The 144,179-nt window shown below is 38.6% G+C and overlaps 9 protein-coding genes and 1 long non-coding RNA gene across 11 annotated transcripts; 4 read left to right on the forward strand and 6 right to left on the reverse strand.

Moving 5' to 3' along the window:
- The first annotated feature begins 749 nt into the window (after window positions 1-749).
- LOC149658445 (uncharacterized) lies at window positions 750-3,355 on the forward strand. The gene is made up of 8 exons (XM_089844740.1): window positions 750-891; window positions 1,004-1,147; window positions 1,202-1,333; window positions 1,399-1,924; window positions 1,981-2,270; window positions 2,332-2,499; window positions 2,566-2,723; window positions 3,233-3,355. Exons 1-8 carry the CDS (start codon window positions 750-752, stop codon window positions 3,353-3,355), a joined length of 1,683 nt encoding a protein of 560 aa, XP_089700866.1.
- Window positions 3,356-3,645: 290 nt separating this feature from the next.
- On the reverse strand, window positions 3,646-4,938 carry LOC149658446 (uncharacterized protein F54H12.2-like). The gene has a single exon (XM_089844741.1). It carries the CDS (start codon window positions 4,936-4,938, stop codon window positions 3,646-3,648), a length of 1,293 nt encoding a protein of 430 aa, XP_089700867.1.
- Window positions 4,939-18,238: 13,300 nt separating this feature from the next.
- On the reverse strand, window positions 18,239-18,904 carry LOC149658447 (uncharacterized). The gene is made up of 3 exons (XR_016370075.1): window positions 18,666-18,904; window positions 18,441-18,579; window positions 18,239-18,374 (listed from the first exon to the last, which is right to left on the reverse strand). It is a non-coding gene; the product is annotated as an uncharacterized LOC149658447 (long non-coding RNA).
- Window positions 18,905-34,735: 15,831 nt separating this feature from the next.
- Window positions 34,736-36,258, reverse strand: LOC149658448 (uncharacterized). Of its 2 annotated transcripts, XM_089844592.1 has the most exons (6): window positions 36,031-36,252; window positions 35,744-35,966; window positions 35,644-35,679; window positions 35,319-35,438; window positions 35,152-35,253; window positions 34,736-35,078 (listed from the first exon to the last, which is right to left on the reverse strand). In XM_089844592.1, exons 2-6 carry the CDS (start codon window positions 35,909-35,911, stop codon window positions 34,749-34,751), a joined length of 756 nt encoding a protein of 251 aa, XP_089700718.1. In that variant the 5' UTR covers window positions 35,912-35,966; window positions 36,031-36,252; the 3' UTR covers window positions 34,736-34,748. The 2 variants fall into 2 exon arrangements, with proteins under 2 accessions (XP_089700718.1, XP_089700719.1); XM_089844593.1 differs by lacking the exon at window positions 35,644-35,679 and having other exon boundaries at window positions 36,031-36,258.
- A 46-nt stretch (window positions 36,259-36,304) lies between these two features.
- Window positions 36,305-37,074, reverse strand: LOC149658449 (uncharacterized). The gene is made up of 3 exons (XM_089844594.1): window positions 36,942-37,074; window positions 36,686-36,868; window positions 36,305-36,620 (listed from the first exon to the last, which is right to left on the reverse strand). The coding sequence occupies exons 1-3, from the start codon at window positions 37,072-37,074 to the stop codon at window positions 36,391-36,393; spliced, it is 546 nt and encodes a 181-aa protein (XP_089700720.1). The 3' UTR covers window positions 36,305-36,390.
- A 6,160-nt stretch (window positions 37,075-43,234) lies between these two features.
- Window positions 43,235-43,795, forward strand: LOC149658450 (uncharacterized). Its single transcript, XM_089844742.1, has one exon. The coding sequence runs from the start codon at window positions 43,235-43,237 to the stop codon at window positions 43,793-43,795; it is 561 nt and encodes a 186-aa protein (XP_089700868.1).
- A 14,590-nt stretch (window positions 43,796-58,385) lies between these two features.
- LOC149658451 (uncharacterized protein F54H12.2-like) lies at window positions 58,386-58,940 on the forward strand. The gene has a single exon (XM_089844743.1). It carries the CDS (start codon window positions 58,386-58,388, stop codon window positions 58,938-58,940), a length of 555 nt encoding a protein of 184 aa, XP_089700869.1.
- Window positions 58,941-58,957: 17 nt separating this feature from the next.
- On the forward strand, window positions 58,958-59,677 carry LOC149658452 (uncharacterized protein F54H12.2-like). The gene has a single exon (XM_089844744.1). It carries the CDS (start codon window positions 58,958-58,960, stop codon window positions 59,675-59,677), a length of 720 nt encoding a protein of 239 aa, XP_089700870.1.
- A 667-nt stretch (window positions 59,678-60,344) lies between these two features.
- Window positions 60,345-61,095, reverse strand: LOC149658453 (uncharacterized). Its single transcript, XM_089844745.1, has 3 exons — window positions 60,822-61,095; window positions 60,587-60,749; window positions 60,345-60,543 (listed from the first exon to the last, which is right to left on the reverse strand). Exons 1-3 carry the CDS (start codon window positions 61,093-61,095, stop codon window positions 60,372-60,374), a joined length of 609 nt encoding a protein of 202 aa, XP_089700871.1. The 3' UTR covers window positions 60,345-60,371.
- Window positions 61,096-83,304: 22,209 nt separating this feature from the next.
- Window positions 83,305-85,256, reverse strand: LOC149658454 (uncharacterized). Its single transcript, XM_089844746.1, has one exon. The coding sequence runs from the start codon at window positions 85,066-85,068 to the stop codon at window positions 83,305-83,307; it is 1,764 nt and encodes a 587-aa protein (XP_089700872.1). The 5' UTR covers window positions 85,069-85,256.
- Between the last annotated feature and the right edge of the window lie 58,923 nt (window positions 85,257-144,179).

Here is a 144,179-nt window from a genome sequence, read left to right on the forward strand (position 1 = left end):
GGATGTGTCCCAAGTACTCCAATGAGTCGACCATGAAGTGACATTTCTCCTTGCGTAGTTTGACGCCTGCATCTGATAGTCTCGCTAGTGTATCGTGAAGATTGTTGATGTGCTCTACATCCGTTCGGCCTGTGATTAAGAGATCGTCTTGAAAAATGGCTATCTTGTCTAATTCCTTTCAGGATCTTCTCCATCTGACGTTGAAATACAGCGGAGGCCGATGAAACTCCAAAGGGAACCCTTCTGTATCGAAAAAGTCCGTTTGGGGTGTTGATGACAAGTAAATCTCTTGATTCGGGATCCAATTGTAATTGATTATATGCGTCGCGTAGATGTAGTTTGGTAAAGGTCTGTCCCCCGTTGAGGTTGGCAAACAGTTCGCTGATTTTTGGCAGTGGGTATTGTTCGGTAGAAGTGGCTTTATTCGCCGTTAATTTGAAATCTCCGCATATCCGTATTGAACCATTGGCTTGATGACTGGAACTATTAACCATCTTATCCTCCAAAAGATTGGTCTTTTCAAGGAGGAGAAGATAACGGTCATCCCTAACAATACCGAGACCTATATCAGTTTCGGGTTTTGGAGATTACAATTCCTAGATTCGATGCGATTTATGGGGGCTTCGCTGGACACCCTTGTTCAAAATTTAGCTACTGGTGGAATTGATAAATTCAAGATCCTTAGCGCGTCATATAACCCCGATCAAGTAAATTAAGCTCTCAAGAAGTTGCCTTTCCCATATGATTATATGGATTCTATGGAACGATTTGAGGAAACTGAACTACCGTCGAGGGAGGCCTTCTATAATACATTAACTGATGAGTCTATCTCTGAAGCAAGCTACCAGCATGCGCGTGAAGTCTGGGAGAAATTTGGAATGAAGACTTTAGGTAATTTTTATCTGTTAAGGGGGGATGATATTTTAATATTTATAATTTTTAGGTGATCTACATGACACATATGTCCAAATTGACACATTACAATTAGCATGTGTGTTCTAAGAATTCAGGACAATGTGTCTCGATTTCTATCGATTGGACCCCGCTCACTCGTATACCGGACCTGGCTTGGCTTGGCAGGCTGCGCTGCTGATGACGGATGTAAAGTTGGATTTGCTCTTAGACCCGGATATGCATCTATTCATTGGTAATTTATTTTAATATGTTTTCATTTATGCTATTTACAAATTTCCACGTTAAGAAAGGTGTATACGTGGCGGTGTGAGTCTAATTTCCAACCGTTTTGCCGAGGCTAATAACAAGGATTTACCGAACTACGATCCATCCAAGCCTAGTAACTACATCGTATATCTCGACCTAAATAATTTATACGGTAATTTATGGAATATTAATAAGCTAAAATGTTCTTATAATCTTATTTTTCAATGTCTACAATAGGTAACGTTATGAAGGACTATTTACCCATGAATAACTTCAATTGGATTGATGAGGTCAGTGATATTTTTGCTCATAGCAAGACGCCCGATCTTCTGTCTTATACCGAGAAGACCATTCTGAACACGCCAGACGATTCACCCCACGGATTCATTCTCGAGGTGGATTTGAAATACCCCAAGGAATTACACCGTTCCCATAATTGCTATCCGCTAGCACCAGAGACGAGGGAAATAACCACCGATGAGTTTTCCTCATACTATAAATCATTGATGGAAAAGAATGGTCTCCCCCTGAAAGACACTCTACCTAAACTCGTACCTAGTCTGGATAACAAATGCAACTACGTCATACACTATAGGAATCTAAAATATTACCTTTCGAAGGGTCTAAAATTAACCAGAGTACATAAAATATTATGGTTTAACCAAGGCCCTTGGTTAAGCCCTTACATAGATTTCAATACGGAGAAACGGAAAAACGCTACTAATTCATTCCAACGCGACTATTTTAAACTGATGAACAATAGGTACCAAAAGGCTAATCAATATTCATTATCTTTGTTATTAATTGGATGTCTAACAGCGTTTTCGGTAAGACCATGGAAAATCTACGGAATCGAATAGATTTCCATCTCGTACAAACCGAGGAAAGAGCGGTTAAAAAGGCATCATCACCGGCCTTCCAAAAATTCATTATGTATCATAATGAATTGGTCGGAATCCAGATGGTTAAGAAAACTTTAACCCTAAATCGACCCATTTACACTGGCTTCTCAATATTAGATCTTTCCAAATTATTTCTATATCGATTTCACTACGATTTTATTAGAGAGAAATACGGAGATAAGGCCATTCTTCAATTTACTGATACTGGTTTGTTTATTTATCTTAAATCCCCCCTCCTACCCCCACTAACTTTATCTTCAATTCATAGATAGCTTAATGTACGACATAAAGACCTTAGACGTATACGCTGACTTTAAGGAGCACGCAGATCGGTTTGATTTCTCCGGTTATCCGAAATCGCACCCTCTTTTCAGCGATGTGAATAAGAAGGTCCTGGGTAAGATGAAAGATGAGATGGATGGAGTGATAATAAAGGGTAATATTTCCGAAAAAATTATTTTCTTAATCATGTTTACACCTCTACCCTTATTAGAATTTGTAGGGTTAAGACCTAAGCTTTATTCTATTCTATCCGAAAACGGTGAAAACAAAACCGCAAAGGGAATCTGTCGCCGCGTCGTTAAACGATCAATTTATCATGCTGATTATCGGAAATGTTTATTTGGTGAAGAAGAAACGACGTGCAGTATGAAAAGGATTGTGAGCACTAAACACAATCTGCGTACAGTTCACAAAACCAAAAAGGCGTTATCCGCTTGTGATAACAAAAAAATATCCTCCCAGGAGGAGTGCGCACCCTGGCATATGGGCATTTTTTTATCAAAAAATTTAACCAAAAATGTAAAGAATTAAATATAAAACCGTGATAAACTTGAAATTATAATTTTATTGAAAATTTTTTATACATAAATTATTTTATCATATTATCGCTGGCGTTTTTATCCGTAGAAAACCTAGATATAGTGAATGTAATATAGGCGTGCTCTAGAGTCAGAAGATGACCACGAAATTTGAAAATAAACTTTATTTTGAAAAATTGCTTAAATATGTTACACTTTAGATATGATTCATACTCCTTTTCAGTCTTATTAAATACACTTTATATATGATTCATACTCCTTTTCAGTCTTATTATATACACTTTAGATATGATTCATACTCCTTTTCAGTCTTATTATATGATTATTGAAGCGCTTCGCGATCTTCAGATCATTTTGTCGCTGCCTCCAGGAAAACCCATCCAAAAAGCTTTTCGTACTTTTCTTCGAACTTCTATGTATAATATACAAGGCACTGTATTGACCGCAAACTTTACTGTCGAGACTTTGTAGCTGTCTCCCCCGATATGATCATTTCTTACAATGTTCCAATAAAAATAATCTTGGACTAGGTATAAAATATGGTGGTAAGCCGTAGCTATCGAAATAATAACCGACACGTAGGGCGTCTATATAGATGGAAACCCAGTTCGACCCCCTTCTATTGTGCTGGTCAAAGTTTATGATGAGAGACATGGGATATTGAGAAACCTTATGAGGTAGCCTATCCGAAGCAAAAACGCCCAAAAAACTCGGGGTTTTTGATAGGGCGTAATTTAAATCTACTGTGTTTGTTGCTGACATTAATAATCGACAATCACGTTTCTATTTTTATCAACTTGAATTAGGCTTTGAAACTCGGCGTAAACGATGCAAACAACAGCTTCGGGTAAGGCGGTCGCAAAACCTTGATCCAATCGTAATTGACCTTGTTTAACAATATTCCAGAAGTTGGAATCACTAGCCGAAATATCAGGGGTTAAATCGAAGGCATATAAGGTGTACCCGTTAGCGTACTCGAAAGGGGATATATCGTTACCGTCGTCCTTATAATGATTATTACACCCTGAAAACAAGGTGTGGTACTCTCTCATAAACAATTTTTTAGTAAAATTCGGTGTTAAGGCTTTAGAAGGTATCTGATCGTTATCCACATACAAAGCTAAATGATTCAAATTGTAATTTTTTAAGTTAAAGGGGTTATGGGTGTAGCTACCCTTTAACGCCTTGTTGGAAACTAGACCGATTATGACGCGAGTAGGGAGGGCACCTAGATATATATTGTCGAAACTCTGACTCTGCGTGTACGCTGACAAAGTTTTCGTTTTTATCTCGGTACGCGTAAAATTATACTGGGCAGCACCTCTAGCGAGAGCAGCTTCATGCGCCAATAATATTTTAGGTGCCAGTTTAACCTTGCGTACATTTATCCCATCTTCTTTAAGCAATATTTTGCAACCCTTGAGGGTCGCGGTCTCTTTAAACATCAGCACAAATTCGTCTTTGTTTCTCGAGAAGCTCATTTTACCATCCACAGCATTCACCAGATATTCGGGTATATTAAACACATCGCTAAATACGGGACAGTAAAATTCGATATCCACAGATTTTTCGACGGCTTTCTTTCTGACAAGAAAACCGCTTCCGGTTAGATCATCCATCTTACCCGCCTCGTCTTTAGCCCAACCAGCGCAAGACAAATGCGTGTTTTTAGCGGCTAGTCCATAGTTTAGAAGGGATTCGATGTAAGCGCGAAATGAGTAGTTGTTTGCCGCCGGCGTTACGAGGGTGGAACCAAAATAGATTTCATAATTTGGCCATAAGGAGTGAGCCGCGTTATTTACGAGAGCCACCACAGCGTCGTCCGGTAGAATCCCGCCGTCATCTTTGGTCACACTTAACCGGGTGTAATGCATTGTTTGGGCTAAATACATGTAATAATCCCCGTTTCCGGGGATGTGGTATTCGACGGTAGAGCTGTCATATAGCGCTGATAGAGGTTTATACCAGGTCCATTGTCCGTGTTTTATACTTGTCTGTGTAGGTGGTGAAGCAAAAATATCGAGTTCACTCTTCAGGGCTTGAACGGAGAGCATTTTTATCGCGAGAAAATGTCGCGTGGTTTCTTCTTTGCTCCCTTGAGAGTAACTGAGAGTCTTTTCAGCTTGAGCCTCTTTATAACGCCCGACGCTTTCTGAGGGTTGATGATATTGTCCATAGTCTCGTTAAATCGACGCTTGACAGCCGATTTTATATTCTGTCCTTCAGCTACATCGCCTAATATTTTATACGCCGTCGTAGCGGCTTTAACACCTAGATATTTAGCGCCTTTAACTAATGACGGTCTGGCCCATCTAAACAAGCCCTTGAGCAAGCCCCCTACCCCGTGGCCTTTTTGATAAGGTCTACCAGAAAAAACACTCGAAACTCCTCCACCTACCTGGTCAAAATAATACGACCGGTACTCGCAACGATGACCTAAGACGTCTGATTTGGGCATGGTCTAAAATGTATTTTACAGGTTGTCTGTCCGAACTCGAATGCCGTCGGTTGACCTAAACTCGTTCTTATATCTATTTCTAACGTCTCGAAATAACGTTTAGCAACTTTAACATAGTGAGGTGAATCGAACGTTTTAGTGACTATAGAGCCATGGGGTTTATCTTCAACACCGACAATACGAAGTAATGGCGCTATCGTATCGCCTACTAGTTCATTGCTTACTATATCGGAATAGACAAATAGCTGATCCGGTATAAAGTAATTTAATCTGGCGGGCACGTCGCTTCTTAAATTTATCTCAGATTGATCGGGAGGGCAAATAAGGGGCATAATATCCTCGTTATAACCTAGGAGTTTAAATAGGACCGGGGAAAAGGCTATCGACGTGTTACGTCTTACAAATACAACCACGTGATTGGTGAGGGGGTCGCTGATAAAAGAAAACTGAGATGCGTATTCCCACGACTCGAGGCTGCGGTACAGCTGTTTCAAAAACACGGGTAAACTGATATAATAATCGCCGGGTATGGTGAATATATCCCCTATGGGGGTGGGTTTTTCTACGGTATCAACATAATTCACTACACCACGATTCTTAAAAAAAGCTCTGGAACTAGGATCGGTAGCTTGAGGATGAGCCGTCGGTTCTTCTGGAGATATTTCAGTAACCGCTAACTGCATGTAACCTTCGCCTTCCTTAACATTATGAAAGGATACTGGATATATTATCTCAACTAGAGCAGCCTCCCAATGTCCCCCCTCCAATTGTATACATTTTGATAGTTTGGTTGAGTAGCAGGCTGTGGTTTTTTCGTAAATTTGCATACTAGCGTTGCTAGGAAGCGTTAGGTAGAAGGGAGACTGCATCTTGAGCATAAATCCAACTAGACATGGACTCCGGGTATCCCAACCACTTTACAAAAATCTCCCTTTGTTTGTTTCGAGTACGTCGACGTAAAACCTTCTCGATCCTGTACGTTATGGGTTTATCTATCGACTGGAGCTCCCTAGCATAAAACACGCCTTTTATAGGATTTTCATCTAAATCTTCCAATGTGAATACAGGTGGGTATCGGTCTATTTTCCCAATAATCTTAAAAACTTCCATTGTAAAGTGATGTTCATACCCTTTCTCGAAAACCATCTTGTTACGAGAAATTCTAACGTAGTCCCCGACTTTTAAATCTATCGTATTAATACTCGCGACTTTCTGTTTAAAGTATTTTGCGTAGATATTGTCGAAAACTTGATGTGCGTTAGTTCCCGTAACCTCTGAGGGAGCAATTTTTATGGTTGAGTGGATGGAATTATTATATGCCTGAACCAAAGCCGACAATACATCCACATATCTCTTGGTATTGTTGTGCGTAAAGTACCTATACATACGTCCCTTTAAAGTTTGATTAAAGCGTTCTACTAGACAAGCCTTTATATCGTCGTTCTCGATAGTGAAAAATGCCACCCCTTTCTCCTTTAAATAGGCCTGAAAAAGCTTATTCTTAAACGTTGTCCCTTTATCCGTCTGTAACTTTGATGCTAGTGTATCCTTAAATATTGACTCGAATGCGGATACCATCTCTACCCCAGTTTTTGTTTTCATGGGTATTGCCCACGCCTTTCTACTGAAACAATCAATTACTGTTAAAATATAATTATAACCATCGTTATATTTAGCTAAGGCTCGCATATCATTTAAATCCGCCTGGTATTGCTCGTCTATATGGTGAACCATAACCTTGTTACGTTTAAACTTTCTAAAAACCTTTTTGTGTAAAGTATAAGAATCCCTACCCTTTAACCAATCTAACACTTGTTGTCTGGAGACCCCCGAGGGTTTCGCTGCCAATTATAACTTTTCCACCCCTCCATAACTGGCTTCGTGAGATGGATTAAAATAAATTCCTTCTAGGATTTCGGAGACATTTTGTAGGGGAGCCATGGGGCTCCTATCAGTCTAACCTTTTTAATCTTTTTCACCGTAGTCTTTTTCTTAGTGGGGGATTTGGAGACAGCAGATAACGGGTTATTTGCAAGAGGTAGCCGAGTTTTTTTTACCGATGATGTTCGATTATGCGGTTGGAACCACTGTGCAGCATGTTGAGCTAGCAAGTTCGTTACGGCGTAAAATCCTCTCGGTTTGGTGTTTGAGTGCGATGTAGGTCTGACAAATTCTAAAACAATATCCCTAATATCCGATCCTGGCACTATAGAATTTTTAACAACTACTTCTCCGTTAGCTAACCACCTAAGCTGACCAGGGACATTTTCAATATGATCAACTAACTTCTGAACACGGGCTATATACTTAAGAGGAATATCATCCATCCACGCTACGTTTAAACTCGATCTAGGGCTGTTCTCTAACAATATCTGCTTCGGTTGCTTGGCTATAGTATGTAGATTAGTGTACCGTTGTAGAGTTTGCTCGTACAGACGCCATTTTGAACTATCATCCAAATCCTTTCGAACTAGAATAGAATTCATATCACCGTCTAAAGCCGTTACCACCCGCTTTTGAGGGTGGGGGAAGGGATCATCTTTGAGCGTCTCGCTAGGGACGAGTAACATTTTCTGGGCGTACTGCATAATTATGAATTATTTCCGGCTATCGCGCTGATAATCGTAGAAACGAGGGGGAAGAGGAACGAGAAAAATCCACACCCGTCTTGAACTAGAATGGCGCGTTTACGTTTCCAGGATAGTTTTTTTACTGGCAATCTTCCTTAGTTTCCCCGAATGTTTGGCTAACCGAGCTTTTTGAGACTCGTTTAATTTTAGTTTTCCTTGTAATGTATTATGTACACACTCTGATATGGCGTCGATTAATGATTTCTTGGCACTTTTCAGTAAAATTCGCCTCTGACCACGTTTCGATTTAGCTAAGACAGAGAGCAAATCTTTTTGCAAGTGAACAGCGTAAGTCATTCTTGTAGAATGCCGCATCGTTGGAGAGGCTTTCTAATATTTACCCTGGGGACGTACGCGACACCTGACTCGTGAGGAAATACTCCGGTTCTAACTCGGTGGTTCTCCGGACATCGCAGATTCATATCAAGTAGTAGATAACCGAAGGGGCTACTCGTCGCGTCTCGATAGGCGTCGACAACGAAACGCCAGTTTTCAGGGAACATCTGTCTGGCAATTGTACTCAATTGTTGTTTATCACGAGGCGACTTCATTAGTATGATATAGTGCGCATTCAAAGATATATCTCGAGAGTCTTTAGATTGGTGAAATAAGATTTGAGTGATGAAAATTACGCTCAGATTTCTGTGATGACTACCTTTAGTAAATAGGGAACCGATCTGCCCCTTGTTTTCAGACATTAGATCGTCGATTATAAGGAGACAGGGTTTACTATCGTTATATTCAGTTAAATTTGGTAATCCCTCCTTGAAAATAACTTTGCCTTTCAATTTATCAAAAAACGGCTGCCATTCTCCGTAATACCAATGAATCTCACTAAATTTAGGTGAGAACATTACATCCCGATACTCAATTAGTTTGAGAACCAGTTGAGTCTTACCGGAATGGGATGGACCAGCCAAGATGGCGTTAAATGTATGGTAGAATGGATACATGACCGAATCTCCTTACCGTCAGCGAATAAATGGCCTAAGTCAAACGAGTATTCGCTTATACAAACCCCTCCGGTACCGGAATTTCTAAACGTTCGATTTTAGGACGGTTTAGGTTATTATAAACCATCGTTTTTAAGTAGAGAGTTTATTTTCATCTCCATAGAAGCGGTCATCTAGTTTTGAAAAACTCTATCGAAATCGATCATTTGTGAAATGAATTTCCCATAGGATTAACCCTATTTTGCGAAGATGTTGTCACCTAAAATCGAACGTTTTGGTTTTAAAAACTTGAACATAAACGTTCGTTTAGAAAAACATCTAATCGAACTGTTTTTGGTAGAATAATTCGCCGCAAACGAGCTTTTTTGAGGAAGTATTTGCAAAACTTCATAAACCTGCAATACCCTTATTTTATAAAGTGTGACAATTATTTATTATCGTGTGATATCTTCTGATTTTTTTAATAGTAATTTTTTCGATTTACAAGCAATATTACAAAGCATATATTCGCAGAATTGTTCATCCAGAAATGTATTCGTGGTAAAGTCTTTTGTAATCTCGGAATAACTCATTTTACTCATAGCTAATGTAAAATTCATTTCCACACGTGTATTCCAGTCACACATTATGCATTCGTGTTTTATTTGAGAGGGATTATCCCACTCACATTCATCACAAGTTTTAGAAATTGTTTCCCTTAACTGGTCTAGCACAAGTTTCTGAATTTTCTCGTGAACCCGTTTAGCCTCACCTAGAAACGTTGTAACTTCGTCGTATTTATCCAATAATGATAGCCAGAGTGGTTTTGAAACGGTGAAACCGACTTTCGTATTAAGTATTTCGCGTAATTCACACCACCACCTAGACGCATTTCTCGAACACTAACGATCCTAATGCCTTGAAATACGGATAAGTCAACCCGTTTTGTTTGAGATCCCTCGAAAAACCAAGATGAAGGGGCAACCGACTCGCTGTCCAAGAAGGACGTGTTTTCTCTACGCTCTCGGTATAGCTCCTGGAATTCGTCCTCAGTCAAAGTAATTAGTGAACTCCCGTCCAAAGAGCCTAGCTGAATTTCAGAGTCCGGTGTTATACTGATTCCTTTGCCGATTGAAATAGGAAATACTTTGGCGGTGAACCTTAATATAAATATCATTAAAACATATCCCAATATCGCTAAATAGCTCGCCTATACTTACATCTTGAATCGTTCAATATCGTTGGTACAATGAATACGACTTGAAACTCACCCCTTTTATACCATCGTTTTTGTTCACTTAAGTAATTAAGAGTAAGCTTAATCTTTCGAGGGGATAATATACCCTGTTTGTAACCCATGACGATGAAATATTTACTTTCCATAATCAAAATGAGGTATTGAAAATCTCGGAGAAACTGTGCGATCGAGATGAACTGAATAACCGTATTATCTCTCGTCAATAGCAATGAGAAAGCTGAGTCTAAAGGAAAATAAGCCTGAACACCACATCTATAGAACACCTCAAAATTGAATCGACCGTCGAGTGTAGCCGCGTTAAAGAGAAACACCTCCCGTCCTATTTCTTAAGCCTAATCATGGGGAAACTAAACGTGCCGTCGACGGCACGGCCCATCTAATGAAAGCCTATACCTCACACGTTAATCTATAGAACCTCAAAAGTTGAATCGACCGTCGCGTGTAACCGCGATAAAGTGAAACCTCTCCCGTTCTATCTTAGGCACAACCACTTTGACGGGAAGATATAAACGGCTTCTTCCGGCGAATGACGAACAATCAACGGCATAGATTATCCGGTAAAAACCGTCAAGGTAAAACCCCATAGTATTAACATGATATATTTTCACCCCGTTATGGCTAACTCTCATTTTACCATTACTATTAAGAAAGATAATAAAGTTGTCAATGTCATCTAAATCAAAAGAGTCTTGCTGAGCTTCAGCTATGTTGGTTTCTGTGATTGGAACCAAGACCTCGCATAGATTTGGGACGTGCGTATTGTCTAAAGCAATGACATTTCCACTTCTTGACGTTTCAATTTTTGTCACTAGTGTGTTTTTGTACGCTGCGGTGAATTGCCGACAGCTTGGATTGTTGTTCCAGCCTCCTCTCTGACGGATTGTATTAAAATACAACTCAAGATGGTCTTGTGACAGTTTGTACGTCAAAAGGTACTTTAAAAATTAAGAAATAGTTTGACATTCATCATGAGAGGTTTAGTTTATTTAACATTATACTTCAGTGGTGCGTCATTGGGAGCAACATATTTCTACGCAATATCCAACACACTGTGAATGACGAGTGTGAATCCCAAAATGGCTGTTTTTCTTGGACTTTCTAGAATTAAGTTGCCTTCTATATCTGTCAAATTTAACAACAGTTCCTTCGTCTTTAATAGATCCCTTTTTGTAATATCTAGGTTGGAAGGTCGGATTGCTGCCTTAAAACTTTAGCCATTGGGTTTCTTGAATTTAAAACATCAAACAATCTATACAAGACAAAGTGAAGTTGCATCTCAAAGTTTTCAAGACTGGACAATAAAGTGTAATTAGTACCTATCAATGGATAATATAAATCTTGATGTTGGGACACTGCCTTGGTATACTGGATCCCCTCCCTCCTCAGAAACTCAATTCCCGTTGCTACGGAGCTACTTCTGGTTTGCGCTGCTAAGTTCACTTTCATTTTTTGACTCTTGAAATTAATATGGAATTTGGAAAGCTTGTTTGCCAAGGTTAAACCCTAGTATGATTGGTAGGCATGTAGGGTGGCTACGTACCCCCAGTCAATTCGCTAAGTAATTATGCAGATTATTAGCAAAAATGAAAAACCATTTAGAAAGTGTTAGTTTTGTGTACTTCGGCCGTGCGTTGGTCAATTAAAACACCATAATGCTCCCATAAATTTCTCAAATTTACGCATGTGGCATGCATCGAGAAGAAAGTGTACTCTTTCACTGGGATCCACTGGAAGGGGAGAAATAACATAGTTGGGAATAGTTTTTGTCCGAAGCGAAAACTAAAGAAAATAGGACCATATCAATTGTACCTGAGTTTGGGAAACTGCTCTGTACGGCGTCTTTTGTGATGGTAACCCCAAGTAACTGAGCCATCGTGATATTGCTTTTTAGTTCATCACACACAAGAGCATTACATTTGGCACCTGTTTTGTGTACATTGAAAAGACACTCAGTTGCGAGAGTTTTTAGCATAGAGCTATGGGCTGTGAACCGCAGGAAATCGCCGACTGGCACTTTCCAATGGCCAATTATTGCTACAGCCATGAAAACTAGGGCCGATGTTGCAATCTCGTCAGAATCTTGGGCATTGTGGCCTAACCCCAAGTTTACGTAACCGGAGAACTCTTTCCCTGTCCAAAGCTTCGAATTAACTGAGGGTATTTTTGTTTTGTTGGATTTTTCACTCCTGAATGTCGTAAAAGTTTAAACATTTCTTTCGCAGTTGGTCCAAAGCGCTCTTGAATATCCATTGCATTTTCTTCTGAAAGAAGATTTTGCTTCCTCACTTCATTGAGGCAAGAAAGTTTTAAATTTTTTCGCCGTCGTGTTTGGTGAGCGACCTTGAGCTTTTTTCGAAGACTTTTGTTTTTGTTTTTTTCTTTTTGTAGAGCATATTGAAGCGCCATCAAATGCATGGATGTTTGACTGGATTTCTGTTTATTGGAAAGTTAATTTCACGACGAAGAATTTAATATTGTTAGGTATGTTTTAGATAATTGAATTTTCAAAGCTTTCGCGTGTTTCTTTATTTTATGAACTGATGGCGAATCACAGGTACTGTGCCTCCTGAAATATGTCTTAGGAACCGCGGAAAAAAACCTACTGTATGCACTGAGATCGTAATTATTACTCGTAGCTCAGCCACCTACATGATCATATTTGTTTTGTATTAGTAATATGTCTTGTACATCCATGGTGTTTCCTAGGTCATCGATCATTTCACTTGATTCAGCCGCAATTAATGAATTGTGGTCAAAAATCTCCGCAGACTTCCCATTGCAAATAATATATTATTAACCAAGCTGGGTCTTAATTATTATTTTTTTAATTATATTATTATTTTTCAAGATATATACTTGGACGATGCCGACGGCTGATGTACAGACTTCTACTTCGTGGGTAAAGAACAGAAAATCTGGGATCAATGATGAAGACTCTGTTGCGCGATGTTGGGTGGGTATTGTACTAAGCAATGCACTGTCAATGTGTGGTTTCTGCGAATATCTCGCTTCATTAAATCTTAAATAAAACAAAGAAGGTATTGCCTCGTCCTTTAGTAATTTCAGTGTTTTGTGGTTTCTGTCTTCGCTTACACGAAAATCACTTTCTTGAAAGTGATTACCGTATACAAAATGGTCCAACCGTTTTATAGCCACGAGCCATTTATGACATAACCGTTTGATTATTTGTGGAAATCTTAATTACATGAAAGCAACGAGTATAAATTATTTCATATTTAGAAAAAGTGCAACCAACATGCCTGTGAAATGATATTTTATTTGTTGTTGAAAGGCTTTTGCAGTCAAGAACGGCACAAACTTTAACCATTTCTAAGCCTACTCATTAAATGAGATATTTAATCAATTTCAGGTTTTTGTTGCATTAAAAATGTTCAAAAAGACATTCTAAACGGTTTTACTAGTTAGTACAATTCACTTTCCACTTACCGATTATCCTTTTTAACAACGCCAAAAGCTTTTGAGTTTTAAAAATATGAAAGTTGCAACTTGAATTTCCCGCCTTTTTTCAATAATTTGTATACTTCAAAAATAAACAGAACATTTTTATTTTTAATTTACCCGTCCGCCGTTAGGTGGCTAGTGTCGCTTTATTCCCTACCCTGCCGATCTTACATGCCGAGGGGCAAAATTCGATTTTTGGCTTCATTGAGTCTCGAGCGTTGAATCAAAGGTAGGCTATAATAGTGTATTTCTATATCTATGGTTTACATATTTCTAGTTTTTCTTCTATATCTCACTCCAGAATGAGTAGCAGACGACGCGCTCTCCAAAGTACAAAGATAAATATGTTGTATATCTCCTGCCCTCGCATAAGATCCTTACTCCTAATTGAAACTTTGAAAGAAAATTTATTGAAAAGTCTATAGGAAACCGATATTTTTAGGAAAAGTCGCAATAAAGTCCGCATAGGAAACTGATTAGTTTTTCGTTTTGCCGCTTTTTAGAGCTGGAAAACGATTGTTCCGACCTCTGTTGGAAGGTTGGCTGGTCGGCTGGCTGGATTTAGTGTGAACTGATGAGATTCGTCATAAATGAACAATTTAAATTTCGAATTTCCCGCGAATTGTCAATTCAAATTTCACCTTTAGTTCGCGTTACACCACATAGGTGGCGTAAAACATTTTATTTCAAATGCAATTATTTTTCAGACACACCCAGGAAACGATCCCGCCACCTCCTGGTCCACACTCGACGATAGTGAAAGCGCCTGCCTTAGCCAACTGAGCCACGGTCGGTTAGTACATAAATCGAGTTAAGTTAGAGTCAAGAGAAGAGAGAGGAAGAATTGATCAAAGATAATTATAAAATTAAATCAACAACTCAACGATAACAGGAGTAAGAAATGCGAAACTCTGGCTAACGTAAAACTAAATTAACATATTCAAGAATTGATTACGTTAACATCAAGGTATCAAACAAAAAGTATTCAATTATAGTTTGAAATTTCAATTTAAATGTATCCCAGTTTTTTAAATACACATTGAGTCTGTCACTCAACGTTACCACCTCCAGTCTCAAGGTATCAAACAAAAAGTATTTAATTATTATAATTTGGAATTTCAATTTAAATTTATCCCAGTTTGAAAAGGGGAACTTAATTAACGCGATTTACAAACTGACATCATCCTTAAATTAAGTTATCATTCTAAAAACTATGCTACTCAAGTATAACTAAAAAGGTATTGAAGGTTAAAATAACGTTACTATGAATGTATGAAATAAAAATCTTCAACTTAAGCTTCTCCATAAAATGAACATTAAAATAATTAGGGATAATAAATAGTTTACAGACTAAGAGGATTCATTGTATTTAAACAGGGAGGCCTGGGCTTCAAGTGTTACGCAAAGAGGAGTGACTCACTGGCTGAGTCTAAAGCTGGGTCTCCTTGCGTAAAGTTAATATGAAAAATATAAGGCACCATTTGAATTTCTCAATGATAATAACAAAATTAAATCAACAACTCAACGATAATAACAAAATTAAATCAACAACTCAACGATAACAGGAGTATTAAATGTATGAAGAAACGAAACTTTGACAAATGTCAAACTAAATTAACGTATTCAAGGATTGATTACCTTAATATGAACGTATCAAACAAAAAGTATTTAATTATAATTTGGAATTTCAATTTAAATGTATCCTAGTTTTTTAATACACATTGAGAGTCGGTCACTAAACGCTGACGACCTCCAGTCTCTGCCAAGTGATGCAAATTTCAGACCCTCCTTGTGGGAAAAGAGGGAATTCAATTGAGGACAATTATTTACAAACTGAAATCATCCTAAAATTTAGATACTGATCATTGTAAAAATTAGTTGGCGTAATCATGGGTTCGTGTTCTATTCTTAACTTGTTCGAATTTTCATTATATTCGCTATTTCTCAATTCCTTGCGATTTTTGATTATTTAAGATTTAATTTAAAGCATTTGAAGTTTGAGAAACACAACATTGAGTAGTTATTAAATAATTTTCTTTTTCAACCAATTCACTATGTCATCTTCTTCACTTTGATTACTAGGTTTTGTTGTGTGGTTAATGATTGACGACACGTTGCGCCCCTAAGGGCCCTAAGGCCTCTGGCGCGGACTATCGCGCTTTTCCGGATCAGGCAATCTGACTTATTAACAGCCCCCTAGCTACAATTTTTAGCAAATAAATTTAATTTAATTGAACGTACTCATTAAATTAATGTAATTATATATCGCTAATATGATTTTTATATTTAAATAATTTTATAAAATATTAAAATATTAATAATTATAAATTGACTTATTAATTACGTTGGATTCACAATAGATGGTAGCCCTGCTACTTATTTTAGTAATTTCCAAACATTGAATTATTGAAAGTCTACTGCAAAAAGGGTGGGAAATAAGAATTTTTTTTAAACTAGACACTAGGCCAGTGACCCCCTGGCCTGGAATAAATAAACTGGTCCATTACCATTGACCAGAGCACGTCGTCTGCTAAACTAAAGAAGTGGATAATTAAAATATTTGAGTTAATGTCTAGACTCAGGTTACCCTTGAAATTTCTTAGTGGTCCAATTTTTAAACTGTACCAGGCAATTTTTAAACTGGTCATTTGCCTTGTGCCACCGCCTAATTTCCCACGCTGTTCGTTACGAAAATACATCGCTAAAAACAGTTGTCATGCTATAATCACGGAGCCTTATAATTCTATCATTTTCTATGTGCGGCAGCCCTGAACTAGGGAAATTTTGGTCCAAAAAGGGAAATTTTAAGGGTTGAAAAGGAAAATTCCATTTTTCCCACCTGACATCACTGCTTTGAACATCCTTTCCTTTGTTCTCTTGCGAACTCTGTGCTGTACGGCTGTGGAAGTTTACTTCTGCTTTTTGTGAATCCTAATTGAAAACTTATTGTTCGAAATAACTATTTGTTTTTTAATCTTTTTACCATAGTTCTCATTTTTATTAAGCCTATTAATTTACCACTATTTATAGTTTATTTTCAGAATTAATTTAATTAAATTAAGCATTTCTTTGAACGGGTAGTTTTGTTTTCTATCATTGTCATATTTTATTATTTTTTAGGCCTATTTACGCGTAAACCAAGATTGTTTTCGGGATATCTGACTAGTTATGAACTAAGTCAGGACATTTTCAACGGTCTGAAATCAAAATTGACTTTGTGCCTGTTTAACTCGGCTGTTTTAAAAATACGAGAGAGTTCAGAAATGGCATCTAATGTGAAAGAAACATCAGCGGAAATGATGAGAAGGCTTCGTTTGAATCCAGAATACAGAGAGAGAGAGAAAAAGCTCGAAGACGAGAGAGATATGCGGCAAAAAAGAAGTTAGAGAGGCAGTTGGTGTTAAAATCGCCTGCCAGTTGGGGCTTTTCTACAAGTCAAATTTTTTAACTCATCAGGACCCATCAACTAGTCAGAGTTCTTTAACTCTGTAGGACCCATCAACTAGTGTGGGCTTTACTTGTCAGGACCCATCAGCTGGTCAGCATCCTTTAGCTTCCGTTGTGGATCAGAAAACTAATAACCCTAGTAGCACTGCCGAAGTAGGGCCTACATGGTTGGCTTTGTGTGTTACCGACGAGTTGGTAAAAGGTCACTAATAAGTCGGGAGAGTAATGGTTTGAGAGTCGAAATGTCCGCCTGGAGGGACGACGGCCCGCCGGTTTCCCTACTGTTTTGAGGCTACTATAAAACGACTGCTGGCCGACTATATGTCGGCGTCATTATGCCTACCTAAAGCCGCGCTCAATCCGACGATTTCGCGGCTTTTTAGTATAGGAACGGTAAATCGCCGGTAAAGGGCTGGTAGAGTAAGGGTTTGAGAGTCGAAATGTCCGCCCGGCGAAACGACGGCCCGCCGGTTTTCCGACTGTTATGAGGCGACTATAAAACGACTGTTGGCCGACTATATGTCGGCGTCATTATGCATACCAAAAGCCGCGCTCAATCCGACGATTTCGCGGCTTTTTAGTATAGGAACGGTAAATCGTCGGTAAAGGGCAGGTAGAGTAAGGGTTTGAGAATCGAAATGTCCGCCCGGTGGGACGACGGCCCACTGGTTTACACGACACGAATGAAATACGACTCTCATCCAACACGTTTGAGAGTCGACTTAACCGCCTGTCAGCAAGAGGTCCGACGCTTTTGCGATGATCAAACCTTAACTCGAGGCCCGACGGTTTTGCGACGATCAAGCCTTAACTCGAGGCCCGACGGTTTTGCGACGATCAAGCCTTAACTCGAGGCTTCATTCGCTTATAATAAAGGATACTGATACCTAGTATTGTAATTTCTTTATTACATTTTCAATGAAAATCGCTTTAGAATTTGTACTTTGAATATTTCAAGTAACATACAGGTTGAGCATCAATTATAACAAATTCAAATATTAAACAATGTATTCGATATTACACGACTAGTCGAATGGAAATATTAGCTGCCTAGCTAATTGGTTTTAACAAAAAGTAAAACTTTTCAGGGCTAGTATAATATTTACATCAATTTAAGTATTTATTATTATTCATTGTTAATATCTTCGATGTGGCCAGTTACTATCTCTTAAATTACAAAAATCTTAATGAAAAATATACACTTACAGATTTTTTAAAGAAAAAGAAAAACATACAATTCTAAAGGGTATTACTTGACACATTTTTCTCTTAAAATGTTTGAAACCGCATAAAAATTCTCTAACTAAAACAAATTGAGATCTATTTTGGAATTCAGTATTATTTTCTCAAACAAAAATCTTTAAAATACTTAATATAGAAGGTTTTTGAACTTCAAGCGCCCCAAAACACTTGCTTCTTTTATATTCAAACAAAGAAACTGAAGGTATACATAAACGTTTAAGTTTTGGTTTCACTTTATAGGGGTGTGGTTCCCAGCAGATGAGAAGCTAGGTAAAAAAGCAAAGGCTTATGCATAAAACTGGCTCTAAAAAGTAGATTGATTGATAATTCAATAACAAAATTCAAACCTTACGTGACAAACGAAGGCGTTTATAGTTTATATAGTGTGACAAAGAAGCTTAGCAATGAAATTAAAAGTTAGCAAGCCTAGAACTAATCATTTTCGACCACAAAAATCTCGTTTAAACATTCTAACGACCCAGCCGCGTCAGAGATACTCGAAAGGCTGACTTGCTTTCGCACTAGCAGCGCCCTCTTCAATGATGACGTGCATGGCGTTACCTTAGTTACGCCAATAGAACAGAGGCGTGTCACCTGACCCGAGAAATTACAGGAGGGAAAATTCAAACTAGAAAATCAGATGTGTTTTCTTGCTTTGCAGTTTTTTTGTAACGTTACGTTTCTAGTGTTGCCAAAAATATAGTATTAGCAACTTCTGCTTGTGGGTCGAAATATAGTATAAGTTAAATATTTAACAAAAAAATTTGGTGGCATATGCGGAATAGTAAAAGTCAAAAAAACCGTCCCACGGAAAAAGAAGGCCTATACAACAACTTCGTTTTTCATTTTACTCTTTTAAAACGTGACCATACCGACTAGCGGGAAGGAGTTGGTAATCAATTGGCTAAAATGGGTTACATGTTTAGGACGGCAGGCAAGCCTACTTCAAAACCACCACAGATCCAACTGTCGGATAAAAGTCGGTTACTAAACGGCCTAAGAATAACTTTGCTTTTAATTTTACTCTTCTTAAACGTCACAATAACGACTAGCGCGAGGGAGTTGGTAATCAATTGGCAAAAAATGTGTTGGAATTTTCTAGACGGTATACAAGCCTACTTCAAACCACCACAGTTCCAACTGTCGGATAAATGTCGGTTACCAAACGGCCTAAGAATAACTTTGCTTTTAAGTTTACTCTTCTTAAACGTCACAATAACGACTAGCGCGAGGGAGTTGGTAATCAATTGGCAAAAAATGTGTTGGAATTTTCTAGACAGTAGGCAAGCCTACTTTAAACCATCTCAGTTCCAACTGTCGGATAAATGTCGGTTACTAAACGGCCTAAGCATTACTTTGCTTTTAATTTTACTCTTCTTAAACGTCACAATACCGACTAGCGCGAGAGAGTCGGTAATCAATTGGCAAAAAATAAGTTGGAATTTTCAAGACGGTAGGCAAGCCTACTTTAAACCATATCTGTTCCAACTGTCAGATAGATGTCGGCATTGCCAACTAAAAGAAGTAGTCGGCATCATGAGTCGGAAAAGTGTCGGAATAAGCATGGTACAGCCGACTGGACCGTAAACCGACTATTCGACCTTTAACCGACTGTTATGCGGAAGGCTTGTGCTACTGGGGAACATGCGCAAAATTATTTTTTGAAACGGAGATAAAAGCGCACTGATTCAAATTATGCTCAATCTGAGTTAGAAACGGATAATCTTTCCTGGAAGAAAAGAAGAGGAAATATGGATTATGCTAAGGCGGAAATCCAGAGAGATAATTATACAAGGCAAATAAGCTTGAAAATTCTGTGTACTGTGAAGCCGAAAACCAGAGATATAATTTGTCAATAATTTTAAGGCGTAAAGATTCCAGCTATAGAGAAGCCGAAATGCAAAGGGACAATGCTACAAGGCAAAGTAGGCGTGAAGATTCTGTGTATTCTGAAACCGAAAACCAGAGAGATATTATGTCAAGAATTGAGAGGCGTCAAGATCCCAACTATAGAGAAGTGAAAATGCAGAGGGACAACGCTACAAGGCAGATTAGAAGACTTGATGAAAATTATGCTGAATTCGAGCTTATGACAAAGTATGCTAGGAGAACCGTTAGGAGACAACACTCATAATGGAATATTGAATGCCACCTCTATAGTTTCATTAACAGGATTACAAAGTACTGGTCTATTTGATGCGATCATTAAAAATATTAACAGTAAGTTTCCAAGCCGCATCTCAATGAATGTTCGAGATAGGGTATTTTTGACACTCATAAAACTAAAACTTGGCATTTCATTTACCGCTCTATCAGCTTTTTTTGGAATAAGTAAAGTTCAGACCTCAAAAAATTTTAAATTAACTCTTACGCAGTAGGTTTCGGTTCTCAAATGCGCGATAAAATGGCTAGATAAAAATGAAATTATGAAGTGTATGCCCAGATGTTTTTCTGAGTTTCCTAATACAAGGGTAATAGTAGACTATACTGAAGTCGAAATAGAGAGACCCGCGTGTCTTCAATGCAGAATAAAAACGTGCTCTCACTACAAAGGAAGGAACACGATTAAGTTTTTGGTCCTTATCGCACCTTCCGGTGTTATAACATTTGTCAGCAAAGCTTTTTGTGGAAGATTTTCCGACCAACAAGTAACGTCTGAAAGTAAAATATTGGACGTGTGTGAAGGGTTCATAGATGGGATTATGGTTAACAAGGGGTTTTCCATAGAAGATCTTTGCAACGAGCGTGGTTTAGAACTAATAAGACCACCCTTTCTAAAGAAGAAAAAGCAATTTACAGGGAAGAAGTTTTGTGAAATTCCAAAATAGCTGCTGCGAGAGTGCATGTTGAGAGAACGATGGGTAGAATAATAATAATTGTTTAAATAAAAAATTGCCTTTTGATTTATTGCCCTATGCTAGTTCAGTGATCACCGTGGTATCTGCTGTTATTAATTTATCAACACCAATTTTGGCTAACGACCAGGATTTTGAGTGGAAATTAGGAATTTTCACAAGGATTTTGAGATTTTGATTAGAAATTACGAATTTTCACCAGAATTTTGAGATTTTGAATAGAAATTATTAATTTTCACCAGGATTGTGAGTGGGAACTAGCAATTTTCACCAGGATTGTGAGTGGGAATTATTAATTTTGACCAGGGTTTGAGTGGAAATTAGGAATTTTCACCGGGATTTTGAGGGAATTAGAAATTTTCACTAGCATTCTGAGATTCTGATTGGAAATTACGAATTTTCACCAGAATTTTGAGATTTTGAGTAGAAATTATTAATTTTCACCAGGATTGTGCGTGGGAATTTGGAATTTTCACCAGGAATTTGAGTGGGAATTAATAATTTTGACCAGGGTTTGTGTGGAAATTAGGAATTTTCACTAGGATTTTGAGTGGAAATTAGGAATTTTCACCAGGATTTTGAGAGGGAATTAGAAATTTTCGCTAGCATTCTGAGATTTTGAGTGAAAATTACGAATTTTCACCAGAATTTTGAGATTTTGAATAGAAATTACGAATTTTCACCAGAATTTTGAGATTTTGAGTAGAAATTAGGAATTTTCACCAGGATTGTGAGTGAGAATTAGGAATTTTCACCAGGATTATGAGTGAGAATTAGGAATTTTCACCAGGATTGTGAGTGGGAACTAGGAATTTTGACCAGGAATTTAAGATTTTGAACCGTGTTTTGGGAATATGACCCTGACTTTACATTTCAACTTAATATTTTCGTTTTCTGAGCGCTGACTTTTATGCCAGTGTGTATTATGGTCGGATTTCAATCTCAAGGTTATTATTTTCATTCGATTTACTATTCTACCATTTTAATGTAGTATGGAAACCAAAATTTAGACTGCATCCCCTATTTAACACATTTTGACACCATAATTATGTCAGGGGAAGTGGCGCTAGTTACGTTTACAAGTAAGCCGACGGTAACATCCATCACACGCGTTTTAGAACTCTTAAATTTGAATTGATTTTTTACCTCTCCGAGTGATGAATGTCACGGAGAGGTTCTAATTTCGACGTTCGTGACTGTCTGACTGTTTTTACACCCCAGCGGACCACGTTCGCAAATCGGGGCAAATGTTTTCTCAATTTCCGAACCGGAAATTTGGAAAATTGTATTCCACTTATAATGCCTATAACTCCATTGTCTGTCTACCACCACCATCCTCTGGTCTTTTGTCCATCCCACATGGGCACCAGTCTGTACTTACTTGCTTCTAAACACCACCATCATCCGGTCTTTTGTCCATCCCTCATGGACACCAGTCTGTACTTACTGGCTTCTAAACAACACCATCATCTCGCCTTTAGTCCATCCCACATGAACACCAGTCCGTACACACTGGCTTCTAGACAAAACCATCATCTCGCCTTTAGTCCATCCCACATGAACACCAGTCTGTACACACTGGCTTCTAAACACCACCATCATCTGGCCTTAAGTCCATCCCACATGGACACCAGTCTGTACACACTGGCTTCTAAACACCACCATCTTCTGGCCTTTAGTCCATCCCACATGAACACCAGTCTGCACACACTGGCTTCTAAACACCGCCATCTTCTGGCCTTTAGTCCATCCCACATGGACACCAGTCTGTACATACTGGCTTCTATCTCCATCATAATCGTTAAGGTTAAGACATACGCGTCGATCGGCTAGGGTCACGAGAAACTTCTAGCCTCCCAATGGTGGGGGTTCCACCAAAGGTTCACGCAATTGCGCTGTTATAACCTATAGCTGCGATTCGAATCCTTTATATACTACCTATTTGAGTAAGGCGAAGCAGCAGTCGTATGCTTCATTTCAAACGTCGATATCTGTCAAGTCTCTCAAGAATGTTTAATTGTTCTTTATCAAAACAATGTAACGCTCAATAAGGCGTATAACTAACGAATAAAATGTTTAATATTAATTATATTTATTTTAGTATTTGAGATAATCTTGCTTCTCAAATCAAAGTTAATACGAAAAGGGTTAAAAAGCAGTCTATGGGATTGTCTGTGTGTGTCCGTCCGTTGTTACACTAGCGAGCCACGTTAGCAGTTCGGTTTGTGTTGATGTGTAAAGAAATCCCACAGAACCTTAATAATTCCTTTTTTCATAATATATAGTTAATGTGTAGAAATATTTTTCGTAATTACGATGCTTTAGTAGTTTTGTAGCTTTAAAGCTCTGTTTCATTTTGATATTCCAAGGATATTTTTTAATATTATTATTTGAAATGGCTGTTTATATATTACTTAAGCTATTCTACATCTGTATATAGAATAATCCTTGCTACAGTGATTACAAAAAGCAAATTAAGGCCTACACTCGGCGGGTAAATCAAGGATTATCCGTAATAGGCTTAGTGAGCTAATGAGGAAATAATTGAGACCCGAGATTTAGTAAATTTTGGGTTTTGATTTTCTTGCCTAGTGCTTAAAATTATAAACTGTTTCTTCTTTTATGACATCTGATTGCGATATCTTTCCCGCAAAATCGTCAACAGTTCATTGAACGTCGTATTTACTTTCAGTTAATAAATCTGATCCGATAAGGTGATAATTTTCATCCGACCTAGCGCTATCTGAACGATTTCTAATCTTATATCTGTTCAGATATCTTTATAATTTTACAGATATCCGTGTTTAACTTTATACACTGATTACATGTACAACCATTCCAGTACACATGAAAACCTTCAATTATTTATTCAAGACAAAGATACAGAGATTCATGTAATTTTAGAAGCAGGAATAGAGAACAGGGTACTTTTTGCGCACGTCAAAGTCCACGACACCCTTCCTCGAATCGGGGCGGGGGGATGAAAGAAGAGGCTGGTCATTGCGACAGAGGTAAAAAGCAACGATCTATTTTTAGCCGTCTCCGTCAGCAACGTCATCAAAACGTACTTTAAGTGAGCCAATTAGTTAATTTAAAATTTTCGATATGAGTTGAAGGGATTGGATTTATACTGGGCAATGAATCGGACTGAAGTTTAGACCACGAACCTTCTTAATGGCGGATCCCATGTTAAAGTAATAAAGGTTAAAAAGCTAGCAGACGACAAGGTCTTGGAGAAAAACTGTTAAATGTAAACAAGTAAAATAGCCGCTTGGTCTCATTTCGCTAAGCCTTGGGACAAATGTTAATTTTTTGCATCAATTTAATAGTAGAGTTCAATAAAATAATTAAAAAAAAGGAAAATTAAAGATTTGTGCGTTTGGCAATTGTGAGAGTGATTCAAAGAAATTAAAATGTAAAAACATAAGTTTGGTACTCTTCCCAAAAGCGTCACGTTTGTTTACGTTGTACCGCGGTGCGCATACCCTCTGAAATTGGCGGGCAACTGCACACAGACGTTGTAAGCAGAAAAAACCTCCCAGTTTCTGGTCCTTCTAGATTGAAGTTTCATATTTAGACTAACCGTTCTCCATTCCTGCTAATAAAATTACATGGATCCCTGGTCAAGGCTAGTTACTGTGTTTTGATAAATCATAGACTACCTCTCGCACGATAAGTTCTTTCTATCTTTATTAAATAGGTGGAATAAATTACAATCGCAACCAATGTTGTGATTTTGAATAAATTGGTGCCACAAAAATAATTGCCTGCTTCTAGGAACAACACTTCCCTCGTATCTAGAGATGTGAAATTAATGTATATTTTAAAAACGGTAACTTACCCGGTAAATTACTGATTCAAATTTTGGGAAAATCAGAATGACAGTTCAGTCACTTAATTTGGTAATTTATATTTTACGTGCTTACAGTAAATTAAATTTAAACAGCGTTGAATTGTGAGCACTATATAAGGTGTTTACATGATTTTGCGGCTTTTGCTACCAATACGGCAGCCGTGGCCTTTCTAATCTGATCTTTAACTAACGATTTTTTGAGCTAGCTAGCGCCTGGCGAGTCCATTTAGAAGTAAATACAGAAATAGTTGATTATTTAAATATAAAATCAACTTTTAATGCGAAATGAGCCCTTGACCCAAATAACAGAGCACTAGCATGGGCGTGTGACTACTTGGCCCGGCTTTCAAGTAAACACTACTTAAGTGGCTAACAATATGAGGATGTGCGAACCACTATTTTAAGCTAGAACAGCTGCATGAACGAACGGCAAATCGACGAAAACGGGCATCCGAAGTAAAAAAGGACGTAGTTTTAGTCTTACTAGGTTTCACTCCCAGAGGTTTGTATTCTATGAGTAGAAACATTTTAAAAAATTTTGACAACTCCATTATAAAATTACGGAAATTTGGTATATTACCGACTCACATTTCTACTAGTACCTAGTCAATTATTTGGGAATATAAACTGAAATTTTTTCCTCCGAGGTAGATTGGTTGTTTTTTGAAGTATATGCGTTTTGAATACATTTCAAGCGTTTAAATTCATAAAAGGTATTAATCCGAAACTACGTCCGATGCCACAGATATCTGATTCAAATGTCTACAATCTCGTTTTTATCTTAGATATAATGTGATCCGAATGTGTATCACAAAAAGGCATCTGATCTGAAGTGAAAATGGCTCTCAACTGTTTAACTGATAGCTGAAGTCAATCAAAGATATTTCATCTGTTCGGATGACAAATCAGATAACTGTGTTCGGTTTAAAGCACTATTCTTGCCTATAATTAAGAAACATTAATTGTTCAGAGTGAACCGAAAGTTAAATACACGTTTAAATAAGGTCTATTTTTTACAATAGAAGTAAGCACCATGGTGGCCATTAGATCAGTGAAAGGGCTAATCGTAATCGGGTTGCAGCTTCGGAGTTTTCATTCTTGTTATGGTGCGCATTGACTTTCATTGCGTCTAACCACAAATCAGCTTTGGTGATATTTAACGTTAACGCTCGCGTTGGCAAACTAAGAATATATATGAGGTGAAACGAGCGAATAGTGTTTACATTGCAAAACCAGTTGTGAATGTAGCTTTGAGAATATAGGGTTGAAGCGCAGACAACTGGGCCTTTTCAAACACATAAAGGTTATATTTCTCCCAAAGTTATACACTTAATTTCCTGTTTTTTTCCCCATTGACTGATTTCATGTGTCCATGGCACATTCTTATTGGATGTAAAACGTCATCTGCTTTACTATATATATTCTCTATACTTGGAGTGCTGCTTTAATAATTCGTAAATATTTACTTCAAAAAAGAGAGATATAATTCCTTATCGAGGTAAATAAGGTTGTGGGGTGGCGTAGCGGTTAGCGCTTTCGCCTCGCAGCAAGAGGATCCCGGGTTCGATCCCGGACTGTGGCACCGGGTGAAAATCTGGGAACAAATCCTTCTGCGTAGAGTTTGCAAGTTCTCTCCCCGCTTGTCAAAGGAGTTTTCCTCCGCGGTCTAACCCGGTTTCTCCTTTCCATCAAAACTTGCAGAGGTTAACGGTAATAGTTAGTATAGGGCGCTGTCGGTTAGCTGTGGCATAGGGGCTAGCCACCACCCCTCTATGCATTGTAAAGGGACCCACCTGTAAACAAGCCAAAGGCTTAGTGTGGAAATCCCTTCATAGGCAAAGCTTAGATTATTATAATTATTATATTATTATTATTATAGTAAGTAGTCCTCTTGACTCGGGGAGGTAATATTTTGGTTTTTCCAACTTGTATTTCTTTTAACACTCGGCCTATCTATTAGTTTTCATCGAAACATGTTCAAAAAATTAACAAGTAGAAAGTTGTCCGAGAGTTATCTTTTGAAAAATATATCAAGTTGGGAAACCGAAAAAAATAAATCCGAGTCGAGATCTATCCAATTAAGTTTTTCTTAAATAAATAAATAAATATAATTGATATTTTATTTGTCAGAAATTCATATTAATTCTAATTAAGTCGTTTTATGAAACAATATTCGAAAAATCATTTCAATCACAGATATTGATAACGTTTGTATTCACAGTAAATGAGAGGAAAAGCCGAAATTGCGTGGGGATTTTGTGATTTTGAATTGGATTTTTACATGGATTTTGCTATTTTGAATAGGATTTTCACTTAGATTTTGCTATTTTGAAAAGTATTTACAGATTTTAGAATTTCGAAGAGATTTTAGGTTTTTCAGGGTAATTGTACGAGATTTTGGCCGACATCCGACCCCACGGGTTTACTTCTTCGCATTCTGACACCCTCAAACGCAACACTAATCATGTCGTAAGAAAAGTAGGAAAAGAACTTACACCCGTGGAAATAGTTTTTAAATCGTCGAACGCTCCGACTGGAGCAACGTCGAAAGTCAGATTTTTTGCAGACAGTAATCTTTGATGGTCGTTCGTGAACGGCACTGTCGACGCTGAGGGATGAAAGTCATACTCTATTGTTCTGTATGTCATTGGCATTGGTGCCAGGTCCCATTTCTGGAAATGCGTATGTGAAAGACAGTCAGTAGTTAGACGTTAATCGGAGCATAAAAGGTTGAAGCAAGTTGAACTCAATCGTTTTAAAACAATGCAGTGAATTCAAAAACGTTAATGAAAGATAATGCTTTGATTTTTTGATGCCTGAAATAGCTTGTTTTTAAATTTCCTTTCTTCAATCTTTCACGTTCTTAATAAACTTTTTAATCGATCAGCGAAGTGAGAATAAAATTAGTTAATAGACGCTTTAGTTCAATATTTTAGCACTAAGTTTATTTATCAAGGCGTTAGCACGAGCACTGTTAAAAAATGTTGTCGAAAATTGGATGTAAATGGATCCAAACGGCTGACTCTGAGACAGCACAGTTTTTCGTCTATTTTTGATAAAAGTAACAGTGCCCAAAAATGGACGGTCGAATGATTTGGAGTCTCATCCAAAATTGGACCAGGAGTCAGATATTAAGGGATCCATTATTACCCAGAAATGGTCAGGATATTATGCAAATTTTACGCAAATGGGAAAAATTAACTGGTAACCTCCCAATATTGGACTAATATCAAGCTCATATTAGACCAGAAGCGAATAAAAGAAGTCAACAAATAGACCGGGGAACGAGCTAGGCGCGTCACTTATAAAAACCAGTGGGGGTGATTTGATATCTCCAGAAAATTTTCCCCCTCCCCAATATTTTCCCGACTCTCGCAAGGAGAGCTGGGTAACTGTGTCGCGACTGTCGCCATCTCTCTCGCTGATTTGCTCCGCTCGGCGATCATTCGGTTAGCAGCTGAGCGCCAAAGTAGGTAACCGAGGCTTAGTGAATGTTTATTTACGAATTACGATGGAGTCGCTTGATGAAGGCGAGGCCCGGGCTACTGATTCTACTGGTACCGTGCAAAAGTTGTTTACTTTACTAGAAAATGATATTTCTTATTACATTAAGTCGTCTGAAAGTCGGATGAAATTGTTTTATAGTTTTCTAAAATCTGAAAAGATCAAAAATTACTTCATGGATTTATATATTTATTTAATAAACTGAAGGAGTTATGCAAGCCAGATGAGAAAGTGCAAGAAGGAGAAAATGATAAAAAAGTTCGGACTTATAAATCCATGACAATTTTGACAGTTAGTTTTTATAAAGAAGCAAAAACTTTGAAACAAGCTTTGGATTTGCACGAGTTCAATAGTCCTGATGCGTTCATGGTCCTAACTTTGCTTACATCTAAGGCATTAACTTTCTTCAAAACGTTTCTCAAACATCCAGAAAGATATCAAAATTTGGACGACCAACGAACTCTAAATATAAAAGACTACTACACGTTGAGCGATACTCCTTGTCTATTTGATGAAAGCGATACAGGATTATATTTAATTGGAGATGGTACACTGGGAGAATTTTCTGGACGAACTGGTAGAAAGGGTAAAATATGGGGCAAGGGTAAAAAAATATCACCAAGTCAAGAAGTAGTGATCATTATTTGTACAAATGTGTTGCTTACTTGAGAATGAACGATAGCGAAAAAGATCAAGATCTTCCACCAGAGCTTAAAAATCGAGATAGACAAGGAAGATTAACATTTCCAAAGAAATAAGGGAACTTCTGAAAACAGTTGGAAAATATGCCAACAAGCACGCACTACTTAAATATGGAACCAAGATGATTAAGATAGTTTTTCTTAAAATATTTCAACTTAAATTATCAATATTGCTTTTAACTTTTGTCTGAATGAAATATTTTTAGAAATGTTCAGAAGAAAGTTTTTCATTTCTACAAAATGAAGAGAAAAAGGAAATTATTTTATAATGTCCTTCCGGAAATGAAGTCTGTAGACAAACATGCAGTTGACAATTTCTACAAAGAGTGGACACGAAAAATTATCCATGCAAGAATACAAGATTTTGTTTCTAGTCACCGAAAAACCAAAAAAGGAGGACAACAACTAAGGGACACACTATTTGGCCTCAAGGAAAGTAAGAAAAAAGTACAAAGTAAAAAAGAGCCTCGACAACTCAAGAAAAAACCCCGACAACCCAAGAAAGAACCCGGACAACCCAAGAAAGAACCCCGACAACCCAAGAAAGAGCCCCGACAACCCAAGAAAGAGCCCCAACAACCCAGGAAAGAGCCCCGAAAACCCAAGAAAGAACCTGGACAACCCAAGACAGAGCCCCGACAACCCAAGACAGAGCCCCGACAACCCAAGAAAGAGCCCCGACAACCCAAGAAAGAGCCCCGACAACCCAAGAAAGAGCCCCGACAACCCAAGAAAGAGCCCCGACAACCCAAGAAAGAGCCCCGACAACCCAAGAAAGAGCCCCGACAACCCAAGAAAGAGCCCCGACAACCCAAGAAAGAACCCCAACAACCAAGAACCCCGACAAAGCAAGAAAGAATCTGTGATACTAAACAAGGAATACAGGGTACCGAAGAAGGCAGCAGCTGTATCTGGAACAACTAATAAAGAGTCTAGACAATTAAAAAAACTATCTAACCAACCAAAGAAGGATGCTAGTCAACCAAAAAAAGGATCTCAGAAACTAAATAAAAATAATCACTCTGCTACACTTTTAAAACTCATAGGTTGAATGAGTTGGGCTATTTGAATTTTAACTAAAATTTGGTTAAAAAATAACCCAGTAGCAGTTGAATAAGCATTCCCTGGTAGTTTGGGATGGGGTTGTTTCAAACCCCAAAAATTTGGTTATTGCAGTAACCCAAATTGGGTCATTTGCAATTTTAGGCAAACCACAAATACACGATATTGCACACTAGATGGATGTTGAGGCGACTTTGTTACTCTTTCTCTATTAATTTTGAGTTGATAAACATGATTATCTTAAATATTAAATTAAATACAATTAATATTACACATTTTCTTCGATAGTTATTTACTTTATTGCGGGTTGCATCGTTTTATAAAATAACTATTGAATATTATTGAGATACAGACTAATATTGACGTTTTAAATGAAGTATACGCCTGTTGTTTCGTCTTACTCAAATCGGTACATAAAGCTTCGAATCTTAGTACTGGATCAGAACAGCGCAATTGCGTGAACCTTTGGTGGAAGCCCCACCGTTGGGAGGTTAGACGTTTCTCGTAACCCTAGCCGATCGCCGCGTACATCTTGTCCACGTGGGATGGAAAAAGACCAGATGATGGTGTGTATAGTAGCCAGTAACTACAGACTGGTGTCCATGTGTAGTGAATGGTGATGTTAGGCAGACAATGGAATAATAGCCAGTATAAGTGGAATGCAATTTTCCAAATTTCCGGGATCTGTAAATGCGGTCCGGAAATTGGGAGCACATTTGCTCCGATTTTCCAACTGCGAATGCGGTGCCCTGGTGTGGAACAACAGACGAAATTAGAACTTCTCCGTGACATACGTCAGGCAAAACTAATCAGCGATCTTACAATATGGTGGAAGCTGAAATATGGAACGTGAGGTGGGAAAAAACGCTTAGCTATGTAATAAACAGCAATTTGGGTTCTATTTTGAGAGGTTTTAAACAACACAAATTAGGGTTTCGTTCAATCCAAAATTATGTAAGAATTTAACCCAATTTGTGGCTACCTTTTATCCCATAGTTGGGTCAATATTACAATTAAACCTTGCTAGTGTTGTTTTTTTACCCAAATATGAGTTTACAATTTAGCCAGTAATGTAGTTACTGTTTAGCCCAAATCTGAGTTATCGTTTACGTTGACTCAACATTGTGTTAAAATAAACAACCAATTCTAGGGTCAAGGAACAACAACCCAAAAAATGGGTCGGTTAAATACTGACCCAGCAAAGAGTTGAAACATAACCCACTTTGGGTCAGAAACAACCCAACATTTTTATGAGTGTAACTCATCACATGGTTTAGAAAGTTTCGTAGAAGTCGCCTCCCCGACTAGACCTAACAGGAAAAGTTCAAGGATAAGGAAGACACGGTTATTTTAGAATAACTATGAATAAGTGATAAACTGTGATCTAATCTTTTGTGATTTAATTAATTTTGAAAAATTACTCAATTACAAAATTTGTATTGTTTTTAAATCAAAAATTACGACTAAATAGAAATAAAAAAGTACTCAATTTAAATTCTATAAATTCATGTAATATAGCGAAACTTCAAATTACAATTCATATTCTCTAATGTATAACATTTGATCCCTATAATCTTTGTTTCCACGGTGGCTTCCATGCACATTCCTTCGAACTAGGGTAGACTTCAGTCCAGAAATGTAATTTAAAGAAGTTACTTTTCCTCCTGTTGCATATTTTATTTGAGAAAATAAGCTTTCGATGGAACTGCCATTAATTCTGATTGGTGATAAGAAGTGAGTGGGATACTTTAGGAAAAAGTCCTTCACCAAGTATTTGAGACCAAAAACTGAAATTCTTAATAAATCCCAAGTTTGCCAAGAGAGAAATCTTTCTTGACGAGGGCTTTTGAAATTATAATCAGGCCTATCTGAAAGTATTTCCAAAATCCATTCTTCAAAATAACTGTATCCCATATAGATTGATTTCATAACTTCAGACGCCTCACTGTCAATAATTTTCTTGGCCAAAAAACCATATTCAAATAGCTGATTACAGGCTCTTAAGAACTTGTGCCTCCATGGATTGTTCTCTACTTTCTTTTGATCCCTTCTCTCCTATGGCGTATTCATACAATTCGCAAAGAACGTCTTCTTGCTGCATAACCTTTGATGGTGCAACATTTAACTTGGTCCACGCGTCTCTTACGAGGTAGCTATCTTCCAAGTACCTAGCTCTATGTAATTGCCCCACCTTCGTTCTCTCTTTATCCCTTTCTCGGACTTCTTCTAACTGACAACACCCAAATTGGATATTATTACGGCAGAATTTCTTTGGCCCATCTGCTCTTGACGCAAATAGCTGGCCAATCATGTTCTTTAGCTGGTGCGACGGACAGATTATCCAGTGTATTTTTCTCGAGTCTTCTGAAAAGGGGTTCTCAAACGTGGGTTGGATATCGAAGTTGTACTTTCCATCCTTAAATTCAAACCCAAAAGATCCAGATAAACCCATGGTAACTTTAATTAACGCTAAATTTTCGCTTGCTCCATCGCATACAATGCCCATAGTCTTGAATCCATATGCATGAAAAGCTTCGATTGTTTCATATAAACTAGTTACCAAGGACTTTTGTTGAAGTGGGTAGGAGGAGGTGAAGTAAGGTCCAATTATGTCATAACTGGATGTCAAATCACGCCAGAGAAATTGCAAGATGCACTGCGTTGGCGATGGGGTTATTGGAGCAACACCTATATAAATGTCAGTGAGCTGCGCGTAATCATCCTCGTTCATGGCGTAGCCAACAAATTCGTGGTTTTTGGAATTCCACATAATTTTGTCTATGACTTTCACCTCATCCATAACTAAAATTCCATCACCCATTGGAACACGTTCATTCATCCGTTCTTTTTCTTCTTTAAAACTTTGATATTTCAGCTGTTCTTGTGCCAGAAACTGTTCTTGAATTCCGGGATTTAAGTTCAATTTCTTAGATTTTGCTTTTAGTGTTGCCTCGCAAGGAAGATTCAAAATGTTGAATCATCTTAAAGCCTTATAAGCCGCTGGACTTCGGCAATAAACTGCGAGAGCGATTCTTAGAGTAATTGTATTCCATTTTCTTTTCTTCTTGGTTTTTAATGAATCAGCCTGATCTTCTAAGTGCTTTAGGTTTGAATCCCTTGTCCACACTGCCTTCAAAAGCTGCTTAGTGAAGCCTTCAGTGGACTCTAATGTTTTCTCCAGTTCTCCTGGAAATTCATCATTAATGGTTTTGACGATGTTAGACATCTCATTTGATAATGGATCGGAAAGCTCAATTTGTCTCATTTCAATTTGCTTTTCAAGCGTCGATATTTTCCGTTTCATTTCAAACCTTGATTTCTGTATTTTTCCCAAGCGTCTTGCTTTACTTTTAAGTGTTAGAAACTTGAAGGGATAGTTACTAGCTTTGCGTTGCCGTTCATATTTTCTGGTTGGGGTCTCAGTAGCCTTCCGTTTTTTCGCTTTACTAATTTCATTAGTTAATGTTGCGCAAAATTTGCACTGTTTCATTTTCAGTTTTTCCGGAATTTTGTTGAAATAATATTGATGATATACCTCGCACCTAACAGATTGGTAACGTTGAAAGGGATACGAAATAGATTTTAAACTTTTAGGAGGAATATAATGCCCCATTTGACTCTCATTTTTAAGTTTCATTTCATTAACGCCAGGGCAGAGTGCATGGCCTAAACGACCAGAAATGGTGTCCAATACTTTTCTTAGTTCCACATTTTGATTTGGATGTACCCCATTAGCATTATTGGCAATATTTTGCAACGGTTCATCGTCATTCTCATTATTATTGAGTGGGATTATCTTTTCCGTAGCAACAATCTCTGTTAGTGTCTTATTTTCATTATCTAATTTTGGAACCTCTTCATTTCCTAGCTGAAGAACCTTAACTGTTTTAAACAAGATATACAGGTGGCATTTTCCGGTTTCCCAAATACAAAGCTCGATTTTTTCTAATCCACATTCCAAATGTATAACACCTAGAGCCTGTTTTTTTGTAACTCGCAAAACTAACTGATCGTGTTGATCTTCAGTGACCTTAGAAAATAAGAATAAAAGAATTCTAAATATACACTTAAAAGCTACACTGCAAATTTAAAGAACACTAAAAGATCACAAGAAGCGCGGTTTTAGATCACTTGAATCTGTAACGATTTTAGAGCACTTCGCACTTCAAGATCACTGAAAATATGTGCTCTGGATGTGCTTTCTTTGTGAGCCAAAGTGATCTCTTGGGTCACTCGTGTGATCTAATAGTGTAATTTAAGTGATACTAGAATGTGATCTTGCGGATCACTCTAAGAATACTATTGTAACGATTTTAGATCACTATATATAGTGAGATCACTGATAAATCACATCAGTAATTTGAATAGGAGCACTTCAAAAAATGATGGCCGGTAAATGCATATTTTCCATTTTATTAGATTTATTACAACAAATTTAGGCGTGAATTAAATACCATTAATTATTTCTTTGATAGATTCGAAATATTTTTAGCGAGCTCTACTTCAGTTTTGATTGCCCGTGACGACAGTTTATAATACTCGTGCTTTAGTACACTTTTTCCCATAAGGCCCATGGCCTGCACATACTCTTTTCGATAGTTCATTTCTAACGAATAATAAACAGCGATCAGCACCATTAAAACGTCTGCTAAACCTTGGGTTTCATCCAAAAAAATTTTTTGCGTCAGTCCAACAACCGCACACTGTTTCGCTTCGTTTCCTTCAAAACAAACTACTGCCATCGGTGGTCCGTTACACATGTTTTCTATTTGCTTTTCGAAATGTTCAAGCTGAAATATGTTTTAATTTTAGTTACCGCAAAAGGAAAATATTACGTTAGGGTTAGGTATAGGTTCTTCTTACTTCAACTGCTAAAATTATTGGCACCGATTTTTTCCCTTTCGATTGCGTCACTCCAACCTTCTTCTCGTAGAGAGTCCAAGCCTCAAATTTTCGCCTTTCATCCTATAATAAATAATTTAAATATAGCAAACTTTATAACAAAGTAACTGGGAGAAGTTTTAGTTTACCTTATATTTAAATTCATTTTCCGAAAACAGCTGAATTATGGCTTGAACAAAGACATCCATATTTTTAATAAGTGATTCATATGTGGCAGTTCCAAGGGTAATCCTCAACTCGAATAAAAACTGAAAACGAATTCAAAATTCAAATGAGACTCATTAAAAAAGTTTGAATACTTAATTTCTTTAACTACTAAAACAGCTATACTGTTTATATTTCTTTGCAAAATATAGTATTTTATAATAGAAATTCATTTAAAATGTTGATGTAAAAAGCTTTAGCAATTAGCATTTTATAGGAAATTTTCAAATCAATTGAAATTTCAAATACCTTGTGCACCCTCCAAGATATACTATTGCATCTCAGCTTTGTAAATAATAATGATAAAATTACTCTAATTTTTTAAAAAGTAATTGAGATTCAAACTTACCACTTTTGGACTCTCAAAGCAGGGATAAGTTTTGAAAAAAAGATCAAAATCCATTTCTTTTAGCTTTAAGAAAGTAGATCGGTTTGGATACGATTCTCGAAGCAAAGCTTTCATGGTTCCCCAATCAATTTGCTTATTTTTCCACTCTTTTTTCAACTTCTGTACCATTTCTTCATATTCCTCATCCTTTAATATAGGACCTTTAAAGTTGTCCCTTGAAAAACTATTCCAGAAGTTTTTTTAATAAAACAGAACTTGTATTTCCTCAGTTTTGCTGTTTTATTTACCTATGAATTTTGATCTTGGCTCTGGCGTTAGAATTTGAAGCCGTACTTTTGGAGCCACTTGTTGAGATTTCACTTGACGAACTTTCCTTTAAATCAGCTACTGAAATGTTAGCTATTCCAATAAATCCTTTAGACTTTTTGGTCGAAGTTTCATCTACTCCCTTTCGTTGCTTCGCTCGTTCCTTTCTGATTCGTTGGCTTAAACATTTTGTGAATTCTCGCTACAATGAGAAAGAATTAATAGCGTGAAATATTTTATTTTTTTATTTTTAAAAAGTCAGAAAGAAGAGAAAAGCAAATAATATATTTTAACTAAAAATTACTTGCCCAGTGTGTTACGCCTCCCATTTTTAATTTCGTTTATTTTTCCGTCATAGCCATTCCAAGCTTTGCGTAAGCCATTTGCGAATACATTTTTGGATCGTTGACATAAAAAAGGGCGCATTCTCCAATGAATGTTGTCCAATACCCTTTTTGGATAACATGACCCATTTCAAGAGCCGATTTGGTTAAAGTTGAAAAAACTGGGAGATCCAACGATAGGGGTCCACCTGGCATATTCGGTACTTCAGTTGAATCTTGTTCGCTTTCTGTAAAAGGTTAAGCTAGGTTTATTAATTTGATGAGGGTTATGCCTCACATTCCATAATAGTACCTTTTGCTGTGTACCCTTTTGCGCTCAGTATTTCCGTTTCATTTTCCAAATCGCAGTCATTAACACCTTTGTCTAATTTTAGACCTTCATCTGAAGTTGGATAAACAACTTCTTTGCTTGTTTGATTGTTAAGGGACGTTTTATTATTAGTTTGAATACTAAGTTGCTGATTACTGGCATCCACTATAAAATCAAATTATTAACTTAATTAAACTTCAACGATTGAAAATGAATAGAGTAGAAAATGAAAACTCACATCTTTCATGCTTAATTGGAGAACATCCGCAGTAATTGCACATATTACTTTCATTATTTGGTCTTTCGTAACTATCACATTCTCCAACACATTCTTTGCACTTTCCTCTATAAATGCCTTTACTGTCTTGCATATTGCTATGATCTCTAGACTTTATTTAAATTTTGAATAGGTAGTGTATACAATTGTCGTATTGTTTTAATTTTAGGTTTGAAAATGGATTTGTCAGTTTTATAAAGTTGTCATATATTATTTAAAGATTTTGGGTCGTAGGTTAAGTTTAAAAATAATAGCAGCAGATAAGAAATGTATAGGTTTAAACTATTTGCAAATAGCAGGAGTATTTGTTTACTACATATAAACTATCCTTAACCCTTCTAAAGGAAAGGGGCCAAGGATAGTCAAGGTTACTTCTTTGTAGTACAGCCTTATCATTATCAAATTCAACATGATATGCATTTAAATTGGGAGTGTATTGCACAATATTAGCTGTTACAATTATAAAAAAAAGGAATCTTCAATGGCCAAAATCTTATCTTAAACTGCAAAGGCAGCCGTTTTTTCCTCTAAATGAGATAAAGACAACCCTATTCCAGGCCTGTACACGTGCCCGTGAACGCTTAGCTCCTGGACTTCATAAATTTTGGTTTCAGGTAAAATTTCTGGATTATCATGGGTGTTTAATAAAAGGTTCCTCTCTTCTAAATCAAGTTCCATAAAATTAACTTGTTTCAAAGTTTTAACTTCATCACACCCATAGAGATAATTAGGATTTGGATCTCCATTTGAACTACCCTGATAATAAGCGCTTCTTAGTAAATGGTATTTTGTCATACTGAGAGGAATATTTTTGAATGAGCCCCATTTTCTACCTTTAAAAACATTAAAATGGGCTTCGAAGCGCATACACCACTGATGTCGAAGTGGACCAAATAATCTCATTTGGTCCGGAAAGTGTACCAGATAGTGAAATTTCGGTGTAAGACCTATGTTGGGGTATTCTTCTAGAAATGTTTCATGGTGGAGCTTGACAGCCCTCGCGAGCTGAATTGTGCTGTTGCTAATAGCATAGGGAGAAGTAGCGATGTGTGTAATTTTGCAAAGAAGAATGAAATTTAATAGTTTTCGATTGTCATTTGGAACTCTCGAGGCTAAAATAAAAGGCAAAACTTCAAGCAAAGTAAGCGAGGCCGATGCTGATAGAGAGATTTTTCCTTTCTCTGTGAGAATCAAATGATCAAACATGGTTGGCTTTGATTTTATTTCTAAGTATGTATAGGGAAAAACTTCCAATTGTGAATTTAACCATGGTAGAGAAAAGAATTTCTCTTCGAGAATAAAATTCTGAAGCATGGCTTTTAACTCAACAAAGCACACCCCTTCCAATAAAACGTGCATGGGATCATGAACTGAAACTTTCAGGGAAATTTCCTTTATCAAAAAAAGTGGGGAAAGTGAGTTTATGCCATACTGTTTACTCCAATGAACCCTTATTCTTTTGGGTATTATTGGAAGTTCTTCCAAAATCTCGCACATGTCCAAGTGTTCAGCTGTGGTACGTAACTGAAAATCTGTACTGTAAAAGTTTTTAAAGATCTCTGGTCTCTCACCCAAACATGTGCGACATGATTTCTTAGCAAACCCCACCCCCTCTTTGAAACCCCACAGCTGATTTGACGCAGGTGTGTCTGCAGGGGTCCCAATAATTAATCCAGTAAATTTAGTCCCATTTCCTAACATATCAAAACCTTCATTGAGGAGATTCATGCTTTCGATGAAATCAGTTAATACAGATTTCATGCCATATTTTCTAATATCACTTGATTTAGCTATAGCTAAAAGTTGTTTCACGTGTAATTTTGATCTAAACTGTGGCGGTATGTTACCTAAGTCGTAAGAAAAAATAGTTAATTTGTGGATCTTCCTATGCACACCAATAGGATTTACAGTTTCAATGTCATCAACGTGCAAAACTATTTGAATGCAGTTTGAGTTATCTTTATCTCTCTGAAAAATTCCCCATCGCACCAATCTTTCATTACATAGTTAGTACTAAAGTGTGTGTTTTGTATCCAAAAAAGGACATCCGGGGTTTTAATTAACTCTCTTAAACTATCAAAAAATGGCACACAATACCCATACACATTCTGAGGTCTAATTCTTCCATTCGCCCTTTTCATTTTTCTCCCCATAAATACAGCCTTTGGGTCAAGCAGATTAAAATTTTCCTTATAAAATTTTTGACGAACAGAGTCAGAATGCATATGATTAAGTACACTTGATAAATCAAATTGTGAATCGTAGAGGGGGTTTTTTAAATCAATTTGTCCTTTATCCTCTATAATATGTGCTATTTCTGCCCTCATACATTGAGAAACCTCTCTAAATAGAAAATTTATTTCTTCGGCTATTTTGTTAATTGTATTCTTACTTATTCCATGTTTTGCCTCTAGAGTGAGGAAAAAAAACCCCAAGGCCTTATTAATTGACTTCTTGGTCTCTTTTGGTTCTTCAATTGGAATTTCAAAATCTCTCAATCTCACATGACTATCTTCATCCCATGTGCCAGCACTTGACATAGAACTAGGCGGTCTACCTCTATCCTCTAACTCTATGATCTGTTGTGGCTCATTAACATTAGCTCCATTATAAGATCTATGTTTTCTACTACAATGGGCTTTAAAGGCTCCATAGCTATTAGTTTTATACGGGGATAGTTTACAGTGCACACAGAATGTGCTCTCATTTTTATGAAGGTTTAAAACATGATGATTAAGTAAAATGGAATTATTTGTTCTATAATTACACATAACACACTTAAACTCGTTATTTAAATTTAAATCCATTATATTTTACCTGGTTCTGTTATCGGCAGTGTTAATTTAAAAATTTGAAACAATTCATTTCACGTAAGTTTTAAATAATAGAAGCATCGCAAGTGTTACTTAACCAACGTGGCAATTAATCCAATTTAAACCCTAACCCAAGTTAATTTAAACCCTAACCCAAGTTAATTTAAACCCTAACCAAAGTTAATTTAAACCCTAACCAAAGTTAATTTAAACCCTAACCAAAGTTAATTTAAACCCTAACCAAAGTTAATTTAAACCCTAACCAAAGTTAATTTAAACCCTAACCAAAGTTAATTTAAACCCTAACCAAAGTTAATTTAAACCCTAACCAAAGTTAATTTAAACCCTAACCAAGTGTAATTAAACTCTATGATTCAGCGATAGCATGCAGTGCACAAAAGGCACGCTTCGACGTGTTTTTGAATGGGATACGAAAACTAATAGCGGAATTTCATCTCTCGCGGTAGCAGAGGGACATATCCACCCTTGGAATTCAGAAATTCCCATGGAGCAATAAAAGCGGAGAAGTATAGCGGGCTAGCCTTCCACGTGGTCTTAATTTTCAATAAGACTAAGAGTAAATTTTATTCTTGAAATAAATGTTTAGTTTAACCAAAACAAGGTTTCCCCAAAACAAATTTGGAAAAAGGACCGATTTAAACCCTAACTCAATTCAATATAAACCTTTACCAAACTTAATTAATCGTTAGCTTATAAATCTTAATTATACTCACTTACTTGTAATGAACTGAAACTCTAAATAACGCTTCTTCACTTCTCACAGCTTTGAAAAACAGGCTGTAAATTAAAATACATCTACTCCACTAAGTTCAAATGGTACAAAAAACGTTAAAATGAAAACATCCATACTATTTTAATTTTAAGAAAAGAAAAACTAACCCTTTGGGGCCTTCGTCGCTTTCAAAGTGGAATTTTTTAGAGTTTTTAACTCTTTCTTCAGAGAAAAAAAACGACAACAACACCAAAGTCGGTCTGGGCTGGGTTTCCCCAAGATACAGAAGGTTTAATTTTGATTCAACGATAGCATGCAGTGCACAAAAGGCACGATTCGACATGTTTTTCTATGATTGAAAGTAGTATTTCACGTACTGATTTCTCAGAATGGGATAAGAAAACCAATAGCGGAATTTTTTTTATCACGGTAGATTAGAGGGTGGGAATTCAGAAATTCCCATGGAGCAATAAAAGCGGAGAAGTAAGCTAGCCTTCCACGTGGTCTTAATTTTCAATAAGAGTAAATTTTAATCTTGAAATAAATGTTTAGTTTAACCAAAACAGATAAGAAAGAATTAAGATTAATTGAATAAAATTAAATTTAATCGAAGTTTGACTTCATCAGAAATAATGTTGAATAAAAAATGTTAATTTTGATTTTATCTTTAAAAGTTTATAAAGACTTAAACAAGAATATACCAAAATTACAGAGGTTAAGCCCAATTGTGATTAAAATTGTTATGTAATGCGATTTAATGCTATAAGCCACAAATAATTGTTAAGCTCACGTAAAGAGCATATATGCTAAAAAGTGATTTAGATGTGTTCTTTATTTCATAATTGAGTGATTTAAATGTGTTCTTTATTTCATAATTGAGTGATTTAAATGTGTTTTTTATTTCCTTTCTGAGTGATGTAAGAGTGAACCATTATCTTAAAAAGCATAAGATCATTCAAAAATCACCTCAAAAGGTCTTAGAACACTTAAATTACGCTTGCAGATCACGACTCATAACGGTGGTACACAATTAGATCACAGACGTATCGCACCAGCATCATGTCAGACTCACTGCTAGTGATGCGTATGCGATCTAAAAGTGCTCATAGAATTTGGAGTGTATAACAGACTAGAAGCCAAATAGAAGGAATGAAACGTTTTGAATCATTATAAATAGACACTTACTGAATATTGCAACACTTTGTGATAATCTCGGTTAATCAGCTGGGAAATTTTGACAAGAAAATTTCCATAAAATGCTGGTATGGTTTGGCAGTATTTGCTTTTCGATATGATGGAAGCACTTGATGATTTTTCCGCTGTTTTTGGTTTTTGGAGGTATATTTGGCAAAATTGTACAGCACTGGGTTGATTTTTCAGCATATTGTTTATTTATTTGCAAAGGCTTAACGCGATTTAGGACTTTTTCGTCCCTTAAGTCAATAGTTTCTTTCAATTCACAAGATACTGACTTACTTTTCATACTCTGTTTATTAATTAAGTAAAAATTATACTGTGTTGATTTGTCTTTCATCCCTGTAATGATACTTAAATCTAAATTGGACGCGGACTGAGAGAAACTCTCATTACGGGAGAGCGCCATTTTGTGTAGTTTTATTCAACACCACCAGGTTGCGTTTCCATTCCGAACGTTTTCTAGAAGGGGTGCTAAAAAGGGGGCCTTAAAAATACTCTCTCTTTCCATTTATGAGGAATACGCATTCATAATGCAGTCTATGGGGCTTTGTTAACTTCTTTTATTCGCTTCTGATTAGACTAATATCGAACCCATATTGGTGTAATATCTAACCTACATTGGACAAATGTCGAATAATATTGGACTCGAATGAAGCCAATATAGAGGCTAGATTTTTTTTACTTCACCGAGTGATGAATGCAATGGAGAGGTTCTCTCCTCAACGTGTAATTGCGTGAGTATAAGCCTCTTTTTTGTAAAAAAGGGGGTAGGAAACCCTCATTGTCGGTACATAGAAAGGGGTTGCCGTCAATGCGCACTCTCAAGATCCAAAACGCCTAGAGTGCAAGTGCCGAAAAGCAAGATAGACGGCAAAGTGTCTTTCCCTCTTACACTGAAGAGACTTACTATGGAATTTTTCTGTTGCTTGATGCTTTCTACAACAACACTTTACTCCTACTCTAATCCCGTCCCTCAAGCGTACAATTTCTACTGGCTTTTTTGTATTTGGCGAGATACCTTCACAAAACGTAGGACTTCAAAAGGATAACCATATCGAAAATGAGTTCCAAAATGAAAATAGTAACCTTCGAAGCTAGTGGAGAAAGAGAAGAGACCATTAAAAATCTTTTTAATAAGAACGGATGGAGTTACCGAGAAAGCACAGGTATTATACAGCATAGATTAAATTTTCATGGCATAAAAACTTAATTTTTCCATGGTTTGCCGTATCAGGGTCGAAAACACCAAGAAAAAGGAAAATGAACGAAGTACCGCACTCTTCCAGAATCTCGATTTATATGTCACCAGATCCAGAGCCTGAATTTCCGAACGATGGGTATATCGCAAACCCCGAATGCAATCATTGTTTTCAAAGACCCTGCGTTACATCGCGTCATTTTCCATGGTTAGGCAACGGGCAAGAGCCACATAGCAACAATACCGGGATGAGAAAAATTAAATATAAAAAATACTGGTCGTTCCTTAGTAATCTGAGAGTATTCAGAGCGATATGGATGATGGTAGCTACGGTTGCCAAAGTGATGGCGGAATCTACTTAACCTCAGAAATTGGAAATCGTATGCAAAACCAACTATTAAATATTTTTGAAGGCAAGATTCTCCCAGGCTCAAACACAAAGTTTCCCTATTTCATCGTAGGAGATGAAGCATTCCCACTGTCACGTGATATTATGAGGCCATATCCTGGCGAATGTGATTTATTTAGGAGAATTTTTAAACTTCGTCTTAGTGGTGCCAGAATAGTCATTGAAAACACATTTGGTATCATGGCGGTAAGATGTCGCATTTTCTCGCGAACTATATATGGGACCCCAGACAACATTGATGGGCTAGTCAAGGCATCTGTCTGTCTTCACAACTATCTCATGACAGACGAGCATGATAAACCGTCCACAGAAAGAAGGTATTCTCCCGCAAGGTTTGTAGACTATGAAGATGACAACGGGATTTTAAGAAAAGGAACATGGAGAGAAAATTTGGAGCATTGCATTATTAAAGATTTCTCAGAACGCAAGCCACCAAATAGACACAGCCATTTGCGGGTATTTTAAGAGAAACTTTAGCTGCCTATCTTAGTAATGAAGGCGCGCTACCAGGGCAAGTAGAGAAAGCTAATAAACAATAGCTATTATTACTTTTTATAACAAAATGCCATCAGTTATGATTACTTGAGTCGTTGTAGTAAGGAAACTATAATAATTGAACATAAGTATGTGAACTAGTTTGTAAATAATTCACAATATGAAAGTGAAATTAACTGTTTTTCTTTTTATTGAGATCTCTAAAATGGCAATAAATATTTAATCTGATAATTCAGCTTCGTAAAACAATTTTCCAATTCCAAACCGCAACTTAACCTGTTCTTTTTTTACTAAGGCTCTCGTTTCTAGCTAGTAGGCTTTTAAAGTACAAAGCATTTCCATAATTGTTCATATTTTTGCTCTCCTTCTGCTCCAAATTTTTGGTAGCAGCGTTCAAAAATGAGATCATTCTCTAATCAACGTCACTGGACTTTCTTTTTTTGGCATTGGGGGGTTTCGTTGTATCACAGTTTTTAGGAACTAAAGTTTCTGTCTTTGATGAATGAGCTTCTCCAGTTGTTTCCAGTAAGATGTTCTTTTGAATTGATTTGAAGGAGCTGTTGATGGGGTTACATTCTGGTGAATCTGGATCTTCAAAAATTGTACTTTCACAAATTATGCGTTCAGCGTCTTCGTCCGACTCTTTACACAAATCCTGCAGGTTCCTTTTAAATTATAAACATTAATGACAAATGAAACCGGGTGTTGATATGTAGTTAACTGATAACATACATTTCTTCAAATGAACCTCCACCATTGGCCATGGCGTTTAAAATTGTAGAAGCTTCATTACTCTGGCTAATATCAGTACTATCAGTGTTGGTTATGTTGTTACATGTTCTACGAAATAGTTTCACACAGTAAAAATATGTTTTTAAATTTAAAATAAATGTAGCAGTACCATATATTACCTTCTAGGCTCTACAGTAGAGCTCAAAAACCCATCCAAAACAGTATACAGTTTCCATTTAGGAATTGATACTTCATGGCTGGACTTTTTTCCAAAGTAGTCCTTTCTCAACCTCAGGTACCGGTCTCTTAAACCATTCCATATCGTAATAACCTCATATTTTAATAAATAATTTAAGAAATGTGTATTTCTTAGTTATATTGATAAAAAAGTACATTAAATAATAACTTACTTGTTAATTTGAACATTGCGGCGATGGAAGTCATCCTGTTTTCTTTCATAATAGCGTCTTTGAAGCTAACGTGTCGTTTATCGTAAAGATAAGGATACTTCCTAATTTCTTCGACTAACAGTTCCATTTTCAATTTCGACATTTAAGTATCACAATTGGCTCTATCAGACTATCACAAATTGGCTCTATCACTCAGAGATTCAGACTAGAACAAAAACTACCAAGTACTAACCAAGGCTTCGAGTATTGTGTCGAACATAAAATGGCGTTCTTTTAAAATAAATCTAAGATGGAATCAATGACGTCAAACCAAGAAAGCATATGATTGGTCGGTTAGTACGTAACAAAAAAACGCATAGGAAGAAAAAACGAAAAATAGAAATAGAGCCTTCGACGGCAAAACGCGTATTTCGCAAAAAAAATGGTAAACTTTTTTACATTTACGAGAAATTTTGCGAAAAACGCCCAGTAAAAACCGAGTATGAAGCGTTAGTTTTTAATTAATAATGGATATACCTTAGCTTTTGAAACTGCGGAAAAATCGGAAAAGTTCGTAAAGCAAAGAAAAACTTATCAGATGGAAGTGTTAAATTTTATCACCACGTCGTAAAACTTTAGCGTTGTCATTCAATTCCGAAAACGAAACAGGTCAGTTCGATAACGCGTTGGAGATGGTCAAGCGTAAATATCACACATTACGGGCAGAGAATTTTTTATGACATCGTGACGGTTTTCCAAGCACTAAATGAGCCCTTGGTATCAGATGATGGTTCACTTGAGCACGACGAAAACGTTATTTCAACTCTTGAAAATATTACAAACCGTTCTGAAAAGCGACTTTCAGACGGCCATCGAAAAGAATATGTTTACTCCAAGAAAATGAAGCCCAAAAGACATTTAAATCTGATATTTGCGTCTGTAACCGAAAAGACAGATTTACCAAAGAGTTGGAGATAATCAGGAAGAAACATAAGATGTCTTTTACCCCATACACTAATGAGGGGCTTGATCATTCTGAACAACCAGACGGAAGACAAAATAATTAGTGTCATTGCTGAATCGTCTATAGCCTCTGAAATTAATTTTGATACCCTAGAGGAAATGTATGAAAATCAAGCTGCCAACTCTTTTGGAAGTCAAGCTGCAGACTCTCTTGGAAGTCCGACTCCCAGAAATATTGAAACTGAAACCAGCCAAAACAGTACTAGATCATTTGATGAAGCTATTTTTAAAATTCAAGAGATTTTCATGGAAAATTCGCCCGATTTATTGGTTTGTGACGAAATATCCTATTTACGTGGATTTCAAAAAGTTGAAGAGCATAGCCGAAAGTGCAAAGGGTCATTAAAACTTACAAAGAAAGAAAATATTGGGATGGCGAGAATATACCATTGTGAATGTGCGGAAAACCCTGAACACGTCATCCAGTCACCAAAACATTTTTTAAGCAAACCTGTCACTATTTCATTGATCAATTCAAAGAAAAACATTTTTAACTCTTTTGTTATAAATAAATCTTTTGTTTTATTATCAAATCTATTGATGACTCTTGATCACTCATCCTTCATGTTATCATTTGACACCTCTTAAAATCAATGACGCACCTGTTAATCCTATTAATGTTGTATTAAACGTGTTATTACCTGTCCGAAATCTCGATACTCAACCATTTTCCTTTTTTTAACCCTCCACCCCCTTTCACTACTAATAAGCCTATATAAATTTAGTATAAATTAACTCGCGGAAATAACCCAATACCACATAGGAACTTTAGACTTCAAAGCCTCAATATGGACCCAGAATCTTTTCGTTGGAATTTGGACGAACTTTAGGCATTGACCTTAGCTCTAATATAAAATTTTTATTTTTCTTATGCTCCTATTTACACATCGACCCTGTTAATGTACCATCGTTCTTACCCAGTTGTATTAAGAATGGCGGGTTAAACGTCATTCATGCTTTTCTGGATGTTATTGAGTACATGAAAACCGTCCCTAGAACACCGGAAGACTGCCTTACAATAGACGATTTGAAAAGCTTACTAAGTTTAAAAGCTGTTCTGTAAAGTTATTTCGTAACTCTTCGTTGTTCAATGAATTTACATTTCTTACAAAGTTCGTCACCACTTCCCGATGAATAATGAAATTATTACTAACATCTCCCATTTTTAGCAACGTTATTACTGATGCTTCTCCTACGAGTTCTACGAAAAATCGAAATTTATTTCATTAAAAATTTAACACCAGGCACAGCACTAGCAGGCTAGCACTGCACAAGCAGGAGTAGCACAACTGTTTTTGAAAAGGCTTAATAGTAGTATATATTTACCTTTAATGTCTGTTTCTTTAAAAGACACGAGATCATTTTGTTTATTTAAAAATATACGAACTTAGCCAAATTTGTCAATATTTTGGGACGTTAAGTCAGTTAATGCCATAGTGAAACTTATGTTCATTTAAAATCTCAAGGCCCAAAGAATGCGAGTGTGTAAATTTGTTTTTCCTCGCGTCTTCGCCAGCTCACGTCCATGACTCTACGCTGTACGTATACGCTGGTTTCCGGAAGTAGAACCAACGCCGCCTATATATATATAAAGCCCGTGCAGTCGTGTACTGTGCTGAAACAGGAGGGGACTTCAATTCTCAGGTACATTTTTGGTTGTTTATCTCATTTTACGTACAATAAGAATTTTTCTTTTTCATATTAAGCGTTTTTAAAACTTGAAATCTGTAGAAAGATCAACATTTGCCTTATTTAGTGAATAACAACAAAAAGTATGACATTAGTAAATTTTTGGTTTTATTAGATATGACTTTTTTTTTACTTTTAGAGATCTTTTTACTAACTTTAACAAAAAGGATCATTATTATTTACCCGATTAAAAAATTATTTTATTACCTATTATTTTTACCCGATAGCGATTGAAAAAATTGCCGATTCAAAGTTCCCGATAAAAAACGAATTAAAAAATTATTCGACCGATTATTTTTGCCAAAATTTTCTTCAAAGTTAAAATCTGTTAGTCGAGGATTTTTGGTGAAACAAATTACTTCGCAATGGACTGTCATTCCGAATCCATACCATCAAGTGATGATGACGTTGAACCAAGTGCAAAGCGGCTTAGAACTACTCTCAACTGGGAAACTATTGGCTCATTTAAAACTAAAAGTGAGGCTCATTTGTATGTTAAATCATTCAAGTCCTTCAACTACAACACGAAAGGAAAATCAGCCAATGATACTAAGCTGCTATACCTTTGCAACGTCATTGACAGATGTCCAGCTCGGTGTAGAATACGGTTACCAAAAGATTCTGTGTTGTCACCCGGGTTCATTGTTGGGCGCATGTGATTAGAAATGTTGACAAACGATTGAGGTCTTTAAAAGGAGAATGGAAGTCCCAGATTAGGTCAGATATCTTGTCTCTGCAACTTGCTAAAACATGTAACGAGTTTTCAACTGCTAAAATTAGATTTCTTAAAAAATGGGAACCAATATTAGTAGCTCAACCATTTCTTGAATATTTTAAACGGGGATATTTAGAGACTTACACTGGGTGGTATGAGGGAGTAGCTCAAGGTTACCCTTCTACAAATAATGGTCTTGAATCGACCAACAATGTGATAAAAAATGAAGCAACTCTTAGAGAACGTTTATCATTACCCAAGTTTTTCGAAAAAACTTTTGAAATACTTAATTCGTGGTCCAAAGAAAGAGACATTACGCGTCCGAAATCAAAATCGTTTGCTCAAGAACCTGAATTTGATTTGTCACTAATGACAAAGTCATTTGAATTCACTCAATCACCACAAGCCTTGTCAATGAAATGTAGAAAAATTAATGACACCTCCTCGTACTGGTTTATTCTTCCTTCTGGTAAAGAAAAATCTAAGTTAAAAGATACAGAGATTAATGGTTTCATCAATATGTCCAAAAACCAAAGCTACAAAACATTCGACTCCTACAAACAGTTTCAATCAAGAATGTGGCAGGTGACAATATCCGTTGACATTTCCCTTAAATCAGTTTTATGGAACCAATCAACTTGTACATGCCCACCGGCCATGAAGAAATACATTTGTCACCACATTCTGGGTTTGGCTGTAATTTTGAAACTCTTTGCATTACCCCCAGAATCCAAAAATTTACCAATTGGTTCTAAAAGAAAACGAGGTCGCCCGGCCAAATCTACAAAAGCTTTAATTATTGACTAAAAACACTTGTTCATGTTTTAATAGTGTAATCGGGAAAATAAATATTTTTCTATCAAAAGTAGTTAATTTCTAATCGGTACCTACTAATTTTCGATTATCGGTAATTATTTATCGCATATAAATAATTTTTTAATCGGTACTTTAAATACAACCCTAACAAAAAACAACATATGCCCCAAGGCATATTAACGCTTTTTGCAGTGTTATATTGTCTTTAACGAAACCCGAAATTAGGGATATTCACACCGGCAACGTCAGTTCGAAGCAAAGGCGTGGAGAAGTGTAGGAAAAGGATCGATAGCTTAACAACAATCCGTAGTGGCGCAGACTTAAAGTATCCGCATCCCGCTACCTCCGAGAGACCGCATTTTTTAGTCGAAAATATGATCGAGTTTAGTATAGATGTCGCTAGTGCGGTGGAGATTCAAATTCCGGCGAGCTCTGCCGCGAAATTTTAATTTATGAAAATGTACGCGAACGCGAAACAGCCAGCCGTCCTGCCAGCTAGCCAGCTAGCCTGCTTCCAGGGGTCTCCGTATAAAGCTTTTGTCATGGGCAAAAAGCTTAAAAAGAAAAAAAGAAAGCAATTTTTATGTACACATTTTTGGGCTTTAGGTCTTTTTAGGAAATCTAACCGGGAAGAAATTTATATATACTTATTTTTTGACTTTTTTCTCGGAAGAATTTATATATAAACATTTCTTAACTTTTTTCTCGTATGAAATTTATATATAAATATTTCTTGACTTTTTTCTCGGATCAAATTTATATACACATTATTTAGGAACTTTAACTTGGAAGAAATTCATATATACACATTTTTTGGCTTTTCTATTTGAAAATAGGAACAACAATCTTTATACACATTTTTGCTAGCTACAAAATTATTTCTAAACCTTTAACACTTTACGTGACAGAGGTTTTTTATTCATTTTTTTGAAGCTTGCGACTCTATCAGTAGCATCGGTTGCGTAGTTCGTGAAAAGAGCTCTTAAATACTTTTGTAAAAGAATATTTGGTAATTCAGAGATGTTGCAAAGGCATTCGTAGGGTTTTCTAAAGTGTGGTAAAATTATGTCCGTAAAATTCCCCAGCACATTGTTTCGAGGGAATAAATCAAAATACCACTGAACAAAACCAGTTTCGAGAGCTAGAGATGTTATTAATAATCTGGAAGGGTATACTTCAAGCCTCCTCTATCTTGCTTCCTGATCAGAGAGAAAAGTGGCGAGCTGGAAGTCGGTTGAAAAGGTTTTTCAATGCAATCAAGGCAGTCTATTTTTTCCTCAGCAATTTTGATAATATATCCGCCAATTATGACGTTAGATAGATTCCTAATTGTGACTTGTTTGTTGTTTGTAACAGTTAACTTCTCCATTTTTTTTGTAACAGCATCTTTAAATGATTTCTGAGGTTGATTTTTAGTTGTAGGTGGATTATTGTACATATGGTTCCTTGTTCAAATCCTTCATTTATCACAATGCCTTCAGATGTAGACCCACGACTGCAGTTTAAATTGGGTTAGGCTTTCAAAATCCCAATGGTGTTGCAAACTGAAAACACACGCTCGAACATCCATTTGGTCATTATTCCCAGTTGAACGTCCTAAACGGGCATACGTTTCCTCTACTGCATCACTTTCGTGTAAAAATATAGTGAGAGCCTCTCTTAAGGAAGTAACGAACAACAGCAATGGTTGACTTAGTCGTGATTGTAAGGGCGTCATACGTTTCAGCAGTGATACTTTCTGATTTGTTTTATGCATTAAATTGGATCTTTTGAATAAAGGGAATAAATTACTCCTCAAGCCAATTTAACCTCTCAAAATAAATGTTAATGAATGACAATTTATTGGGTACTCTGAAATGGATTCCGTATGTTTTGCTTTGAATATCGTGGATTTCAAACCACTTTCGCACCATATCCATGAAATAGATCTTAACTTCAATGTGCTCTTTTTCTGCCTCATCACACATACTGAGTCGAACCAGACTTTTTAAAGCTGTCGTTATTGGGTATGAAAAGATTTGAATTGCGCGAAGCACATTCATTTTTTCAAAAGTTGTAGGGACACGTGTTTTCTGCTTATAAACCTAATAGGATTTACTGTTTGACCTATTTGAGAGTTATAGAATCGCTTCACATACTTTGAGCTAATTAGAAGATCTATTTAGACAAATACTCTTGCCAAAAACTGATTGTTAAGGTTTTTGAGTAAATGCTATTGATAAAATGCAATAAAAAGGATTCTCGCATTATCAAGCGGATGAGTAACTTCATGTTTGAGATCATTACCACCAAAATGAAGTCTAAAAGCAGCCGTGTTGATTTTGGCATTATCCGCCAGGAGCCGAACGACCAAGAAGCCAGATTCTTCAACAACAGCTATTACGTCCAATATTAATTAATGAAACTGGACTGCACACAGTTTTGATGTGAAAAAGCACCCCAAGGCTGAAAGAGGTAGACAATCCTTGGAATACAAAGCACAACAAGTGTGTCGCTATAATTGTTCCAATCCCTTCATTTTGGCTTAGTGTTGTCGCATCAAAGAACATGTCTATATTTTTTTCATATTTAAGTTTTGCCTTTAGTGCCATTTCATCAAACAGCAATGATCCCAATATTTCGTTATCATCTTTCAATTTTGTAAATTCTGCTGCTTTTAATCGCTCTTTGATGAGAGGTGTAACACCATCTTCACCATTAGCGTGACCTATGAATCTTTTCAATGTTACTCTGTGTGGCAAGTGTAAAATTGTAAGCTCTCGAATAAAATTGTAGGCAGCAGGGGACTTCTCTTAGACTAAACCACAAATTTCATAAGGGACGGACTTTTTGCAAAAAGTCATTATTTGTTCCAGTATCAAAAGAGCTGCTAGATCTTTGCTCAAAGAAGAATCCATTAATTTTTTCAACTGAATAAGTTCTTTCTGTATAGGTGCTTTTTGGTGATTCCGGGATTCTTGTCTGAGTTGGTTTACTTTTGATTTATAAGCAAAAACTTGTTTCTTGTATTTATGATTCAGTCTTTGTAATTTGCGGGTCGATACTTGGTAAGATACCTTTTTTACAAGAGGAGAAGCCTGAGTTGATGCATCTTTAGTTTGGTTCTGTGGTGTTGCAGTGTGGTTTTCGTGTATCACAGTTAAGTTGTCCTGTATCACAGTTTTGTTTTGCAATATCGCAGACGGGTATTGCAGTTAAGTCTTCTGGTATCATAGTTAAGCTAGGCCTGTGCGAGTACTCGATCAAAGGCGAGTACTCGATCGAGTCTCGAGTCGAGTACTCGACTCGAGACTTGAAAATGAAAATTTTAGGACTTGAGAATAATTTCGAGTCCTCAAAAATCCTCACTACTGGACTCGAGGAGGACTCGAACCGAGGCTTAACACCATATCAAGTCCATAAATATTTACCATGGATAAAGAATTTATTCTTCTTTCGTGTCTTGTCAGCACGCACAAATCTACATTACATAGAGGACTAGCTTTCCCGTGCTGACAACCGAAGCTGCAACAATGTATACTGTATATCGAATAAGCTGCCTTCGGAGATAGGGGGTTGCCTACCCTCTAGCGTGAAAACAAATTTCCTCACGCTCATCCTTTATCCATGTATTTCCCCTGAACTCGGTGACCAGGAATTTCAAGTAGAGCGTGGCATCTAGTGGGGTTTTACCGATTTAGATTTTAGTGAAGACAGGTGATTGGACAAAAATTTGACGTCAGCTAGAACAAACCAAAGCCAAAAGTTAAAATTATGTTTATTGGCGTTTGTCACTTTTTATATCCAACCTGTGATATTTGAACAAATGTAGAGTAAAAAATAAAAGATATGAAAATATTTAGCCTTAATTTTGACATGAAATAATTTATCAGGACTCGACACTGGGCTTGAGACGTAGTTTTGAAGCTGACTTTAGGACTCGATACCAGTTAAAAGACTCGACTCGAGATTCTATAAGAGCTTTTTTAGGACTCGAGACTCGACTCGAAGCCCAAGAAACTGGACTCGCACAGGCCTAAGTTAAGCTCTCCTGTATCCTAGATGGGTCTTGTGCTGCAGTTAAGTCTTTTGGTATCACAGTTAAGCTCTCCTGAATCGCAGATGGGTCTTGTGTTGCAGTTAGGTCTTGTTGTATCACAGATAGGGCTGGTCGCATCACACATAAAGAGTAAATTCTTGTTCAAAAATCTTCCAAAAAAGTGATTGCTTCCGGCGAAAGTTCATCAAGTAATTGATTGGGATTTTCTTGTTGCTGCGGTTTTGGCTGTGATATGCTGTGTTTTAAAGCAGGTTTCTTGCGTTTAATTTCTCGGTTCTTTTTCAAACGGCGTAAATTTATGGATGCAGCGCCTCTAATGCTTATAATTAGCCAAGAACAATTTAATAAAGAATTTTTGTTAAGGATACTCACCCTGACGTGGTTGACGAAATAGGATGTAACATTCAAAGACCCTTCCAAGTCTAGCCTCTTAGTACCTAACGCGCTCAAGGCCATTTTCTGATATGTAGAAGATTTCTTCGAAACATTATTGAAAAATCTGGCAGTGTGGTCGAAAGGTAAACTCAATGGCAAGCCAATCTGCTTTTATTGATCAACGATACTCGTTTCCAACAAAGATATCTAAACGCGTTAAATTTAAGTGAATACCTTCAGGTACACACGCACAAAGGGACGCGAAAAATATCAACCCGTTCTTTGAGAGCATTGAATAGATACTGTTTTTGACACTTTAAATTACATTCCTTACTGGGGTCGATCATTTGGTCGGATAAATACCGCTACACGCAATCTATTTTGGCTTCCAACAACTACACGAATAACCTGTTAATTTTGCGGTATTAGGTTTGGGCCCGGTCCGGCGGGTGGAAGCGGGATAAATTGTTTATTGCTGGTCTAATGACTACAACCGAAAGGGCGGGTTGAATTGCGAGAATTGAATACTGGACACTGGTAGGTGCTGCGCCAAAATCAACTGGAATTGTGGGGATTGCAGGCTGGACATTGGCAAGTGCTATACTTTTCTCTCTTTTTGCTGCTCATTACCGGTGCCATTCCCTTGATTTTCTGTTCGTTATAACTATTATCATGAGTTTATTTATTTCAAACCAAATTTTCTTGTGCTACTTAGAACCTTTTAAATCGCAAAACAATACACGTACTCTCCCAAAAGTAGTTAATGTAATGATAAAATGTTTTCGGGGAATGGAATTGTGGTCGAAAAGCTGAGATAAGTAAATTTTTGAAATTGATTACCAGTAAAATAATTTATTTCAACGGAAAACGGTAATGGAACGTTGTTTTTTTCTTAAGCATTAATTTAAGTTTCAATTAAAAAGAAAAATTAATATCTGATCCTTCAGACAAGTGATAACCTCAGTCTTGTCGTTACTTTTTAGGTCTTGATTCTAATCAAGACATTTTTGATTAATTTGACTCTGAGTTCCACCCTCCATACACGTTGTAGTACTTCTTTAAATTAGAATGTTTCTGTGTAACACTTATGATAAGCGGTATAAGAGTAGAATCGCGCTGTCAAAACTCGCATGCAAAGGGTATGACGATATTATATGCCGCATTTGTGATATGCAATTTAAGAGAAAATATGCGTTGGAAAGACACGTCCGCGAACAGCATGGAAATACCAAATTTTTGTATGTTACGTGCGGGAGAATTTTCCCGCGTAAAGCTCGTCTTAACCGTCACTCCCAGACACAAAGTCGGAATCCGCTACCATCACATCAAAGGTCTAACGTCTCTACCCAACCTGCTGATTCGTCGTCAGAGGATTATCCGATAGTGGCATCTCCGGAAGAGCCCACCGATGATAATTTATTCTCTAACAAGGCCGAGGAGATGTTAGCTCTGGGAGAAGCCGTTCTTAGCGCTAGATATACCCCGCCGGAATGTTCAAACCGACTTCGAACTCTTTATTACCCCTCTAATCCTCAGTTTAATTAAGTATTTGAGCGATCAATTGTTTAAAAGAATGGGGATGAAGTGGAATCTATTGATTCGAGTGCGTTATAGACGACGGTACAGACGTTGAACACATCCTTTTCATCCGAAGCACAACGCGGACGACTCTATTAGCGGATCGGTTTCGAGATCAGATAAGCGAATGTATTCAAGAAATTACAACTCTGATGGAGCAGTTTCAGGAGTTATGGAGTAATTGGGTGATAGATAGGATTTTATATCTCCGAGTAGACGTAATCAAGTATTTACCCCTAGTCGCGGGTTCCTTTATAAACACCCCGAAAGCAATAACTGTCACGCGTAGTGTGCTCAACATCAAATCAAATGACACGATGTGTTTTAAGTGGGCATTCTTGGCTAACTTACACCCCGCTGTTCAAACCCCAATCAAGTATCCAACTATAAGCCATATGAAAATGAACTAAATTGCTCGGACATGTTTCCCCTATACCCTCGACAACATTACAATGAAGAAATTTGAAGTAAAAAGTAATCTATCGATTAACATATTCGTGTGGGAGGGCGGTGTGTTTCCGCGCTACGTGAGTGAAGAGGTGGTGAGTGAGGAGAGAAAAATTGACCTTCTTCTTTTAACCGATGGCTAGAAGAAACATTGTCTCATTCGAAGTCTTAGTCGGCTTTTTTCACATTTCACAAAACACGACGGTAAAATCTATATCTGTCGACGATGTCTACATAGACTCTCGGGATTAAACGCGAAACGAAATCATACCGAACACGTTAAAAATTTCTCGATTCATAGACCCCAGCGAAATAAAATGCAATATAAAAAACCCATCCTATCTTTCGAAAAGTTTGAATGGATGCAAAAGATAAATATTTTCCAATTTAAAAATATTTCCCTTATCTGAGCTGATATCATTTATAGTGTCCATTCATAATTTACGCTGATTTTGAGAGTATATTAAATCGTTATCAAACTTGTGCAAATAACGAAACTCTTACCTCAACCACCAAACTCTCGGAACACATCGCCTGTGGATTCAGCAACGTCGTGATTGAAAGAATGGTACGTCAAACAATTCTTATCTTTAATCAATTATTTTCTAACTATAATCTCTAGGAGAGCCCAGGGCACCCGAAACGTATAGGGGGACTGATGCCGTCGAAATTTTCCTTGAAAGTTTGCTGATGGAGGCTGAAACTATCGGATTTAAATGATATGCGAGCCTTAGCTAAATATAACGATGGTTATAATTATATTTTAACAGTGATTGATTGTTTCAGTAGAAAGGCGTGGGCAATACCCATGAAAACAAAAACTGGGGTAGAGATGGTATCCGCATTCGAGTCAATATTTAAGGATACACTAGCATCAAAGTTACAGACGGATAAAGGGACAACGTTTAAGAATAAGCTTTTTCAGGCCTATTTAAAGGAGAAAGGGGTGCCATTTTTCACTATCGAGAACGACGATATAAAGGCTTGTCTAGTAGAACGCTTTAATCAAACTTTAAAGGGACGTATGTATAGGTACTTTACGCACAACAATACCAAGAGGTATGTGGATGTATTGTCGGTTTTGGTTCAGGCATAGAATAATTCCATCCACTCAACCATAAAAATTGCTCCCTCAGAGGTTACGGGAACTAACGCACATCAAGTTTTCGACACTATCTACGGAAAATACTTTAAACAGAACACACGATAGATTTGAAAGTCGGAACCCACGTTAGAGTTTCTCGTAACAAGATGGTTTTCGAGAAAGGGTATGAACATAACTTTACAATGGAAGTTTTTAAGATTATAGGGAAAATAGACTGATACCCTCCTGTATTCAGATTGGAAGATTTAGATGAAAATCCTATAAAAGGCGTGTTTTATGCTAGGGAGCTCCAGTCGATAGATAAACCCATAACGTACAGGATCGAGAAGGTTTTACGTCGACGTACTCGAAACAAACAAAAGGAGATTTTTGTAAAGTGGTTGGGTCATCCTGAGTCTATGTCAAGTTGGATTTACGCTCAAGATGCAGTCTCCCTTCTATCTAACGCTTCGTAGCAACGCTAGTATGCAAATGTATGAAAATACCACAGCCTGCTACTCTACCAAACTATCAAAATGTATACAATATCCAGTATCCTTTTATAATGTTAAAGAAGGCGAAGGTTACATGCAGTTAGCGGTTACTGAAATATCTCCTAAACAACCGACGGTTCATCCTCAAGCTACCGAGCCTAGTTCCAGACCTGTTTTTAAAAATCGTGGCGTAGTGAATTATGTAGATACCGTAGAAAAACCCACCCGCATAGGGGATATATTCACCATACCCAGCGGTTATTATATCAGTTTACCCGCGCTATTGAAACAGTTGTACCGCAGCCTCGAGTCGTGGGAATACGCATCTTGGTTTTCTTTTATCAGCGACCCCCTCACCAATCACGTGGTTGTATTTGTAAGACGAAACGCGTCGATGGCCTTTTCCCCGGTCCTATCTAAACTCCTCGGTTATAACGAGGATCTTATGCCCCTTAGTTGCCCTACCGATCAATCCGAGATAAATTTAAGAAGCGACGTGCCCGCCAGATTAAATTACTTTATACCGGATCAGCTATTTGTCTATTCCGATATAGTAAGCAATGAACTAGTAGGCGATACGATAGCGCCATTACTTCGTATTGTCGGTGTTGAAGATAAACCCCATGGCTCTATAGTCACTAAAACGTTCGATTCACCTCACTATGTTAAAGTTGCTAAACGTTATTTCGAGACGTTAGAAATAGATATAAGAACGAGTTTAGGTCAACCGACGGCATTCGAGTTCGGACAGACAACCTGTAAACTACATTTTAGACCATGCCCAAACCAGACGTCTTAGGTCATCGTTGCGAGTACCGGTCGTATTACCTTGACCAGGTGGGTGAAGGGGTTTCAAGTGTTTTTTCTGGTAGACCACACCAAAAAGGCCACGGGGTAGGGGCTTGCTCAAGGGCTTGTTTAGATGGGCTAGACCGTTATTAGTTAAGGGTGCTAAATATCTAGGCGTTAAAGCCGCTACGACGGGGTATAAAATATTAGGCGATGTAGCCGAAGGACAGAATATAAAATCGGCTGGCAAGCGTCGATTTAACGAGACAATGGACAATATCGTCAACCCTCAGAAAGGGTCGAGCGTTATAAAGAGACTCAAGCTGAGAAGACTATCAGTTACTCCTAAGGGAGGAAAGAAGAAACCACGCGACATTTTCTCACGATAAAATGCTCTCCGTTCAAGCCCTGAAGAGTGAACTCGATATTTTTCCTCCAACACCTACCCAGACAAGTATAGAACACGGACAATGGACCTGGTATAAACCCCTATCGGCACTCAATGACAGCTCTACCGTCGAATACCACATCCCCGGGAACGGGGATCATTACACGGATTTAGCGCAAACGATGCATTACACCAGACTAAGTGTGACCAAAGATGATGGTGGGATTCTACCGGACGACGCTGTGGTAGCTCTCGTAAATAACGCAGCTCACTCTTTATGGCGAACTTGTGAAATCTATTTTGGCTCCACCCTCGTAACACCAGCGGCAAACAATTACTCATATCGTGCCTACATCGAATCACTTCTAAACTATGGCCCTGCCGCTAAAAGCACTCATCTGTCCTGTGCTGGATGGGTTAAAGACGACTCTGAAAAGATTGATGATCTAACCGGTAGTGGTTTTCTCGTTAGAAAGAAAGCCGTCGATAAATCTGTGGATATCGAAATTTACTGCCCCGTTTTTTGCGCATATTTAATATACCAGAATATCTGGTGAATGCCGTTGATGTTAAAATGAACTTCTTGAGAAACAAAGACGAATTTGTGCTGATGGTTAAAGAGACCGCGACCCTCGCTGGTTGTAAAATAATGCATAAAGAAGATGGGATAAATGTACGCAAGGTTAAACTGGCACCTAAAATATTATTGGCGCATGAAGCTGCTCTCGCTAGAGGCGCTGCTCAGTATAACTTTACACGAACAGAGATTAAAACTAAAACTTTGTCAGCGTACACGCAGAGTCAGAGTTTCCACAATATATATCTAGGCGCCCTCCCTTCTCGCGTCATAATCGGTTTAGTTTCCAACAAGGCTTTCGAGGGCAGCTACACCCATAACCCCTTTAACTTTAAAAATTACAATTTAAATAATATAGCTTTGTATGTCGATAACGACCAGATACCTTCTAAAGCCTTAGCTCCGAATTTTACTAAAAACTTGTTTATGAGAGAGTACCACACGTTGTTTTCAGGGTGTAATATTCATTATAAGGACGGCGGTAACGATATATCCCCCTTCGAGTACGCTAATAGGTACACCTTATATCCCTTCGATTTAAGCCCTGATATTTCAGCTAGTGATTCCAACTCATGGAATATTGTTAAACAAGGTCAATTACGATTAGATCTGGGTTTTGAAACCGCCTTACCCGAAGCCGTTGTTTGTATCGTTTACGCCGAGTTTCAAAACTTGATTCAAATTGATAAAAATATAAACGTGATTGTCGATTATTAATGTCAGCAACAAATACAGTAGATTTAAATTACGCTCTATCAAAAACCCCGAGTTTTTTAGGAGTTTTTGCTTCGGATAGGCTACTTCATTATGTTTCCAAATATCCAATGTCTCTAATCATAAACTTTGACCAGAAGGGGGTCACACTGGGTTTCCATCTATATAGACGCCCTACGTGTCGGTTACTATTTCGCTAGCTTTGGCTTGTCGCCATATTTTATACCTAGTATAAGATTGTTTTTATTGGAACATTATAAGAAATGGTCGTGTGGGAGGAGACAACTACTAAGTCTCGACAGTAAAGTTTGTGGACAATACAGCGGCTTGTATATTGTACATAGAAGTGGGAGGAAAAGTACAAAAAGCTTTTTGGGTAGGTTTTCCCGGAGCCAACGCCAAAATGATCTAAAGATCGCGAAGCTCTTCAATAATCATAGAAAATGACTGAAAAGGAGTATGAATCATATCTAAAAGTGTATTATATTTAAGGAAATGTTTTTCAAAAAAAAAGTTTATTTTTCAAATTTCGTTTTCATCTTCCGACTCTAGAGCTCTACATTTTCTATTAAATGTGTCGATGAAATGGTGTCCGTAAGCGAGTGTTTTAAATCCGCCTGGAAGGATGTATTTCTTGTTGTCGCAAGCCGATAAGCCCTTCTTGGTTTGTCTGACGGTGTACAGATCATGATGAACGCTAACAATCCTTTTCATGACGCATGTTGTCTCCTTTGCACCGAATAAACATTTGCGATAATCCGAATGATGGATGTCCCGCTTCACAACACGACGACAGACCCCCTTCGCCGTCTTCTTCTCTCCAGATCCAGAAAGAATGGAATAGAGCTTTGGTCTGAGCCCTACAAACTCTAGAGCGTGAAAGGTTAACATCAACAATGAGCCTAATAGTACCCTTTATTGGAACTCCGTCCATTTCGTCTTTCATCTTGCCCAACACTTTTTATTGGCATCACTGAAAAGGGGGTGTGATTTAGGGTATCCAGAGAAATCAAACTGATCCCCGTGCTCCTTAAAGTCAGCGTACAGATCCTCGGTTTTGATATTGTACATGAGACTAACTGTGAATGAAAGTCTAAGTTAGCATATGGGGAAATAAAAACATGGATAAGGTGATAGATAAACAAACCGGTATCAGTGAATTGTAGTATGGCCTTAACTCCGTATTTCACTTTGATAAAATCATAGTGAAATCTACAGAGAAGTAGCTTAGAGAGATCCAATATAGAGAAGCCGGTGTATATAGGTCGATTTAACGTCAATGTCTTCTTCATCATCTGGATTCCAACCAAGTCATTATGGTACATTAGGAATTTTTCGAAAGCTGGGGAGGAAGCTTTCTTAACCGCCTTATCCTCGGTTTGCACGAGGTGGAAATCTATCCGATTTCGAAGGTTTTCCATTGTTTTCCCAAATACGCTGGAGAGATTTTAAATAATTCTAAGATAATTAAATATATGATTAGTAGATAGCATGAGTTTGAAAAAATCTTTCTGAAATGTATTGGTAGCCAACTTTCTCTTCTCTGTATTTAGGTCTGTATACGGACTAAGCAGGGACCTTGCCCAAAGCGTAAAACCTTATGTACTGTGACTAATTTCAACCCCTTGGAAATGAAATATTTCAGGTTCCTATAATGGAAAACGTAGTTGAGTTTGGTTTCTAGACTCGGAACTAGTTTAGGCAAAGTATATCTTTTATAGGAAGTCCATTCTTCCTCATAAGGTTTTTGTAGTACTTGGAAAACATGTCGGTGGTTATTCTCCTCGTCTCCGGCCCGAGTGGGAGGCAATTATGGGAACGGTGTAATTCCCTCGGGTACACTAAATCAACCTCGAGAATGTACCCGTTCGGAGAATCGTCTGGCGTGTTTAGAATAGTATTTTTGGTGTAAGTCAAAGATCGTTATCGTTAATCCATTGAAAGTTATTCATAGGCAGATAGTCCTTCATAACGGTACCTAGTTTTAAGGACATAAAAACAATATATTGCAAGCTTATTAAGAATTTGGAGGGTTTAATATAAGTTAGAAAATACCGCATAAATTATTCAGGTCTAGATAGATGATGTAATTACTGGACTTGGATGGATCGTAGTCGGGCAAATACTTGTTATTAGCCTCGGCAAAACGATTGGAAGTCAGCCTTACACCGCCGCGTATCCCAATTTCTTAATATTGATATCGGTAAATATCATAATTATATTATTTATGTTTATCTGATAACCGATGAACAGATGCATATCGGGATCTAGAAGTTAATCCAGTTTTACTTTTGTCATCAAGAGAGCCGCCTGCCAAGCTAAGCCAGGTCCGGTATAAGAATGGGCGGGGTCTAATCGATAGACGTCCAGGCACATTGCCCTGAATTCCTCAAACACACACGCCAATTGTAGTGTGTCAATTTGCACGTACGTATCGTGTAGATCACCTGTAAATTTCAGTGAACTTATAATATAAGAAATGGAATCCTCTCTTACAAAGTTAAAAGTAACTAGATTTTTAATTCCAAATTTCTCCCAGACATCGCGACGTGTTGGTAGTTTTCATCGGTGATATGCTCATCAGTTAGGGCATTGTAAAATGCCTCCTTTGGCGGTAGTTCGGTCTCCTCGAAACGGTCCATCGAATCCATATAATCGTAAGGGAAAGACAACTTCTTGAGGGCCAACCATACTTGTTCGCGGTTATACGATGCGCTCAGGATTTTAAATTTGTCAATTCCGCATGCGGCTAAATTTCGAACTAGGGTGTCTAGCGACGCACTCATAAATCTCATTGAATCAATAAACTGTTATTTCCCTAGCCCGATAGTGATGTAAGTTTCGGTATTATTCGGGATGACCCTCCTTGAAAAGACCAACTTTTTGGAGGATCAGATGAGAATCGTACCTTCAAATAGAAAGGATAATTAATAATTGTTTAAGTATCTAGCGTCCAGGTGGGATGATGACTAATTACTTTGATAAATTGTGGAGAACCACGGGAATGTGCTTCCCTAACCGCATTTTAGGATTACAGGAGTTATGCGCACGACCGCGATAACGGCTTAAAATAAAGGGAAATATAAATACTGAGTAAGAGAAAACTTGATAATAATTTTAAACTCATCTGTTAGATGGAAATGATCATTCAAGCCGTAGTCTTTTATAGTCACAATTTGAGAGCAGAGGTAGCAGTGAGTTGCGCTCTTACTAGCCGCCAATTCAGCGGGTGTTAGATCCATAGGGATGTTTTCTTGTAGAGCTTCGCCGATAGTTTCAGCCTCCATCAGCAAACTTTCAAGGAAAATTTCGACGGCATCAGTCCCCCTATTCGTTTCGGGTGCCCTGGGCTCTCCTAGAGATTATAGTTAGAAATTAATTGATTAAAGATAAGAATTGTTTGACGTACCATTCTTTCAATCACGACGTTGCTGAATCCACAGGCGATGTGTTCCGAGAGTTTGGTGGTTGAGGAAAGAGTTTCGTTATTTGCACAAGTTTGATAACGATTTAATATACTCTCAAAATCAGCGTAAATTATGAATGGACACTATAAATGATATCAGCTCAGATAAGGGAAATATTTTTAAATTGGAAAATATTTATCTTTTGCATCCATTCAAACTTTTCGAAAGATAGGATGGGTTTTTTATATTGCATTTTATTTCGCTGGGGTTTATGAATCGAGCAATTTTTAACGTGTTCGGTATGATTTCGTTTCGCGTTTAATCCCGAGAGTCTATGTAGACATCGTCGACAGATATAGATTTTACCGTCGTGTTTTGTGAAATGTGAAAAAAGCCGACTAAGACTTCGAATGAGACAATGTTTCTTCTAGCCATCGGTTAAAAGAAGAAGGTCAATTTTTCTCTCCTCACTCACCACCTCTTCACTCACGTAGCGCGGAAACACACCGCCCTCCCACACGAATATGTTAATCGATAGATTACTTTACACTTCAAATTTCTTCATTGTAATGTTGTCGAGGGTATAGGGGAAACATGTCCGAGCAATTTAGTTCATTTTCATATGGCTTATAGTTGGATACTTGATTGGGGTTTGAACAGCGGGGTGTAAGTTAGCCAAGAATGCCCACTTAAAACACATCGTGTCATTTGATTTGATGTTGAGCACACTACGCGTGACAGTTATTGCTTTCGGGGTGTTTATAAAGGAACCCGCGACTAGGGGTAAATACTTGATTACGTCTACTCGGAGATATAAAATCCTATCTATCACCCAATTACTCCATAACTCCTGAAACTGCTCCATCAGAGTTGTAATTTCTTGAATACATTCGCTTATCTGATCTCGAAACCGATCCGCTAATAGAGTCGTCCGCGTTGTGCTTCGGATGAAAAGGATGTGTTCAACGTCTGTACCGTCGTCTATAACGCACTCGAATCAATAGATTCCACTTCATCCCCATTTTTTTAAACAATTGATCGCTCAAATACTTAATTAAACTGAGGATTAGAGGGGTAATAAAGAGTTCGAAGTCGGTTTGAACATTCCGGCGGGGTATATCTAGCGCTAAGAACGGCTTCTCCCAGAGCTAACATCTCCTCGGCCTTGTTAGAGAATAAATTATCATCGGTGGGCTCTTCCGGAGATGCCACTATCGGATAATCCTCTGACGACGAATCAGCAGGTTGGGTAGAGACGTTAGACCTTTGATGTGATGGTAGCGGATTCCGACTTTGTGTCTGGGAGTGACGGTTAAGACGATCTTTACGCGCGAAAATTCTCCCGCACGTAACATACAAAAATTTGGTATTTCCATGCTGTTCGCGGACGTGTCTTTCCAACGCATATTTTCTCTTAAATTGCCTATCACAAATGCGGCATATAATATCGTCATACCCTTTGCATGCGAGTTTTGACAGCGCGATTCTACTCTTATACCGCTTATCATAAGTGTTACACAGAAATATTCTAATTTAAAGAAGTACTACAACGTGTATGGAGGGTGGAACTCAGAGTCAAATTAATCAAAAATGTCTTGATTAGAATCAAGACCTAAAAAGTAACGACAAGACTGAGGTTATCACTTGTCTGAAGGATCAGATATTAATTTTTCTTTTTAATTGAAACTTAAATGCATGCTTAAGAAAAAACAACGTTCCATTACCGTTTTCCGTTGAAATAAATTATTTTACTGGTAATCAATTTCAAAAATTTACTTATCTCAGCTTTTCGACCACAATTCCATTCCCCGAAAACATTTTATCATTACATTAACTACTTTTGGGAGAGTACGTGTATTGTTTTGCGATTTAAAAGGTTCTAAGTAGCACAAGAAAATTTGGTTTGAAATAAATAAACTCATGATAATAGTTATAACGAACAGAAAATCAAGGGAATGGCACCGGTAATGAGCAGCAAAAAGAGAGAAAAGTATAGCACTTGCCAATGTCCAGCCTGCAATCCCCGCAATTCCAGTTGATTTTGGCGCAGCACCTACCAGTGTCCAGTATTCAATTCTCGCAATTCAACCCGCCCTTTCGGTTGTAGTCATTAGACCAGCAATAAACAATTTATCCCGCTTCCACCCGCCGGACCGGGCCCAAACCTAATACCGCAAAATTAACAGGTTATTCGTGTAGTTGTTGGAAGCCAAAATAGATTGCGTGTAGCGGTATTTATCCGACCAAATGATCGACCCCAGTAAGGAATGTAATTTAAAGTGTCAAAAACAGTATCTATTCAATGCTCTCAAAGAACGGGTTGATATTTTTCGCGTCCCTTTGTGCGTGTGTACCTGAAGGTATTCACTTAAATTTAACGCGTTTAGATATCTTTGTTGGAAACGAGTATCGTTGATCAATAAAAGCAGATTGGCTTGCCATTGAGTTTACCTTTCGACCACACTGCCAGATTTTTCAATAATGTTTCGAAGAAATCTTCTACATATCAGAAAATGGCCTTGAGCGCGTTAGGTACTAAGAGGCTAGACTTGGAAGGGTCTTTGAATGTTACATCCTATTTCGTCAACCACGTCAGGGTGAGTATCCTTAACAAAAATTCTTTATTAAATTGTTCTTGGCTAATTATAAGCATTTGAGGCGCTGCATCCATAAATTTACGCCGTTTGAAAAAGAACCGAGAAATTAAACGCAAGAAACCTGCTTTAAAACACAGCATATCACAGCCAAAACCGCAGCAACAAGAAAATCCCAATCAATTACTTGATGAACTTTCGCCGGAAGCAATCACTTTTTTGGAAGATTTTTGAACAAGAATTTACTCTTTATGTGTGATGCAACCAGCCCTATCTGTGATACAACAAGACCTAACTGCAACACAAGACCCATCTGCGATTCAGGAGAGCTTAACTGTGATAACAAAAGACTTAACTGCAGCACAAGACCCATCTAGGATACAGGATAGCTTAACTTAGGCCTGTGCGAGTCCAGTTTCTTGGGCTTCGAGTCGAGTCTCGAGTCCTAAAAAAGCTCTTATAGAATCTCGAGTCGAGTCTTTTAACTGGTATCGAGTCCTAAAGTCAGCTTCAAAACTACGTCTCAAGCCCAGTGTCGAGTCCTGATAAATTATTTCATGTCAAAATTAAGGCTAAATATTTTCATATCTTTTATTTTTTACTCTACATTTGTTCAAATATCACAGGTTGGCTATAAAAAGTGACAAACGCCAATAAACATAATTTTTACTTTTGGCTTTGGTTTGTTCTAGCTGACGTCAAATTTTTGTCCAATCACCTGTCTTCACTAAAATCTAAATCGGTAAAACCCCACTAGATGCCACGCTCTACTTGAAATTCCTGGTCACCGAGTTCAGGGGAAATACATGGATAAAGGATGAGCGTGAGGAAATTTGTTTTCACGCTAGAGGGTAGGCAACCCCCTATCTCCGAAGGGAGCGTATTCGATATACAGTACACTTTGTTGCAGCTTCGGTTGTCAGCACGGGAAAGCTAGTCCTCTATGTAATGTAGATTTGTGCGTGCTGAGAGAGATTGAGAGAGATTGGGAGAGAGATTGAGGGAGATTGAGGGAGAGAGATTGAGGGAGAGAGATTGAGGGAGATTGAGGGAGAGAGATTGAGGGAGAGAGATTGAGGGAGAGAGATTGAGGGAGATTGAGGGAGAATGAGAGAGATTGAGAGAGATTGAGAGAGATTGAGAGAGATTGAGGGAGATTGAGGGAGAGAGATTGAGGGAGAGAGATTGAGGGAGATTGAGGGAGAGAGATTGAGGGAGATTGAGGGAGAGAGATTGAGGGAGATTGAGGGAGAGAGATTGAGGGAGAGAGATTGAGGGAGATTGAGAGAGATTGAGGGAGATTGAGAGAGATTGAGGGAGATTGAGAGAGATTGAGGGAGATTGAGAGAGATCGAGGGAGATTGAGAGAGATGAGAGAGATTGAGAGAGATTGAGAGAGATTGAGAGTTTTTTTGTTTTTCAAAAGGAACGTTTATTAACAAGTAATGGGCACAAATGATGAAATCTTAAGTTACAGTTAATGACGTACAAATGTTCTTAGTTATAACTAATCAGGTACAAGTTGAAATTCTTATTAACAAAATAATTAGTAATAAATCTTAGGAACAATCAGGTACAAATTGAAATTCTTATTAACAATTGAACAGGTGGAAATGACGTAGTCTTAGGAACAATCAGGTACAAATTAGGAACATTATAGTACCATTCAGGTACATATTAGGGAATGCTTAATTACAATAAGAAATGAGGAACTATATACATAAAAATAATATTAATTAGGTACGAGTTAGGATATGACAAATTAATTAAGTACAAGTTAGGATATTCTTAGTAACAAAAAAATGAGGAAATGCATTAAAGATATGGATAACTATATACATAAAAAGTAGCACAAGAATAGATCAATGTTCAGAAACTCAAAAAAGGAAACAAAGCCAAATTAAGGAAACCATACTGGTTCCCTACGAATCCCCCAACGGTGAAAAAACCTGTCGAGGCGGACGGGGTTCGTGGCACGCGAACGCTCTACCCGAAAACGAGCAGCAACGCGATTAACGATTACTTTAGCGGTGGAAGACACGTGGGTTGTGAAACCATCGGCCATCAGAGACAGGGAGGCAACGGATTTGTAAAGGTCAGCGAGGACGACTAAAAATATGGTAAAAGTAAAATTGCATAGATTGTGTTGCGCGTTTGGGGGGCTAACTAGGCTCCAGGATTCAGCGTGAGAGTGTTTATGGCCAACCCATCGTTCAAGACTTTGGGTGATGCGATCAAAAACAGCCTCAACAAAAGGGCAATCGTAATAGCAGTGGGCAAAGGTCCCGACCGCGGAGCAAAACGGGCAGGCTGACGAGGTGAGGCTTTCGACTATATGGAATAGACGGGCAGGGGCCGGTAAAGAGGCATGGAGGGCGCGCCAACGGACGCAAAGCTCAGCGCGAGTGTTCAAGGGGGAAAGTTTTGAGACTGACCACCACCAAGTAGATGGGACCAAGTCTGTTGACGGCGGAGCAAAAGGCGGTGTTGGTGGGAAACGGCTATGAATAACGGAATCGTAAATGGTTTTAGTGGGGGGTGACGCGGACAGTCGATAACGGCGTGAAAAGCCAGCGATTACCTGTTCGGTGACGATACATAGACCGCCACCGAAGCTAAAGGAAAAAGCGGGATTAAGGCCACGCTCTGTAAAACAACCGGGGAACGAATGAATCAGGGCATTAACCGTCATGCGGTGCTGGGAGACAATTAAACGGGAAACGGGGCGGCCACGGAAGAGGGACCCTTGGGGGAGCCAACGACCGCGACCATCAAGGAGGTGACCAATTGAGGTAACGCCGACGGAGTGAAGTCCGCCAACGGTAGCATGGGTAAGAGCCAGTCCCGTGACTGTTTTTAAAAATGGGGAATTAGCAATCGGAAGGCCTAGAATCGCTTCTTTAGAGGAGAAACCGGCCTCAATTTTCATGGGGATGTGGAACCACGCGTTCAACGCTTCAGAATAAAAGGGGATGGCGGAATTTACGCTGGAAGTGTCGAGAAGGGCCTGGGTAACCGTAGGAAACCGGGGGATGTGGTGAGATTGAGAGAGATTGAGAGAGAGTGAGAGAGATTGAGAGAGAGTGAGAGAGAGAGTGAGAGAGATTGAGAGAGATTGAGAGAGATTGAGAGAGATTGAGAGAGGTTGAGAGAGAGAGAGTGAGAGAGTGAGAGAGAGAGAGAGTGAGAGAGAGATTGAGAGAGAGATTGCGAGAGAGATTGAGAGAGAGATTGAGATTGAGAGAGTGAGAGAGTGAGATTGAGAGAGAGATTGAGAGAGATTGAGAGAGAGATTGAGAGAGAGATTGAGAGAGATTGAGAGAGATTGAGAGAGAGAGATTGAGAGAGAGATTGAGAGAGAGAGATTGAGAGAGAGATTGAGAGAGAGAGATTGAGAGAGAGAGAGAGATTGAGAGAGAGATTGAGAGAGAGAGAGATTGAGAGAGAGATTGAGAGAGAGAGAGATTGAGAGAGAGAGAGATTGAGATTGAGAGAGAGATTGAGAGAGAGATAGAGATTGAGAGAGAGCTTGGGAGAGAGATTGAGAGAGAGCTTGGGAGAGAGATTGAGAGAGAGAGATTGAGAGAGAGAGATTGAGAGAGAGATTGAGAGAGAGAGATTGAGAGAGAGAGAGATTGAGAGAGAGATTGAGAGAGAGATTGAGAGAGAGAGATTGAGAGAGAGATTGAGAGAGAGATTGAGAGAGAGATTGAGAGAGAGATTGAGAGAGAGATTGAGAGAGAGATTGAGAGAGAGATTGAGAGAGAGATTGAGAGAGATTGAGAGAGAGATTGAGAGAGAGATTGAGAGAGAGAGATTGAGAGAGAGAGATTGAGAGAGAGATTGAGAGAGAGATTGAGAGAGAGAGATTGAGAGAGAGAGATTGAGAGAGAGAGATTGAGAGAGAGATTGAGAGAGAGAGATTGAGAGAGAGAGATTGAGAGAGAGAGATTGAGAGAGAGAGAGATTGAGAGAGTGTTTGTTTTCTAAAAGGCACGTTTATTACAGCAAAAAGAAATACAGTTTCAATAATACATTAAACTAAAATTGGAGTTAAATACACAGTCAGAAAAAACATTAAACTAAAGTGGAAATTGTTTTCAAATGGCACGTTTAGTACGAAAAAAAAGAAAGACATATTTAAAAAAAAACATTACACTAAATGGGAAGTTAAACAATGAATAAGGCACTAAAACCGTAAAAAAAACACACTAAAGTTGGAGGGAGCAAAGACCAGTAATATACAAAAAAAACACTTAAAAAATTAATTAATTACAAAAACCAGCGAGGTTCGTTCTCTAAACCCCAACGAGCGAGGAACGACTGTACTTGCTGAGGGGACATAGCGCGAGATATTTCGGCGCGAAAACGGGCGGCACAACGGTTGACGATTTTTCGCGTGATCGCGAGTGTATGCGCTTCAAAGGACACAGACGTCAGAGAGACGTTGCTCAAATCTCTAAACGCCTCCGAAACGGCGGCGAAGAACATTGTAAATACGAAGTTACATAGGGGGTGATTAGTGGCCTGAGAATGAACAAGGGTCCATATCTCGTAGCGGTTATGATTGTGGCCTGTCCAACGTCTAAGATGGGTTAAAATATTGTCGTGTACTGCCTCAATTAACGGGCAGAAGAAATAAGTGTGGAGAAAAGTTCCGTCCGAAGGACAAAAAGATTTAGATTGGGATTGAGAGAGAGAGATTTAGATTGAGATTGAGAGAGAGAGATTGAGATTGAGATTGAGATTGAGAGAGAGAGATTGAGATTGAGAGAGAGAGAGAGAGATATTGAGAGAGAGAGATTGAGAGTTTTTTTGTTTTTCAAATGGGTAGTTTATTTACAATAATTATGAGATACGTAGTTACACGTAATACAACTGCCTTTAAAAAGGTGGTGGTAAAAAACGCGCATAAAAAGCGCGAAAAAACACAATAAAAACTGGAAAATGCAGGAGCACACAAAAACACACTCACTCGCTCAAAATGAGAGAGAGAGAGATTGAGAGAGAGAGAGATTGAGAGAGAGATTGAGAGAGAGAGATTGAGAGAGAGAGATTGAGAGAGAGAGATTGAGAGAGAGATTGAGAGAGAGATTGAGAGAGAGCGAGATTGAGAGAGAGAGATTGAGAGAGATTGGGAGAGAGAGAGATTGGGAGAGAGAGAGAGAGAGTGAGAGAGAGAGAGTGAGAGATTGAGAGAGAGTGAGAGATTGAGAGAGATTGAGTGAGAGATTGAGAGAGATTGAGAGAGAGAGATTGAGTGAGAGATTGAGAGAGAGATTGAGAGAGAGAGATTGAGAGAGAGAGATTGAGAGAGAGAGATTGAGAGAGATATTGAGAGAGAGATTGAGAGAGAGAGATTGAGAGAGAGATTGAGAGATTGAGAGAGAGAGATTGAGAGAGAGAGAGATTGAGAGAGAGATTGAGAGATTGAGAGAGAGATTGAGAGAGAGATTGAGAGAGATATTGAGAGAGAGAGATTGAGAGAGATTGAGAGAGAGAGATTGAGGGAGATTGAGAGAGAGATTGAGAGAGAGAGATTGAGAGAGAGATTGAGAGAGAGATTGAGAGAGATTAAGAGAGATTGAGAGAGATTGAGAGAGATTGAGATAGATTGAGAGAGATTGAGAGAGAGATTGAGAGAGAGATTGAGAGAGAGATTGAGATTGAGAGAGAGATTGAGATTGAGAGAGAGATTGAGATTGAGAGAGAGATTGAGATTGAGAGAGAGATTGAGATTGAGAGAGAGAGATTGAGATTGAGAGAGAGATTGAGATTGAGAGAGAGATTGAGTTTTTTTTAGTTTTTACAAAACGATCTTTTATTCTGTCAGGTTACACAAAAACGTTAAGCACTAAATACAAATTAAACATCGGATACAAAGAATACTTTCAGTGTGTTGTGGAGGGGTAATAAATAAACATAATAATATAAACGAGGTGGAGATTCTTTGGTACAGTTAAATTAAGAAGGTCAAGAGGGCAAAGGCACTGGAAGTTTAAAAAGTGGCGTCAAGCCATGATTACGGAGGAAATTTTGAGGGTCAGACGACCGTGATTGCAATGCACTAATTCGGCCAATAATAATTTTATGATGTTTACGGGTTAAGTTATTCACGAGGGAGTCAAAATCATTAGGCTCAAACCCGAGGCGCGGGATTTGACTATACAGTTCATAAAAAATTCGTCGTAAGATAAGGAAAGCCAGGTTGCACACGTCATGACCTCGACCGCGAGCCAAAAGCCAGGTGTCGGCAATGTCATGCTGGTGAGCCCGAGCAAACGAGATCCAGCGGAGGATATGTAAACTCACCGATTCAAAAACAGGGCAAGTAAGATAAATGTGGCCAAGTGTACCTAGCGCAGGACAAAAAGGGCAAAATGAAGTGACGTAGTCATTGTGAAGATGGACGAGACGCGTGGGGCAGGGAAGACTACCATGCAGGAGCCTCCATTGAAGACCGTTTTCCATCCGTGTGGAGAAAAGGGAGAAACGGGACGGGCGCCAAAGATCTGCATGCCTGCGAAGAAGTAAATCCTCAAGCAAGCATGAAGGGGTGACTGGTGTTGGTGGAATGACATTAAAGTGCACTAGAAATCGATAAATAGATCTAGTCACCGAAAAATCCGTCAGATCTACACTGCAGTTTCCAAAGAAGAGATTGGCATGGAGGGAGTACGACGGTGTTGCGGATCCCCCGAAAATATGTCCGTGAATAACTCCGTAATTGTCAAAAATGGTGGGGAAGGTGGAGATTACTGAAGTTTTGATCAGGTCAAAAGTTTTGAGCTGAAAACGCGAAGGGCGGTCTACTACAATGGCAGACTCTAAGGTGTGCCAGCGTAGAGTACGGTGATTAATAAGGTCACCAATGGTTCGTATACCAGCAGATTTAAGACGGGAGTGAAGTGAACCAAAAAGCGGCTCACCATCCTTCTCCTGGACAAAGCGGTTATCGAAAATGTTGATGGAAAATACTGTCACGCGGTCGCATAAGTCTAGCGACAATTGAATTGGGGAAGAAAACCACGCTTTCAGACACGAACCATGGAATGGAATCGAAGAAAACGAGAGGTGTGGGTTTTCGAAATATGTCTTAAGATCGCGGAGATCAGGGAAATGGCTCCGAAGAACCGCGAAGGCGGTGTTGCAGTAAGGTGCCAAGACAGGATCCCCACGAAGGAGGTCAGCCGCTTGGACAAGACGGAAAGCGCGAACCTTTGTCGCAACGTCGACTAAGCCCATTCCGCCGCACCTTTTGTCGAGAGTGAGTGTCTTCAAAGGTACCCAATGAATTCCATCCCAAAGGAAATGAATGAGACGTTGTTGCACCGTAGTGAGAAAATCAGGAGGCGGATCAAGTACTTTGAGTCTATGCCATAACACCGAGGACGCGAGTTGATTTATGATCAAGACACGACCATAAATGGAGCACAAGTGTCTCAGTCTATACCAACGTCCAAGTGTGCGTTGAAGACGTGTTAGGAGATCGGGCCAGTTGTTTTGTTCATAATCTGGGTCATTGCCGAGGAAAACTCCGAGGAACTTTCCGCCGTCATAACGCCAAGGAATGTTTAAGGGTGTGTCTACACGGGTTTTCCACGAACCACACCAAAGGCCAAAAGAGAGAGAGATTGAGATTGAGAGAGAGATTGAGATTGAGAGAGAGATTGAGATTGAGAGAGAGATTGAGATTGAGAGAGAGATTGAGATTGAGAGAGAGATTGAGATTGAGAGAGAGATTGAGATTGAGAGAGAGATTGAGATTGAGAGAGAGATTGAGATTGAGAGAGAGATTGAGATTGAGAGAGAGATTGAGATTGAGAGAGAGATAGAGATGGAGAGAGAGAGATTGAGAGAGAGAGATTGAGAGAGAGAGATTGAGAGAGATTGAGAGAGAGAGAGATTGAGAGAGAGAGATTGAGAGAGAGAGATTGAGAGAGATTGAGAGAGAGATTGAGAGAGATTGAGAGAGATAGATTGAGAGAGATTGAGAGAGATTGAGAGAGATTGAGAGAGATTGAGAGAGATTGAGAGAGATTGAGATAGATTGAGAGAGATTGAGAGAGATTGAGAGAGATTGTGAGAGATTGAGAGAGATTGTGAGAGATTGAGAGAGATTGAGAGAGATTGAGATTGAGAGAGAGATTGAGGTTGAGAGAGATTGCGATTGAGAGAGAGATTGAGATTGAGAGAGAGATTGAGATTGAGAGAGAGATTGAGATTGAGAGATTGAGATTGAGAGAGAGATTGAGATTGAGAGAGAGATTGAGATTGAGAGAGAGATTGAGATTGAGAGAGAGATTGAGATTGAGAGAGAGATTGAGATTGAGAGAGATTGAGATTGAGAGAGAGATTGAGATTGAGAGAGAGATTGAGATTGAGAGAGAGATTGAGATTGAGAGAGAGATTGAGATTGAGAGAGAGATTGAGATTGAGAGAGAGATTGAGATTGAGAGAGAGATTGAGATTGAGAGAGAGATTGAGATTGAGAGAGAGATTGAGATTGAGAGAGAGATTGAGATTGAGAGAGATTGAGATTGAGAGAGATATAGATTGAGAGAGAGATTGAGATTGAGAGATTGAGAGAGAGATTGAGATTGAGAGATTGAGATTGAGAGATTGAGAGAGATTGAGATTGAGAGATTGAGAGAGATTGAGAGAGATAGAGAGATTGAGAGAGATTGAGAGAGAGATTGATTGAGAGAGAGAGAGAGAGAGATTGATTGAGAGATTGATCGAGAGAGAGAGATTGATTGAGAGAGAGAGATTGATTGAGAGAGAGAGATTGATTGAGAGAGAGATTGATTGAGAGAGAGATTGAGATTGAGAGAGAGATTGAGATTGAGAGAGAGATTGAGATTGAGAGAGAGATTGAGAGAGAGAGAGAGATTGAGATTGAGAGAGAGAGATTTAGATTGAGATTGAGAGAGAGATTGAGATTGAGATTGAGAGAGAGAGATTGAGATTGAGATTGAGAGAGAGAGAGATATTGAGAGAGGGAGAGAGATTGAGAGTTTTTTTGTTTTTCAAATGGGTAGTTTATTTACAATAATTATGAGATACGTAGTTACAATTAATCATCAGGTACAAATGAGGAAAGTGTTCGTTCCAAGTAATCTGGTAGAAACAAAACAAATACAGCAAAGGGGTAGTAAACCCCACAGAATTAAATCAAAAGAGGGGGGATACATTAAATGTTAAACAAGGTAAACAAACAATATTTAAAAAAAAACTAAAAAATCAATATTAACAACAGTGAAAGAAAGTTATCGGATCTAAAATAGTTTAAGATTATTATTCAACCCGGGGCAAACCAACATGGCTCCCTCTCAAAACCCCAACGGGAATTGAGGGCAGGCAATGTGTTGTGGGAAACGGAACGAATGCGTTCCGCTTTGTAGCGTCCAGCGACCTTAGAAGTAATTTTTGAACTAACTTTTTGGTGTAAAAGTCAAACGAGTGTAACGTCAACGAAACGCTGGGGAGATCACCGTAAAACTCCGTCAAAACCACTAAAAGGGTGACGAAAACAAAATTGCATAAGGTGTGAGGCTGGCCGGGATGGGGAATCAAAGACCAAGCCTCAGCTTGAGTTTGACGGTGACCTACCCACCGATGTAGGGAATCATTAATGATATTAAACACTGAAATCGTAAACGGGCAACTAAAATACGTATGGAGAAACGTTCCATCACAGGGACAGAACGGGCACGATCGGGAATCAAGGCTGAGAACTATATGATTTAAACGGCTGGGATGGGGAAGCGAACCATGGAGGGCTCTCCAACGGATACATAAGTCTGCACGCGAACTTAAGCGGGATAGTAGACCGCCATTCCACCAAAGGGAAGTGGGTGTTAAGTTTGCCTCTGGGGGAGCGGTGGGGACCAGTGGGCGGAATCGGACCGCGAGGAAGCACGGGTAGAGATGACAAGTACGGGGGAGGTTAGCAAAAATAATTTTATGAAAACCGTCTCCCGTAGTATATTCAGTGGTGACACTCAAAATATCACCGGCCGAGAACTGAAGCCCCGGGGCCAAACCTCGTTGCGTAAAGACGCCTGGGAACGAGTGAATGAGGGAGTGAACCACATTGCGTAAGCTAGTAATTACCAACCGGGATGGAGGCCGGTTGCGGAATAAAAACCCCTGAGGGAGCCACTTGCTGTAGGGATCAAGGAGATCACCAAGACATCTAACCCCAATATTAGTTAAAACGCGCAGCGAGTCGGGAGGCAGGGGTTGGCCAGTAACTGATTTAATCAAGGGAGACCCTCTAAGAGGTAATGCTAGGAAACTGGCCCGCGAAAAACAAGCCAGGATTAACTTTCAGGTTCAGGCGAAACCAGGAGCGAAGAGCATCAGCGTAGAAGGGTGCACGGCAGGTGACGGAGGACGAATCTAAGAGGGCGAGGTTAACTGACGGGAGATCGGGCAAAAATTTATTGAGGAGGGCCAATGTGAGAGGTGGTGGGGGCGCTAGTAATAGTGGCTGTAGAGTATGAACGCGGAAGGCGTCAATTTTGCTAGAAATATGGACTAGCCCTAAGCCCCCGTCGCGACGCGGGGGGTAGAGGGAACTGGACTTGACCCAGTGGACACCATCCCAAAGAAAATCAACTAAACGCGACTGCCAGTCAGAAACGAAAGCAGTCGGAGGGTCGAGGACCTTAAGGCGATGCCACAATACGGAAGCGGCCAGTTGATTTGCTAACAAAACGCGACCCGTGAGCGAGCATAGATGGCGATACCTACACCACCGGCCCAAAAGACCAGTCAGACGACCGGTGAGCTCCGGCCAGTTGTGGGCCAAAAACTCTGGTGAGTTACCTAAGTAGACCCCGAGGAACTTTCCCCCATCCACTCGAGCAGGGACGGGAAGTGGGATAGGGGGCGGAGCGGTCAACCAATGTCCACACCACAATACAAACGATTTGTCGTAATTAACCATGGCTCCCGAGACCCGAGAGTACACCGAGAGACAGCCATGGAGATTATCGAAATCCTTAACATCCCGCAGGAGGGTCGTAAGGTCATCCGCAAAAGCTGCGGCAACAATCTGAGCATGAGGTGGGTGGTGAACTCTGGGGATTGATTTCCGGAGGTTAACGATAAGGGGTTCCAAACTTAGAACAAAGAGAAGACCCGAGAGGGGGCAACCTTGTCTAATGCCACGGGAGAACGGAATGTCACAAGTTAGAGTATTATTTACCTTAACACGAAAACGTGAGTCAGTGTAAATAACACGCAGGAGGTCAATAAAGCCAACTGGTAAACCATAACGGGGCAGTAGATGGAATAAAAAGTCATGATCGACCCTATCAAAAGCCTTACGGAAATCAATACTAACCAGAGCGAGCTGTTCGTGGTTAACATTCGCTAAAGAAATTGCATCTCGTAGCGTGGACAAAGTGTCGTAAATTGTTCTGCCGGGGATCGAATAAGTTTGGCTATCATGAACCAGAACTTTAATGACGGTGTTTAGGCGGCAAGCTAAAACCCTCGCAAACATTTTGTAATCGGAGTTGGTAAGGGAGACAGGACGCCAGTTCGCCAAGTCCAGTGAATTCCCCGATTTAGGGATCAAGGAGATTACAGACTAGGAAAACCGGTTCCAAAAGCCCGGATGATTGCGAATGTTGTTAAAAACATTCAGTAAAATGTCCCCTAACAGGGGGCATAAGGCCAAGTACAGCTCAACAGGGAGCCCATCAAGGCCGCTTGACTTTCCACGGGAAAGCAACTTAAGTGCAGCTGTTAGTTCGCCGAGCGTAAAATCTTGCGCAAGGGGTTCAGACTGGTCATTATTGAGGGAGGGAAGGTCAGCAACAAGGTCAGATAGAGCAAGCTGGTCAGGGGGAGTAGTGGAACGACTGTAAAGTTTCGTGTAGAAATCAATGACCACGTCTCTGAGTGACTCAGGGTCATCTACTAGGACCCCAGCAGAGTCATAAAGACCTGGCATTAGGTTTGTGGCAATGGCCCGTTTCTCCATACGGTAAAAGTCGCGGGAAGGGGTGTCAACTGCACTAAAATGCGTTTCCCTAGCACGTCGAAGGGAATCTGTAGTCTGATTTAACAGTAAGGAATTGAGAAGTACGGAATTTGCCTGTCCTTCAATGGTATCAGGGTCGGTGGAGGCTTCAAGGGACTCAAGGTATACAATATCTTTGGTATCATTGACCTTTTTGTTATGTAAAAATAACAAGAAAAAACGCTTTATCTCCGGCTTCAGAACATCAAACCACCACTGGACAACAGGGAGCAGGGGCGGTTTGTTTGCCATGAAGGACCGGACATGAGAAGTTAACGCGGTGACGAAACAATTATCATCAAGGGAGCAAGCGTTAAGCCGCCAAAAAGGGGGCTTACGGGGAATGGAAAACGAATCAAAAAAATTACAAAAAATCGCATCATGGTCAGAAAAAGAACTGGGAGTGTGGCGAAAAGTCTTAACTCGTAAAGGGGCCCGAAAGTACATACGATCAAGTCTTGCAGAAAGAAGACGACCATGGTTTCGCGCACGCCATGTAAAACTTGGGGTATTTGGATGCATTACAGGGTAAGCATCCGAAAGCTTAAATCTGGATACCAGGTAGCGTAAAGCACCACAAATAGGGAAGCGAGATTCCCTACAATTACGGCGATCGGAGTCGGGGTGGAGACAGCAATTAAAATCCCCAATCAGGATGACCGGGTGGGACGGATTAATGTTTTCCAGCTTGCCGCGCACGAAGGCAAGGGTATCTAAGGCACATTGATCACTCGAGGCTGACAGGTAAACGTTAAATAAATGGACCGGGGAGGCAGAGCCAAGGGAATCAGCGCGTAGTGTGACGTTAATGCACCGACCCCTAAAAGCGTCTGTCGCGGTAACACAGTTTTGTAATGTGGGGGTAAAGAGAGATTGAGAGCGAGAGATTGAGAGAGAGAGATTGAGAGAGAGAGAGATTGAGAGAGAGATAGAGATTGAGAGAGAGAGCTTGGGAGAGAGATTGAGAGAGAGAGATTGAGAGAGAGATTGAGAGAGAGATTGAGAGAGAGATTGAGAGAGATTGAGAGAGAGATTGAGAGAGAGATTGAGAGAGAGATTGAGAGAGATTGAGAGAGAGATTGAGAGAGAGATTGAGAGAGAGATTGAGAGAGAGATTGAGAGAGAGAGATTGAGAGAGATTGAGAGAGAGATTGAGAGAGAGATTGAGAGAGAGATTGAGAGAGAGAGATTGAGAGAGAGATTGAGAGAGAGATTGAGAGAGAGATTGAGAGAGAGAGAGATTGAGAGAGAGAGAGATTGAGAGAGAGATTGAGAGAGAGAGAGATTGAGAGAGAGAGAGATTGAGAGAGAGATTGAGAGAGAGATTGAGAAAGAGAGATTGAGAGAGAGATTGAGAGAGAGAGATTGAGAGAGAGAGATTGAGAGAGAGAGATTGAGAGAGAGAGAGAGATTGAGAGAGAGAGATTGAGAGAGTGTTTGTTTTCTAAAAGGCACGTTTATTACAGCAAAAAGAAATACAGTTTCAATAATACATTAAACTAAAATTGGAGTTAAATACACAGTCAGAAAAAACATTAAACTAAAGTGGAAATTGTTTTCAAATGGCACGTTTAGTACGAAAAAAAAGAAAGACATATTTAATATAAAACATTACACTAAATGGGAAGTTAAACAATGAATAAGGCACTAAAACCGTAAAAAAAACACACTAAAGTTGGAGGGAGCAAAGACCAGTAATATACAAAAAAAACACTTAAAAAATTAATTAATTACAAAAACCAGCGAGGTTCGTTCTCTAAACCCCAACGAGCGAGGAACGACTGTACTTGCTGAGGGGACATAGCGCGAGATATTTCGGCGCGAAAACGGGCGGCACAACGGTTGACGATTTTTCGCGTGATCGCGAGTGTATGCGCTTCAAAGGACACAGACGTCAGAGAGACGTTGCTCAAATCTCTAAACGCCTCCGAAACGGCGGCGAAGAACATTGTAAATACGAAGTTACATAGGGGGTGATTAGTGGCCTGAGAATGAACAAGGGTCCATATCTCGTAGCGGTTATGATTGTGGCCTGTCCAACGTCTAAGATGGGTTAAAATATTGTCGTGTACTGCCTCAATTAACGGGCAGAAGAAATAAGTGTGGAGAAAAGTTCCGTCCGAAGGACAAAAAGGGCAAAATCGCGGTAAATCAGTCTGAACAATGTGGGAGAGACGGGATGGGTGAGGTAGGGAGCCATGCAGGGCGCGCCAACGAACACACGCCTCTGCTCTACTGGTGAGCGGTGAAATGGAACGGGTGTTCCACCATTGCAGGGTGGGCAGTATCGGACAATTATCAGGTGCGAGAGGTAAAGTGGGTCGGAAAGTATGGCTAAGGAGGATGTCATAAAGGATCTTGGGGGTCGGATTATTGGATAGGGTAGTACGGACGAGTCTACCAGCAACAAAGCCTTCAGCTGTGAGGTGAAGGGCGGTAGCGCCTGAGAATGAAAAGGCGTGGTTCAAGCCCCTGTCATTAAAAACTGTGGGGAAAGATCGGGTGAGAGCCTGTATAGTAGTGCGTAAGTGCGTGACCGTTAAACGGGAGGGAGGTCTACTTTGGAGTAAACCGCCCTGAGGAATCCAGCGGCCACTGGCGTCTAAAAGATCAGAGATCCGCCGAACGCGCAGGGAAGCCAAATTGCCTGCAGTATTTACAGTTAGGTGTGAACCGGTGACAGTGGTTATGAACGGGGAGTTAAGGAGCGGTAGGTCAAGAAATGACTGTCGGGAAGAGAAAGACGGGTCCACGCGAATAGGGAACTTGAACCACGCCTTTAAAGCATCGGAGTAAAACGGGATGTGACTATGAGCGCTGGCGGTTGTAAAAAGAGCATCACGGATGGTAGGTATGTGCGGTAGGTGTTTGCGGAAGAGCGAAACAGCCTGACAAGGGGGGTCACTGGTGAGAAAGCCTGAGATTGTATGTACGCGAAAAGCGGAAATTTTACTCTGTATATGAACGAGGCCCAGTCCCCCCTCGTGTCGCGCGGGATACAGAGCACGGGAGGAAACCCAATGGACACCGGCCCAAAGGAAGTTTACAACCATGCCCTGCCATTCCACAACAACAGAGGGCGGGGGGGTAAGAACCTTAAGCCTATGCCACAAAATGGACGCGGCTAACTGATTAATAAGAATAACCCTACCGGTAAGGGAACATAGGTGTCTGTATCTGGTCCAGCGCCCAAAAACACCGGAAAGGCGAGATGTGAGCTCTGGCCAGTTTTGCGATTCAAGGGACGCAGCGTTGCCTAGGTAAACTCCGAGGAATTTACCACCGTCCGTGCGAGACGGAATCGGAAGGGTGAATAACGGTGGGGAAAGGCGCCAGGCGCCACACCAGAGGACGAAGGACTTAGCGTAATTTATTTCGGCGCCTGAGGCTAGCGAATACTTGTGTAAGCATCTGTCTAGGGTGGGAAAGTCGGCGGTATCTCGGATCAATGCGGTGAGGTCATCGGCAAATGCGGCGGTAACGGTTGCAAAATGCGGGGGGGCGGGACGGATTGGGATGGAACGGTGAAGACTAGATAGTAATGGTTCAAGGGTCAGGACAAAAAGTATTCCCGAAAGGGGGCAACCCTGCCTGATCCCACGAGCGAAAGGGATATCCGGAGTTAAGACGTTGTTTACGCGTATTTTAAAATGGGAGTCAGTGTAGAGGGAACGTAATTGTTGAACGAAAACCGGAGGGAAACCGTATCGGGATAGGAGGGAAAAAAGGTAGGTATGATCAACGCGATCAAAAGCTTTACGAAAGTCAACGTTAACAAGGGCGAGGGGTTCAGTATTTTCATTCGCTAGGGTTATGCTATCACGGAGTGTTGTCAAAGTATTGTAAATGCATCTGCCGGGAATAGAGTACGTTTGTGAAGTCGTAATGAGGGTGCCAATGACGAGGTTAAGACGGTTAGCAAGAGTTCTCGCGTATATTTTATAATCAGCATTAGTCAAGGAAACCGGGCGCCAATTTGCCAGGTCAAGCAGGTTCCTTGCTTTCGGGAGCAAGGAGATAACTGATGTGGTGAACCGGGGTGTGTAACCGGGATATAGAGGAAGGGACTGAAAAACCTGAAGCAGGATGGGTCCTAAAAGGGTCCAAAAGGTGGTGTAAACCTCAACTGGGAGGCCGTCAATCCCACTAGCATTGCCAGGCGAAAGGCGCTTCAAAGCAGCGGTCAGGTCAGGTAGGGTTATGGGGTCGGCAAGGGAATCGGACTGTTCCGGTGTGAGGGTCGGGAGGGCAGTAATGAGGTCGGCATAAGCGGTGGTGTCTGGGGCAGTATTAGGTGGAGAATATAGGTCACTATAAAAAGAGATAACAACATCTCGCAGGGCGTCTGGGTCCTCGACTAGCTCCCCGGTGGAGTCATGTAGTCCGGGCATGAGGTTGGTGGCGACAGCGCGGTGTTCAAGTCGATAAAAATCCCTAGAGGGCGTGTCTATCGACCGAAAGTGAGTCTCGCGTGCGCGGCGGAGAGAATCCGCCGACTGGCGGAGAAGAAAAGCGTTCAATCGTTCCTCACAAGCGAGGCCCTCAATTGTAAAGCGATCAGACATAGCAACTTCAGCTTCCAAACGGGCGAGCGTCCGCGAGTCCAAAACCCGACGTTCATGCCAGTAAAGAGCGCTGAAGCGTTTAATTTCCGGTTTTAAGGTATCGAACCACCACGGCACCAAAGGGAGCAGAGGTGGTTTTCCGGAGATTAAGGTTTCGAGGTGATTCCGCAGGGCTGACCGGAAGTCAACGTCGAGGAGCGCGTCAGGCTTGAGTCTCCAGAAAGGAGGCGAGGTTGGCACTTTAAAAACAACCAAAAAATGACACAAAACTGCATCATGGTCTGAGAAGTGGCTGGCGATATTGTTAATTGACTTAGGGCGGATGGGGCCCCTGACATATATACGGTCTAAACGGGCGGACATGAGTGTTCCCCGGTGCCTCCGATGCCAAGTGAAACCGGGCGCCAACGGAGAGAGCGAGGGGAAAACGTCAGTTAAATTAAAACGTTGTACAAGATTGCGAAGAGCACCGCTTACCGCAAAACGAGTTTCGCGGCAGTTACGGCGGTCAGAGTCGGTGTGAAGGCAACAGTTGAAGTCACCGACCAGTATAGCGGAGTGAGTCGGGTCAATATTGTCGAGCATATCGGAGATGTAGGAGATGGTGGCCAAAGCCAGGGCGTCGCTAGTCGAAGAAATATATACATTAAAAAGATGAACGGGTGTGGCAGAGTCAAAAGTACCAGCGCGGAAACGATTGTAAATGCAGTGACCCTGAAAAGAGTCGGAAGCAGTGACGGCAGAATGTAAAGCGGGGGTGAGGCCTACAGAGACACCGGAGCCGCGACAGGTATCGTCGACGGCGTGGATAAAAACGTATGGCCATGTAGTCCAGACGAACGAACGGGCGAATGTAGACGAAATATTAGTCTCTTGGAAACAAATTATTGACGGGTTTGCCCGTTTAATAAAATCGCGGCACCAAATAGACGTGATGTCCGTGCCAATACCGCGCGGGTTTAAACTGAGTACTGAAAAGGCCATGACAAATAAAATAAACAAAACTAACGTATAAAAGGTCGCGGGATTACGATGACACAACGGAGGACTCTGGGAAAAATCGCTTCAAGTTACCAGAAAGTCGGTAATAGGCATTGCGGTGATTTTTTCGGGCGTCGACAGAGACGATGGCTTGTATGGCGGGATCCGTATAGGCGACGACAAGCACTTGGCGCGCAAGAGAGAAGGCCGACGTCTGGTCGGTGACGTACTTTTTAGCGAAAGAACGCATAACATCCGCCGGAGTGTTGAGCGTGTCACGGATGAACGAGATAACCGTTTCATGGGGGAACACCGCATTGAAAGGGCCTTTAGCGTCGGACCACGAGTTTGTGGTGGCGTCGTACGCGTAACGCGAGCGCGAAACGGCACGTTGTTTTTTAACCAGCGGAGTGGGAACGACGGGGGCGGGAGGGCTAGAGGTACCTAGCTTCCGCTTTTCCAATCTTCCACGACGAGAACGTTTAACTACTTTGACAGTAGGGTCGTTGTCAAAGTCATCATCCCCGGATGTGACCTCTGAATCCGCTTCTATAGGGAAGGACGAAGAGTCAACGGCCGCAGATGGGGACTGGGAAGCGGTGGAGGCAGAGACAGACGGTGTAGGAAGCAGGGGAAGGAGGGGGGAAACAGGAGGAACAGGGCCAGGAGCAGTGGGAACAACGAAGGGGTGCGGTGAGGGAACGGAAGGCAAGGTGGGAGAGGGGGAGAGAGGGGGGGCTGGGGTATGATGGGAAAGGACGGTTGTTACGGAGGTGGTAGGGTTGACACTAGCTGAGGCGAGAGGAGCCGTAGTAACCGGGGCGGTGGGGCCCGTGGTAGATGATGAGGCGGTGGAGGTCGTTGTAACCGGGGCGTTGGGGCCCGTGGTAGACGATGAGGCGGTGGAGGCCGTAGTAATCGTGGCAGCGGGGGCTGTAGAAGCTGGAGCAGCAGGGGCGGTGGTGGGGCAAGACCTGCCCATGTGACCTGTAGCGTGGCACACGCTACAGCGGGTTGGTAAATTAACACCAATCATGTGGCGCGTACCGTTGATAAAGATGGTAAAGTAAGGGGGTAGCTGTCGGAATTCGTCGTCAGACTTAAAAAGCATGGTGGCTTCTTTTCGAGCGCAAGAAATATGTTTAAAATCAGATAGCGTTACCGCGGCGGTAACGCTACGAATCTTCCCTTGAACGGTACCATATTTGGAGAGAATAGATAGAAGCATTTGATCGGTAATTTCAGGGTGTACCCCGGAAAGTTGAACGCGCTTGGGAGAAACGCCTAGTGGGAGGCATTCCAAGTGGGAGTTGCGGAAGGTGAGACCAGCAGCAATGAGTTGTAAGGCCCAAGATTTATCCGAGAAATAAACAAAAACTTGGCCATTTTCACGATAGATGTGCGTGATATTTTTGGCGGGAACAGTTGAGGCAATGGCGGTCAAAAAATCTTCAACGGAAGCCCGTACATGGGACGGTCGGAAAGAGATTCCGTTTTCACTCACCGAAGCCGAAGCTGATGATTGAAATACGAAGGTATGCGGAGGGGTATCGGTGGCGAAGGCGGCCGCCGAGCGAGCAGCGTCGGCGGCAACGTTAGCCCACGACGGGACGGGCGTCGGAAACGAAGCGGTACCCGGCGCGGGAGTCGAAGCCGCGTCCGGAGGCGCGAGACAGTTATCGGAGAGCGATCGCCGAAGCGAAACGGTAGAAGATAAAGTGGCCCGCGGAAGCGGCGGCAGAGCCAAGGCGGGAAAAAGCACTGAGCGGAGCGACGGCGGGGAAGTCGCCGTAGATGCGTTGGGCTGCATCACGAAGCCGTGCGCGAAACAGTTAAGCCTCGGCGCGGTAGCGTGGGGGCCAAGGCCCACAAGATCCGGTAATTAAAAGTTATTTACTCACAAAATAAACCGTATTAGTACCGGGAAACCGGGAAAACACGTAATACAACTGCCTTTAAAAAGGTGGTGGTAAAAAACGCGCATAAAAAGCGCGAAAAAACACAATAAAAACTGGAAAATGCAGGAGCACAAAAAAACACACTCACTCGCTCAAAATGAGAGAGAGAGAGATTGAGAGAGAGAGAGAGATTGAGAGAGAGAGATTGAGAGAGAGAGATTGAGAGAGAGAGAGATTGAGAGAGAGATTGAGAGAGATTGAGAGATTGAGAGAGAGAGAGATTGAGAGAGAGATTGAGAGAGAGATTGAGAGAGAGATTGAGAGAGAGAGATTGAGAGAGAGAGATTGAGAGAGAGATTGAGAGAGAGAGATTGAGAGAGAGATTGAGAGAGAGAGATTGAGAGAGAGATTGAGAGAGAGAGATTGAGAGAGAGATTGAGAGAGAGAGATTGAGAGAGAGATTGAGAGAGAGAGATTGAGAGAGAGATTGAGAGAGATTGAGAGAGATTGAGAGAGATTAAGAGAGATTGAGAGAGATTAAAAGAGATTGAGAGAGATTGAGAGAGATTGAGAGAGATTGAGAGAGATTGAGAGAGATTGAGAGAGATTGAGAGAGATTGAGAGAGAGATTGAGAGAGAGATTGAGAGAGAGATTGAGAGAGATTGAGAGAGAGAGATTGAGAGAGATTGAGATAGATTGAGAGAGAGAGATTGAGAGAGAGAGAGATTGAGAGAGAGAGAGATTGAGAGAGATTGAGAGAGATTGAGATTGAGAGAGAGATTGAGATTGAGAGAGAGATTGAGATTGAGAGAGATTGAGATTGAGAGAGATTGAGAGAGATTGAGAGAGAGATTGATTGAGAGAGAGAGATTGATTGAGAGAGAGAGATTGATTGAGAGAGAGATTGATTGAGAGAGAGATTGATCGAGAGAGAGAGATTGATCGAGAGAGAGAGATTGATCGAGAGAGAGATTGATTGAGAGAGATTGATTGAGAGAGAGAGAGATTGAGATTGAGAGAGAGAGATTGAGATTGAGAGAGAGAGATTGAGATTGAGAGAGAGAGAGAGAGAGAGAGAGAGATTTAGATTGAGATTGAGAGAGAGAGATTTAGATTGAGATTGAGAGAGAGAGATTTAGATTGAGATTGAGAGAGAGAGATTTAGATTGAGACTGAGAGATTGAGATTGAGAGAGAGAGAGATTGAGATTGAGATTGAGAGAGAGAGAGATATTGAGAGAGAGAGAGATTGAGAGTTTTTTTGTTTTTCAAATGGGTAGTTTATTTAAAAAACGCGCATAAAAAGCGCGAAAAAACACAATAAAAACTGGAAAATGCAGGAGCACAAAAAAACACACTCACTCGCTCAAAATGAGAGAGAGAGATTGAGAGAGAGAGAGAGATTGAGAGAGAGAGAGATTGAGAGAGAGATTGAGAGAGAGAGAGATTGAGAGAGAGATTGAGAGAGATTGAGAGATTGAGAGAGAGAGAGATTGAGAGAGAGATTGAGAGAGAGATTGAGAGAGAGAGAGATTGAGAGAGAGAGAGATTGAGAGAGAGATTGAGAGAGAGAGATTGAGAGAGAGATTGAGAGAGAGAGATTGAGAGAGAGATTGAGAGAGAGAGATTGAGAGAGAGATTGAGAGAGAGATTGAGAGAGAGATTGAGAGAGAGAGATTGAGAGAGATTGAGAGAGAGAGATTGAGAGAGAGATTGAGAGAGAGATTGAGAGAGAGAGAGAGTGAGAGAGAGATTGAGAGAGATTGAGAGAGAGAGATTGAGAGAGAGATTGAGAGAGAGAGATTGAGATAGAGAGATTGAGAGAGATTGAGAGAGAGAGATTGAGAGAGATTGAGAGAGATTGAGAGAGAGAGATTGAGAGAGATTGAGAGAGATTGAGAGAGAGAGATTGAGAGAGAGATTGAGAGAGATTGAGAGAGATTGAGAGAGATTAAGAGAGATTGAGAGAGATTAAAAGAGATTGAGAGAGATTGAGAGAGATTGAGAGAGATTGAGAGAGATTGAGAGAGATTGAGAGAGATTGAGAGAGAGATTGAGAGAGAGATTGAGAGAGAGATTGAGAGAGAGATTGAGAGAGATTGAGAGAGAGAGATTGAGAGAGATTGAGATAGATTGAGAGAGAGAGATTGAGAGAGAGAGAGAGATTGAGAGAGAGAGAGATTGAGAGAGATTGAGAGAGATTGAGATTGAGAGAGAGATTGAGATTGAGAGAGAGATTGAGATTGAGAGAGAGATTGAGATTGAGAGAGATTGAGAGAGATTGAGAGAGAGATTGATTGAGAGAGAGAGATTGATTGAGAGAGAGATTGATTGAGAGAGAGATTGATCGAGAGAGAGAGATTGATCGAGAGAGAGAGATTGATCGAGAGAGAGATTGATTGAGAGAGATTGATTGAGAGAGAGAGCGATTGAGATTGAGAGAGAGAGATTGAGATTGAGAGAGAGAGATTGAGATTGAGAGAGAGAGAGAGAGAGAGAGAGAGAGAGATTGAGATTGAGAGAGAGAGATTTAGATTGAGATTGAGAGAGAGAGATTTAGATTGAGATTGAGAGAGAGAGATTTAGATTGAGACTGAGAGATTGAGATTGAGAGAGAGAGAGATTGAGATTGAGAGAGAGAGATATTGAGAGAGAGAGAGATTGAGAGTTTTTTTGTTTTTCAAATGGGTAGTTTATTTACAATAATTATGAGATACGTAGTTACACGTAATACAACTGCCTTTAAAAAGGTGGTGGTAAAAAACGCGCATAAAAAGCGCGAAAAAAAAACAATAAAAACTGGAAAATGCAGGAGCACACAAAAACACACTCACTCGCTCAAAATGAGAGAGAGAGATTGAGAGAGAGAGAGATTGAGAGAGAAATTGAGAGATTGAGAGAGAGAGATTGAGAGAGAGATTGAGAGATTGAGAGAGAGAGAGATTGAGAGAGAGATTGAGAGAGAGCGAGATTGAGAGAGAGATTGAGAGAGAGATTGAGAGATTGAGAGAGAGATTGAGAGAGATTGAGAGAGAGATTGAGAGAGAGATTGAGAGAGAGATTGAGAGAGAGATAGATTGAGAGAGAGATTGAGAGAGAGATTGAGAGAGAGAGATTGAGAGAGAGAGATTGAGAGAGAGATTGAGAGAGATTGAGAGAGAGATTGAGAGAGAGAGATTGAGAGAGAGAGAGATTGAGAGAGAGAGATTGAGAGAGAGAGATTGAGAGAGAGATTGAGAGAGAGAGATTGAGAGAGAGATTGAGAGAGAGAGATTGAGAGAGAGATTGAGAGAGAGAGATTGAGAGAGAGAGATTGAGAGAGAGATTGAGAGAGGGATTGAGAGAGAGATTGAGAGAGAGAGATTGAGAGAGATTGAGAGCAAAAACGCTTTATCTCCGGCTTCAGAACATCAAACCACCACTGGACAACAGGGAGCAGGGGCGGTTTGTTTGCCATGAAGGACCGGACATGAGAAGTTAACGCGGTGACAAAACAATTATCATCAAGGGAGCAAGCGTTAAGCCGCCAAAAAGGGGGCTTACGGGGAATGGAAAACGAATCAAAAAAATTACAAAAAATCGCATCATGGTCAGAAAAAGAACTGGGAGTGTGGCGAAAAGTCTTAACTCGTAAGGGGGCCCGAAAGTACATACGATCAAGTCTTGCAGAAAGAAGACGACCATGGTTTCGCGCACGCCATGTAAAACTTGGGGTATTTGGATGCATTACAGGGTAAGCATCCGAAAGCTTAAATCTGGATACCAGGGAGCGTAAAGCACCACAAATAGGGAAGCGAGATTCCCTACAATTACGGCGATCGGAGTCGGGGTGGAGACAGCAATTAAAATCTCCAATCAGGATGACCGGGTGGGACGGATTAATGTTTTACAGCTTGCCGCGCACGAAGGCAAGGGTATCTAAGGCACATTGATCACTCGAGGCTGACAGGTAAACGTTAAATAAATGGACCGGGGAGGCAGAGCCAAGGGAATCAGCGCGTAGTGTGACGTTAATGCACCGACCCCTAAAAGCGTCTGTCGCGGTAACACAGTTTTGTAATGTGGGGGTAAAACCGATAGAGACTCCAGAACCGCGAAAGGGTTCATCGGCAGAGTGGTGGAAAATGTACGACCACGAATTCCAAATATAAGATTTGGAAAAAGGAGTAGAAATATTAGTTTCTTGTAGGCACACTATCGCGGGTTTAAAGCGGTTCACGAAATCACGGCACCGTACTGACGTAAAATCAGTACCAACACCTCTGGGGTTAAAGCTAAAAATTGAACAGTTCATCAAAGATCCAAATTACGAAGAAACTTCAGAGGGGGACTCGGGAAGCAGTTTGGAGAGAGAAAGAGATTGAGAGAGAGAGAGAGAGAGATTGAGAGAGAGAGAGATTGAGAGAGAGAGATTGAGAGAGAGAGATTGAGAGAGAGATTGAGAGAGAGAGATTGAGAGAGAGAGATTGAGAGAGAGATTGAGAGAGAGAGAGAGAGATTGAGAGAGAGATTGAGAGAGAGAGAGAGAGATTCTTTTGATCGGGCTTCTATAGCGCGAGCAATTTGCGTCGTGATGCGCTAGATCGAATGGGCTATGAGCAGCTTGCGTCGTGTTGCGCGTGATCGCGTGGGCTACGCTCAGACTGTCTCACTTTCTTCAGAGTGACTAACGGCTCTTAGAGTCAGTTCGATATAAATTTTAATCAGGAGAAGTTGGTTTTGCTTTTAATCTTCTAAAGCCGGCAGACCTTTCGTTTGAAGTTTAATGCTAGGCAGCAGCACCGGGCCAGAACTTGAAAGAAAGAAAACACGGCATCGTTTATAGCGCTTTCCTCTTACGAGCCTCGACCTCGTGTGTGCATTGTAACGACACGTGATATGAAAATGGCGCCGCTCCTGTAATAAGTATTCGCCTGAATTTTTGGAAAATTATTTGGATATTTATCGTAAAATTATTTGGATATTTATCGTAATTAGTTATAGTTTAATTGTTTTAATAATTTATTTCGATATCTTCCGGTTTTATTTAATTTCTGTCGAGTAGTCGCGAGATTACGGCTGCGATTTTATTTCAAAACCCTGTGACTTTGTACCGCCATTGACTCTGGTACGTGGTACTTCTGTTTTCGCTGGCTTCGATAGAGTTAAGGCTCTCTATACAGGATCCCGGACACCGACTGAAGTGAGTCCCTGATCCGGTCGGGGGGATCCGAGGGGTGTCCGCCTGTACAGAGATCGACCTTTTCGAAAACGGAGCGTGTCTCAACTACCAGAAATTCTACGGACTAAATTGGGCGCCAAGGCTTACGAGGGTGTTATACCACGCGGCACCGCCGACATGGCCGATGATCCGGCACGGTCGCCGAGGCTTAGTGAGTTTTAGCCTTGGATCTGCTGGCGTCCCAGGATGGCTTCACGGACCGCGTGTGGTTTTGGGTGAGTGAGTTTTCGATAATTTACCGAATTAACACGCTAGATAAATTTTAAGACCAGTTTTTCTGAAATTTTGAACGAATCTGAAATAATTAGGGATATTTTAACCGAGTTTATAATAGTAGCGTTTATACTAGTTTAATACAAATAAGGGTAAATAAGCCAGAGTAGAAAAATACTATCCTCGCGCGCGCCTAAATTTTAAACGGAAAACGAAGGAATATAAGTAATAGGCTGGAGACTTGAAATCCGCCATTGTTAAGGCTCATTTACACGCGCGATTGTAGCTGGTAAAAACAGGATTTTGCTTGAAATATTTTAAATATTTTCTGCACAAGCTGGACCATTTACATGGCTGCTTAATTGTAGCTTCGTTTGTTCCTTGGTTTGCTTTATAACAAGCTCAATCCGCAACCAAAACGAATTTGGTTTTTTTCTAGCAAGGGCAAAACAAAAAGCTACCGCTATCGATGAAAGTTCAGTTTTTTATAATTTTGGCAAAAAATATTATTATTTATTACGCTTTGAACTGTTTTTACATCTATTTTCTTTCGTAATTAATCACATAACGTATAACTGGCCTCTTTGAAGTGCCAAATGTGCCAAATTGACATTAAGTTTTTTATTGAGCCAAATGGTACGGATGAACCACCTATTTTGGAATACGCTAATTTTAAATCGAAACGTACACCGAAAGCCAGTAAAGGTATTTTTTCTGTCAAAAAAGTTAGTCTTTGATATCGTGACAACAATGACTGCGATAAAAAGCCAAACACGTATTTGAATAATTAGGCCAAACAGAAATTTATAAAATTATTCTTAGCCAAAGTTTTGCAAAATTAGGCTTAAGAAAAGTTTGAAACATTAAGCTTAACGAAATTCTGAACAATTTAAAGTTATATATCCAAAAATATATTTTTAAAAGCGTGTAAATCAAAATCCTGAGCCTTGGCTTCTTCCTTGAATTTGCACCTGGCGCGAAAGCACTTTCCTTTGGGAACTGTAGAAATTGAATAGCGTCTCATTTAGGATTAAATACTCGTTACAGGGTTGGTCATGATGTCCTCGGGGATGATTTTAAGCGCCATTAAGATAGATTCTCCGCGCAACATTTGAAACGAGTCACGGAACATATTTGAAAGCGGAGGTAGTCGCGGTTTCAAGTTAACCCTGGAAGCCATTTTTCGAGACAATGAATAAATCGCCTGGAAAAAAAAACTCCCAATAAGAAAAACGATCGAAAGATACTTACGGAATGGATTTTTCTTCTTCACTGACTTCTTTGCTTACCCTTAAATAAGGGGGCTGTTGTTTCGTGGCGTCTTTAAAAGAGCCGAGCTACTACCAACTGAGCTATCGCCGCGGACGGCGCATGCTACGGGTGTCGCGTTATCGGCCACCACTACGTCATATCTTCTTCTTCACTCACTTATCTTTAACGCGGGCCTTGGTGTGCTGGCAAAGTTCCGAAGCACAGTGGAACTCTGGGAGTGGCCCGACATTCGTGTTTGATGGTATTGAGCCAGTTATCGCCTTTGTTGCTCGGGCTGCGTCTACCACAGTCTTTTATCGGTTTCATGCTCAATTCTAGGCACTTTTCATACCGGCAGAGCTGGCACCGATTTTTTTCCTCTTTTGTTATTTCGCAGCCTCTCGACCCGCGCTGGCAGACGAACTTGGTATGATCGCTTAAGCCGCGTTTGAAGAAAGATTTACAAGCTTCGCAACATGTTGCGCCGAAAAACTTCCCTGGAGCCCAATCACCGGAGACGGTGCGTGCTAGCTCTTTATTGGGCATATCGAAAGAGGACCGCGTATCCAAGAAATACAATAATTTGACGGAGCCAAGAATTAACGCTCCTACACCGTCGACCGCAGTAACAAAATAATTAAGGGGAAGCTTGGGAACGTGTCAAGTTGACTCAAGCCAAGAATTAAGACTACTAGACGGCAAAACCCGAGTACGAAATGGATTTTACTTCTTCACTGACTTCTTTACTTACCCTTAAATAAGGGGGCTGTTGTTTCGTGGCGTCTTTAAAAGCGCCGAGCTACTACCAACTGAGCTATCGCCGCGGACGGCGCGTGCTACGGGTGTCACGTTATCGGTTATATCCAGAGAGGAAAGTTAGCCCGCGGCTGACGATGAAAACTGCGTTTTAACAAGTTGGGAAAACCAAAATATTACCTCTCCGAGTCGGGGAAAAAGACTAGTATACGACTCAATATAGAAATCCTAATCGCTAATCCTAGGTTTCAAATCATTACTTACAAAGAATATATAAGTTCTATGTTAAATTTTATTCTCTGATGCATACCACTAGCTTTGCCTTATATAACGTTTAATTCAGAATAAAATCTGTGAGACACGATTTCCATTAGAACATACCTTAACGAGAAGATCTTGATTCCATTCTAAGGAAAAACTGAACTTTCCTTATCAGTTTTTCAAGGTTATAGAACTGAAAGGGTTTCATTTACCTTAGCGTTTATCTCGGTAATTTTAAAGTTCACTTTCAAATCATAAATCTTTATTTAATATCTAGTCTCCCTAATTAAAACAACATGATATGTCCTAAACGTATCTCTAGTTTTCATTACCACCAATTTATGCAAAACTACTAATGGCTAATTCGAACCAAAAAAAACCACTCGTACGTCTAAAACAAGGTTCTGGGAAAACCCACTTATGTTTAGTAAGTCGACAGAATTAATTATAATAAAATATTTATTGACTGTGCTCATCAAGTGTCCAATATAAACTGACTATTCCTCGTTATTCGCTATAGGTGACGCGCACTAGTGGAATATATCAGGGTATACTAGTGGCTATACTAACAATATATGATAATGTTATTAAGAGTATATAGCAAGAGTATATATCAAGTGTATTACGAAAGTATATAGCAAGAGTATATATCAAGTGTATTACGAAAGTATATAACAGGAGTATACAGGGTGTTTCTGGAAAGTCTGGCACAAATTAACAGGCATGTTCCTTGGGTCAAAAGGAGTTCGAAAGGTCCTATGACGTTTTGGGGTAAAGCGCTCCGTTGCGACGTTATGGGCTCTCAAAAGTAGGCCGAAAAACAAGGAGATTTTGCAGAATTACAGCACTAGTATTGTGGTTTTGACCCAATTGTTTTCCATTATTGAGCATAAGGCAATGATCGAAATAAGTTCAAACCTATTGGAAGACCATGAACGTGTTAAACGGCCAAAGCGTTAATCCCTTTGTTTTTATTAATGATTGTAATTAAAGGTAAGGAAAGTAGCTCAGATATCGGTTACTTGTTTGTTCAGATGTACTGGTAACTGACCAGTCTTTTATTCTTTATTTCAATTAGACACATTACTTTTACAATAATTCGTATGAAGCCCATTACTTTTACAATAATTCGAATGAATCCTTTAAGTTTTACAATAAATCGAATCGAACCCTTTAATTTTACAATAATTTGAATCGAACCCATTAATTAAACAATAATTCGAATCGAACCCATTACAATTACAATAATTCGAATCGAACCCCATTACTTTTACAATAATTCGAATCGAACCCCATTACTTTTACAATAATTCGAATGACACCCAATTACATTGTTCTACACAAATTTTTCAAAATGGGCACCATCAACGTTTAAGCAAACGTGCGCGCGTCGTTTGAAATATTCACGAACACGTTCGAAGATTTCTGGCGTGTTACGGATGCTATCACATCTATCAATTATCCTTTGTCGTAAGTCTTCGACATCGCGAACTTCACTTCGGTATACCAAGTCCTTGAGATGGCCCCAAAGAAAAGAATCGCATGGGTTGAGATCGGGAGATCTTACTGGCCACACAACAGTTCCGCCTCGACCTATCCACCTCCGGGGAAATGCGACATCAAGATATGCTCTAACTTGAAGACTAAAATGGGGCGGTGCGCCATCGTGCATGAACCACATTATTTGTCGCAGTCGTAACGGTACGTCTTCTAAAAGCTCCGGTAAATTGTCTCGCAGAAAGATCAAGTACGCCTCCCCATTTAGCCTCGGTTGCAAATAAGGTCCAATTAAATGATCTCCTACAATTCCGCACCATCCGTACAAACTAAACTGAACTTGATGTTTCATGACAGTGGTCGCGTGCGGGTTTTGTTGCTTAAACTCGTGATGGTTATGTAAATTAAGTATCCCGTCACGCGAGAAATTGGCCTCGTCGTAAACTAGTAAAGAACGCGGAAAGTCTAAGTCATTTACCCGTGCCACAAACCACTGGCAGAAATCGACCCGTCTCGGATAATCAGCTTCGTTTAAAGCTTGTACCTTTTGCAAATGGTATGGGTTGAACTGATGTCCTCTAAGGATTTTCCAGACGAGTACATGATTAACGCCCAATTGCCGCCCGACGTTTCTGGTACTGGTTGTTGGATCATCTTCGAAAATTGTCAAAACGGTGTCCTCTACATTATCGGGAACAATCGCCGCACGAGGTTCAGGCCCCAACGGTTGAAGTTTCCCGGTTTCTCTCAAGCGTCTGTCGACTGCCGTAGATAATTGTCGATTGGGAACTTGTCGTTGAGGAAAGTGCTCCTGGTACAAGCGCCTAGCTTCCACCGCATTTCCCCGAGCCCGTCCATAAATAAGATGCATATCTTTGTACTCTGTATTCGTGAAGTAGACCATGATTAGTTCCAGATAAGCTTCCAAATGTGCACGTGCGCCATGAAGCACGTTAAGGTACACACATTGTCACATTTAGGCCGTCTGTAAAAAACCTACAACTTCTAACGTTAAAAACAAATAATGCTGTGTTGGTCTAAACATTAGGGTAGTTTTCAACGTCAGAAGTTGTAGGCTTTTTACAGACGGTTTAAATGTGTGTACCTTAACGTGCTTCATGGCGTACGTGCACATTTTTAAGCTTATTTGGAACTAATCATGGTCTACTTCACGAATGTAGAGTACTTAGATATGCATCTTATAATTTTTCTTCATGGACTGGCTCGGGGAAATGCGGTGGAAGCTCGGCGCTTGTACCAGGAGCACTTTCCTCAACGACAAGTTCCCGATCGACAAACATTTACGGCAGTCGACAGACGCTTGAGAGAAACCGGGAAACTTCAACCGTCGGGACCTGAACCTCGTGCGGCCATTGTTCTCGAGGATGTAGAGGACACCGTTTTGACAATTTTCGAAGATGATCCAACAACCAGTACCAGGAACGTCGGGCGAAAATTGGGCGTTAACCATGTACTCGTCTGGAAAATCCTTCGAGGACATCAGTTCCACCCATACCATTTGCAAAAGGTCCAAGCTCCCGATCTCAACCCATGCGAATTTTTTCTTTGGGGCCATCTCACGGACTTGGTATACCGAAGTAAAGCTCGCGATCGACTTACGACAAAGGATAATTTATGGATGTGATAGCATCCGTAACACGCCAGGAATCTTCGAACGTGTTCGTGAATCTTTCAAACGACGCGCGCAAGTTTGCTTAAACGTTGATGGTGCCCATTTTGAACAATTTTTGTAGAACAATGTAATTGGGTTTCATTCGAATTATGGTAAAAGTAATGGAGTTCATTAGTATTATCGTAAAAGTAATGGGGTTCGATTCGAATTATTGTAATTGTAATGGGTTCGATTCAAATTATTGTAAAATTAATGGAATCGATTCGATTTATTGTAAAATTTAAGGGGTTCATTCGAATTATTGTAAAATTTAAGGGGTTCTTTCGATTTATTGTAAAATTTAAGGGGTTCATTCGATTTATTGTAAAATTTAAGGGGCTCATTCGAATTATTGTAAAAGTAATGTGTCTAATTGAAATAAAGAATAAAAGACTGGTCGTTACCAGTACATCTGAACAAACTAGTAACCGATATCTGAGCTACTTTCCTTACCTTTAATTACAATCATTAATAAAAACAAAGGGATTAACGCTTTGGCCGTTTAACACGTTCATGGTCTTCCAATAGGTTTGAACTTATTTCGATCATTGCCTTATGCTCAATAATGGAAAACAATTGGGTCAAAACCACAATACTATTGCCATAATTCTGCAAAATCTCCTTGTTTTTCGGCCTACTTTTGAGAGCCCATAACGTCGCAACGGAGCGCTTTACCCCAAAACGTCATAGGACCTTTCGGACTCCTTTTGATCCAAGGAACATGCCTGTTAATTTGTGCCAGACTTTCCAGAAACACCCTGTATAACATCTTTCATTCTTTAAAAAATTTAAGTATTACGAAAACGTTTTGGATTGAAAATATTAGTTCTTGTTCGGGTTGACTTTGGTTGTTGTGTACTTGCTGTAAATGTGTAAATGGTGCTCGTGAGCTGGGTATGGCGGATACAGAAATTGTCTTGGGAAATGGGGAAGTTCCCGGAGAAATTCGAGTAGCGCTGTTCGGGTGTTGTCCAGCGTTCTAGCAGTCGTCGTTCAGCGTTTGAGCAGTCGTCGTGCCAGAAGGACTTAAAGTCCTAATGTTTGATATCGATGTTGTACGTGGCGGTTCGAGTTTACGCGGTGTAATTACAACCACTATTTGCTATTGGTCTGGTCTTGACGTTTGAAGCATAGTAGGAGATCGGATCTGTGTTGCTGAAATCGGAGAATGAGTTTGAGTTGTTAAGACTGAAGTTTGATTTTGCAAGGGTCGTGGTGTTGGAGATGTGTTCTGCGTTGCCGAGGTCGGTGAATTAATTTGAGTTGTTGAAATTGAAGTTTGTTTTTGTATGGGTGGTGGTAATATTCATAGTCTGACTCTTGAAGTGGTTCGGTAAGTATTTGCCGCAGGATCGGGTAGATTAGTAAAGCCCCGTTTTCAATCAAGCTTTTTTGATCAAAAACGCAAGCTTTTGCTTGAAAAATCACAGCAAAACGCAAAAGCAAAATATTTAGCCGTTTTCAATCGCGCTTGGGCTGAAGCTTTAAGCTTGATAGGCGCCGCTTTTGCTTGAATGTTAGTTCAAGCAGATATCTATCCTCCGTAGAAATTTGCGTTAACTTTTTGCTTTCAAGCGCGATGGAGGATGACGTCACAGTTTAGTTACCAATAGAAATTCTCCATTTTTCATGCCTCTGAGTGTGTTTTGACCGTTCGACACGGAGATTTTTAGTGTTATATTTTACATTGAATAACTTTTAACAATTATGCTATTATTGAAAATGGCAGAAAAAAAATAAATAATAAAAGAAATGCTACGGATAGAAAGATAGGCAGCTAAAAAAGGTGGCGCTGTTAAAAATTGGTGAGAAATAAAGACCGAGGTTTAGCATACGCCGTCTTTTCGAGGTGACCGCCATATTTGTTTATACTTTTAGGGGCGAAAATGCTTTGGTACCCGCCCAATATCACGTGATATCGGTAACCGCACGCTTTAAAAGCTTTGCGCGACCAGTTTGAAAACGGTTAGTAGTTTTGTAGTTTTGCAGTTTGCTTTTTTCTCACGCGGTAGCGCGCTGATTGAAATAACGCTTTTTTGCCACCTCAATCTTAAGCAAAAAGCGTAAACTTTTTGCTTGATTGAAAACGAGCCTTTAAAGTTTGCCGCAAATGCTTAACACAATTGTCCTCCACCTGTTGTACTTCTTGTGCCGTGTTGGGTTCAGCGTAGTCGCTTTGAGGTACTGTACTGTGTAGGTGTGTCGGACGTATTTGGTGGCGAGTTCTCCGCCATGTTTTTCCGTCATTTATCTTCAGGATATACGACAAGGGCTCTTTGCTTCCGTGTAGTACTTCTACAGGTTTCCATTACCGTGGTCCGACATGGTAATATGCTGGTCTCCCGGCCATTAGGGTTTCAGGTATTGTGCGGTGCGCGTGATTTTGACGTTTAATCATTGGGAGGAATCTGTATCGTCCTAAAGGTGTTGCGAATGTACACAAGTAAGAGCTTTGTTCATCCAGCTCTATGTGCCAGAACGCACTTTGCGCGTCCAGGACGGTGTAGATCAGCGTAGATTTGTTGAGCGGTAGGCATTGGATAGTAGGGTTTCGTGTGTGACCTTCCTTTTACTTTTTCCACTACTACCATTGGGTGGACCCAATCGGTGAGCTCCGTGACGGGCACTATGATGCCTAACTGTTGCATGCGTTGCAATTCCCGTTGTACTCTTGATTGCACCCACACAATACAATAATGGTTAGCGTCCTTTTTCTACGATGGTAAAAAAAACATTTTAAACCCCATCAAAGGTGATAATGTTAATGATAAAAAACACTTCTTGTTAAATTGTGAACTAAACTTTATTCATCTGTTTTTATTTATATAAATCAAAGTCCTGACTGACTGACTGACTGATAATCAACGCCCAGCCCAAACCGCTTGCCCTAGAAGGCTGAAAATTTGCAGGAACGTTACTCATAAGTAGTAGGCTCGTACTAAGAAAGGTTTTTCCAATCCGCCGCCATCTTAAAAAATGGCGCCCAGAAATGTAAAAAATATTCTCTATGCAACAACGTCCGCGTGTTTCAACCGATTTCGCAAATATTTAGTACACTGCTTTCTTTTATCCTATAGACGGGCTGAATGGTCTTTTGGGCTCGATTTGTTGCCATCTTTTAAAATGGCGGCCAGAAATTTAAAAACCCTTCTTTATGGAATAATGTCGGCGTGAAAAGTAATAAAAAAATGTTCCGACGGGCTGTCAGGCAACGCCGAGTGCCTTCGCTCCTAGGGTGCTAGAAAAAAAAATTGGTCATCAGTAAAATCTGCCCATTATTAGTATCATTTTGATGGAAGTTCTTATTATACGCGAGCGACGCCGCGGGTAACAGCTAGTGAGGTATAATATTACGTTACCTGAATGGTTCCTTTAAATACCTAGTATTTCGTGAACTTCACACAACTTACGTACGTTTTCGGAAATAAGATCACTTTTCTTTTCCCAAGCTTTACAGCGAACGAAAAGAACTTTATCGCTGCATTATACTCTTACATTACAGTTGCTAACGTGAAAAACATATTTTTCCTTTGAAGGGTATCCAAATATATTAACAGAAGGTGTTAGGCCTTGGGTAAAAATTTATCCCTTCTAGAAGGTTTTCTCAGGCTGGTAAATATATCGGAATTTGTGGGTAGATGATATAGAAATAAAATTATATTCAACAGCAAATTGAAATAAAAATATTCAATACAATTTGGATCGAAATTTTATAAGTGAGACTAAATATGGCAGATATAAATTTACGTAGGCGATTAAATACTCGCCTGGAAACGTCCAAATACTACTTATGTTTGGAAAACTTCAATAACTCAATAAGCGTTCGGCAATACTTGATAGTATACCAGATTCACATCTCAAACCAGCCATTGCCTTATACAAGTGGATTGATATCAACTCCAAGATTAATTGGTCCCCCAACGGGGAACTTATATACAGGGGGCAACCAATCGTCGGGTCGAATATTATGGATATTTTACACGAATCTGTTAAAGGTTATAAAAGTAAACCGAAACACACTGTCGTTGGAATAAATCAGTTTTACGAAATGTTAATAAAAGAAAATGTACCAAAAACCATCGTGAGAAAAAATTCCCCTTTGGAAACTCTACGAGTGTTGTACCAAATACCTATCTCGATGTATCTAAAAGCGAATTACCGAAAATTGATTATTATCCCCCAACCCCGGATTCCCACTACGGTAATGGTCTCCACACCTGGATAAACTTGAAATAAAGAATATATATCAATACCACGTTTCATTTCTTTCACAAATTACTTACACGTTATCATGGAAGGATGTAACGACCCTTCTTTCACAGGGCTTCTAGCCTCCCTGTCCGTTTCATTTTTAAATAATCCAAAAGTTATTACGGCGCTTTTGATATTATTTCTTATTATAATTATCGAGTTATCTAATTTCGCTTATTGGTATACTCAAAAAACCTTAAACTGCACGACTAATGGATAAACTAGAAGAAATATACTTCAATGAAAAAGATCCTGGGAGCTTCGGAGGTGTACAAGGACTATATAGGGCTGCGAGGGAAAAGGGGATTAACGTTTCCTTAAATGATGTTATTGAGTTCCTACAACGTCAAGATACGTATACACTGCACAAACCCGCGAGGCACAACTTCAGAAGGAACAAGACTATTGTGTACGGTATAGATGAACAATGGCAACTTGATCTGGCAGACATGCAAAACATCAAGCGTCATAACGACGGATATAGATTTCTACTGTGCTGTATTGACGTATTCAGTAAATTTGCTTTCGCCGTCGCTATTAAAGACAAGAAAGGACCTACGATGGTTGCGGCGTTTAAATCCGTTTTAGAGTCTGGTAGAAAACCCAAGATTGTTCAGTCGGATCATGGGAATGAATTTCTAAATAAAGAACTGCAAAGTGAATTGAAACTATTGGATATTAAGTTTTTCGCCACACACTCGGAAGTGAAATGTAGTATCGTTGAACGATTCAATTGAACCTTGAAGGAGCGAATGTATCGGTATTTCACACAAAACGATACATATAAATATATCGACGTATTACCTGAATTATTAGAAGCGTATAATAACAACTACCACAGATCGATTAAATGCAAACCCATTGAAGTGACAGAGGAAAACTCGAAACAAATCTGGTTCAATTTATACGGGAAAGTTAACTTTTCGCCGCCAGTTTCATACCCATTTGAAATTGATGATTTAGTTAGAATAAGCAAAAATAAAAGAACGTTTGAAAAAGGGTATTTGGCCAATTATACCGAAAAACTATTCAAAGTAACAGAACGGATCCCGAGAGATCCACCCGTATATAAACTGAAGGATTTGAACTCAGAGCTCATTTCTGGTGTGTTCTACAAAGAGGAAATACAGAAAGTTGGCAAGGATCTAGAAAACTGTAAATTTAAAATTGAAAGAGTATTACGAAAACGTAAAAAACCTGACGGTTCTAAAGAACTACTCGTGCGGTGGCGAGGGTATAGTCCCGAATTTGATTCCTGGGTGCAAGAAATCGACGTAAAATGAGTTTCTATATTACATTACCTTCCGATTCCTCTACGCAATATTTCAAAGGAAATACTATAAGCAAGTTCAGAACGTATCTACCAGAACCTATAATACTAGAGGGATCACACGAGGTTGCTCAGGCTGAAATAACCTATCCTAGAACTTGGAATAATGTAAAAAGAGAATGCGCAGTTCGCATTTGGGATAATTCGTTCGTAGGTGTTGCTTCGGATGCAATGGATGAATTCCCAGAAGAGGGATCTGGTTTTGGTGAAAGTGGACAGACAATTAACGGAGTGAATGAAAACCGGGGTATATCGATAATTATACCCCCCCGGATATTATGGTTCTGTAGAGGAATTACTCGAAATATTGTCAGCCGACGACGATGCTGGTGCTACTGAAAAAATAAAATCTAGGGTCGAGTTTTCATACAACAAACCAAATCGACGGGTGATGGTTGAGTTAAAAGGGACGAACCAACTTTATATCCCAAGCGAAATTGCCGTTATATTAGGGTTCACGAGGAATTCCAAAAAAGACTTCACTGTGGTCACCTCTATGACGGCCCCATTCAGTTGTGATATGGATGCTGGAATGCACTCCTTATTCGTGTATTCTGATATAATTCAATCTCGATCGGTAGGAGACTCCGACGTCCCTCTCTCGAGAATTATAAGTATAAATGGAAAGGATGGAGACACGGTCGAGAAGGAGTTTGCTAAACCACATTACATGCCAATAGCGAAAAACAACTTCCAAACAATTGAAATAAACATTATGAGTGAAATGGGTAAACCGGTTAAGTTCGAACGTGGGAAAGTTCACGTCACTCTGCATTTCAGGCCCAGAAGAACTTGGCACTTGTTATAAGAACTACGTTGAATTCAACCTCCGCCCCATTTATGACGTGATTGTTAGAGTGAAAGGATGTCTCCATATAATACGAGCCACGTTTCTGTTAAGGATTATGAGGATTATTATCTAAATCAAATTGGACATGGATCCATTCCAGTATATAGAAGTTTGGCCGTGCAACGTGGTTATGGTCTGGGGTCAATTATCTCGTCAGCGTTCAGATCAGCCATGCCATTGCTTAAAAGGGGTGCCACGTTCCTAGGTCGAAAGTTTTTAAACTCTGGCGCGAAAATTGCGACGGATTATACAAGCGGTGTAGCCATTAATCAATCATAGAGAACTAGGGGTAAAGAAGCGGGTAGGGAAACATTGAGAAGGGCGGCCGAAGAAGTGACCAAGCTAACTGGAAACGGACGTAAAAGGAAACGCAAAGTGTCACCCATCATCAGTTCTGTTCGAACTAAGAAGAAGAGAAGGTCGTTATCTTTACACCCGGATATATTTTCATAATGTCGCTCGCACACCCAAACTCTTGAACAGCGTCAGCTCGGAACTAAATGTTTTTCACGTACCCTATACCCAAACTGGGATAATAGGAAGTCAATGGGTGGAGTATAACTCTACCTCCAACGTAGATGAAAATCAGGCTATTATATTTCCCGTCACCGGGAACTCCGAGTCATACATGGATTTGAAAAACACGCTCCTGCAAGTACAAGTGAAAGTGGTTAAAGCTGATGGGTCTCTACCTAAAGCCGCTGTGTATGACAACGATGGTAATTTGACAACTCAGGCGGATAAAGTTGGACCCGAAAACCTATTACTCTCCAGTCTTTTCAGTGAACTACACGTATCATTGAATGATAGATCAGTTACATCATGTCCTTAACAATACGCATACAAGAGCATGATTCAAACGCTATTGACATTTGGTGGTCCAGCGAAAAAGAGTTTTTTGACCGGGGCACTATTCTACAAAGATACGGCGGGACATTTTGACGACTTTTTCGAAAATTAAGGGTTTTTGAAACGGATTAAATTCGCCCAAAATGGAGTTATAGGCTTGATTGGTGTCGTACTTGCTGATATATGCCAGCAAAATCGCTTCATCCCCAATCTGGTCGATGTGAATTTTAAATTTATCAAAAGTCCCAACGAATTCTGCTTACATGCGGATGGGATTAAAGCGAAAGTTATATTAATCAAAAATGTCTTGATTAGAATCAAGTCCTAAAAAGTATCGATAAGACTGAGGTGTTCACTTGACTGAAGGATCAGATATTAATTTTTCTTTTTAATTGAAACTTAAAGGCATGCTTAAGAAAAAACAACGTTCCATTACCGTTTTCCGTTGAAATAACTTATTTTACAGGTAATCAATTTCAAAAATTTACTTATCTCGGGTTTTCGGGCACAATTCCATTCCCCCAAACGGTGACTAATCGTGGAAACACCCCCGCGAATCCCTTTTTCAATCATCAAATGCATATCCGGGTCAAGCAGTAAATCCAACTCTACGCCTGTCATGTAGAGGGCGCTCTCCCAAGCGAATCCTGGACTTGTATAGGAATTTGCGCTGTCTAATTTGTAGTAGTTCATACAAATACTTCGGAATGATTCGAAAACGTCAGCTAGCTGTAGAGTGTCAGCAGCGACGTAGAGGTCGTGATACTCGCCTAAAACGTATCTCCCTGTTAGCATGACAGTTATTAGGGGTTGTATATAAAAACCCTTACCTATGTTTTTAATCTGGAAAGTTTCCCAGACCTTTTGCGCATGCTCATAATCACTGTGAGAGATATGAGAGTCAGTTAAGATGTTGAAGAACTCTTCCTTCGAGGGTAGTTCTTCCAGATCAAATTTTTCTGTACTGTCCATGTAATCATAAGGGTACACTCCCTTCCGTAATAGTAAGGCGGCTTCGTCAGTTGTATAAACGGAATTTAAAATGGGGAACTTCTCCGACCCTCCTTTAGCTAGATTCCCTACGAGGGTTTCCAGGGAAGCGGGTAAAAATCTACACGAGTCAACGAAACGCAGATGACCTAGCGAGAAGGAAATATACGTCTCACTATTGCTCGGAATGCATTCGATTTTCTTATTTTTAATTAATCCGATTTGCTGCATAAGGAGATGGCCATCGTAGCGACTCAGGTTATGTAGGAAGACGGGTATATGTAGAGGTGGTTTCAGTTTTAGATTGCAACTATTGTGCGCTGCTCCACGGTACGTCCCCAAGTAATGATCGTGATCTCGAACTTTCCAATCCTTTTCCGTGAACGGTTTATAACATAGATAACAGAGTGACGTCTTTCTGAAAGTTATCTCCTCCTCGCTCGATAGACTCAGCGGGAATTTTTCCGCGATTTTATCTAGGATAACTTTCGATTCAATATCTAATCTATCAAAAAAGACGTTGGTTGCGTCTTTCCCCCTATATGTAACTGGTTTATTGGGAGTTCCTGATAACAAATATATGGATTTATAAGATGAAAAATTAAACTTTGTACTGTAACTTACCGTCAGGACCAACTACGACGTAGGAAAAACCACAAGATATATGTAAAGCTAGAGTGGTGGTCGAAGAAAGCGTCGAGTCTGGTAGGCAGGTGTCAACCCTAGGCATAATCGACTCAAAATCAGCGTAGATAACATACGGAACCCTCATACACCATCCGAACTTTCTGAATTTACAGATGGGCTCCTTGGTGGGCATGATGATACGTTGAGGTCCGTGGATGTTACAATCTTTCACGTGTTCGTTGTGGTTACTTTTAGCGTTGGTACCAGTGAAGCGGTGTAGACAATAACGACAGTAGAACTAGAGAGCTGCAACTCCGTGGAAGAACTCCGAAACCCGCTGGGTTCCGCGTTTAAGCGATGGGAACTCCAGGAGTTGGAAATGTTTTTCTGAGATAAAATTGGAGTTGGGTGGCATTGGAAGTTTTCGTGTGCGGAGTTGGGAGGCAATGGGAATAATTATAATTATAATTGCGGAGTTGGGAGGCATTGGAAAATTATCTTAAAACATGCATATCTACGGAGTTGGAATACTTAAGTCTGGTAAGTGGTATGGCTCCAATTTAAAAGCGGACTTTAGCGTTGTTTGTCTTCAGAAGCTTCGTACGGAATTCTTTTTTTACCCGTTACCCACCGTGACACGTCCCCTCAGTGTGTCTCTCACACAATGGGGCCGCGGGCGCTTTCCTTTTCTCTTAAACCCATTGACAAGAGTCTCCTTTCTAGCTTTGAGGCATATTAAAGTAAGGCAGTAGGCATATTGGCAGGCACAACTAATAACAGAATGGACTCTAGTGTTAGTATTTCTTGAATCGTGAAGTTCGTGGCCTTGTCCTTCAAAATAGCAGTTGCGAAGCGAATCAGTCCGATGTTAATTAAATAGCGAATTTAAGAAACTAAGCGTAAAATATGACTCAACGACAACGCGTAGCGCCTTTTTCCCCAAAATCTTAAGTTTTAATGTCTAGAAGAATTTTATGAGTAAATATTATTCCTTATTTGAAAATCATAATTTATAAGTACTCAGGCCAAATTTGAAAGAAAACTAATGAGCTACAACTTTCTATTTTTCCAATTCTAAAGAGTGAAGAAATCTTCCAAAGACTAGAAACTAGAAAGATTTTAATGGACGAAGCTAGGAGTTTAAGAAATTTTACTTTTCGTGGAAGGAATTGGGAGGAGTTTAAGAAATTTTATTTTTCATGGAAGGAATTAGGAGGAGTTTAAGAAATTTTATTTTTCATGGAAGGAGTTGGGAGGAGTTTAAGAAATTTTAATTTTCCTGGAAGGAGTTGGGAGGAGTTTTACATTTCGCTTGGCGGAGTTCTGCGGAGTTGAAACTTTTGATTATGGCATTGGGAGGAATTGGAGTCATTGTTGCGTATTGCCTTGGAGTTGGAAGGAGTTGGAGTTAAATATTTTCATTTTGCAGCTCTCTAAGTAGAACGTCACCCCATCGTGTTTCGTAAAATCATTTAAGAGACGACTTAAGCTTTTTATTAAGCAGTAATGTTGGTTTTTCCCTTGGGTTAGTAATAAGAGGTCAATTTGCCGTTCTTCTTGCACTTTATTGTTACTAACGTAGATGGGGAAAACTATTTCTTCTAACGCAAAGATGTTAACCGATAGCTTATTTACCCGTTCAAATTTTTCCAGTTTGTTTGAATCAGGTTTAAAGGGGAAAGATACCCCATCCAGATTCAACTCCTCGGTAAACCCGGTGTATTTACTAACACGTTGAGGGTCTTTATCAACCGGGTGTAGTTTAGCTAAAATGCTGTATAAAAAGCATCTATCATCGGAGTTTTTGATATTAATCACGGCTTTTTTATCAGCTATCCATTGGGGTAGTTCAATATATGACCCCCCTCGCAGAGGTGCATACATAATAATGTTTAATTGTAGGTGTAATATACGATCTAACACCCAACCGGATCCCATGTTTTCAAACTCGGACATTGATTGCTCGATTTTTTTAATACTTCCCGAGATTTGTTCTAGGATAACGTCAGAACTTAATGTGGCATAGGTAATCCCACGAAAATACGGCAGAACTTCAACGACAGAGTCGGCGTCGGCTATGGGTCTTGTATAACGCGCACAGATCACTATATTCCATTTCACCCCTTTTTTCAACTGTAGTTTATTTAGAACATAAGTATAAATTGTATCTTTATGGATGTTAATTAATCTTGTTGCATCTGTTTCTACACCACTCGGGTTTATGCGGGCGGCAAAAGCAACGTCTCCTAGAGCTTCGATTTCCTCCCACTCGTCTTGAGGTTCTGGTGACGGTGAGGAGCGTTTAGCAGGTGGGGTATCGTCACCTGAATGGTAGCGTTTCCGAGGTTCTCCGGATGTAGGGGGAAGATTAGGGTTTGGTGGAGGAGGTATGGCGGGTTGGGGTGATGTCTCGAGGTTTGAGGGTGGGGTGGCTATGTCTGGAGTTGGGCGGTTGTTAGAAGAACTTGCAAGAGGTTGAACGTGTACCTTTTCGACGTGGTTTTTTAAATTAGTTTTTCGCGTAAATGATACCGATCATTGGGCACACTCGAACTTTATATTTTCATGCTGCGAGCGGATATGTTGCGTTAAATTTTTATCGCAGTAAACTTAGCGTCACATTTATCACAGTGAAACATTTTTTCAATAATGTGAATACTGCTAATTTTAATTTTTACTCTTACCTCCTTAAGGATTGGCAGCTGAATACATGACGTATCAAGACTTGTGATTTTAAAAATCTATATCGGGTCTATTTATACTTCCCTGAAACACTTGAAATTGATAACGTTTACCCTATTGCCTTTAGCAAGTACAATACATGTACCAGCAAATCTTAAAGTGAGTAATCGGAAACCTCTAAAGCTTGAAAATAATAATTCTTCAAAAGTATAGAAACTGTTAATTTTAAGTGTTTGGAAATAACTATCGTGAGGGAGGGAGAGCTTTAGGGGTCTTTAAGCAGGATAGATCATCGAAAAACCTCTAAGATTAAAGTACTTGAAAATAATATTCTCTCTAAATTATAAGTGTTTGTAAATAGCTAGAGTGAAAGAGAGAAGAGTTTTATCGACTTTAAGTGCAATGAGTCGTCGGGGAAAAGGTTAGGGATACACGATAATAAGTCGTATAGATTTATCAGTAGAGTGAGTGAGTGACAATGTAAATATGAAATTTATTTAATTTTTAACAATTGTTTAAGAGTAGATAATTATTGTAATCATTTGTTTACAAAATTCAATACTTAAAAACGTCTTGTTCAAAAACTTGTGATGAACATCCTCTATATTAATAGATTTTATGGCTTCTAGGTCTTTATTTCCCGAGGTGGTACAATTGAAATCTAGGCAGTCGTGCTGTAGTTGAGATGGGTGGTCAATCGTACAACCGTTGCAGGATTTTTTAATGATTTCTCGTAGTTGTGTTTCGACGTTTTCTTTTATAAGATTGTAAACACGCTTCGCCTCGTTTAAAAACGTGAGTATGTTTGCGTACTGATCCAGAAGACTTTCCCAGGGATGTAAACTTACGTTAAAACCCTTTTTCGTCGGGATGTATGTCCCGTAACTCTTTCCGGTCCCGCAAATCATTTCTCTAATGTCTAATACTCTTCGGTCTTTATAGGTATACATTTCAATACGTTTGTTGTTTGATCCTTCTAAGAACGTTGAATACGTTGAAGAAGTCTTACTCTCCAAGAACGACGTGAATTGATGTCGCATGTCCCAAATTTCCGCAAATTCTAACTCGGTCAGAGTAATGCCGGAAGATCCATCGTTAAGTCCGAGCTTCAATTGACATCCTGGGGTGACGATGACAGACTTGGTATATGAAACCTCGAACACGTTGCTTCCACACCTAAATACACGTGAATTATAATACGGTTCGCATACAGTTTTAAAACGATTCTAAAGAAAAATATCTACTTACATTCTTGCGGTAATCTTCAAGTGATGATGGATCGAGAACTTGTGGTTCGCTAAATCCAAATCAGATCTTTTTATACCTCTCAATGTACTTGAAACGCTTTAAAATTAATTACAAGTGTCTGTAACTATGCGATGTAGGTTATAAGTGTTTGCATATACGCGATGTAGGTTATAAGTGTTTGTAGATAGTTGACGTAGGTTATAAGTGTTTGTAAATAGGTGACGAAAGAGCTGCAGGCTGCAGGCCTGCAGTGCGCCAAGTCCCTTCGTCCAATAAACACTCGATTTTGATAAGTGAAACTAATAAGATAAGAGATAAGATAAGATAAGTACTGATAAGATAAGTACGATGACGTCACTGATAGGTGATAAGATAAGCACGATGACGTCGCAGAAGAACGATAAACGGTAACGTTTTTGATAAGTGAAACTGATAAGATAAGATAAGATAAGTACTGATAAGATAAGACTGCAGGCTGCAGGCCTGCAGTGCGCCAGAACTGTCAAAATTATACTACTAGTCTGATTGAACTCCAGTATGTAACTCAATATATTTCTCGTTATTGAAAAGATTTCACACCAAATGATCTTAATAAACCGATTTTTTTTAAATCTTTTATGAAATATTCTAAAGAATTTTGGCAAAGAAAGTGCCCGTGAATCTAAAGGTCAAAGTGAATATTCGTACTAAAAGTGGAATTTGAATTTTCGCCCTGCAAAAGATCGTTTAGTAAATTAAATGTATCAATAAGAACACTTCCAACTGTTTTCGTAATAAAAGTTTTTTTCCTTCTAATTGATTATCAATATAATTTAAACTTTCAAGACGTTTAATCTATTTTAATATCACCGTTCTCACGGTCTTCTGCGGTTCACTTGAACCTTGTTACCAGAGCGATTCTGATAAACAATGCTTCAATTCCTTTGAATTGCAACATTTTAGTTAGTTCCGCATTTGAATTTGACTTGTCCTTGTACATTTCTGAGTGGGAAAAATAACGGGAGCTTGGTTGTATTGAGACACAATGTACACCTACCCCGATACGTCCAGTGTAATACCTCTCCGTGTTGTCATCGCCTCTCAAAGACGTAAAATTTCCCTATTTTCGATAAATCATCTGCAACTGTTTAACAAAATTTTGTGTATACAACGATTTCTCCAGAGGATCTCGAACTTTGCTTTGAGTTGGGAATTGCATCTCACCCACCATGCCTTTTTAAGAAAAGGCATTAAATCAATCGATTTAAATGATGTTCAGAAAATCAAGCAATCCCGCTAATAATCTCCAACAGGTAATCAAATCTGATAAGGTAGGTTATATACGAGAGCCAACGGGTAGACACGGATATTAGTGTACATAGAGACGTACGTTACCGGATTATATCAACTGATAAGGACCATGAACCTATAGTTTAGGGATGTTTTAGTAAACAATTTAGGTGCACATTTTGGTCTCGAGGCAATTGGTCCCGAAACAATTTGGTCTTGGGAAAAATTGCTCCCGGAACGATTGGTACATTTGATTAAAAGTTTCGTAAAATCTTTTATTATAAATATCGTAAGAATTACATTTAACTGATAATTATTGGTTTAAGTGGAAAGGTGTACTGAAATAATTTCTGGCGATGTCAACTGGTTTTTCAATGCTCAAGTTTAAATAAAAAAGCATTAAATATGATCATATAATTCTTTTAAAATTCATTACACAAGTTGACCTGTGATCTTATTTAAAACCCAATTACTTCCAATAACCGAAATGGCGACAATGAACTGCACGCAAACCTCTATTGCGTTTTTCACAAAAGTAAATAAACCGTCAAAAGTATACTACAACCCGAAACAATTCTCGAAAACCAACAAATCAAACCCGTGTCTTTAAGTTTTCCCTAAACCATTCCTTACTCAAACTTGAAAGACACCACTAATCTAAGACAACAAGTTCAATTTTAAACTCGAAATTTTAATTTAAATACAAGGACGCCTACGTTAAGCTCAGTAGCTTGTATGCTTAACATCTATAGTTACAATTTGACTGATAATCTACTCCGAGTCCAAACAGCTTTACCTAGAGGTATGAAATTTTACAGGGACGGTACTCAAATGCAGTAGGGGAGCTCTTAGATTATTTGTCAATTTCTCATCATCTTGAAAAATCGCGGCGTCTGCGTGTTCCAACCGAATCTATAACATTTAAAACACTGGTTCTTAATATCTGTAAGACTGACTTAATGTCTTTTGATGGTCGATTTTTCACCTTCGTTAAAAATGGCGGCCTGAAATGCAATAATATATCTCGATGGGCAACGCCGGTTGTTTTTTTTGCTACTCTATAAATACTTAAGGTGATTGTTATGAAAACATTGAAGGTGGATTTTTTATTCTAAATATTCAAGTGGGAATTCTCCAAATTATTCAAGTGGGAATTCTCCAAATTATTCAAGATGAATTCTTTTCTAAATATTCATGATATAATTTCAGTAAAACTTCATCTGCGAATAAAATACATAAATAAAATAAAATTTCTATCCGAACAACTTTGGAGAAGCTTCAACCTTTGAGAGGGCAAGAAAATGGTATTTAACTTTATACATGGGCGCCCGTTAAAGTAAAAAATCCAAGGCGTCTTAGATTATTGTGTAAATCTAAGTGTCCCTCTATCCATATAGATTATGAAACGTAAACTTTAAACTACAAAAGAATAATATCAAATTATTTTTCGGGAAATAGTCAAGGTTTATAATGGAAGCAAACTCAATTTATTTTTTTCCCAAATTAACGATAGTAAAATTGAGATATTAAATAATCAATGTCACAAACCCAGGCTTTTACCGACTATATTATAGCAGGAAAAGTATGGGCTATTGAATCTGATTGTTTTCCGATGATCATTGAAACTGGTCTACTTTAAGCTAAAAAATATATAGAGCAACCTTCATTAGCTGAAACACGACAAAATTGCAAACGCTGTGCTGTTTTCCTTTGAAGGGGCCTCTTTCTCTCTTTTTTTGCTCTATGTTCCAAAACAGCTATAGTTTTCAAAAAACCAAATTCTTAAGTAAAGTTTAAAGGGATAGTTATAACGTTTAAAATGTGCTGGGAATAAGAAAACTTTCAGAGTTAAGCCGAGAAAGCGGGAAATATGTTAAAGTTATCCAAGTCGTAAAATATTTTCATGTCATAAGAACTTGCGAATTATTTAACCTGTATATATATTTTTATAATTCAAACCATTCTCATCGTATATAAATCCATTTTGAATTGAACAATATGTCTTCTCAACCATCCTCATGAATTCGCCGTCGAAATATTAATCCCACAATATTATTTTCAGAGCATTTCTCAACATCCAATTCTCAAGCGTCCAAACATTAATTTCCGAACGTCAAATAAGTTCTGTTACACCTGTATTTTAGTCATGCCACCTATTTTGCTCCTTAAACACTCTCAAAGTATATTCTTAAAACACTGTCCATCATTCAATACCGCGACTCGTCCAACTTTTAATACCTATTTAACGCATAACGCCGTCTGCCGTAAAATATCCGTCAAAAGAATTATCCCTAAATATCCACCCGATGTATTAGCAACTAGGAAATTATAAAAAATCATTAAACATATCTAAATCTCTATCTAAACATTTAGACGTTTACAAACCGCCACCAACAACCCTCCAATTCTGAAGACTGAGTCTAATTCATAAGTTCTCATATGTCAATGTGGAACTAAAAATTCTCGGGTTGGAAAATCTTGTTTTCCTGATCGTGATATTTAATACGTAGCTAAGTTTATATAGATAAAAATAACAATAGTTAGGCTTATTTGCTATGGTTTGAACGTCACGTTTTAAGTCATAACTTTTGAATGCCTGAACCGATTTACAATTTGAAAACAGTTTCGGATTCTACGTGACAAGACGCGTGCAACGATAGCATTGTTGATCCATTTGAAGCATTATTTCGTAACGTCATTATCGGGGGCTTTACTATTTCCGCTATGGCTAACGCCCTATTTGCGCCACAGTGTCATTTTTAATTAAAAAATAAATTTGAGATGTCAACCTATTTAGAATGTCTTATTTTGTTACTCTAGCTTAAATAGGAACAAAATGGCAGCCAAATGAAAATGTCCAGAAACTTTTGTCCGGGACTGTACATCTATAATAAATTCAAAATATAAAATTTCTTGATATAATCATCCTTTTTAATAGCTCTCCTAAAGCAGGTAGGGAAATTTACAATATGACGAAATTCAGGGTCATCCCTTCGTTCCGCCATATTGGCCCTGTCCTTCTCCCGAAATTGAGTCTTCCCTTCGTTCCACCATATTGGCCCTCTCCTTCTCCCGAAATTGAGTCTTCCATTCGTTCCACCATATTGGCCCTCTCTTCCCGAAATTGAGTCTTCCCTTCGTTTCGCTATATTGGCCCTCTCCTTCTCCCGAAATTGAGTCTTCCATTCGTTCCGCCATATTTGCCCTTTCCTCCTCCCGAAATTCAGGGTATTCTTTCCGTTCTGCCATATTGGCTCTCCTCTTTCCCCGAAATTGAGAGTTCCAATCGATCAAAAAAGGTCTTTTTTCTTTACTCGTACTATTTCTTTCAACAGTTATCGCAAGGAATATGGAAGAAGGGAAGTTTGGTCAGTATAGGAATCTCTCTTCACGAAATGTAGCAGGTCACATGACTTATATTCGGCGTTAGTTTGAACTGCGCAGGATCGAAGTGTGAGACGTCATTTCCCTACGTGATCGCCAGACGGTCGTCTGCATGTTCAAAAATGCACCTGATATATGCAAAGGCTTAATCTTTAAGATACTTTTAAGGTTAATTTTAGTATGTTTAAGGTAGCATAAGTAATAACATAAAGTAAAAATGGTTAGTTACAAAAAATGCTGTTATCGGGGCTGCAAAAGCAACAGCAAATTTAATAAAGAGAATCCAAATAAGAGCCTGCTTTTTCTCCCATTTCCAAAACCAAAAACCAAGTATGAAAAATGCAAAAAATGGATAGTAGCTTGTGGTAGAAGTGATTTAACAACAGATCTAATTAAAAAGACACATTATGTTTGTTCAAATCATTTTGTCGGTGGACTCGGACCTTCTGATAAGTTTCAGGATCCTATATTATTTTCGGAGACTGGTGCAAGTGTTTTGAACGTGGTGAGTATATAACTGTTTGTCATAATTATATTTAATTAAGGTTCTTAATGGGGAAACTTTCATCAGGACAATTCAGCTAATTTTTTAAAACAGCGAGCTAAGCCTTTGGATTTGTCTATCTCAAAGCCAGCTGATAATTTAGAGAATGGGACATCCAGTGTAATAAAAAAAAATATAACTTTTACTCCGTTCAAACCTTCAACAAGAATGGTTTGTTATTAACTATATTTAACAATATCGAAGGTGTTCTTAAAGATGTTATCTATGTAGATTTCAACGAGCTCTTTTTGCGAACACATATGAAAGAACTCGTGGTAAAAACGTCGAAACATATGGGATCATGCAAACTAGCTGACCCAGGGCAAGATGTTGAAGAAGTAATTAGTGAGATAGTGGCCAGCAGTGATGGGATAAGGATTATCGATGACGCCGTCAAAATATTGACAGGTTTAAATGAAGATCAAATACGTGACAAAGATACTTACTTTGTTTGCTCCCAAGAGCTACGGGAAAATCAGAAGTTAAAAGAGGCTGCTATAAAATCGTTTGAAATAATCAAAGGTTTTAAGCAATTGACACTTGAAAAACAATACCTGATTATTAATCACTGGCTTTGGCGTTTTTTTGTGGTATTGCATGTTAAATGGGTTGAACTTAAAAAACCCTCTGAGCTTAAGCCGAGAACAGAAATATTTCATGAGCCGAAATTATTGTCAGATAGACAGTTTAAAGAAAAGGAGGAAAAGGTTATCCATCATTTGGGGGGATACATTTTAAAAAAAATTACAAATATGAAGATTGTACGTTTCTTGAACGCTGCATCGCTGAAACCGAGGGAAACGTTTGTAACTATTCAAGCTGGAGTGAACGGCTAAATCGGGGTGGGCTTATAATTTTGAAGCCAATAGCTTTTGGTTTTTTTTATCTTATTAATGAATTAACAGCCCCAATATTCGAACAATCAATATTGACTGATAACCAAAACAGAAAGAAAAAGATTTTAGATGTTCTCAAAACAAATGTAGTGACAAATAGGTGGAATGATTTATGGGGCGAGGAGAATGTAACCACAAGGGAAAAGTGCAAAAAGCTAGTTATAGATACGTTTTTCAATTGCAGAGCAAAAGCAATGAAGGATTTTTTTAAAAAGTTAACAAAGCTCACAATGACTCGCTTTTTAAAAAGAAAGGGCTTAGACAATCTCTTAAAGAGAATGACCCGAAACAAAGTTTATAAATTTAGTTCCAATTTCCAACTTTAGTCCAGTCATATTTTCCATTTGAAATGGTATATTGTTCATGATCTCGCGTGATATTTGTGAATTGTGATATTTTTTATATTAAAATATGGAAAAAACCATTGAGTTAACGAATTTTAATGATTAATAAAAAGAACAAAAACCATTTAAGACACTTTCTTTTTTTTTATGACTACAATTACCATTTTTGGGTTTACTCGTTACAACACGCATAATTTTAAATTTTTTTTCGTTGTTGCTAAAGGCAAGTAACGTTGGGTTTTCATGACAACCAACAGACCTCCGATGCTTTCCAAAATGACGCTCTAATGGGTCTTGGTTAAATCGGTCGGTTAAGACAAATTGAGCTCCTTTGTTGAGCAAGAATTTTACTGCTTCAATTATAGAGTAAACAGTAGTTTGAATTCCGTCAAGCGTTTCTCTGCTAAGCTGCATCATTGCCCTCCCTTCTTCAGGGACATTTGCTTGACTAGCTTCTTCCGCCCATTCTCTGAGATATCCTAAAAATGTGTCCTCAAGCCACTATTATGAAATGGAGAAAAACATTAAGTAATGCTTATGAAAAGTGGTTGTTTAAATACATACGGCAAACCTCCAATCATCAGTGCTTGTGAATGAATCTATATCATGGTTTCGGGAGAGTTTTCCTTGGGCAAAGTTTTTCGAATTCATGATATCAAAAAACCTGTTGAAAATCTTGATAAATTTTACAGTCTCGGAGGCTTCTTCCCCAACTAATTCATTTATTGCCTCGGCTACGGTGTTACTCATTATTTGGGTGGCCAATTTCACTCTCATTGCTGAAAAAGGGCCCAAATAAACGTGACTGTCCGTAAGCTTTGGGCACAAGCGTAAATGGCCTATACAGTATTTTTTATACATATCTACCACATGAGACCATAAAATGTTTTTATTGTTTTTACGTAAAAGTCTTGAGTTTTTATGATATCCACTATTGAAGAAACAATTCCGAACCGTTTTTATAAGGTGGGGGGGATCGGAGATATAATATATATATCTTTCTTCTCCAGGGCTAGAATATATATTCCTTGCTTTATAGTGAATTTTAGTCACTGGGTCGGGACGTGTACTTAGCCTGATCAACTTCTGATTTATGGCTGATTTATCACATACAACGGTTAATACTTTAAATCCGTTACCTTCCAAAATCTCTATTGCCTCTTGAATGATTAAGTATAGCTCATCTGCTTTCATATCGTGGCAAGGAAAATAAGCCAGTGTATGTTTGAAATTGGTTGTCAAGCCCCGGACCATTAAAGACATAACGTGCGTAGCAATAGGCAATTCTTCAGAATTGTTGACATTATTCTGTTCATTTTCCGCTTGTTTGATTAGATCTCCAGAACCGCTTGAATGACAAAACCCAACCACCTCTCCTGTATTGGCTTTAAATATCAGGTCTTCTTTTATTTTCATTTCGTCCACAATTAGAGAGAAAAAATTTTGGTGCTCATCTGAGCTGTGCAGATCAATTTTCCCTTTCATTTCCCTGATTGACTCTATTGTGAAACCACTTTGGCTAGAAAATAAAGATTCATATTTCCAAAGCCCTAGTAGCACTGCCGACGTAGGGCCTACATGGTCAGCTTTGTGTGCTACCGACGATTTGGTTAAAAGTCACTAACAAGTCGGGAGAGTAATAGTTTGAAAGTCGAAATGTCCGCCTGGAGGGACGACGGCCCGCCGGTTTTCCTACTGTTTTGAGGCTACTATAAAACGACTGTTGGCCGACTATATGTCGGCGTCATTATGCCTACCAAAAGCCGCGCTCAATCCGACGATTTGACGTCTTTTTAGTATAGGAACGGTAAATCGTCGGTAAAGGGCTGGTAGAGTAAGGGTTTGAGAGTCGAAATGTCCGCTCGGCGGGACGACGGCCCGCCGGTTTTCCTACTGTTTTGAGGCTACTATAAAACGACTGTTTGCCGACTATATGTCGGCGTCATTATGCCTACCTAAAGCCGCGCTCAATCCGACGATTTCGCGGCTTTTCGGTATAGGAACGGTAAATCGTCGGTAAAGGGCTGGTAGAGTAAGGGTTTGAGAATCGAAGTGTCCGCCCGGTGGGACGACGGCCCACTGGTTTACCGACTGTTACGACAAGAATGAAATACGACCCTCATCCAGCACGTTTGAGAGTCGACTTAACCTCCTGTCAGCAAAAGGTCCGACGCTTTTGCGACGATCAAACCTTAACTCGAGGCCCGACGGTTTTGCGACGATCAAGCCTTAACTCGAGGCTTCATTCGCTTATAGTAAAGGATACTGATACCAAGTATTGAAATTTATTTAATACATTTTCAATGAAAATCACTTTAGAATTTGTACTTTGGTTATTTCAAGTAACATACAGGTTGAGCATCAATTATAACAATTTCAAATATTAAACAATGTATTCGATATTACACGACTAGTCGAATGGTGCCCTAGCTAATTTGTTTTAACCAAAAGTAAAATTTTTCAGGGCGAGTATAATATTTAAATCAATTAAAGCATTTATTAATATTCATTGTTATTATCTTCGATGTGGCCAGTTACTATCTCTTAAATTACAAAAATCTTAATGAATAATATACAGGGTTGCCACGGAATTTTCAGAACAAAATTCCCGGACTTTTCCAGAACAAAATTCCCGGACTTTTCCAGGTTTTCCCTGACCTTTTTCTCAGATTTTCCCAGACCTTTTAGGGCGGTAGGGTAAATTTTTACAGCACGTTTTAAGTGCTTATAATTAAATAAACTCTCTACATTAAGTTTTCCAATGTATTTGTTGCACCAAAATGAATAAGAATCATTTTAACTATAAATAACAGTCTTAAGAGCTGTTTTGAAGGCATTTACTTTATAAAAACAATTCTTGACATTTTTAAGGATTGCTCATGGAGTTTTCTGTGTAAAGAGAGGATAAGGAGAAACTTTCATTACTCTTTCAATAAATACCTTTACCCACTAAAATCAAGTTCCCAGAATTTGCTAAAATTTTTAAAATTTCCCGACTTTTCCCTGACCTTTTGGCCCATTTTTAAATTCCCTGACTTTTCCAGGATATCCAGGTACTGTGGCAACCCTGATATACACTTACAGATTTTTTTTAAGGAAAAAGAAAAACATACAATTCTTAAGGGTATTATTTCACACATTTTTCTCTTAAAATGTTTGAAACCGCAAAAACATTCTGTAACTAAAAAAAATTGAGATCTATTTTGGAATTCAGTATTATTTTCACAACCAAAAATCTTTAATATATAAGGTTTTTGATTAACAAGCGCCCCAAAGCACTTGCTTCTTTTACATTCAAATAAATAAACTGAAGGTATACATAAACGTTTAAGTTTTGGTTTCACTTTATAGGGGTGTGGTTCCCAGCAGATGAGAAGCTAGGTAAAAAAGCAAAGGCTTATGCATAAAACTGGCTCTAAAAGGTAGATAAATTGATAAATCAATAACAAAATTCAAACCTTACGTGACAAACGAAGACGTTTCTAGTTTATATAGTGTGACAAAGAACCTTAGCGATGAAATTAAAAGTTAGCAAGCCTAGAACTAATCATTTTCGACCACAAAAATCTCGTTTAAACATTCTGACGAACCTGACCCGAGAAATTACAGGAGGGAAAATTCAAACTAGAAAATCAGATGTGTTTTCTTGTTTTGCAGTTTTTTTGTAACGTTATGCTTCTAGTGTTGCCAAAAATATAGTATTATCAACTTCTGCTTGTGGGTCGAAATATAGTATAAGTTAAATATATAACAAAAAAATTTGGTGGCATATGCGGAATAGTAAAAGTCAAAAAAACCGTCCCACGGAAAAAGAAGGACTATATTACAACTTCGTTTTTCATTTTACTCTTTTAAAACGTGACCATACCGACTAGCGGGAAGGAGATGGTAATCAATTGGCAAAAATGGGTTACATGTTTAGGACGGTAGGCAAGCCTACTTCAAACCACCACAGTTCCAACTGTCGGATAAATGTCGATTCCTAACGGCCTAAGCATAACTTTGCTTTTAATTTTACTCTTCTTAAACGTCACAATACCGACTAGCGCGAGAGAGTCGGTAATCAATCGGCAAAAAATAAGTTGAAATTTTCTAGACGGTAGGCAAGCCTACTTTAAACCATCTCTGTTCCAACTGTCAGATAGATGTCGGCATTGCCAACTAAAAGAAGTAGTCGGCTTCATGGGTCGGAAAAGTATCGGAATAAGCATGGTACAGCTGACTGGACCGTAAACCGACTATTCGACCTTTAACCGACTGTTATGCGGAAGGCTTGTGCTACTGGGGCTTCTGTGGCTTTCCGGTAATAAATGTTTGTGGGGCTTTTGGCTGTCTTTTTGGTAGTTAATGTTTTGGTGGCGTATCGGCAGTTCTTGGTTGGGTTACTTTTCGTTAATAAATGTGCGGGTGTCTTTTCGTTAGTTAATGTTTTGAGTGCTTACAGATTAAATATCCTGGCTGATTTCCACTTTGCATAATTGGTAATCTGTCTACCATATAAGTGTAGCAGTGAATCAGGAATGAAAATTCACCATGACATGCATTAGAGAATTCTGTATCAACAACCAATTCTTGAAGAACGATGCGAATGCCAATTCTCATAACTCTCTGAGGGTTATGTTTTGAATTATGAGAATATTTAAATATAGTATTTCACTTATCTGACTATAATTCGCAAGTTCTCATTTCCCATATTTCAGCGTGAAACTAAAGTTTCTCTGGTGTGAACATATTGTTTTTCTGTTCGTGAAGTTTACTACGGAGCTTAGTTAATATAGATAAAACAAGTTGGGAAAACCAAAATATTACCTCTCCGTGTCGAGAAGATTATATAAACTTAAGTATCCAATGAAAACGTCGACCTTTTTGCCCTCATCCTTTCCCGCGCTTTGCGCTTCCGCATTTCATCCTTACTCTCAACATTATCTTCCTCCATTTTACATACAAAAATCAAATACTCACAAAAAGAAGTGGCAAAAACCTGCTGGCTCTTTACAACCACTTAATTTGACTTAATATCCAATTTCCAACAACAATAATATACCGGTAGTTTAATTGACAACCTACTAGCATCGAAATTCTCATTAAGAATGGCTCCCGCGGATAAAAAAGGCCAATTTTCAACTAAGTGGGCGTTATCTCATTAGATTTGAAAAATATCATTTGTCTTTTTTACCAATGCCTAAACGTTTGGATTTTTTTAAAGCAATCTTAGCATCAAAAAATAAATGTTTTATATTCTTATGAAGAATAAAACAAGAGGATAAAAAAGGTCTGTCCTCTCGTATTTTTTAAGCTTTTATCATGATTACTCTATACAACAGTAACAAGGAGTATAAACCCATTAGTGGAAGCAGTATTTTTTTTCGAAACAATTTCGCTTATGTTTATACTCTCTAGACTTCGCTAAAAACGTATTACTCCTACGTAAAATATTAATAGACAGGCAAGGATTCATACCGTTAAAGAAGGAGCGCAATATTATCCATATTTTCATTTCATATACAGAGAAAAGAAATTATCATGTTTCTGAGAGGAGCTTCCCATTTTTGTTGTTGTTTTGAAAAATATATCGCAATGCACGGGCCTTGATAGATAAAGGAGGCAATGAATGAAATATATCACAATGCACGCGCCTTGAAAGATATAGGAGGCAATGAATGAAATATATCACAATGCACTGGCCTTGAAAGATATAGGAGGCAATGAAGGAAATATATCGCATGCACGGGCCTTGGTAGATATAGGAGGCAATGATAATCTCTCTCTTTGCACGAGAGGTTTATCTTTAATAATTAAATAAATATAATTATTTTTAATTATTTTAATCTTCAATAATTAACATTAATAATAGTTAAATCGTTTAAAATAAAGTTATACCTATTATCATCTCAAACTTTGCTAATATTGACGTTTAAAGTGAAGGGTACCCCTCTTGCCCGCTTTCTTCAGATTTTGGGGTATATATACGATTCGTTTCCATTATAATAATAAGGAAAAAGCGCAGTTGCGAAAACCTTTGGTGGCGATCCCACCTTAGGGAGGCTAGACGTTTCTCGTAATCCTAGCTGATCGCCGCGTATATCCTAAAACCAAACGATGATAATGGAGTAGAAGCCAATGATACAGATTGGTGTCTATGTGGAATAGACGGAAGACCAGTGGATGGTGGTGTTAGAAGCCAATGATACAGATTGGTGTCTATGTGGAGTAGACGGAAGACCAGTGGATGGTGGTGTTTAGGAGCCAGTATGTACAGACTGGTGTCCAAGTGGGATGGACAAAGACCAGCAGAAGATGGTGGTGATTAGAAGCCAGTATGTAGAGACTGGTGTCCAAGTGGAATGGACGAAGACCAGAAGATGGTGGGGTGATTAGAAGCCAGTAAGTACAGACTGGTGTTCGTGTGGGATGGACAAAGACCAGAAGATGGGGGTGTGAGAACTCAAGTAGAGGAGCCATTTCCGTGACTGTGAAAGCAGTTCGGAAATGGCGAACACGTTTGATCCGATACGCAAACTGCGAACGCGGTCACGTGGGTGTAACAACGGACAGACAGACACACAGACACACACACAGACAGACACACAGACAGACACGGCCGTTACAGAACCTCTCCTGGACTATGTCACACGGAGAGGTAATAAAATAATCGTTCGGCTTATTTGCCAATGTTTTGAACGTCATAGTTTTTTCATAACTTTTTATTTTCTGAAACGATTTACAATTTGAAAATGGTTTTCGATTCTGCGTAACAAGATGCGTGTAATGAGAGCAATGTCGACCTATTTGAGGTAATATTTTGTGACTTCATTACCAGGGTATTTTCTATTTCCAATATGGTAAGCGAAATCTTGTCCCTTTTAATTTTAGAATAATTTTGTGAAGTCATACTATTAAGGGAGTCCTATTTTGTTACTCTAGTTCTAATAGGAAAGAATGACAGCCAAATGAAAATATAGAAAAACTTGTACAAACGCGTTGTATAAAACGGTAGTCGTTTATGATGGTGTAGGTTGTGTTTTTTTTTTTTTTGCTCCGTTTATTTGACGAGATAGAACTTTATCAGAAGGCCATACAGCTCCATAGAGAAAAAATTATACAGAAATATACAAAAATACAAAACAAAAATAAATGCAAATTTACAGGTTAAGGTACAGTTTTAGTTTATGTTTAAATTCTGGGACTGACGTGATTGAGACCACGTCCTCGGGTAAAGCATTCCACAATCTAATGTTCCTGCGAAAAAAGGAACCTCGCAGTATATTGGTACGAGATGGGAGAGAAAATAGTCGACGACTGTGGCCCCTTGTGCCCTTACAATTATCGTGCCAGGTAAAGTAGGATTGATTGGGCTGACTTAAGATTTTGAAAACGCTAATAAGGTCCAGATAAGTACGACGAAGGGAGAGAGGCTTCCAGCCTAGGGAGGATAACCGGGTATCGCGAGGTTTGTTTCTTAGTGAGGTAGGGATTCGACTTGCACGGCCTAGAACGTTCTCAACCATGTCAATATCCCCAAGAGTGTGTGGACTCCAAAGCTGAGATCCAAATTCCAAGACAGGACGGACATAACATTGGAACAGGCGCGTTAATAAGGAGAGAGATATGCCCGGGAAGTTTGCCTTAATCACGGAGATGAGACCATTGGCGCGCTTGCAAGACCGCTTAACATGTGCCTTAGAGGATAAGTTATGAGTCACGATCAGGCCTAGATCCCGACATTCATTAACCCGTCGAATGTTAAGACTATTAAGATGATACGGGGACGGAGTCCGAGTGTCGATCGGACGGCGTTGTAAAGTCAGGACGAGAGATTTTTCGCTATTAAAAGTCAAACCATTAACACTGGCCCAGGATTCAAGGGTTTTGAGGTCCCGCTGCAGGATAGCTACATCATCATAAGAGGTGATTACACGGAAAATTTTTAAATCATCCGCGTAAAGGCGTGGGTGGGAAGACAAGCACTGGGGTAGGTCATTAATATATAAAATAAACAACAAGGGACCCAAAACACTTCCTTGAGGCACCCCACTTAAAACTGGGAGAAAGTCGCTTAATGCCTGACCAACCCTGACTGCCTGGGTTCGTTGCGTTAGATAACTGGCAATCCAGCCAAGCACTGATTGTGAAAGACCATAATTATTTAGCTTGGTGAGGAGGCGAGAATGGGGAACCGAGTCAAAAGCCTTTGCTATGTCGAGATAAATAATATCAACTCTCTTACCGGAATCGAGGGCATGGGTCCACGTATGGAAGGCCGACAAAAGGTTGGTTTCTACTGATCGACTATTTAAAAAACCGTGTTGGTAGGAACTAAGATATGGGGTGACATGGTTAGTGATAGCTGTTCGAAGATATTTTTCAAGAACCTTGCAAACCGTGCAGGTCAAGCTGATGGGCCTAAAATTTCTGGGATCAGACTTAGCACCCTTACCCTTATAAATTGGAGTAACATGTGCTAGTTTCCACTCACTGGGGACCGATCGTTCCCTTAGCGATAGGGTAAATAACTTAAGTAATGGTAAAGCTAAAGAGGAGCTACAGTTCTTAAGTAAGCGGTTCGGAATGCCATCTGGACCTGATGCACTTTTGATATCTAATGATTTTAGCGAAGTCTTAATTTCAAGATAGGAGAGGTAATACTCTTCCATTGCAGGTGTTTTGGGAACGGAAGTGGTCTCAGTTACTTCAACCCGATTGCCATTAAAGTTTCGTTAAGGCATTGGGCCGTTTCATAGTCAGAATCAGTGGGTTGACCATTTGGAAGTCGGATACTAAGACGTGTAGGTAAAGACCGAATACGCGAACGTACGAAACGATAGAAAGCGCGAGGGTTCGTTTTGATACAGGATAATTGACGTTTATTCATTTTGTACCGGAAGTGGGAGATACTGTGGCGAACATGCTTAATTTGTGTTTTGTATATGGCACGTAGACGTGAATGGGCATCCAGATCGCCCGATAAGGAGGCTTTCCGTAGCTTCTTCCAAATACGCTCTTTTTTGCAAATTGCCCGTTTGGTTGAACGAGAGATCCAAGGACGGAGTTTTCGCGATTTGGGGGAATATAATGGCACCAATGTTTCTATACATCGAAACAGATTGTCTTTAAAAAATTGCCAAGACTGTTCTATAGGGAGTGAGTCTAGCGGGTCCCAGTTGATTTCACGTAACATAGTATTAAGGGCAGGGTAATCAGCCCTAGAATAGTCGTAATCATGCCGAAAATGGCGTCTAATGCAGCGAGAGGTTAAGATAGGGAAAGTGATGCAGATAATTACATGATCACTGCCGCCAAGGGGAGGGAGATTCGCGATTTGCGGAATGACCGTAACCGGAGTGAGCACGAGATCGAGGATATTGGAGCTTGGTGTTTGGGTCTGACTATACCGAGTTTGGAACCGTACATGTTGCACGAGGGCTGAGTCAGCGAGGAGTTGTAGAAATTGACGATGTTCATTAGACGCGCCGGGCTGTATTGATAAGGTGTCCCAGTTAATCAATAGGAGATTGAAATCACCGGTAATAATTAAATCCATTTTAACTAAGGAAATAGTTTGGATTGTGTTGAAGAGAATAGTTGATTGATAACTGGGTGTGTTGGGAGGACGGTAAATTATTTTAACTCAAATAGTACTAGGTCAGGTGAGGTCAATTAAGTTAGGAAAAAGTTAGATTTTTATACCTAAGTTGTTAATGGTTTTGTTATTTAAACCTCAATAGTATTACGACAGGTTAGGTTTTGTTATTTGAACCCCACAGTATGAGGTCCGGTTAGGTTTTTTACCTAGAGCCTCAGGAGTAATACTCATATTAGGTTAGGTTTGGTTATTTGAACCTCAGTAGTATTAGGTCTGCTTATTTTTTGTTGTTTGAACCCCAATACTAATCGTCAGCTTAGCTATTGTTATTTGAACCCCAATAGTATAAAATTATATTAGGGTTTTTTGCTTGAACTCCAATAATATTAGGTCAGGTTAGGTTAGGTTAGCGTATGATGATAGAGTTGTAAGGTAAACTTAACGGTTAAGAATTGAACAAGACTCAAGTTAAACTGCTATTTCCCAAAACTCCAGTAGCTATTTCTAAAATAACAGTTCTGAAGAACGCCGCTTTTTTGCAATCGCGGTTGCTATTTCGGGAAGTGCTTTACTGGGAAATGCTGATTCTAGGAACAGCCATTTCTCAAATATATTATTTTATACCTTTTTTGAATTTTAAAATTTATTTTGAATGATCTTCGAGAGACCATGGAAAATAACAAATACATAAATAAAGTTAAAAATATAAATAAAGTTAAAAATATAAAATAAGTCGTCTGTTTCTTAAAGGTTAATTGACAACAGTCCAGCTGCCGAAACGTTTGTAGACATTGGAAGTTCAATAAGCGAAAGACGAGCTACATTGATTTTTCGTATTTTGCAAATAAAATTAAACAATTCATTCAACACTTGCCTTACTAAGCACCACAATTTCAATTCTGTGAAATATGAGCAACGATACTCTCAACGCTGTAATTTATCAGGTTGGATTTCATCATTATTGATAAGTTTTTGGGAATAAAATCAGAACCATTTATTGGTCAATAATATGTTGGCTGGCGATATCGAGAATTTGGTTCAATTTTTGATTGAGTAGAATTCTTAAAAGTACTGGTTGCTTTCGAAGCTTTAAAGGAGAATTTTAAGCATTTAGAGGGTCTGTTCACAAATTACGTAACGCGGATCCCGGGGAGAGGGGTTTAAGTATGTGTTTCAAAATTATACATGGGGTGGGGAGAGGCTATTGAATACGTTACGTAATTAGTCGTACTTTAGTACATAGCACCTTTGCAGTATATACATTTATTTCTCATAGCGGCCAATCTAACAATCTTAATTTTTTCTTGTTATAGTTTTAACTGCTGCTATATCATAGTTTTATTCTTTCATGTACTAGACAGAGCCTTTTATCCTCTGCGAGTGGCGTATAAATCATATTAAAGAAAATAAATAATACTAATTATATTTATTAAGATAATTTTGTTTCTCATCTCAAAATTAATTCAAAAAGAGTTAAAAAGCAGTCTGTGCTTGATTGTGTGTGTGCGTCCGATAGGAGTTCGCCTGGTGATGCGTAAAGGTATATTCTTATTGCGCTGGATTCAATTAGATCGAATCCCGCCTATGTTTTAATGAATTTAGCCCAACCGCGGGTTTGGTATTTACAATTGAAACAACGCTATTTGTCGAATTTAGCCAACCCGAAAATGCTATGTAGTTTAATTTCTATTAATGTAGTTCTTCAGTGAAATTGTTTTAAATACATTTTTACTGCCTTGGAAACGCCATTATTTGACGACTGGCTAGGTTAGCTTTAACGGTTTGTTATGAGGACGTCTGTTCCTCTTTGGAGCGGTTATTCACTTCAAGTACAGTAAAAGGGCTGGCTTAAAAAAATTTCATAATGAATTTAGCATAAAAAATTAATCAATATTTGCAATTGGTTTTATTATGTCATATTTTACTGATATATTATTATTTTGTTCTTATAATTCAGAAAATGTTAGGATCTAGCGTTCATTTTATGTAGGCCTTAAATTGTTTTAATTTAATTTAATTTATTTAAAGTCCATTAGGAAAAAGTGCGGGTTTTTCGGTGCAATGGGATTGTCCCATTGGATAGAATCGTAAATCCGCCAAAGTGAGAGTTTTCGGTTGAATGGGACTGAGTTCGGTTGATAGGGATTCGGATCAATGGTACAGAAGCATATGTAAATACATCCTACAAAACCTTATTATTTTTCATAATATGTAATGAATATATGAAAATATTTTTCGTAATTTCGATGCCTTTACCCTAGTAGCACAAGGCATCCGTTTTCGAGTTGGGTAGGAGTCGGGGAGTTGGTTTACCGTCGGAGTCGTTTTGTAGTCGCTTTCTGACTTTAATCCGACTGATCCAAATTTATAAAGAATTTCACCAACCATAAAACCATTGCCCATCCGTCTGAGTTTTTTTCAATACCAAGATAAATCAATTAAAACTAATTTTTAAGTAATATTTTAAGCTTATTTTATAAGGTGCCATTATTAGATTGATATTTTTTACATTAACTTGTAATTTACATTTTCATTTCACTATTGTCCCAACCCTATTACGACTATAAAATCAAATGGTGTTATCTTATGGTGTTTAACTTTATCTTTTTGCCAATAGGTGGTTAAGGTTTGTGTCTAATTATAAAATTTTGTTAATTTTAAAGTATTTAAAAAAAAATCCCATTTACAGTGATATTTTTTTTAAATTATAGATAAAATTTTATTTTAAGTTTTTTAAGTTTACTTGAACAACGTTAATTAGCCAGAAGGCGCTAGGTCAGTGAACTTATTTTTTCAAGAGGATGGTAGATTTCGTAAGAAAATTCCTGGAAAATTTCCGTAGAGAGCTACGTTCACCCTACCTTATACCTCCTAGCGCGTCAAAGTTTTAGCGGGAGTCGCGCCTGTTCGGCCTTGACATTGTCTGTTTTTTCTTACAACGTGGGTACTAGGCCTATATTCATTTTTCGCTTTCTCGCGTCCGTGAGGTCAGCCATTTTGTGAATTCGAAGCGGTTTTTAAAAGATCCAAGTTTCGTCGAGGGAATTATATTTCGCTCATTCCACATTTAATTGAAGAAAGGTAAGTTTAAATTTCTTCTGTTAATTTTGAAAACATTTTAATTTAAATACGTTTAGAAGGTTTACTTTTCTTAAGGAAAGGGTATTCAGTTTTATCGCTTTTGTTCACTGTTTATTAATCCTTAACCTGTTTTTTAATTTGAACTAGTAAAACAGTTAAACATTTTCTATATAAAAACCTATTTAAATTAATCAGTAAAATAAGTAAGACCTAACCAAATTTTTAAAGATAATTAACGATTTAGTTAAAAACCCATATTTAATAATTGTACGTAAACACCAAATGTTTTAACTAAGGTCGAGTTTAAGGGGTTTTTCCTATTCCGGCAGTGCTGCCACCATGTTTTTGAGGCAACAGGTGATCTAGCAACAATGTTCTAAAGTGTAAGGCAAGAAAAGGGGAAGGAAATATCTCTAGAATTTTTAGTTAAACTTTTTCCTTGATTTTTTTCTTCTTTCGAGTTAAAAGCTTGATATTTTTATTTAAAGTTCAAAATTTAATTATGCATTTTGATTTATAAAATTTACAAACTTATTAATTAAATATGAATAGCAAAAAATCCAAAATAGTTCGTGGGGACTATCAGAAAGACGAAAGAAATGGATTAAGCAAGCGGCAACTTCGTAGAAAAAGGGCTAGCTACATTAAACGAATAGAAGAACAGGCTTCCAATATCTTTTATGATTCTGATTTCTCAGAGAATATTGAAGCGGAGTTTTCAGTTATTGGAAATTCAGAGGGCAGTTGTGAGTTAAATGTTGCACAAGAATTTGTGCAGTCACACTGGGGAGAAGGAGATCTTGCTTTAGATGAAGAGTCTAAAAGTGTATCAACTGATAGTTATGACAGATTTAATGATAGTTCTTCATTTGATAGCGAGAGTAGCAGTTCTTGTAGTGATTTACCCACCATTCGGGAAGATATTCGAAACTGGGCTTTGATTTATAGCATTGACACGGTTAGGCTAAACAGTTTGTTGGTAATTTTAAGAAATCATGGACATGAGGATCTTCCTAAAGACTCTAGAACACTTTTGTCTACTAAGAGAAACGTCACTGATATCAATATAGTAAATGGGGGTGAATATTGGCATATTGGGTTTAATCAAGGTATCTCTCAGTTTTTAGCGTCTAATCTGCATTATTGTCATCCCTTATCATTCGCTATAAACATTGACGGAATACCATTATTCAAGGCGTCAAATAAAAGTTTCTGGCCCATTTTAGGCGCAGTTTACAAATTTCCACATGGTCTTATGAGCGATGTTTTTCCTGTAGGAATATTTTGCGGCGAAAGCAAACCTGGATCACTAGTCGAATACTTAGAACCTTTATTAAGAGAATTAAGGGACCTGAATGAAAATGGTTTTACTCACGGTACGAAAACCTATGAATGTTTACTTGATGGTCCCTATATTGTAGATTCTCCAGCTAGAAGTTTTGTTAAGCATACCAAGGGTCATACAGGTTTTTTTTCTTGCGATAAGTGTACTATTAGAGGTTACAGAGAAAACAATCGTACTGTATTTTTACCTGGTAGTGCAAAAAACGAGTGCATAAATTTGCGTACTAACACTTCTTTTCGAAACCAAGAAAACGAAGAGCACCATTTAGTTGGACCCCTTACACCCCTAGAGCACTTAAATATGGATTTAGTAAGGCAATTTCCCCTCGACTACATGCATGTCGTTTGTTTGGGAGTTATGAGGAGGATGCTCAACTTCATGATTAAAAAGGGTAGTTATAATGTTCGTTTGAGCAGTCAGATGGTGATGGATTTCTCCAAAAAACTTGATGGGTGCCGGAAATACATTCCAAGTGAATTTGCCAGAAAACCAAGAAGCTTAAGATATATTGACAGGTGGAAAGCTACAGAATTCAGGCAATTTCTTCTGTATACTGGTCCTGTCTTGGGTGAAGGAATATTACCAGATGTTGTCCTAAAACACTTCCGACTCCTGTCATGCGCAATCTACATTTTAACATCTCCAGTTTTAAGTAAAGATCTTTGCGACTATGCTGGGGAGTTGTTAGACAAATTCGTTTCTTCTAGCTCAGATTTGTACGGACCAGAATTTGTTGTTTTAAATGTTCATGCGTTGAAGCATTTGTCATCTGATGTGAAATTATTTGGCCCATTGGATGCATATAGTGCTTTCCCGTTTGAAAATTTTTTGCAGCTGCTTAAAAAAATGGTGCGATCGCCCAATAAGCCCCTAGAACAAATTCAAAAACGTTTAACCGAAAAACAATTCTTAGTTAAAAACCCCAAAGTTCGCGAAATAGTATTAAAAAATTATTTCAAGAGCAGGAACCCAATTGTTCCAAGTCATGCCAGATCTTTCAAAACGGTTCAGACCCCATTGTTTTCCATCTCAGTTAATGCAAGAGATAGTTGTTTCAAACTTAAATCTGGTGAGGTTATTAAAATATGCGAAATTTATCAAACAATCGAAAAAGAAATTGTAATCTTGGCGAAGCCATGCAAATTTTATAAGAATGTTTTTGATTATCCCATGAGTTCATCCATATTAGGAATTTTTGATGCTAAAATTTCAAGACAGGTGAACACCTATTCTCTCTCTGAGCTAGATAACAAGTGCTTTCTGTATCCAAATAAAGAGAATTCCTCATACGCCAAAATTATCCCTCTCGCGCATGGGTCTGTAAATTCCAGGGAACTTTAGAATTTATTTAGGATCACAATCATATATTAATTTAGTTATCTAAAACACTTAAATATTTAAAAAATTATGTTTATAAATCTTTCACGTTTCGGAAACTTATAAAGTTAAGATATTTCTTAAATTTTGTGTGATTTGCATACATACTGTAGAGAAATGAACACACTAATGATCAGTGCGAGCTTTTGAGTTTTTCAATTATTTCAGATGTACGTAGTCTTCAGTTTTGAAAGTGAAGGAACAGTGGAGGTTGTTCCACAAGGATGGTGTCCAACCGAATCCTCGTGCTACTGGCCTCCACCGAAATTTCATAATCAGATAATTAATTTTATCACAAAATGTGTTGCTCATGACCCAAAATCATGGAATTTATATTCAGGCAAAACTTTGCACAAAACAAGTATACATAAATTCAAATCGTTTTTAAAATAATGTGTTCTAAAGAAATCAATTTTAGTGTTTTACAGTAGAGCTAGAGAGCTCTTAGCTAGAGCTGAATTAACATCTGATCTAGCCAGCGAAGCTGAAACATTAGGAAGAGGAGGACAAAGACGTGTGAAGACTGCCAGAAAACCAGACCGTCACCGTAGTGATGAAAGTTCTGAGCCTGGTATGGTTTTAATCATATTACCTCGAGAAAAAATATTTAATCTGAAATTTCTTAGATGAAGAATTGCCAAAGGAAGAAATCTATCGAGACAACCGTGTTCCATCAACTAGTGCAAATATGACCAAAAAGAGAAAAAAAATGAGAGGGAACTTTAAATTACCAACTCCACCAAAATGTCCAAGTAAATGTTCAAACAAAGCTATATAATTAACACATACTGACGCACATGAAACTTTGTATTCTAGGATCTAACGCAACAGAATTCTCTGGGTTTAATTGTGAAAACGAAATTGATCACACTGTAGGAACTCAACTGGAACAAAATGAAAATAACCACAATTTGTTTGAAGGTTAGTGTTAACGTCTTTTAAGTACTGAACAAGGTTGAACACTTAAAGTTTCAGGTTTTAATTTTAATTTTAAAGTTAAAATTTTAATAGCTTAATATTAAATCTTGTTTGACATGTTTCTAAGGAACCTGCGATCAACAAAATAAGCAAGCCAGCCATGAAAACCAATGTCCAACTCCATCAAGAAGTTATAAAGAATTAAATACGCAAATTAGAAAAGACGATAGGCTCAATGTGCCACCTCAAAATGGATTGGGTACGTCATCAAGAAACGTTAATATATGTCAAACACCACCCAGAGACGACAGTGGATGTGATACGCCGCCTAGAAACATTAATGAATGTGACACGCCGCCTAGAAACATTAATAAATGTGACACGCCACCTAGAAATTTAATTAGTGCTAAGCCAATAAGAAATGTGTGTGTTAAGTCACTTGGCAATGAAAAACGACAAACTAAGTCACTTCTTATCATGGACAATGGACGTGATGTGCTAGCTAGTCATGAAAATAGAGAAAACGTTACTTTTCGGAATGAAAATTGGCGTCAAATGTCTCTCAGAAATGAGCGATTATCGCGTAAGTGATTTCTAAAGTACATTTTTCATATTATATCATTAAAAAAATATTTATATTCAACAGCACCAGAAAGGAGAAATCACAGAATGGAGCCAGAGTATTTTCAAAATTGCTTCAGAGATGTTAATGAGCATGGTAAATATCCCTAACTGTTTGAAGGGAACTCTGAACTGTAGAGAATTTTGCATTTTATTTTTTTTTATAAGGCCTAACTGTTTTTTATCTATTCAAACGCAGTGTCGCAAGCAACTTCTTTTCAATATGCAAGTAATGTACCATCGACTTCGCAGTCGAACAATAGACAAGCCTACGTGAATGGTAAAGTTTGCTTTGTTTCAAATAATTAAAAACGTTTTATAACATTTCTGCTTTTCAGAACAAAGTCAAATCAAATTTCAAAAAACGGTTGTTATGATGCTTGCAGATTTAAATTCAAAGGTGGAAATGATTCTTAGAAATCAAAAGGAGGCTGCTTTAAATAGCCAAGTCCATGTTGTAGAAATAGAAGGATTTCCTACTCTGCCCCTACAATCTATTGACGACATAAATGCCTTGCAAAACATATTAGAAAATGAAGACTACTTGAAACAAACGGTAATAACCTTTTCCACCCTATGGTTTGTCAATGTCAAAAAAAAAAAAATCCCTTTGTCCCGCTACTTCAGTGTGAAATGTAGGCGGATTTTGAATTTTTTTAACCCTTTCGTCAGTTATGGGCATGGTTTAGCGGTTCTCTAGTTATAGGTGTTATAGGTGTATGAAACTACATGAACATTGCGCGAAGCTTTTTTTGCACAAACGATTAATGGGAGTAATTGAACTTATCTTGTTTTTTACAGATCAAAAGATTTGCAGCCTATGGTGGTAAAAGACTCAAAGATACATGCAGAAATATCATGAAAAAATTATTTTCTCACACTCTCATGTTGAAATTCAATTGGATTGGTGCAAATGGAAAATTAGCATTTAATAATTTGAAGCTGAAAGATGTGATAATAGGTAAGTTTAAAGATAAATCTTATAATTTTAGATCTTAAATTTATCTATATAAATATTTACAATTTAGGCAGGTATTTAAGTTTAGAATTTACCCTGTAAATTAAAATAAAAAAATATAATTTAAACAGTAAATAAAAAACTACAATATAAGCTGTAGGCCTAATTATAAATATAAAAAAATCATTAAAGCGCCTAAATATCTTCCATCCTAATTATTATTTAAGTATTGACATAAATTTCACCATCTATTTGCAGAAGCGGTTAAAGAAAATTTCAAATCAGCGAAAAACTACGACATTGAAGTTGTTATAAAAAACTTCATTAAATATGCACCAGACCGTGAAGGAGGGAGAGAAAAAAGAAAAAAACCTGCACAAGGAGATTCTATGAATCATTTAGAAAGTGAATAAATGTTTTGTGAAAAAATAAATGATATATAACCAGTAGGTTATTTTTTTAAAAACTTGTGGTTTTAAATGAGTAAAATTTATTTGGGCTAACTGAAAAGTGGGAAGGGATACCAACCGATATTTGGAATGGGTACCAACCGATTTTGGGTATGGGTACCAACCGATTTTGGGAATGGGTACCAACCGATTTTGGGAATGGGTACCAACCGATTTTGGGAATGGGTACCAACCGATTTTGAGGTTGGCAACTACAAAATTGTATTATTTTTCCTGCCTGACTCTGAAACTTGCTGTTGGCCAATATGTGATTTTATAATAGGTGTTAAAATCGTTCTGAGTAACAAGTTGGAATACCAGAGGTTTTACAGATAAAAAAACCTCAAACCAGCCACAAAAACCGTAGTTGGCCAGTTGTTGCTTTCAGAGAAAAAATGACTCTGATCCATCATTGAAATCAGCAGTTGGCCAAGTAGGACATTTCGACTAATCTGTGGGTGGTATGCCTACTGAGTTGGCCGGAAGCAAAACCGCGGCAGTTGGGCCAGTGGAAATGTGCTACTAGGGTAGTAGTTATAAACCTCTGTTTCATTCTAATATTCCAAGAATTTTTTATATCATTATTTGAACTGGCTTCTTATATATTACTTAAGCTATATATATCTATCTGTATATAGTATAAACCATGCTTTAGAGATTACAAAGTCGCCAAGGCTTAGATTCAGTCGTTCAAACCATGTTTTAAATGTTAATAGGCCTGGTGAACCAAAAAGTAAACAATTGAGGCCCTAAGTGAAATAAAAATATGAATTTGTTTTCGTGACTGTAATGAAGACACATTAACGGTTCAGAGTGAGCCGAAGGTTAAATACACATTTAAATTATCAAGTTTAGATTTAAAATAGAAGGAAGCGTCATGGTGGCAATGAGATCAGTGAAACGTTTGATCGTAATTGGGTTATAGCCTCGGTGTTTTCATTCATTACATTATGGTGCGCATTCACTTTAAGAACGTCAGCACAAACCGAATTTGGTGTTATGGAACGTTAACAGTCATGATGGTGAACTAAGAATATCGTTGAGGTGAAACGAGAGGAAAGTTTTTATACGGAAAAGGGGGGGGGTAGTTTGGATCATAGATAGTATACAGTTGAGGCGCGAACAATTGGGCCTTTACAAACACATAAAGGTAATATCTTTCCAAAAATTTATGGTTTTCATTTCATGTTTTTCCCTATTGACTGATTTCCATGTGTACAAGACTTATCCACATTGGATGTAAAATGTCGTCTGTTTAGTCGAGAAGATTCGAATACTGCTTTAATAATTCATAAATTTTAACTTCTGCAATAGTTGGTTTTAAAAAATAACACTTGTAGTCTAGGCCATGTTGTTGGAATGTCTCTAAGTCAGGTGGTATAGTCCCATTGGACCGAAACCGCTTTTTGGTTTTTTATGGAGAATATATTTAAATTTCTAGCCCAATGGCGGGTTTCTGCTGAATGGGAATTTATTTGAAAGAATTAGTTAATTAAATGTCTGTGAGGATTTCGAACCACCGCAGCAGCATGGTAGAATATCAGGCTTTTAATTCAGAGGCTCGGGTTCAAACCCAGAGAAGGAAATTGTAAGATTGGTTAGGTTAGGTTAGGTTAGGTTAGGTTATTATCCTATTAATTAGCTGCCACCTTTTCCAAAACATTCTCCTACTAATTAGCTGCTACCTTTTCCAAAATATTCTCCTAATAGTTAGCTGCCACCTTTTCCATAACAATGGTTCCAATAATTAGTTGCCACCTTTTCCTAAACATTCTCCTACTAATTAGCTGCCACCTTTTCCAGAACAATGCAATTCCCTCCACTATCAATCACTTTTAAAATTAAATTTTGCATTTTAAACGTCAATATATATATATACAACGAAAACTGTAGGGTAAAAAAAATTCCTTAAAAAAAGTGACAACGTTAGCTTTTTAAATTTTGATATATATTTTCCCAAAACCGCACATTTGGGCTGTTTTCGGTTGAATGGGAAACGCGTTCGGTCGAATGGGACACAAGGAGTCAGGTGACCTAGATGTATTGTAGGGTAGAATTTCCGTTTCCAAAAAATATTTAGGGGCCAGTAGCTTAGATCAGTCCAAGCTTTGGAGTGTGCCACAGCAAGCAAAATATCTAGTCTTTTATAAATTAATTTTAATATTAAATTGAGCACTGATTTACATTAATTATCTTATTTTAATTTTAAAATGAATGTGTATAAACTTTGCTTGACAAGGCTTCACGGTTTTGTACCGTCGCACGATCACGAAAAGCAGAGAATCTTCTAGCATCGGTTCTGAACCGGAAATGAGAATAGTCCACTCGCCCATGCTTGATACTCGAGCAGCCAACGTGATCGATTAGACTATGCATTAAAGAAATCGTAGTCTTTCATTCGCTCTGGCGAGATTACTTAGTAAATGACGTCGAGGGCAACATTTTCTCCATAAGCTCCTCCTATTTTATAAAACCCTCTATGTTTTATCCAAAAAAAGAGAGAAATAATTCCATATATAGGTAAATAAGTTTATATTATTTTGGATTTCTTAACTGAGATATTTATGTGCAAAAAATAGCCTTTTTACGTCATCGAGTAACGTACGTCACGGAGAGGCTCTGTTCTCGACTTGACGGTCTGTGTATCTGTCTGTTGATACACCCCAGGGGATCGCGTTCGCATTTTGTAAATCAGAGCAAACATGTTCTCAATTTCCGGACTAAATTCACAGTTCACAGAAATCTGTAAAAATTGCATTCCATTTAAGTTTAATAGCGCAGTTACACTGGCCACTATTCCATTATCTGTCATCACCAATCTGTTTAACAACAACACCTTACGGTCTTTGTCTATCCGACAAACACACCAGTCTTTCTTTACTGGCTTCAAAACACCACCATTTTTGGTCTTTGTCTACCCCAGACACCAGGCTGTATTTACTAGCTTGGAGACGCTGTTCTATGACTGTGATTCGACCCTGGCAGTTGTTATTAGCGTTGTAAGTGACTACGAAGAGTCTGATCACTATCCTTTCCTCGTATTCCAGTTATGCTTACATAAGAAAAATAAAGTAAAAGCGCAATACATTGAACTTTCTAACTGAGCAAGGCCAATTATATTGGGATTTGATAAAGTTTGCAGCCACTATTGATACTAATTTTAGGCATTTCATGGAAACATAACCCATATATAAAACGAATGCTTTCCCAAAATCGACGTGTTTTGAGAGGACTTTACAAAATTGGATTAACAGTACCATGAAGCGAGCCATTAAAATTAACGAAAAACAAAGTATGCTGGACCTAAAAACAGTTTCCGCGGCTAGCAGAGAACACTACCAACAAGCAAGCAACCCCTGCAATAATCTTACCTGACTCTCATATTTAAAGACTCCCTCCTACAGATGCAATCCCAGTTGGGAAAATCAAAATATTACTCCTCCGAGTCGAGAGAAGAGCTATACTTAAAACTTATTTACCTAGATTTGCAATTATTGCTCTTTATTAATAAGCGAAAAAAGAAGCTACAATTAATGAATTATGAAAGCATTAAAAAAACTTTGAAGATATTTATTAAACAGACAACATTCTTCCACCAATTAAGTATATGTCTTGTACAGAAGGCAGTGGCATAAAAGAGGAAATGACCAGCTTAAATTTAAGCGAGATATTCTCGAACTCAAGTGTCTACTCCGCAACTATATGATCCTCTATGTTCGCCTGTGCAAATTCTCCTAAGTTCTCATACGCTTTTTTGTGAACATAAACTTTGATTCTAATCTATATTATATTATATTAATATTTAAATTAATATATATCATTTTATTTAAATTAATATATATCATTTTATTTAAATTTATATATATCATTTTATTTAAATTTATATATATCATTTTATTTAAATTTATATATATCATTTTATTTATACTAATATATATCATTTTATTTATATTAATATATAATTTTATTTATATTAATATATAATTTTATTTTTTACTAATATATATAATTTTATTTATATTAATATATATAATTTTATTTATATTAATATATATCATTTTATTTATATTAATATATATCATTTTATTTATATTAATATATATCATTTTATTTATATTAATATTCTATCCTATTATTTTTTATTATACTATTAAAATGTATTTTAAATTATATTAGTTTCCCAGCTTAATATAACTAAATGAAGATACCCAAGAAGTCTCTGGATTACTTATGGGCATAGTAAGAATTTTTACAGACATGATTAAAAACAGACTTGGGTAAAAACATGGTTTTTTTAAATATTTCTTTAAATAATAATTAATTGCGAGTTCGCGAGTGAACTTTTAAAGATATTAAGTATCATCATCTTTTTTAGATGGAAGATTCAGTTTAACGCTTCAGAAGTTACAAAGGTGGAAACTATGCTTTCACGTTTAGCCAATAACGTAAGCATAATTTATGTAGCTCCCGCCAGAGAGACAGAAGCATCGTAGGCTTGTGAAGTGGGCATTATCTATATCCATATAAATTAAAGTCCTGACTGACTGATATTCAAGGGCCAGCCCAAACCGCTTAACCTAGAAGGCTAAACTTTTGCAACAAAGTCCGCGCTTTTCTACCGATTCAGACGGGCTGACGGGCAACGCCGAGTGCCTTCGCTCCTAGGGTGCTACAAAAATATTAGTCATCAGTAAAGCCTACCCATACTTTATATCATTTTGATGGAAGTTCTTATTGCACGCGAGCGACTCCGTGAGTAAAAGCTAGTTGATCAATAACCGTTAAGCGTACAAACGTTTTTCGAAACCACACTACATAGCCATCCGTTTGACCCCCTTCTTTGGACAGTTAATTCTAGTGACTTTTCCTCGAATTAAACCCTACTCGTTCTCAACCAAATAGAGGCGCTAGAGATAATAAAATAGTTTTAGGTTTAAAGCAATTCTTGCAATAGTGTGTGTCAAATTGAAGGGTTCTTATAACAGAAATGACCATTTCAACCTCAAAAGTTTCAGTTTTATGTTTAGCTACAATATTTGTTTAAATATACTTAATTCAAAGGTTTCCGATATTGGAATGATATTTTGTATGCCAATTCCGTGATATTTCAACGTCATTGAGTTTTTGAATGCCATGGGTGTCGAGTCAACACATCTTTTTACGGGATCACCTATATCGAAGGAAAAGCGATATTTCGACATATTTCGGTCTTTCAGCAGAGGAGTAAGATTTTAAATCATATCGAATAATATAGAGAACGTTTAGGACAACATTTCACGAAGAAATTAACCCTATTCAAGTTTTAATTTTTTACCCTCAGTCCAATAATTTATCTAATAATCTTTGAATTGCTAAGTTGTCCTATTTGACTGAAGCAACGTTTTTTTTCGCGGCAATGACTCTTCGACTGAAGCCGCAGCAATCCTTTGTTTTTCAGGTTTGGATATCAATATGTTTAGCGCTATTAATAACACCATTTGTGCTTGCTGCGTCGTTAGCATTATATTTAAAACAGTCACGGTCATTTAAATCATTATACTTCAAATACTTGAAATGTATTTTGAAAACCACAATTAATGTGGGAAGTAAGTTACGCCAAGAATTAATACGTGAATACAAAATCTACAATTTTTATTGGAATTTAGATGATGTTTCAATTTTTCGAAATAAGACTCTTCGGCTATTCTGGGCTTTTGGATACTTGCAATTTTTAACATATCCATGTCCTTTACTGATCTGCTGCTATCTAAAATAACAGTACCGGATCGCGTATCGTACGTTGAAGATATCTTAGACATTCTCAAAGTTTCCAATCTTGAACTATATGATGGTAGAGTTCCAGAAGAAGAATGGGTAAGTTTAATTATTCTTTTAAAACATTTGCCTGAAGGGAAGCATAAACAATTTGTAATTAAAAAGTCCTCTATGCATAACTAAAGTTAAATGTGAATAATTATGACACATGACCTTTTTACAAGATTCGAAACTGTATTCTCATCTTGCTAATATTCTGCATTTAACTAACGTTACATTTTTTTAACTTTAGTTTGTTCCAATTAAGTCAGAAGTGTTGCCAAGGAAGAAAAATGTTCACGAATTATATAAATTGGAAAACCAAGTTGATAGTTTGTCTTGCTTAGAAGATGACCTGGAGAAGCTGCCAGTATGCTATCTTCATTACAAAACGATGTTCCAGATATATGTTTATCTATTAGAGCTATCTGAAAAAACAAGAAAATACATATATGTTTCGAAAAACCCGTATGGATCCATCACGGCACACGTTCCATTTCGTAAATCTCTACATCCCGAAGCGCGGAAGATCTTAAAACATATGTAAATATTCGAGCCATGGCGACTTCCATATTGACTGTGAATGAGGTGAAGTTGAAACTCAGTAGCTTGACTAGAATGGCTTTAAGGATTTTGGGTTTAAACATGCCTCAATTTTTAAACGGAGGCAGGAAACGTAGCTATCGGGTATTACCATCTCCTAAGGCTGCAACTTTGAGAAAAATTTAAACCTTTTGATCTGTGGGATTAAAAATATGGACAACAAAATGTAGGTTTTAAGGTTGGTTATGGTTGTAAAAATAGTAAGGTATTAGCCAAATTTCAATTAAATATTTATTTTCATATTGACTTTTTAGTTTAGACTTTAATGGCACAATACCTCCAGACACTAAATAAAACTTAACTCTCGCCTCCTTTACGTGTTCGATAGATAATAAAATCTTCGATTCAAGATCTATGAAAATTATAGATAGGACCCTGGTCTATTATTGAGCACGCGCAAGAACCCTCATTCAGCATCCCTCATAACTTACACTCAAGGACTTAGTATCATAATTCAAGTCACGTTTAGTCTCCGTCCCACATATTGTTCGTTTTATGGCAAATCTGCCAACAAGAGAGTCCATCTACCAGATTTACGCCGTCTCGAAATCCCTTCTAACTTTTATGATGGTTACCATCGGCATCGCTCGTGTTAATAGCGGTATGCAGAGCGCTATGTTTATCCTCATTAAAATTATCAACGAAAGCAACGAGGTGTAAAGTTAACAGAAACGAATATAATGAGCTAAAGGTTTATATGTCTTTATAGAAAACGGTTACAGAGCGAGGCTAGCTCGCGTTAGAACAAGTTGGGAAAACCAAAATATTACCTCTCCGTGTCGAGAAGATTATATTAACTAAAGTATCCAATGAAAACGTCGACCTTTTTGCCCTCATCCTTTCCCGCGCTTTGCGCTTCCGCATTTCATCCCTACTCTCAACATTATCTTCCTCCATTTTACATACAATACTCACAAAAAGAAGCGGCAAAAACTTGCTGGCTCTTTATAACCACTTAATTTGACTTAATATCCAACTTCCAAACACAAATATTTATTGGTAGATAAATTGACAACCCACAAGCAAAGAAAAATTCTCAAGAATGGCTCCCGCAAATTTAATAGGTCTATTTTCAACTAGGTGGGCGTATCTGATTAGATTTAAAATAAATATTTTTGAAATTTTTGGTCTGACTGTTATCTACACCTACATGGTTTTCAGTCAAACAAACAATGAGCATAAACACAATAGTGGAAGCTCCAGTCTTATTTAAAACATGTAAAACAATTATCATCTCTGCAAAAATAGCTTAGACATGTCTTTTTTTACCAATGCCTAACCGTTTGGATTTTTCTAAAGCAATCTCAGCACCAAAAGATACTTTTTGATACAAAATAAATGTTTTATATTCTTATTAAGAATATAACAAGAGGATAAAAAAGGTCTGTCCTCTCGTAATTTTTTAAGCTTTTATCATGATTACTCTATACAACAGTAACAAGGAGTATAAACCCATTAGTGGAAGCAGTATTTTTTTTTCCGAAACAATCTCGCTTATGTTTATCCTCTCTAGACTTCGCTAAAAACGTATTACTCCTACGTAAAATATTAATAGACAGGCAAGGATTCATACCATTAAAAAACGAGCGCAATATTATCCATATTTTCATTTCATATACAGATAAAAGAAATTATTATGTTCCTGAGAGGAGCTTCCCATTTTTGTTGTCGTTTTAAAAAATATATCGCAATACACGGGCCTTGATAGATATAGGAGGCAATGAATGAAATATATCGCATGCACGGGCCTTGGTAAATATAGGAGGCAATGATAATCTCTCTCTTTGCACGTGAGGTTTATCTTTAGTATTTAAATAAATATAATTATTTTTAACTGTTTTAATCTTCAATAATTAACATTTATAATAGTTAAATCCTTTAAAATAAAGTTATACCTATTATCTTCTCAAACATTGCTAATATTGACGTTTAAATTGAAGCGTACCCCTCTTACCCGATTCTTTTAAAATTTTGGTATATATATGGAAATCCTTTCAAGTATAATAGTATGGAAAAAGCGCAATTGCGAAAACCTTTGCTGGCCGATCCCACCTTAGGGAGGCTAGACGTTCCTCGTAACCCTAGCTGATCGCCGCGTATATCCTAAAACCAAACGATGATAATGGAATGATACAGATTGGACTCTTTGTGGAATAGACGGAGGACCAGTGGATGGTGGTGTTAGAAGCCAGTGTAAGTGCAGACTGGTGTCAATGTGGGATTGACAAAGAACAGAAGATGGTGGTGTTGGAAGCCAGAAAAGTACCAGACTGGTGTTCATGTGGGATGGACGAAGACCAAACATGTTGGTGTGAGAACTCAAATATAGAGTAGCCAACGGTGAGAAATACAATTTTCCAAATTTCTGTGAACTGTCAATGCGGTCCGAAAATTGGGAGTACGTTTGCTCCGATACGCAAACTGCGAACGCGGTCACGTGGGTGGAACAACGGACAGACAGACACACAGACACGGCCGTTACAGAACCTCTCCTGGGCTACGGCACACGGAGAGGTAAAAAGTAACTAGGAAATAAATGCATTACCAGGAACATCAGGTGATTGAATTAAATTCTAAAGAGTAGTAAAATAAGGATTCTGTATTAATTTCATTAGAAAAATAGTATCCGTGCTTCGGTCAACTGGAAAAACTCTTATCGTTTTGTTTTTTAGGCTTGGGCAAACCAAGTCTTTTTAATATAATATCAGAGAGGTGAAGCAACGCTGCATGCGGGCCAACACGCTCTGAGCCGTTACGGGTGTGCTACTTTGGGAATCTCATCTGACCTAATGCTTTTCGGGTTTCAAAAAAAGATCTAGAGTCACAGTATCCTTGCATAGAAATTGGAAAAAGCACAAAGCCCTGGTCTATTCTTGAGCTTGCGAGCGTCCATCATATTCTACAGACAAGGACCGATTATCCAGTTTAGCCTCCGTCCCTTTTAACGACTTATTTTATTTATAACCATAGTATTGTTCTGTTTATGACATATACGCCACCAGGATAGCAATATACAAGAAATACTCCGCTCTGCCGTTTTATAAAGTGTGGAAAATTCTTTTGATCCAGACTTACAGAAAGTATGATAGGCTATGGTTTCAAATTAGTAAAATTATAAGACCAAAATGTTAAACTTAAATATGAAAATTTTTACAATTGTAGAACGAACGTACTCTTCAGTTCCGGAATCTTTTATAAAAGTTTGAACAAAATTCGTTTCGGGGCAAGAAACGCTTTTGTCGAACCACCTAAAGCCTTCGAGGATGGGGAAACTGCGATGAAGATGGACATGTTAGTCTTGCCGTTCTTGATTTTGCTAACTGGATACTTACTTTCGTCAGTACAGATCATCCTAACATTGAAAAAGTTAATTGGTTCAAGATTCTAAAAAGACTTGGTGGTGATGTTTCAATCGTCTTGCTTGCGGCGAGTTAAAATGATAACAACACTTCAAATTTCTTCTGCAAGCCTAATATAATCACCCATTTAATTTCCTTTGATTTGATTTTGTGCTTCATGATACAAAACTTTACTTGAATATAGATTTAAAGTTATAGCCTGTCTATTTAAGTTTAAAACCTGACTGACTAACTGTCAGTAATTAATGATCAACAGGCAGCCCAAACCACTTTACCCAGAAGGCTGAAAATTTGCATAGACCTTATACTCTTAAGTACTAAGATAGAGTTTTTCCATACTCTTAAGTACTAAGATAGAGTTTTCCATACTCTTAAGTACTAAGATGGAGTTTTCCATACTCTTAAATACTAAGATAGAGTTTTCCATACTCTTAAGTACTAAGATAGATTTTTCCAGTACAAAGCCTGCGGCCCAATATTCTACGCAATGGTCTTATCTCTTTTCGGCTTCAATTTGCCGCCATTTTCATACTCAGATACCCCTAGAGCCCATTAAAACAGGCTGTCGTATTGTAACTGCAGTAGTTGCCTTAAGTCTTAGCTAATTCGCAGATATAAAGATCTGTAATATTTCTAGAATTAAGAGGCTAAGGCTAAAACTAAATATATGTCTTGAAGTTTCACTAATGTCTTTTATATTATCAGGTAATAGAAGGAGCAATTGTTAAACAATTTTCAAAACTTTTTGAATATGAATCCAGTAGTAAAGTAGATTTAGGGAACCCTAGAGAGCTTTAACTA

The sequence above is a fragment of the Phalangium opilio genome, unplaced genomic scaffold, assembly GCF_054372755.1.
Source record: "Phalangium opilio isolate 3A_F unplaced genomic scaffold, DU_Popi_V2 ptg000077l_1, whole genome shotgun sequence".
NCBI lineage: Eukaryota > Metazoa > Arthropoda > Arachnida > Opiliones > Phalangiidae > Phalangium > Phalangium opilio.

Excerpts from the sequence above, each read along its gene's own strand:
- LOC149658452 (XM_089844744.1), top strand. The coding sequence starts at position 58,958 with ATGAACTTCTTGAGAAACAAAGACGAATTTGTGCTGATGGTTAAAGAG.
- LOC149658451 (XM_089844743.1), top strand. The coding sequence starts at position 58,386 with ATGCTCTCCGTTCAAGCCCTGAAGAGTGAACTCGATATTTTTCCTCCA.
- LOC149658446 (XM_089844741.1), bottom strand. The coding sequence starts at position 4,938 with ATGCTCTCCGTTCAAGCCCTGAAGAGTGAACTCGATATTTTTGCTTCA.
- LOC149658450 (XM_089844742.1), top strand. The coding sequence starts at position 43,235 with ATGGATGATGGTAGCTACGGTTGCCAAAGTGATGGCGGAATCTACTTA.
- LOC149658454 (XM_089844746.1), bottom strand. The coding sequence starts at position 85,068 with ATGCAGCCCAACGCATCTACGGCGACTTCCCCGCCGTCGCTCCGCTCA.
- LOC149658453 (XM_089844745.1), bottom strand. The coding sequence starts at position 61,095 with ATGGAAAACCTTCGAAATCGGATAGATTTCCACCTCGTGCAAACCGAG. Across the intron at positions 60,750-60,821 it reads ACTACAATTCACTGATACCG|TCTCATGTACAATATCAAAA; the intron begins GTTTGTTTATCT and ends ATTCACAGTTAG. Across the intron at positions 60,544-60,586 it reads GGACGGAGTTCCAATAAAGG|AGTTTGTAGGGCTCAGACCA; the intron begins GTACTATTAGGC and ends TTCACGCTCTAG.
- LOC149658445 (XM_089844740.1), top strand. The coding sequence starts at position 750 with ATGGATTCTATGGAACGATTTGAGGAAACTGAACTACCGTCGAGGGAG. Across the intron at positions 2,500-2,565 it reads GGATGGAGTGATAATAAAGG|GGTTAAGACCTAAGCTTTAT; the intron begins GTAATATTTCCG and ends TAGAATTTGTAG. Across the intron at positions 2,724-3,232 it reads CGTGCAGTATGAAAAGGATT|ATCATTTTGTCGCTGCCTCC; the intron begins GTGAGCACTAAA and ends CGCGATCTTCAG.
- LOC149658448 (XM_089844592.1), bottom strand. The coding sequence starts at position 35,911 with ATGGTACAGAAGTTGAAAAAAGAGTGGAAAAATAAGCAAATTGATTGG. Across the intron at positions 35,439-35,643 it reads TATCTTGGAGGGTGCACAAG|TTTTTATTCGAGTTGAGGAT; the intron begins GTATTTGAAATT and ends ATTCGTTTTCAG. Across the intron at positions 35,079-35,151 it reads CAATAATTTTAGCAGTTGAA|CTTGAACATTTCGAAAAGCA; the intron begins GTAAGAAGAACC and ends AACATATTTCAG.
- LOC149658449 (XM_089844594.1), bottom strand. The coding sequence starts at position 37,074 with ATGCAAGACAGTAAAGGCATTTATAGAGGAAAGTGCAAAGAATGTGTT. Across the intron at positions 36,869-36,941 it reads TCCAATTAAGCATGAAAGAT|TGGATGCCAGTAATCAGCAA; the intron begins GTGAGTTTTCAT and ends TTGATTTTATAG. Across the intron at positions 36,621-36,685 it reads AAAAGGGTACACAGCAAAAG|AAAGCGAACAAGATTCAACT; the intron begins GTACTATTATGG and ends AACCTTTTACAG.